Below are 141482 nucleotides of genomic sequence, written 5' to 3' on the forward strand. Positions count from 1 at the left end.
TCTTAGGTAGTCTTAGTGTAGCCTATCTACTTAACCTCATACTATATTTTATTGTTAATGTCCTTATAACTAACGATCTTTAAAACTTACTATTTATCTTCTTCCTGCCCTCTATATATATCTACTTTATAAACTAGTAGCTTAATATTCCCGTATACTGGCTCTAGCATTGCGATATGCTATATAGGGTAGATCTTTATTTTGGCTAGTAGGTTTAACTTAAATATAACCGGTAAAATCCTTTAAATAATTTTAAAAGGTCCTAGTCTAACGTAGTCTAACTTCTTACTTAGTTGTTAACTCTTAAAAATTTTATATAGTAGCTATACTTTATCTCCCTCCTTAAGATCTAGTCCCTTAGATCTCTTAGCGTTATAATACTTTTTTATTCTCTCTTATACTTTCTTTACTAATTCCATAAGGTCTATATAAAGATTTATTAACGTCTTTATCCTTTCTTTAGCTGTGCTACTTATTTTCTTTACTTATTATAGTAATAACGATATTCTTAGCTTATATCTATAATTTGCCTTAAATAGTAATATGCCTATTCCTTTTTAAGGTATTACATTATATATAAACTATATAACTGGTAATAGCGATACCTAATTATTCTATACGTAATTAACATAATATCTTAGATACTGCTCTAACGTTTAATTTAATCTTTTTGTTTAATTATCTATCTGCGGATAATATACGGTAGAAGTTACTACTCTAACTTCTTACTCTGCCAAAAATACTTCCTAGAATACTGCTATGAATCTTAGATCTCTATCTGATATAATTTTACTTAATACTCTATATCTTACAAACACTTCTTTAATATAGATTCTAGCGATATCTTCCGCTAAGATTTCTTCCGTATATGCTATAAAGTATCCCCACTTTATAAGCTTATCTACTATTACTAAAATTACGTTATAATCTTATCCGGTAATAGGATCCCTTAATTTTAGTAACTTAATAATAAAGTCCTATAATATAACCTCCTATAGTCTCTCTAGTATTTTAATAGGTTATAGCCCTCTATATAGCTTATGCCTTATTAGTTTATTTCTTTAGTAATCTAGACACTCCTTTATTACTTTCCTTACGATATTTTAGATTCTGTTAATAATATACTCCTCTTAAAGTCTTAACACTAAGCCTATGGCTCTATTATATCCTTAAGTTAATTCCTTATAGAAGTCCTCTACGAACTACTCTGCTATGCTTCTTGGGATATATTTTACTTCTTAATTCTTGTATATATCCGTCTGTGGATCTTTTAGTTATACTTTTAAAATTCTTTATACCTAAAAGCTTTCTAGTAACTTATAAACTCTTTCTAACTTATTATTCTCCTAAGTAGCTACAATTTTTGGATAATTGTACCTAATTAATCTGTCTATATCTTTTCGCAATAAAGCCCCTAATGGCTTTTTATTGTTTTATAGTTTAGCTTTTCAACTTAGAGTATCTGCTCGCGTATTATCTGTTCCTTTAGTATACTAAATCTTAAAATAGTATTCTATAAGCATCTCTGCCCATCTAACCTGCCTTTAGTTAAGTTCCTTTGTTATTAGAAATCCTATTAGGTTCTTATAATCCGTCTTAACTATAAATAGTTTCTCTATGCCTTGTAAGAATGCTCTTTATTCCTTTAATGCTGTAACTATACCTAATAACTCCTTGTTATAGATGTTATAGTTTAACTCTAGTAGTGTTATCTTCCGACTATAGTATACTACTAGGTGCCATCTATTTTAATGTTTTTACATAAAGTATGCCCCTAGTGTATAGTCTAATATATCCGTTTCTACAACCGTCTCTAGTCCTAGTTAATAGATTTTAAGAACTAGCTCCTAGGTAAACAACTCTTTAACTTTTTTAAAGAGTTCTCTTTGTTCCTCTCCCTATGCCTATAGTTCTTCTTTCTTTATTAATCGCGTAAATAGCTTAATGTCTTTTAACCACTACGCTATAAACCTTCTATAGTAATTGCAAAACCCTAAAAACAATTTTAGCTATATAACGTTCTCTAGTTCTTGCTAATTCACTATAGCCTCGATCTTCTTTAGATCTATACTAAGTTAGCCTAGTTCTATAATAAATCTAATAAAATCGGTCTTCCTTATAAAGAACTCGTATTTTTTAATTGCTACTAGCATCTATTCTTTCTATAGTCTCTTTAAAACCTATTTAACGTGTTCTCCATATTCTTCCTTAGTTATTAAGTAGATAATAATATTATTGAGGTATACCATAATAAATTTATCTAAGTGTTCTTCTAATATATTATTAATACGCTTTTAAAACGTTGCTAGTGCGTTTATAAGCCTAAATTGCATAACTAATAGTTTATATAGTTCTTCCTTTGACCTAAAGGCTGCCTTCTATTTGTCGCCTTCCTTAATTCTGATTTAATGGTACGCCCATCTTAGATCTATCTTTGTAAAAATTTACGCATTACCTATCCTGTCTTAGATTTCGCTAATTAAGGGTAAAGGATATCTATCCTTCCGAGTAATGCTATTTAACTATTTATAGTTAATGCATAGCCTTAGTTTGCCATTCTTCTTTAGTATAAACAGTACTGGATATCCCGCTAATAACTGCGATGGTCTAATATATCCCTTTTATAGGTTTTCTTAGACAAACTCTTTTAATGCTCTACCTTCTTCTTTAGTAAGCTTATAGATTGGAAAGAACCTTAGACTTATTTCTAGTTCTAATTCTATCTTATAGTCCTATACTGTATACTCTAACAGCTTTTCGCTTTCTGGTAACTATAGTTTCTTACTATACTTATAGTATCTCTTTAGTACGTAACTTAAGCCTTTCTCTGTTTCTTCGTAGGTCGCCCCTATTTAGTACTATACCAACTTAGCTTGTTATTACTTCTTACGGCGTTAAGTATCTCTAATATCGACCTAACCTATAATTCAATCGATCTTTAGATTATATTCCTATAACTAAGGCATGCCTAATACTGCCTTATCCCGTCCCAATGGTAGGATATTAAAAGACATCTTAATTTGTCTTCCTTTAATAGTTATCTAAATAGGTCCTATTTAAGATTAATAATCCCTCCTCTGTAGGTTATTGGATCTCCTAAAATCGTAACTAATAGGTAAGGTTGCTCCTTCTGTTTATAAGGTAGTCCTATTCTCTTAACTGCTGCTAGTAAAATATAGTTCCGTATTACTCCACTATCTATTAGCGCTTTAAACTGCTAATCTTACCAATTAACTTTTAAATTTAGGTGCTGTCCTTAAATTCCTTTAAGGGTCTAAGGCTCTACTACTAGCTCCCTTTAGTCCTATAGGCCTCTACTTTTCCTAACTATTAGCTGCTTAATTCTTACGCACTTGGCTTACTCTTTAGCCAATACCTAGTTCGCTTTTTATCTTTAATATACTATAGACACGTATTCTCTAGGCATTTTTACTACTATTATCCGTCTAAGCATTCTTTTATAAGGAATCTTCCTAGTTAAAGTACTAAACTTCCTTCTTCTTAAACTTCTGCTAGATGCCATCTATGCATATATTTAGCATTCTTATACTATTACTTATCTATTATCTAGTACATCCTTATAAGGTATTTCCGATTCTTTTCCTTTGGATTCTTATACATCTCGCATATATCGTCCATGCATGCAATCTATAATAGCGTATAGTGTGCCAGGTGCTTTAGGTTAACTCTTAACTTATCTTTATCTTTAAGTTTAAATTTTTACCGTGCTGATCTGAACGTTATAACTTCGTTCGCCAGTACTAAGATGCGTCTCTTACTTCTCTAGTCCTCTAATTATTCCTTTAGATCCTTTAACGTTATTATTAAGGCTTCTTTAATATACGTTATAGCCTTTTTTATAATTAGGTGGTCCTAGATAACTCTTTTATCCAACCACATATAGAAATCTTCCCACTTGTTATTATACCTTTGCCTATACTACTTTTAGTATAGCTACTAGAGTGTATACAGCTTATCCGTAAGGAAGTATCTTCTTATTACTGCATCGTAACAGCCTTTTATATGTCGTTCTTTGAATCTAGTTAAGATCCCTAAATCCTCTTTATCTTCTAGTTCGGTAAGCTACTTAGCTCTTAGTATACCTACCCTAGGCCTATTAGTGATTCTTTATACTAGCGCCCTATCCTTTATACGTCCTAATATACTAGATCTCTTATCTAGTTTCTGTTCTTGCTATACAATAATTCTTTGCCTAAACTCNTNTATAGTTTNNTTTAGTTTNNNTCTNNCGCTTNAATNCTTAAAGTTCTCTTACTTCTTAATCTTAGTATTAACTTTTTAATCTTTAGTCCAAACACCGTGTTCTACTAGTAAATCTTCTAGGTTTATATATTCGTCTCCTAGTCTAATTACTATTTATGCTATAGATTTTCTAATCTATAGAGAAGCCTTTTGCCTCTTATTTGTGGGTGTTTTTATTCGTACTCCAAATTCCTAACCCCTTTAGATTCTTAATCCTAAGCTTGCTTCTATCTTAAGCTTTACTCTAGCCTTAGTCTAACTAGGCTTACTTAGTATTCTTATCTTGTCTTAAGAGTCTTAAATCTCACTTATCTTGTCTTAAGAGTCTTATGCTTTAAGGAAACTTCGTCCTAAGCTTATTTGTATATTACTGAACTAAGCCATTACTCTGCTCTATCAGTTATCGTCCGTTATAGGTCCTTAAGCTTGCCTTATCTCGTCTTAAGAATCTTAGTTATCTCTTATCTCGTCTTAAGAATCTTAAGCTTGTGGCCTTTTGCCTTTATTAAGTGCCGAAGTAGCTTGCTATCCTACTTCTCTTATGTTTTGCGAAGCAATAGATATTATATTTAGTGGGGTCTTAATCCCTACTAATATTCCTTATTCTATAGTGGAATTATCCTCTACTTCTAGTATAACATCTTCAAGGTTTACGCGCCCCTAGTAAGCCGCTTTTGTTGCCTTATCGTTATAAAATATTTCACCTACGTTGAAATTATCGTCCTTAATGTCCGATCTGCGAACTGGTTTATTAGTTCCTCTGTATTTTATAGGTGCTGGCTCCTATAGCTAATAGCTTGCGCTATACTTAGCGTCCTTATAAATTCGGTATACGTTATTATAATAAAACGCAAAACTTTTAATTAAATACTCTTTTGTTCCTCGTAGTATATTATTATCCCTCTATACGTATATATCGTCTACTAGTCTTATGCCTTTTACTATATAGTGACTCTACCCACTTCTATAGTCTCTAACGTAATAACCCTATTTTCCGCAATTTATATAAGCTTCTTCTTTAAACCATTTTTCTTATTATAGAGTCCGCCTAAACATCTTCTACTACTAAGATCCCTAATTTAGCCTCTACTCCTTAGACCTTTAATTACTTAATCCTTATCCTCTAGGTTTCCATGGTTTCTTACTCTATCTTTTATAGGCTTCTTTAATACCACTAAGGTCCATTAACTTTACGCCATACCATAGTTTTTAACTTAGCTTTAGTTATTGCGTGCTCTGCGCCTTATATAACTATAGAACTCTATCCTAGCCTTTCTTAGCCTATTCCCTTTAGTAGATCTAATTATTAATCTTAATCACTTAATCTATTAGTTCCCTTAGGGTATCCGCATCTTCCATTAGGATAATTACGTCCTAGACTTTAGCCTTAAGTCCCTATTTATACTATACTATAAGCGCCCTATTATTCCACTCTACTTACGTCGCTAACGTCTAGAACTACGTTATATACTTAATTACTAAGATTTGTTGCGTAATATCTTAAAGTTTCTTTTCTACCGTAGTCGTTGCTTTTAGGTCTCTAAATATCTATATAAGTCGTTCTATAAATCCATTCCAGCTTAAGAACATAAACCGTACCTCTTAGTTAGTGGTCGTTATGCTATTCGCTTATATCTCCGTAAGGTAAGGCTTAAACTATTTAAGTGCCCTTCCTATTAAGAATAGTCCTGCATAGGCTATTTAATCCATAAATGTTGCCAGCTTTACTCCTTCCTGTGCTACCTTAAAGTGCATTTATATAAGGAATCCTTTAAGCTTTAATCTCTCTCCTAAGTACCTTTTAATTAATAGTAACTTAACCTTTGCTGCGCCTATCCCGTTAATCCTATTTTCCAACATTATATTATTTTCTATTAACTGGTCGACTATCTCTTATAGTTGTCCGACTATTATAGGTTGCTATAAGTTAGTATCTGCTATACTGGTATCGTTACCTAACCTTAAAGTAGTTGCCACCGTTAATGGCGTCGTGGTAGCTGCTTTTGGTGGCATGTTATTTAACTCTCTATATTAACACTATAACTAGGTAGTGATTGTATAACGGAACCTTATAGTAGGAACTACGATAGGCTCGTTATTAGGCTAGGTGTGTAGGTGATATAAGTATAGAGGTTAACAAATAATAATAACTGGTGGAGTAGTTGCCTAATAGATTAACTCTAATTGTATTCTAAGAATTACTATAAGGAAGGAACTATCTAGGTAGGGACTAAGGGTCCTTAAATACACAACTATACTCCTATAAAATCCTTCTTGTACGTAATATACGTGTGCTTTATTTACTTTGTCGCGGATTATATAGATCCTATAGATTATACAGATCACCCTATATAACCTTAGTTACTATTCCTCGTCATATAGTTCTATCGGCTCTATCTTAGACCGTGCCTAGATTAACCAACTAGCTTCTTCCAACTCTTCTCCTAGTAGTTATAGCATCGTACTTAAAGCGTCTGTAATATATCTTCTTACTAAATAAGCTGCAAATAACCCACTGCCTGGATAAAAGAATGAACCTCCCCTGCCAATTCAAGTTAACGACGATAATGAATAAGAAATTGAAGAAATACTAGCCTATAAACTTATAAAGGGAACGTTAAAGTATCGTGTTAGTTAGAAAGGATATAACCTAGACCCCACTTAGTACCCTATATAGAACTTTATAGGTAGCCCCTATAAGCTTTAGAAGTTCTATAGCCGTTACCCTAATAAACCCGGACCGCTAAAGTACCTAAATAAGTGGATAGAATGCTAGTATAACAAAGACGATAAGCTACCAGAAGAACATAAGGACAAAAACGCCCTAGAAATTTCTTAGTTACGTAAGGTGCTAAGATATCCAGGAACTTTAACCGGCGGTCGAAGTTGTCTAATTAGTCAGATTCTCTTACTAAGACTTTTAGCGGCAAAGCCTAAGGGCAGGCTTTTTTAGAGGGGGGGGGTAATGTTACGGTACTAGCAGAACTTAGCAGAATTACGCACTGGCAAGTTGCTACAGATTGCCGTATAATGTGGTCACGTGACGCGAAGATCGTATATAGCTTCGAGCGGCGCTCCCCTTCTTCTCCTTTCCTTTCTTTAGCTTTAGATTCTCGTTTATAGACAATCCAATCGTACAGGCTTACGCGACCCTTTTGCCGTGCTTATGTCTCGATTAACTAAGTCGCTAACACTAAGTAATTCTACTATAGTTCTTAATAAAGCGTTAGTAGAAGTTATAGAACCCTAAGAATAACTATACCCCCTTTACGGTCCTTAGGGGTACCTATTAGTTAATTATAGCTGTCTTTTTTAGGTCTACCTTAATCCCGTTTATACTAATAATAAACTTTAGGTACTTTATACGCTTAATACTAAATTCTAACTTCTTAATATTAGCTTAGAGGCTAGCTTCCCAAAGCCGTTATAGGACTTTATAGATATACTCTTTATATTCTAGTTTGTTTTTAAAGTAGATTATAATATTATCTAGGTATATAGTATAGAAGTTATTAAAGTAGTTAAATAATACGTTATTTATATATCGTTGGTATATAGCCGGTCTATTAGTTAGTCTAAAAGGTAGTACTTTATATTTATATATTTTATAATAGGTCTAAAACATAATAAGGTCTTCTAATTTAGGGTTTATTTTAATTCGGTAAAAAGCCTAGCGGATATTAAGCTTTATAAAGATCTTAGCTCTACTTATTTAGGCTAAAGTCTTATTAAGTAAAGGTAGTAGGTAGCGGTCTTTAAGGGTTAAATTATTAAGCTTATAGTAGTTAATATAAAAATAAAGTCCTCTATTTAGCTTTTTAGTAAAAAGAATAGGTAAGTTAAAAGGGGCTTAACTAGGCTTAATAAAGCCCTTATCTAGGTTATTAATAAGATACTGCTTTATAGCCTATAATTTAGCAGTAGATTACTATTAGAGGGGGCTATAGCTAAGGGTAACCACCTTATCTAGCTTAATTTTAATTTTATAGTTATACGGTTGGTAAGGCGGGAGTATATTAGACGCTACTTTAGAGAAGGTATTTTTAAATTTCTAGTATTAATGGGGTAGTTTTTATTCTACTAGCTCCTTATCTATAAGCTTACCTTTCTCTTGGGCTAGGGCTTCTTTTTCTTTAATTATTTAATTAATTTTATATAAGCTAGTTGTAAAGGTAATAGTATTAAGCTAAACTAGGTTTTAGTAAAATCCTATAACGTGATCCATAAGCTAGTGGCCCAGTATAAGCGAGTGGCCCACTTCAAAACCCCACCAAAAAAACCAAAGATCGTTCTTTAATATCTTAACAACCGCTTAATAATAAATTATGAAAATTTAAAATTAGACTCTCTTACCTATTTTAAGACCCCTATTAAAGTTTTAAAGTAATTTAATAAGTGGTTTTTAAGATATAATAATTAGGCTTAAATTTAAAAGCTAAATCTTAATATAGTAATAATAGCTAAACTAATTACTCTAAAACTTTAATAGAGGTCTTTAAATAAGTATAAAAGTCTAATTATAAATTTTTATAATTTATTATTAAGCCGTTGTTAAGATATTAAAGAACGATTTTTGGGGTTTTTGGTGAGTTTTTGGGGTGGGCCACTCGCTTGTGTGGGCCACTAGCTTGTGGATCACGTTAGCGCTAATATAGCAGATATTAACTGGCGGGAGGTCTATAGGTTTCTTTACGGATATTTATTAAGCCGTATTTTATAGTATAGGGTTTATAGTCTTCCTTAGCTTACGTTCCATTTTCTATAAGCTATCCTTTTAGTTTATTAGTTTAGTATATCGTCTATCCCTAGCCTTTTTTTATAGCTGCGTAGGGCCTAAGTTCTCCATTAAAGACTTAGCTAGGCTACTACTAACTTCCTAAGTCTTTAATGCGGGTAGTATAACATAGGTAGTTTAGGGGCGGTGTAATATACAGATCTGTTACGGATTAAGCTATATATCCTTTTTAAAAGCCTAATCCCTACGCGTTATATCGGCCTAGTAAATGGTGTTTATCTACGGCCGTATAAGGTTTTCTATTATAATACTAATCTCTTTAATAAAGGAAGGCGTTAGGGGTATAGTTTTAGGCTAGATAAGCTGCCTATTCTATATGTTAAGCTATAAGCCTAAATAGGCTAGCTATTTTCTCCCTAAGATTATATTATAGCTTCTAAGGTCCGTAATAAGAAAGGGGACGTTATACTACCTTTATCTATTAACGCGGAGGTAGATCTATAAGATAGTTATAATAGGTAGTTCTATTTATCCGTTATAACCGTAAATTGGAACTAGTTTAGGCAGTTCTTTAAGGGGTGTATTTAAAAAGTTAGCTAGTTTTACAGCGTACTTTATATTAATTAAGGTAAAGGTATTTACTCCTAAGTTAGCTAAAGTAAAGGTTAAAACTTAATATCTATTATGAAATAAAGTATAAGGGATAGTGNAGCTTNTTNTANTAACTAGCNAACNTANATNNATATATAATATATTAATCCCTTTTAACCCTAGAGAGGAGTCTTCCTCTAGGGTTCCTTTTTTTAGCTCCGTACTATCCTTCTAAATTAATAAGACCTTATTTATCTTTACCTTTATTAGGTAGTTCCTTATAAGGTAACCTATTTAACTATATAAGAAGTAAGCTTCTTAATTACTAAGGGCCTATATATAGGGGTCGCTATATATAGGCCGGGTATATACTAGGCCCGTAGTAGGGGTAGCTACGCAGCTAGCTACTAAGTTAACTATAGGAGTTGCCAATTATACTAGGGTACTATAGGCCGTACTTATAGTACTTACGGCCTAGTTTATAAGGTTTCTAGTTTTTAGCTAGTTAGCGCGTGCCTTAATTTAACGGAGGCCTTAGTTAATAGCTAAGTAATAGTCCATAAGTTCCTTTAACGTCTATACTATAGTATAAGCTAGCAATATAGCCCGCTATAGGTCTAGGGTAAGCTTATTAAAGAGATCTAGTAGTAAGTCTTTCTAGGGGATTTAGGCCTATCCTGCTAGGTATAAAAAGCGGGTTTAAAAGGTTAAAAAGGTCTCCGTTATTTTTATATTTAGGCTTTTATAGCTAAGGCGGGCGTTTTATACTTTAAAAGGGTCTTTATAAATAGAAGATAAGTATTTAATTATTTCTTTTTTAGAGATAAAGGGGTTTATTAAGTCTTTAGTATATTATAGGCGTAAATATATCTAGGTATCTCCGCTAGTACGGCCGAAAACATAAGCTATTTTAGCTTAGGCGTTAGGGAAGTAGTCTATATTAACTTTAAGCTTATCCTATAATTAAAGCTTCCAATTATTAAATATAGGGTTAGTTCCGTTTATAAGTAGCGGGAGATCTATAACCTTTACTAACTACTTCGGTGCTATATAGGCCTCGGTAGATCTACTAAGGCGCTAAGATAGGGCCTAAGGGACTATAGTAAGTCTTTAGTTATTTAATAATGACTTATTATTAGATATAGGGGTATCTTTAGCTTTAAGCAGCTCTTACAGTCGTTTAATTTTAGTATTAGCAGCCGTAAGCTCCGCCTAGGGGGTTAAAACGTTAATTATTTCTTTATCTAAAGTATTTAAGGGTCCTATAGCTACTTTACCTACTACTATAGTTCGTGGTATAGTAGTAGGGGTATTAGGTAATTCCGGGTAATTTCTTTAAAGGTTCTAGTCTGTATATATTTTATAAGTTCTTTCCTTAGGGTTCTATTCTATTCTTTTAGGTTCTATTCTTATAGTCTTAGTAATATTCTTAGGGTCCTATTCTATATTCTTATAGATATATTTAAGTTCCTTCTTAGGAAGAAAAAGTAGAGTAAGCTTTAGATAATATTAGTAACTTAGTTAATTAAGATATAAGCACGGCAAAAGGGTTGCGTAAGCCTATATAATTAGATTATCTATAAACGAGAATCTAAAGCTAGGGAAAGAAAAGGAGAAGAAGAGTAGCGCCGTTTAGTATTTTATAAGATCTTTACGTTATATAATCGCAATATACGGCAATCTGTAGCAATTTATGGCAACTTATCGGTATAAAGTTCTACTAGTGCTATAATATTAAATAATACACTAAACTAATAGACTAAAAGGATAACTTATAGAAAATGGAATATAAGCTAAGAAAGACTATAAACCCTATACCGCAAAATACAGCTTAATAAATATTTATAAAGAAACCTATAGATCTTCCACCAGTTAATATTTACTATATTAGCGCTATAGTATTCTACTAAAACCTAGCTTAGCCTAATACCGTTACCTTTATAACTAGCTTATATAAAATTAATTAAATAATTAAAGAGAAAGAAGCCTTAGCTTAAAAGAAAGGCGAGCTTATAGATAAGGAGCTAGTAAAATAAAAACTACCCCATTAATACTAGAAAATTAAAAATACCTTCTCTAAAGTAGCGTCTAATATACTTCCGCCTTACTAACCATATAACTATAAAATTAAAATTAAGCCAGATAAGGTAGTTATCCTTAGCTATAGCCCCCTCTAATAGTAATTTATTGCCGAATTATAGGCTATAAAGTAGTATTTTATTAATAACTTGGATAAGGGCTTTATTAAGCCTAGTTAAGCCCCTTTTAACTTACCTATTTTCTTTACTAAAAAGCTAAATAAAGGACTTTATTTTTATATTAACTACTATAAGCTTAATAATTTAACCCTTAAAGACCGCTACCTACTACCTTTACTTAATAAGACTTTAGCCTAAATAAGTAGAGCTAAGATCTTTATAAAGCTTAATATCCGCTAAGCTTTTTACTAAATTAGAATAAACCCTAAATTAAAAGACCTTATTATATTTTAAACCTATTACGGAACGTATAAATATAAAGTACTACCTTTTAAACTAACTAACGGACTGGCTATATATTAACGATATATAAATAATATACTATTTAACTACCTTAATAACTTCTATACTATATACCTAGATAATATTATAATTTACTCTAAAAATAAACTAGAATATAAAGAGCATATCTATAAAGTCCTATAACGGCTTTAAGAAGCTAGCCTTTAAGCTAATATTAAGAAGTTAGAATTTAGTATTAAGCGTATAAAGTACCTAAAGTTTATTATTAGTATAAACGGGATTAAGGTAGACCTAAAAAAGACAGCTATAATTAACTAATAGGTACCCCTAAGGACCGTAAAGGGGGTATAGTTATTCTTAGGGTTCTATAACTTCTACTAATACTTTATTAAAAACTATAGTAGGATTACCCAGCTACTAAGCCTACTTACCTATAAGGACCGGCCCTTTTACTTTAATACCGTATATAGGTAGGCCTTTAATAAGCTTAAGAAACGACTGGTTACTACTCCCTTACTCGCCTACTTTAACCTAAAACGGCCTTTAATACTAGAAACCGATGCCTTAAATAGTGTTATAGTTAGCGTTTACTCCTAAAAGTAGATAAACGGAGAATAGCACCCTGTTACTTACTATTTAAAGACTATAATAGATGCTAAGCTAAACTACCTAATTTATAATAAAGAAATGCTAGCTATTATCTCTAGCTTTTAGCACTAGCGAGCCTAACTAAAAGGCACCCCTAAGTCTATTTAGGTAGTTTCCGATTATAAGGCCTTAGAATATTTTATAATAATAAAGGCCCTTATAGCTTAATAGGCGCGCTAGGCGGATACCCTATCTTAGTTTAACTTTCTAATTATATATAGGCTAGGCGCTACTAACTATATAAACGCTTTTATAAGGCGTAAATAGGATATAAATAACTAGATAGCTATAAAGATCTTATTATAGACCTAAGTGCTACTATAACTAGAGTACCTTAACTTCTAGATACGGGTAGAACTAAATACAGACTCTTTAGATGCTAAGATATGCCCTATTAACTCCATAAAACTAGACCTTATTAATAAACTACTATAGGTAAACTATACGGCCCCTTTTCTATAGGAGTACTATAAAAAGGTAAAGAACGTTTCTAGCCTATAGTCCCTTAAAAGTGGACTACTTAAGTACTATAAACGGCTAGTAGTAGTAGAGGAATAGAACTTATAGACTTAGCTTATTGCCAAAGTATATACCTAGGTCTCTACGGCCTACCCTAGAAAAAATAAGACCAATAGGATTATTAGCGACCGCTACTATTAGCCTAGAATAATTATAGATATTAACCGCTATATATAGAACTATAATAACTACTCTAGGTCTATAATTTTATAAGATAAGACCCTAGGACTATTAAAACCCCTCCTAATACCTAACTGCCCCTAGTAATATATCTCTATAGACTTTTATAAGCTACCCCTAGACTATAACGGATATAATATAGTTATAATTCTGGTTAACTGCTTTAGTAAGCGCCCGTTCTTAATTCCCTATTATAAAAATATTAATACTAAAGAGGCAGCCTAACTATATATCTACTACGTTTACCAAATTTATAGACTGCCAGATACTATTATATCCGACTATAGGCTATAGTTTATATTAGCCTTTTAGAATAAGTTTACCTAGATCTTAGGTATTAAGCTAAAGCTTTCTATAGTATATTACTCTTAGATAAATAGTTAAACGGAGATTATAAATTAATACTTAGACTAGAGATTCTGGCCTTTTATTAACTACTTTTAGGATAACTAGGCTAAACTATTACCCTTAATAAACTACGCCCAAGCAACCCTACCCCATAACTCTACTGGATTTACCCCTATTTAACTAGAAATAGGTTACCTACCCTATATAAGCTTTAACTAGGAAAGACTAAAAAGGCCCTAGACTATACGTAAAAAACTATCTTATAAGAAAGCCTAGTAGTATACTAAGCGCTTAGAAGAAGCTTAAAAAGTAGCCTATATAAACCTAAAAAAGGCCTAGAAATTAATAAAATAGTAGGTGAATAAGTATAGACGCGAGCCTAACTTTACTATAGGTGATATAGTTTAGATTATAATAAAGAACTAGAAGATAGAACGGCCTAGCTATAAGCTAAACTATAAGATAGTAAGACTATATAAAATTCTTAATAAAGTAGGTAACTTATATAAGGTTAAGCTCCTAAACTTAATTAAAGTTTACCCTATTTTCTTATTGGATAAGCTATAGAAAGCTATAAATAACCTATTACCTAAATAAAAGAATAAACCTTCCCTACTAATTTAAGTTAATAGCGATAATAAATAGGAAATTAAAGAAATGCTAGCTTATAAACTTATAAAGGGAATATTAAAGTATTATATTAGTTAAAAAGGATATAACCTAGACCCTTATATAGAACTTTATAGGTAGTCCCTATAAGCTTTAAAAGTTTTATAGCCATTACCCTAATAAATCTAGATCGCTAAAGTACCTAAATAAGTGGATAGAATGCTAGTATAATAAAGATAATAAGCTACTAAAAGAATATAAGGATAAAAACGCCCTAGAAATTTCTTAGTTATATAAGGTATTAAAATATTTAGGAACTTTAACTAGTGGTTAAAGTTATCTAATTAGTTAGATTCTCTTATTAAGACTTTTAGCAATAAAGCCTAAGGGCAGGCTTTTTTAGAGGGGGGGGTAATGTTACGGCACTAGTAGAACTTTGCACCGGTAAGTTGCTACAGATTGCTATAGATTGCCGTATATTACGATTATATGACGTAAAGATCTTATAAAATACCAAATGGCGCTACTTTTCTTCTCCTTTCCTTTCCCTAGCTTTAGATTCTTATTTATAGATAATCCAATTACATAGGCTTGCGCGACCCTTTTGCCGTACTTATATCTCGATTAACTAAGTCGCTAACACCTATTAATTAATGGTAGAGGAGTTTAGTGGGTAATATACTGCTACTAGGCGAAGCTATAGCGGATTTTCTATATAACTTTAGATTCTATACTATTTTGGTAAGTAATTAATAAGTAAGTAAGTAGACGTAATTTTAAGGCTAGTAAGCAAGTAAGTAAGCGGAGGGCCTTTAAATCGGGCAATTAAGCAAGTAGAGAGGTATTTTACTTAGTTACTTACTTATTAGCAAGTCTGGGTATATAATAGGGAGTAGGTAAGCCGAGTATAAGTTATAGGAGAGTTGATAGAAAAGAGGACGATATAGTAAAGAGTATAGTAATAGCCTTATATAGAGAGAGACAAACCGATAAGGAGGATAGGAGGGCTGAAAGCCTAAGTAAGGGGCTAAAAGAACCTTTATAGAACGTGTTTACGGCGCGTAATAGAGATATTAGGGAAATACTTTATTTATGTCGGTAGGGGGGTACTTAGGCAGTCTTTTTAGGCTCGGCGACGTATACGTAATAGATTACGTAATAGTACGCGGGCCACCTTATATACTACCTCGTCAATTCTAGTGGTTAGCGCTTTTATTAAGCTACTAATTAACCTAAATTTAGTGCATTCCGTCTTAGTAGCTAAATATTAAAAGGAGACTACCGAACAACCTTACCTAATGGTCAATTTAAAGCTTTTTAACGCCTCTGCTAGCCGCATTATAATTAGGTGTATTAGTAAACTCTATGCGGTAAGGAACCTAACTTAGAAAGCCTCTACTAATTAATAATACGTTTTTTAGTTTCCTACCCCTCTTCTAAGCCACTAACGCGTTATGATAATCCTCAACTTCCTTAAGCCTCTATTACGACCTTCCTTAAGCCTCTATTATAACCTTTGCCTTATTCTTCTATTCTAGCATCTAAATAACCTTTTTAGTGGTAATAAAGTTTAAAAATGGCTTGCTTTTGTCCTAGGTGACTTTGTAGAAGTTAAAGATAGGCCCTTAGGTATATTAATTACGCTGTTAAAATAGATATTAATGGCGGTGGTTATAAATAAGGTTTCTAAGTTTAGACGAATATTAGGTCTTAGCGCGATTATAAGGGACTTTAGATAGCTCCGCAGATTTAAGTATAAAGATGTTTATCTACGCCTATTATAAGTTAATACTATCTTTACTACTTTTTATACTAAATTTGTATATTCCTATAATAAATTCCAACTAAAATCTTTTAGATTCTATCCTTAAAGGTATTTACTATACCTTCTCCTAGGTATAATCCTTTCTATATAAAAGGAACTTTAGAACCTACTTTACCTAATCTTTTTAGAGCTCTACTACGCCTTTCTAGCTTTAGAAGCTTCTTTAGCTTATTTACTCCTTCCTTACCTTATAATATAACTATACTAAATACTCCCTTTACTCGCTCTGCTATATCTAGTTCTTTTACTCTAATACCTACTACCCTAAACTATTGTATTTACTAAGTAATTGCTCGTTTTAATAGATAGAAAATATATAAGGAATAGGAGTGGGAGGAGTAAGCTATAGAATATATTTAACGTCGCTAATGGCTTTAGGAAAGTAACACTTAAGCGCTTATTCCTTACTTTCTAAGATGCATAATTAAAGGCCTTTATTACTACCTTTAAGAACCTGCCTTTTATATTGCTGCATTAGTTAAGTAACTATATTCTACTATTTACCGTATTATTAATAAAGCACAGACCCTAATACGTGGTGGCTATTGCAATACTCTTATATATAGCTTGCTAATTTGGCGTTAACTAGTTAATTTCCTAGAGTTAAATACTTGGGTACGTTGCCTTACCTACTTAGAGCTTTCCTTCTATATAGGAGTCCCTTATTCCGACTTTATAGTCGCCTAATATTTTAAGAAAGAGGGCTTTTAATATTACGTTGCTTATATAAAGCCCTAGCTTACTATAGCTCACTATTACGCCCGGTTAGCATTTATACTAGCTTACCGTCACTTCTAAAAAGAGGATTAGTGGAGAGTTATATAGATAAATAAGGCAGCTATATATTATAGTAGGCACTAGCGGCTTTATATTATTAGAAGACCTAGTAACCGATTTTATCCTAACTACCTTTATTTTAGGTTTACTAACGTACCTTATATAATAATATAGGCTGCATTCTACGGTATAGAAAAAGGGCCTTTACTATTTTAGAATAAGGAAGAATAGGGTAATATTATGGCGTAGGGCTTCCTAGATTATATATATCTAAAGCTTAAAGAATTCTATAATTTTTATAATGGCCGTTTAGAATGTAATAAAGACTTAAATAGCTAGGCGGAAGCCTTGCCTATTAATAAAAGAAGTAATATAAGTAGCTATTAAATCTAAATAGGAGAATCTAAAGGCCTGCTACTTTAAGGATCTAGTTACTTCTATGCCTATACGCCTTTAGGCAGTAATTAAAGTAAAAGGGGGACCTACTAAGTAGTAGAGGATAGTAGAATGCTTAGAGGACGATTAGGATCTTAGAGGACGATTAGGAGCTTAGAGGAGATATTTAGACACTTATTTGGCTACTGTGACTTTAGAAATATTTGTATATAGGCAATCTACTATACAATCATTGGTTTTAAAAAGCTTTATAAATTTTTAATATTGAGGTCTTTTGAAGCTCGCTGCCAAGACGGGGAAACTCATACTAATTTGTATGAGGATTTCCGCCCGAGAGGCGTCACTAGTAAGGCGCTAACCACCGGAATTGACGAGGTGGTGTAGATATCTTCTTGGGCTATCGAGCCCCTTAGGTTCTTCCTTATAGGGCCTTTTATATATATATTTTTCCGCCAGCCTTATTAGTGGTCTGATAATTTACTATAGCTAAGTAAGAGATTCCCATAGATTTCTTATTGCTTAGCGTATAATTAGCCAACCGGATCTCCTTAACTTCTGCTAAAGCTTTAACTTACTACTAAATCTTACCACTAAGGCAGCGAGCTGCTAGCTAGCTGCAGTCTTATAGCTGACTGTCACAACTCTATAAGCTCGCTGACTCTTGGACACACTGCGCTAGTCTGTAATGACTGAACATGCGACATGAACATCCAGATATGAATTTAGAGGCAAGAGCAACAAACGGATATATAAGAAGCAATGATGTCCTCAATATTTGATATCTCACAACCAAACAATACTCAAATCCTCCAAGCACAACTTTCAAATCGTAATTAAAAACAAAATCTGCACAATCCCAATCCAATTTAAATTCCATCACCTAAAGCTCGCACCATAGGCCCTCAGACGGCAGGGCAAACTTAAGGTCGGTAGATAGCTGATTGGTTAAAAAAAGGTGGCGTTTATTTAGGCGGAGACTAGTAACACTTTAGTATTAGTGAGTGCGCCTTAAGTTCTGCCCTTGCCGTCTGAGTCGCTTACTGAGATAACAAATTGCCCCGTTCAATGACGCAGGTAGTCTGTCTTCGCCCTTTAATATCATATCGCGCATATGATTTCCATTTTCTGCTCCCAAAGCCGATCCACGCGCTGCGAATACAGTAGGTAAACATATCGAATAATGCCAGGAATGGACGTCCCTGCGGCTCGTCGCGAGGTTGAGCAGATCACGCCCGGACAAGATGCTGATCAATCAACTTTCTGGGGAGCTGGAGTCTTGACACCACTCGAACAGGAATCGACGCAAGTTCAAGGCAGAAGTAAGGTGAACCCAAGGCATACTTCCGTCCCTAAATTCGAATTCGTAAACGCCCTGGGACCCCCCAAGAAAGTTTTAGGCGACCATGCTACTCGCAAGCTTGTCCGAGTTCATGCAATGCGCTCTTTCCTTCGCGAAAAGGAATCAGCTTCAGCTCCGGGGCCACCAAAACCGCAAATCAGAGCACCGGAAGCGGATTCCTGGAAGGCTAATGCCGGCAAATTTAAACTACCAACCTGGTCACGCAAGAGCAGTCATAAGAGTACTGTTGCAATGCAGGAAGCGCTTCAGAAAAGGGCTAGAAAGACTGGTTCGCTACTAACAAACGAGCTGGGACCCATCAACGTTCTCCCAATCCCTTTAAGTCCACATATCCAGCGGCTACTACATTATTGTATGTCTGAACTCTTTACAGACCTGTCTTTCTTCATCACCCGTTAACCCTCCTTCACCATCACCAATAAGTTCCTGTATAAATCGTGGACATGGAAATCTAGACAACTGTTGAGCTGAAGCTAAGCGTACGCTTCCGAAAACAGACCACCACGAATTTACCCAGAACTCCTTTGCAGTTAACCCAGAGGGTAGTTGGTATTCCTTTGCAGTAACAGACGCTGGCCTGCTACACGCCATGTTATCCCTTGTAGCTCTACATTGTGATCTTGGTCATCATATGGAAGTCTCGTTTGAAACGTCATATCACCAAACCGAGGCTATACGCCTAGTAAATGAACGTCTTAGTGATCCGGAGGCGCAGTTGACTGACGCTTTAATCGGCTCCGTGGCGATCCTTGCTAATTTTGAGGTAAGTCGCCCGGCTATCAAAGCATTTGGAACTACACATAATGATTGAATGACTGTTCTGATTCTACCAACTTAGACCATGAATGGGACCGCCGAAAGCGCCGCAATCCATATGAATGGGCTAGAAAGAATGACAGTGCTCCGTGGTGGTCTGCAAGGTTTTGGAAAAAACCGGGTTCTTCAAAGGGTGCTTACATGGTGTGTTCCGCTCTCTAGACTCATCCATAACCCTTTAATTAATTTAGATTGGTTACTGATATATTTAATTTGCAGGGCCGACTTCTGCTATTCTACAACCTGGGACTGCGGACCTCGCTTTCCAGTGCTATCCCAATCAACCGCCTCTCTTGGGATGTCTAACCGTTTCATGGCGACAAGCGCCAATGAGCCTGTGCAGCCTAGATTTTCGGAGCTTTCCGAGGTGATATGGGATATGGTTGAGATACTGGAAACATTGCATCTTATCTCAACAGCCATATCTTCGTCTCAAATCACCAACATTGATCGCAAATTTATCAGTAATTCGATCTACCTCGTGGAACACCAACTCATATCTTTGCGCCAAGATTCAGTAGTTAATCACAGTATTACCAATCTTGACATTGACTTATCAGGCCCTCTCCAATATGCTTCACATCTTTATCTCCACCTGGCCATTCGTGAATTGCCCGGAACTGCCAAAATGCACACCAGGCTTCTTAACCGGCTGGAGAATACTCTACCAACAAACTTAGATTACCTCATAGTAGTAGCTCCTGATTCCAGTCTCCGCCTCCTGTTATGGATTTTGTTTATTGGTGCTGCCACTTCACGTGGTAAAGGTGAGCAGACCTGTTTTGTACCGAATTTACGACAGGTCAGCTTGGCTTTACAGATTTATGGTCAGGAGGATTTCGAGCGGTCTCTAAAAAGTGTCTTATGGTTAGATAGGTTCTGTAATTCGCACTGCACTACTTTATCGCCTGAGATATTCTCATTATAATTTATTTATTGCGACGCGTTGTAGTTTTAGCGTTCCGGATTGTGTATAATAGCTTTTAGCAAATAGATGAAACGTTCTAAATCGGAAGATCAATCACAACCATTGTAACGGTCAAGCATTAGTGATCATTAATGCAGAGCGCCTTTCCAGGGTCTTGTCGCACCTGACTCCTGGATGGCACGCGGCCTAAGCCCGGGGCAGCAGTAGCTTTACTGCCTGAATCTTTTAAGGTAGGTGCAGGAAATAAAGGGAAAGGGGGGTATATAACTGAAATAGGGTATAGTAATATAACCGGAATAGGAATAAGGATAGGGTAATAGGCTAAATCTAACCTGAATCGACAGTTATAAATAAGCTTAGGTAGTTCCAAAAATTATATAAAACTTAGCGCGCTATATCCTCCCTTCTAACTAAGATTTTGTAGGGCGGCTAAGGAATCTAAATTTACAAAAGGTGGATTTAGTTTATAGTAGGTGGAAGTCGACATAAACAAAACTCTGAGAGTGGATTTTATATTTACCCTTTCGTCCAATACGACCTACGCAAGCCTACCAGAATTCGGCCTCACGACTGCAATCAGTGCTTTATTAATATTCAATATTTATCGATAAGGATTCAGTATTTCTCAACACCGTAATAGTATACTATTGAATAATAATAGAGATATTTAAATACTTTTGGTTTATATTTAATTCAATAATATGTTATTATGGTGTTGCTAAAAAATACTGGATCCTTATCGATAAGTATTGAATATTGATAAAAGTACTGACTGCAATGATAATCACGACCGAATAATGAAGGGGTTTAAAGCTGGTTGAGGATAGAGGTATCGGCGTGAGGGCTGGATGGTGATAGAGTGCTGAAGTGGAATGTATTTGGAACTGTACGAGATATCAAGACTCAGGAGAAAGACACAATTGGATTCCGGCGCCGTTGCTATGCAAATGCCTACTCTAAATATACTAGAGTGAACTCCTGTGACCAGAATTCCTTATCCCAGGTCGCGACCCTAAGTTCTTTTCGCCCTATCGCCTACCCATCATTTCCGGAACTCTGACAGAAAGAAAATATGGAAAGTCTAAGAGAACGAAGCAGGTAGGGCTGACTCGACAGTGCAAAAAGGTTGTAAGTCTGATGTAATATCAGCAGAAGCGCTATGAAGAGCACGTTTGGAAAATGCAAATAAGAAATCAACAATGAAACCCGTATGGCCTGACTCGGGAGACAAAATCACTACCTCTATCCTTTAAAGCCCTTTTATACTAACCCGGTCTGTGTCAGGAGAGTAACAAGAAAAGCAGCCAGTCCATCGAGTTCGAAACGACCAGAGATGCCAACGTTAGTGTCAACAAACCTCATCAAATCCACGACAAAACGCTGGAAAACTCGGATCACGAAGTGCCCCTTGAACTGCCGACACCATCACCAGCACTTGTTTGTCTTCTCCTCCTTACAATCGTCAACTTTCCTGGCACAGCCACCGGTGTGCCAGTAGGGGTGACATTCTCTTCGCGCCGCGCCGCTCCACTGGCTAGATTCATCCTTGTAAATTTTGTTCTCGGCAACCGACTCTTCGTCGAACTCGCACTTGAGCTCGAACTTCCGTTTCCGACTCCATTTAGACCAGAAGGAATACTAGATGTGCTGCTGGTGCTATCCCTGCTTGCTGGCCTATGTGCTGGCGTGCGCGCCGTGATAGAAGTCGCGGCTCTTGTTAGAGGAGCTGGAGTAGTGGTGGAATCAAGCAGTGACAGTCCCGTATTCGACTCGAATGCCTCAACATTGCTCCGGCTTCTCAGGTGTTCGTCCCTCACACTGGGCGTGGGCGGCATGCTGGCGCTGTGTATGAGTGGTGGAGGTGTCATACTTGCTAATCCGGAGGTGGAGCCAACACCGTTAGAGTTACCACTCGCGCCACGACCTCGTGATGCAGGGCGACGGAGGCCGCTGCCCCGGGAGGAAGATGAGCGGCCGATGCTGTCACATGCTTTGACGAGCTCTTCAGCCATCTGACGCACCAGGATAGCGGGATCCTTCTCTGCGAGATGGAGAACAGTGTCATAAACGCCGAAACGTCTGATCAGAGCACATTCCTCCTCGGTGGCATCGCATATGGTTCTAATGATCCTAAGGAGATTGAGACGCGCGACTGCGTCTTTGTGACCGAGCTTTTGAATCGTACGGGTGAATATTTCGGGAACTGCAAGAGACGCAGCAATAGGCGGGGAAAGACGCATAAGTTTCTGCAGCGGTTCGAGCATAGACTCGAACGCATTCTGTGACGTGTCGGGGGAAGTATAGGCGTCAATGATTGCGGTAGAAAAATTAGAGGCGAGAAGGTATTGCTCAACTCGCGCAGTCTCTTCCTGAAGCCTACTCAATGATTAGACTCTATTTGTATTTGAAAAAAGATACTTCAGTCCTTACCAAATGAATATCGCATCAAGGGCAGTGACCTGCCAGTTCCGATCCGCAAGCATGGAGATGTAGAACTGTAGCCCACGGTTTTCCCAAAGCTTCTTCCTTGCTACTTTGCCTGAATGCGCCAATTCGCATAGAATGGGTAGCGCGAACTCCTTTAGCGGCCATTCAGTTTGCACAATGTCTTTAAGAATTGGGATAACATCGTTGAGTGCAGCCTCTTCCTGACGCGAGCGATTGTGCCGACAGAGATTGTACATTGTGTTAAGGATTTGGTTCGAAATTTCGCGGAACAGAGGCAGCTTCTTTGAGGATCTAAGCAGGTCCGTGAGTACATCGATTGCATTGGAATTCTGGAGTGCTTCGTGGGTTGAGGACAACATAGACAGGTTCTTGATGAATTTGAGCATCGTGACTTGATGATTGGGAGACATCTTCTTGAGGTCTTTGAGCACGCCTGCAGAGCAATTAGCCACCAAGGATTAGGAATTTCAATAAACTGTCTTACGCTTCAAAATCATGCGATCAGCAACAAGGTCTTTAACGTGACTCTCAGCTTGAGAGAAAATAAGGAAGATATTCACAATGCGGCCTTCGATAAGCTCAGCAAGTTCATCCTTTTTTTTTTCGTCTAAAACACGATTCAAGACAAGAGAAAGTGGATATAGAACAGAGCTGCGGGAAAATATTCGACAGAAATCGTTTTTGGGAGTTGGTCCCTTTCAAAGTATTAGCTTTATCTAATACAGCGTAATGAATACGTACCTGAAGCTCAAATACACTCCAAACGCCATTCACACCGATTAACACAAGGTCGCGTTCAGTGTCGATGTCTTCCTCGAGAAACTCCACTAACACATTGATGCCACCACAGCCAATGAACATTTGCAAAGTAAGAGTAGACGTTTGATACATCTGCCGCACAAACGCAGCAGCCTCTTTGCGAATTTCGCTCGGATATTTCTTGTGCGCAAAGCTTGATATGATCGGAATGCCGCCTAAGAAAGATAAGCTCTCCTGAGCCTCGGCGTCCTCTAGGATAATCTACAATTTTGGCTTCCGTAAGTGGCGTATATATATGGAATGAGGGTTCAAAGTCATACCATGTTGACAATCCTCAGTAGCTTTAAAACTACATCTCTTGGAGGGCCAGTGCCAAGAATCTCAAGGATGGGTAGCATGCCATGCGATCTGAGAACGATCGCCTTTTTATCTGGTGATTCAAGAAGAACTTGTTGCTGCAAATTTTTAGGAGAAGCAGAAAACGTTTAACGAGTAAAACATACGAGCTGCTCTGCTAAGTCTGATAGCACACCGTTAGGTTGCGTAGTTTTGAGACAGCCAACCAAGTTTTCGGTTAGCTTCGCTAAGCGATCATCTTTATCGCGAGCGACATTATTCTCAAGATCTGAACAAGCTTAGTAACCTCAATTCGTGGAACAGGAAATCGTCATACTAATATTCTCTAATCCTTCCTCTAAATTGGCAAAAGGGTCGGATTCGTCCTCGTCCATAGCGATCTAGCACAGTTAGATGTGAATTCACATAACACATAACACATAGCTTAGAGACTTCACATACAAATGAAGACGACATCTTGGAAGTAATCATAACTAAGCTGTTCTGATCTGAGCCGCTGTCACTGTCTGCCTTTGGCAGGCTGGGAACGTCGTGTCCAAAGATGTCAGAGAAATCTTTGTCCTTATCATCTTCTGCATATTTTTGAATCTCAATCTCAGACTGAGAGCGCTGCATGCCCCTTCGCTCAGATGTATAAGAGGCAGAGCGTTGCCGCATACTCCCACCTTTCTTCGCATTCTGGGTTGAGCGTGGGGCGGTCTTAAGATCAGATGGATGAAATAATTTAGGCGAAAAGGATTCGGCGGGATTGGCCTGAATTAGGTCAGTGATGGAGTTATGAGGTTAAAACCTTCCTATCTCACCCGCATGGCCTTTAGCTTTCTCTCAAAAGCAGCGTCATCGGCAGCGATAAGATCAGAGTAGTCTTCTACAGAATTTTCTCGAAAGACGGCTGTCGGCCGTGCCAATGACGCGACTTTGCTTTTCGACAGTTGAGTAACTTTTGGGATACCTCGAAGAATAGCAGTTTTAGGCTCAAATTCCTGCCGGGAAGATGAGTTGTTAGGAGGATTGGCCTTAGAACTAGAAGCCTTCGCCTTAATCGATGTAGAAGCTCGAACCGTATCTATGTCATTGAAGTGATTGTCTGAGGCGAAGTGATGTGAACTCTTAACAGTGAGATCACCGCCACCGCTTTCTTCAGTGCTCATAGGCTCTTCTGTTACATATTCGAATGTAGCATAAGATTTTAACTTTTCAGATGAAAGCAGGCCTGCAAAATTGTCCTGTGGTCGGAGGTGGGGCAAGTGTAGTGCACTAGGACTTATTGAAGACACAAAGTCGTCGTCCCAGTTATCGCTTGTATCAACTTCAGGTGAACGATAGAGGTCTGCATTGGGCCTAGCCTTGGCAAGATTCACTCCACCTTTGGGGGGTGCTGGCGTTTTCAGTGACGGCGGAGGTTCTTTTTTAGGCGGGCTAAGGCTAGAAGACAGGGGTCGTGACGCTCTTCGAAGTGAACCATTGTTGGGAGATTTCAAGGCTTCATTCCACTCCTGGACGCTCTTGATGGCTTCGTCGTACTCGGTCGGTTTAGTGGGAACTACAGAAACAGTTCTCTTTGCACTTAATATCCATGGGTGCTTCAATAATCGTTTTGCTGATATCCTAAGGTTAGGGTTCTTCTGAAAACATTGCATGAGAAAATCGCGCACAGCCTGCTACGAGTGAGTACATGTTTGAATTAAGGTCAGAGCGTATGCGATATAACTGACCGGAGAGGCGCTGCCAGGGATAGGGGGATGTTCATCGTTCACAATTCGAAATAATGCTTGCATGGGTTGCAATTTGTGATAAGGTGGTTTGCCCTCGATCAACTCGATGACGGTACATCCTAAGCTCCAAATGTCCGAGGAAGTTGTTGCGCCTGATAATTCAATGACTTCTGGTGCCATCCAATAGGGCGTTCCTACTACGCTAGATTCGTCTAGTCCGGACGCTTTAGTAGCAACTCCGAAATCCGCAAGCTTAACGAGACCCTCTTTGGTGGTGAGAATATTGGCACCCTTGATATCCCTATGGATGACGCCCTGCTCGTGGAGGTATAGGAGCCCATGTAGGACCTGAGACATGTATAGCGCAACCAGATTTTCAGGAAACTTCCCAAAATTTTTGCAAATCGAGTGTAGGGAGCCATTCTCGCAATACCTAGTTACTCTCAGCCATAGCAATGGATAGGCAATGATAGTAGCCTTACTCGAGAATGATGTAAAGAGAGTCAATTGACTTAACGAAGCCATGATACTTGACAATGTTTGAGTGCTAAGTTTCAAAGTCAGCATATGTTCTGGACAGACTTCTAGAAATTAATACATTTAGATTTTTCAACAGGTCAATTTCTAGCTAGATAACGTGTCAGCCGTGGCCCAAAGCACTTGTATAGTTTCATACCATTATAGTTTTCAGCTCGCTCTTCGGTAAATTTTCTAATCGAACCTGTTTGATTGCTACAGCCTCTCCGGTACCCCAATTCAAAGCCCTATAGACAGACCCAAAGGCTCCTTTGCCGAGGCAATCCCCCAATTGCTATCCATAAAAACGCCATTAGCCATTGTATCCATTTTGCGACCGCTCCGAGTTGTAGCTCCACATACATAATCCTTCAATCCAGCAACATCTTGTGCCGCTCTTTGAGCATGCCCTTCTCTACTTGGTGGAGCCGAGGCTGCCTTCGCTGACCTTGATTGTCCTGGTGTTCCATATCCTGCCTGTCGCCCATTCTTCTGCTTATCCGGCGGATGGGAAACCATCATGGCCCCAGATTGGTGTGATCCAGGAGACAATTATGACGAGGCCTTGATCTCGGTCGTCGTCGAGGAGGGAGGTCGGTTCGGTGAGTATGGGAGGTTAGAGGTCTCGGAGAACTTCATAGCACGCTCTGAAAGGTCGCCTTCCGCCGCCTGCAAGTGTTGACCCGACGCAAGCACGCTGCCTCACGGGTTTGAGGCGTGCTATAAGCGTTCTATCGTAGGGATCCTGGCTTGGAATATTGTTACGGGTTGATTGCACGCGACTGCTTGACGATCCATGCACGCGCTGATTGCCAGTGCTCCTGCGGGCTCTGCATAAGGTTAAAACTGCGGCCTGTGAGGTCTGCTGAGCCCCAAAGTGTGAATATTGGGGCACAAAAGTCAATTCATGGATGGCAGATTGTGGTTTGCTGCTGGGGCGCATCATCGGGAGTCTGCACTAATGTGTGGCTTGTGTTGGATCTTTCTCCGGCGGAAAAGACCGAGCCATCTCCGTCCGACAGTCCACTTCAAAATCTTCCTTCTGGGAGTGTATGAGATATTAGCCTTTTAACTCGTCGCGACGAGGTCCTGGATCCTGGCCTTAATGCTGTTATTTAAAGCATAATGTGCATTAATGGACACGCTGTCACGTGGAGAGTGAAGACGTGTCCCTGTTTTCAATTCCTCCCACTTAGCTGCTCTGCTACAGATCATAATATGCGTTATAGTCGATCTCCCGTCTTCCTCCTCCATTGTTCGTCGTCATCAAGAGCACCTCATAGACTCACCGCCAATCTTCGTCCCCCGCTTCGATGCCCTATCCGCTGATATCCGTGCGTAAGCTACCAACCAGATACCACATTGAACACGCCCCCATCGACAGCAAGTATCTCGCCATTGACATATGCATTCTTCGTCAGGAACAACTAAACGGCCATAATTAGCTCCTTAGTCTTCGTTTCATACAGGACACACTTACCACAGCTTGTGCCATCTCCTCATCACTTCCGGCTCTCATCGCTGACACGTGCCCTTTCTTCTGTACCTTCTCATCCGGCAACTCACTCTTCATATCTGGACCACTCTGCTTTGCTATCATCTCGCTTGGGAAGTAGCCAGGTGCAATACTGTTCATGCGTACTTGCGCTTTTTGGAACTCGGTACTCATCAGCTTGGTAAGGTGAACGGTGCCGCCCTTGGCAGCACTGTATGAGAAATGACCCTGAGCATGCCGTATAATGCCACTCATGCTAGAGGTGACGATGACAGATGCCGAAAGATGGTCATGAGTCTCGGTACCAGCTTGGAGCAAGGGGAGAAACGCGACGGTTGTGAAGTAGACGGATGTCACGTCCGTATTGTAGGTTTCGTTCCACTGCTCAAAAGTCTCGTTTCTCTTTCAAATTAGTAGCTGATTCTTCGTCAGGCTCAGCTTTGGCGCCGGAAATGCCTGCTGCACAGACTGAGACGTTGTTAGTCCAATGCTGTCTGATCCTGTGGAACGTCCAAGTTGATACCAAGAAGATTAATGTACTTCTCCTTTTTTGAGAGATCGTTGTAGATTTTTGCCAAGTCATTCTTTTTCGTGACATCGCAAGGTCCAAGCCTAAACGATAGTTAAGATCTTCGCACGCTATGGACCTACCGTGGTTGACACTTACGGAATGATCTTTCCGCCCTCTTCAGGGTCATGAGATTCAGACGCGCGAGATCCACGGCGACAGCGATGTCAATACTCGAAGCCTAACGGCTGCTAATGGAGAATCGTGCTATATCACAACGACCGGCTGATCGTGTTCTTTTATGTCGACGATCTTGCGGCGATATGCCGCAGAGAGAACTTACCAAAGCTTTAAATCTTCAAGGAAGAGTTGATAAAGAAGTATGAGATTGCCCGACCTCAACGGAAGCTTGGCTCTGCTAGAATTCCTACATTAATAAGATCGCTAGCACCACCCATCTAACGGACTTTCGTCTAGTATATACGCCCCTACACGAAGCCGCAATCAATCGAGCAATCGATTGGCGCTCTACTAACTATTTAGCTTATTTACACCATCTCTTTATTCACCAAGTTCTTAATTCAGACGGCATATTCGACTCAACACCATGCCAAGACCCATGATACAGCTTTGACCTATAAGAGCTCAAAGCTTGGGGGTGTGTCAATCCAGGTCGGATTTTGTCGATTACCCTGCTCCTGTTCCAGTTGCCTGTCACCCTATGACCCACACTGTTTCTGTTGCCTGTACCCCTTGTACCCCCCTTTGTTGCCTATACCTTCCTCGTGTATATATAGTTTCTTTTCTTCATAGTTTGAATAGACAGTCTTCCTCATCCTCTCCTGATCTGCATCAGATCGACATATGTCTACCGGAACACGTTGTCAAATACTCCAGCCGCATAGGAGAAATTGAGTCTCCTTCACCGGAATGGACAGAGCGCGAAGTTCAAGGTTTCGCTTCCTAGCTCTCACGAACCCATGCAGAGGTCCTAATAAGATGAGGACAAATCCGTGTGGGGTCTGCAGAAATTTTTCCGTAGAACTACTGTCGGTAATCCACACGAGGGCAAGAAATCTTCCAAAATGGAAGGCTGAGCCCTCATTGCTGGTCTTGAGCGCTGTGGACACGCCGATCCAAAGGGATGAGGCCACTTCATTCTACGGCTAGTCTTTCAAGCTCAATCAGTTGCGACTTTTGCGGAATTAGTCTTTACGTACCCCAAGCCCTACTAAAGTGGGTTGAGTGGTCACTATGATGCGGTTACTTCAGCAGTAGGCACGCACCTTTTCACCCATTTATCAGCGCTTACGGACCTCAATCTCCATTCCCAAGAGCATGGAAGGCTTTGGCTCTAGTTTCCTATGAGCACGATCAACGGAGCGAGGAACTATAATTTGTATCTTCTTGGATTAGGTTCCCACCCCCTGATCTTTACATTTAAGTCCTGTCAATCTCTGCGATTGGCATCATGTCTCCAAGCCATGTAGCTATAGCATTTATCTCTTGAGCACTATTACCGTGCTCGGTTGCAAGGAGGTGGTTCCAATCCTTGATATCCCGGAGTTTCTGGTTTTGAAGACGTGACTGGAACCATTTCAATTGTTCGGAGGCGATCGCAGGTCCCTCGACTAGGCTCTCGGTGATGATACCATGTTGGACTTTGAAGCATATCCGCGCCTATGCTGTTGTTAGTCACTTAACTCGACATCCATCTATCGAGGATAGAGAGACAGAATACACCCACAGAGAATGGTATGGTATGAGGCGCCTTCTCATGGCCATCTTGGTCCACAAGATGGCTCGAAAAAGTGAACTGGGGCGTTTGGGAGTATGTCCACTCCAGAGTCTACACAAAGATCAGCATAAACACCGTCACATGTATGCAGTAATGCACGAAAGACCACTGGCAACGAACCTTCAGCTCATCATATCCTTTCCGGATTTCCGGAGTGCTTAGATGCTCTTCACCAACGGTCACCACAGTCGGGACATTTCCAGCATCGCGATACACTGTCGCAAACTCATCTTGGATGGATTTCTCAAATACGTGGTTCACTAATCCAATATTGCCGACCGGAGAGCTTACACTCTCGACACCCCGCGCTCTAAGATATGGCCTTGCAGGAGAATGCAAGTATTGTGGTATGACATGCAAGTTCGGCGATGCGAGGAGACAAGTGCCGTGGTGCAAAGCCCGTCTTCGTGTGAGTTTGTACGCGGAGCCAGAAACCTTAAGCGGTCGCGGGCCAGCTCCATCATCAGAAGTATACGGTGTCTTGTGCGTGTCCTGAGGATCTGTGTCATATTTTCTATGGCCTTGATCCAGGACGATGTCGTGTCGCTCATTGACTCTTGCCCGGTCAATGCCCAGTTTCCGTAGAGCTCGCACTACCATCTCTGCGTGCTTGTCGCGTGTGAAATTCGCAGGCGGGCAGATGATGCTCCAGTTGACATTGCCTTCATCGTGGAAGACAGCGCCGCCACCCGAGCGTCGTCGCACAAGGTCGACGCTGCCAATGACTGGTGGTTCGGTCTCTTTCGCCTTGCCTGATTTGACCGCGTTAAGGATCCTAAGGTTAACCTCTAGCCATGGGTTCTGGTTGCGGCCAATGACGATGCAAGGGCGATTCGTGTAGAGAAACAAGACTGTGGAGTCGGGTGGTGAAGTCTGTAGAAGGTGGTGTTCAATCGAGAGATTGAGGTACGGGTCGTTGGACCGCGAGATGTAGCTCTGGATGCGATTGGAAGGATCAATAATCGCTTCGGAAAAGGACGAGAACCTGCGACGGATGCCCCGAACGTTGCTGCTTTGAAGAAGTTTGCCAGGGCTAAACTGGAGAAGTAACCCTCTGGAAGGAGCCATCATGGCTATCTTCATAGAGCTGTCAAGAAAGTGAACAAGGTTCGTTGGTGGTTGGTTGATCGGACCGAATATCCCTGACACGCGAATACGAAAATGGCGGTGGCGGAGAACGTTAAAGTGAACCTCATCTCATGGGATGGCTGGAAAAATCTCCATAATGTGGAGAAAATGGAGTTCTGTTTTCTGATGAGGTCCAGTGAGGATGCTAAGTGATTGTGCGGAAGGCCAGGGCATTTATCGACGGATGAGTGAAGACATCTCCAGCCGAATGTGATAGAATACACCTAAGCATCAGAGAAATCGGTATGAGCCTTAGGATCGCTTGGGGAAATCCTCATTGCATTCTGCATTTTGGGATATATTTCGGATGGGCTCCCTATACGTACGGATTTCCACGTCTCCATATCTCTCTGCTCCCCTCACCCAGTCTCACTTCTTACATTAAGTCAAGATGGAGGAAGAGAGACTTTCTATCCTCCTTTCATTTCTTAATTCTCAAGGTTCCTTGTGCTTCGTCGCTTGGACCTTGCAAACATGTCATGCTTCTCTGGAGTGGGAACCCCCCTTCTCCTAGATATTTCCCCCGTTCAACGACGTGAGGAGAATCATTCCTACGTATTTCTACCCACGTCTAAGACCTCCATATTCTCCCTCTTAAATTCTGGAATTCAAATTGCTGTGATGGTGTTGCTGATGTTTGGCGGGGGGTGGGTATCCCAAGGCTATCCCTTGGGACTCTGCAGAGATATTCACCACAACTCCGCACCCTTACCGACACAACACCACCCAAAGATTATTTTCTATTATGCTTTAATCACTCGGCGTCATTCTATACCCGCCGCAGCTCTCTTTGATGTAATGCGAGAATACATCACGGGGCTGTGGTAGAAATTGTAGCTATTAGTGGAGAGCTAGTGGATTGATCTATGTAGATTAATTATTTTCTCTCTAATATAATCAAGAAGCGAGGAGCATTTGGTCCAGTGGTCAAAGCAACATACTAACGTGTTCAGTAGGGCCCCGGCTTGCGGGTTGGACGTCGGTAGTGCTAGGTAAGCAACATCCAACTTCCAAAAATGCTCCTCGCTTCTTGATTCTTTTTTTTTTTGCCTCCCGCGAGAATAGTTACTACCTTTTTCCACCCTGCCGCTACTGTCTATGTGGTGTCTGCAAGAATATTGTAAACGGTAAGGATGGTAGCATAAGAATGAATGGAATAACATTTTGGCCTAAATCTATGTACTGACGTAATCTTTTGGTGTTTTTATTGCAGTAAGGCACTGCGAATCGAGAGGCCGTTCTAGGCCTCAAGGTCGCGGGAGGGGTTTAGCATCGTACATCCACATTCTTCCCTAACATGGCTTTCAAACCTGCAGCGAGCTGTTCTGAAAGACTCGCAACACCATAGAGCAATACTTGCAGTGATAGCTGTTACTGCAGTTCGATTCTGGTATTTCGTACAATCCTCATTCATTTTTGTGAGCCTTCAGCTTTTAACTGTGATACTTCAGCTTTCAACTGTGATACTTCAAATCTTTCACTTTCCCACACAAACGCTAATTGTCAGGGGTTACAACCACCGGCTTAGGTTGTCATTATTACTTCATCCAGAATACACTCGCCTAATTCGTAACCACGCACCCTGCTTCTACAATATTTACTTCTCGACAGAGTAAATCAAATGCCACGGTCACTTCATTGTCTCACGAATCATGCTAGACAGCCCCAAACATCTTCACAGTAGTTGTGTCAGCACAAGTAGCGACCTGATTATCGGAAATTATTGAAAATACTTTAATCTAATAGTTTATATAGCAAAGGTGAACCTTACGAAATCCCGCCCCAAGGTCAAAGCCGCGAAGACGCAAGTTTTCTCACTTGCTGCTAAAGCACCTCCACATTAAAGGAACAATAACTTTAAGGCGCATTTACATCTCAAGGAACTACTTCAGTAAAAAATATGTATTTAGAGCCGAGTCCATCAAACAAGACGGCAAGACGGCAGGGTTGTAAACAATTAGCCACAATCAGCCACAATCGGATTATTGTGATTGCGAGATTCTGATTAACGATCACAATCTAATTAATAATCACAGCACGTGATAGCAGATTCCTTAGCACCCCGTATAATTAATCCTATTAAAAAGATATTTCTACCCCTAGAACCCTTACTATATAAAAAAATAAAGGTAAACTAGACTCTAAATAACCCCGCTTAAAATCCTACTTCTATACTAGTTTTTTAAATATTCTATTCTCTTAAGGCTATCTATTTCTATCTTTATTCTTTTTTAGCTTATTATATAACGGCCGCCTAAGAAAACTCTCTCTAGATTATCGCTTATAGCTAGAATAGAGAGGATATTTATAGTAAGAATTAAAAGCCTTGGCTATTGTTTTCTTTACGGCTCCTAAGTCCACTAATAAAGAGCTAGGCCCTATATTTTATACGAAGCTTTAGAGTAATAATCCTTATACTTATTAAGGCTTTATAATTAAACAATTTTTTTTAAGGTTGTTTATAATAAGATTAAACTTATCTAGCTCCTTTTCCTTTATTTAGTACTATAAAGGCCTCTTATATGATATAGTATAAAGGGGATATAAATTTTGGAATTGCTCCTAAAACTACTTTAACTTTTAAAGCATAAGTTTCTACTACTCCTTTTTCTATATCTCTTTAATGTATTTTATATAACGCTAAGGCTAAAGAATTAGTACTATAGCGTAGAGAGGAGAGCTGTCTGTTTTAGTATAGTATTTATTAAACTTTTTCCAAGCTTGTTTAATATAATGCTTTAGGTCTTAGTTTAATCTAATACCTACTAATACCTATTATATCTCTATATATTTAATAAGGACGTCTATTATAAAGAGAACTTCGCTAAGGCTTAAGCTATACCCTTAAAGTTTTATAGTTGCGCTATAAAAAGGCCTAAGGAAGTTCTTAATTATATAAAAAAGGGACTAGTTAGCTAGGTTAAGAAAGTCTTTATAAAGTATATCTATATTAGCCTTTGTATACTAGTTAACTCTAGACTTATACTAGATTATAGTCTCTAGTATTTACCACTAGCTATTCTATTTCGTACAATTATTAAGAGGAATCCTTTATCCAATAATTAACTTAAACTACTTTATATAATTGCTTAAGGAGCGGGAGTAGATAATAATGTTATATAACCGCCCAAGCGCCCCTATTACGCGGAATATATCCCTTTTATTCTCTTACGCGGCCTTATTATATATTATCTCTAGCTTTATACTCCCCTTTTTAGAGAGCCTTTTATACGCCTTAATCTCTCCCTCCTAAGTAGTACTAAAGAGGAAAGCATTAACCGCAAGGTTAATAACATATCCTTAGTATTAAATTCGTTAATAGACAGAATCCTATTAAATATCTTTATTCTCTAGTAGGAAATTAGATATTATACAACATAGCGTATTATTTATTAAAGAATTATCATTAATAATAGCCCTAATCTTTTATATAATACCGTAATCTAATAGTACTAAAAGAAGGGTATTCTACTATTCTTTTTTACTATAGTTTATAATTAGCTGTAAAGTAAAAAGAGCCCGCGCTTTTTACTCTTAAGTATTAATAAAATGGGAGTAAATAGTAAGGAGAGAGTAGTTATTTAAAAAGGTCCAGACATTAATAAAGAGATAAATATTTAAAATCGCTAACTAAAGTTTTTTTTATATAATATCCTTTTAAGAATTAAATAACTGTTTAATCTTCTAGCTAATATCTCTATAAGCTACTATAATAAAGCTCTAGGACTCCTAATTTAAAGCCTAATAAAAAGTATAGAATTCTAGCCATTTAACCGTATTAAATAGAAGGTTTTATATAATAATTAAATTAATAAGGGCTTAATTAATGACTTTATAATTAAGAGAGGACCTTAGAATAATAGATTTAAACTCTAATAGATTGCTTTTAGATCTAGCCTACCCCTAAAGATCCTTAAGTATAGCATTTGCTTTAGTCTTTATATAACTTATTCTTAAGAGGCTAATATTAATTAAGTAATTTCGTTTAAGATGCCTCTAGAAATTTATAGTAACTATTATACTGTACTTACAGTCTATAGACTTGCAGTAATAGATTTTTTTTCCATTTTTATCTTATGCTAGCTTATATTCGTACAGTTCTTAGGTATATAGAAGAATTAGGCTTTAATATTTCCCCTTATTCTAAGAAGAAAGCTTAATTAATTATTATTATTCTTTACTTAACGTCCGATTTAGATCCCTATTAGGTCCACGCGGACTACTCCTTATATACATATAGGGAGAAAACTCTATTTAAGAAAACCCTGTAATCCATCTCCCTGCCTTTTGGGACTCTCCTATAAAGCGCCTACGAGGCGCCTACGAGTCACCTATAGTGCTCTACTACCTTACTTTTTAACCTTCTTAGGAACCACTGCTGCCGTAACAAGCCTATAGACGCGCTAGTATTGCAAACTTTACTCTACCACTATAGAGTTATTAGGGGGCGCCCGTTGCTTACCCCCCCCTACCCTTTATTACTATTTCCTTTATAACCCGGAACTGGTTTAGTACATTTTAGCTAATAAGCCACTAGGTAACCGCCTTAAGGCCTTTTTATATTAAGAGCAGTATATTATAGTTCTCTATGCTAGCTACTAAGAGTATTACTTCTTAGTTAGTGCGTAAGGGGCATAACAGTATTACGTGTTTTGGTGTCTGTCTTAGCTAGCTATATTTATATCTCGGGCTACCTACTAAGACACCCACCCAGTAGAGCTAGTCTTTTAGTCCTATTATTTCTATTCTTAAGAGTATTACTATTATATTTTCTACCTTTATTAGGCCTTCTCGGAGCCCTAAAGTATTTACCCCCTATAGTATTAACCATACTACAGCTTAGATTCCTCTTGCCTTAGTCAGCCTCTATACCTTTAACTCCCATATACCTCTCTAGTATTGGTTTAGCCAGCATTATATTACGGTAAATAGTTTCCTAGCGTTCTTTTATACTCTACTTTAGCTCCTTTCTCTCTCTTACTATTATTTTTACTAGCCTCTTACGCGTCTCCCTTCCTCCTCTATATAGGCCTAGGCCCTAAAGTAGTACTATTCTTCTTCTGCTTTCTTTACCTATTTCTTTAATATATCTTCCCTACTTTAGGGTTATTGGTTTATTCTCCTATAGGGCGCCCTAGGGTCCCTTTATAGTTTATTTAGGCGTGTCTTAATATACTTTATAACATTAGAGTTGCATTTATTTTACGCCCTTTATATTACAGCGGCTTTAATATATAGTTATAGAGGGGGAATATTGGCTTCCTTTTTAAGTAGTGCTGTGGCCGTTTGCTTATATCCGCCTATTATACTCTAGAGGTAGGCTATTTAGACCTTTTAAAGTGGTTTAAGGAGTGATTTAGGGGGGCCTTTCTTAGATTCTCTAATAGCCCAAATACTGGACTTATACGTTATAGTTGGCTGGACAACTACTATATATAGTAGGCGTGACCTCTAAAAGTATAGACCCTATATAGAATTAACAATCCTAGATAATATAATATACTATACTTGGCCCTTATAGGCCGCTTACGCTATATATACGCTCCACTAGAGCTTACTGTCTACCTATACTCCTAATACCCTTAGGCCCTAAACTGGTTAACCCCTAAAGCCTTAAATGCGAATTATATGCTAAAGATCTACAGATTGGTTGCGTTTTCTTATAAAGTAGATTAGCTGGTATTTCTTTAGTAAGAATTGGACTTTATATTATCTTGCCTATTCTATATAGGTATTATAAGCTTTCTCTAGTATTCTGCAATTCTTTGCGGCTATTAGCCCGTATATAATTAGGTTTATATTATTAACAAAGCCTATCCCCTAGGTCGCCCCTTTCTTAAAGGAGTTAAGTAGGTTACTTATAAAGAAAAGGAAGAGTATAGGCGAGAGGGGTAATCCTTATAGTATTCCTGTTATAACTGTAATAGGGGGGCTCTGGTATCTACTAAAGATTAGTAATATTTCTTTCTAACCTATAAACCCTTAAACAAATTATATAATCCATTCTAGGAAGCCTTTTACCCTAAGGATATATAGGAAACGCTTATAGGGTACGTTATTATAGGCGCCGCTAATATCTAGGCTAAGCATTAATACTATAAAGTCCCTTCGCATCACCCATGCGGATTTAATGGTGGTAGTAAGTAGCGTAAGTGCTAATAGTATTAAGCGGTTCTTTCTTGCCCCTATTTAGCTTTATAGTAGTAGGTCGTATTCCTCAGCCGTATCTACTATACGGTCCGCTATTACCTTTTCTAAGATCTTGCTGAGGGTGTTTTCTAAGGCAATAGGGCGGTAGCTTCCTGGGATTGAGTAATCTACTTTACCTTCTTTCTATAAAACAACTATCATCATAAATCTTCCAAGTCGTGGGTAGTAGCCTACGGCAAAGCATACCCTGGCTACATCTGCAAGCTAGGGTACTATAAGTGGTCCACAGGTTTTTAAGGCCTCATTTGAAATCCTATTAGGGTTGGGTAAAATCTAATCTTATCTCGATACGATCGACAATTGACGATCGATATGATATCTCGTATCGATCAAAGTATCGTGATATTCTCTTGGCATTCCCTATAAAATTTCCCCCCACCGAATTTACTACTTTTCTACTGCAGTATCATACGAAACATGGCTTTAGAAGCGGATTCATCTCTTCTTGAAAATACTCCTAGCTCAATTAAGAGCTCTAGCACACAATAGGCACAGCTTTAATCTCTAGTCTATAAATTTACTCGCCTACTATACAAGAATAAGCTAATATACGATAAAAAGAACCGAAAGCTTATATACTGCAATTAGTACAAAAGTTACTTAGCATTATTAACTATTGTCGGTATCACCCGGGGGGGTACTGCAATTGCAATATAAGGTAACAGGTTCTTTAATTCATTCGTCTTCTTCCGCAGAGGATCGTAAGGATCGCGGTGCCTAAATAGGGGGCTGATGAGTCACCATAAGGATGACTAATCAGAGACATGACTACGTAACCTCTACTCGTATAGACAACTATAAATATAAAAAGACACCTTAAAAAAGACTACGTAATCTCTATTAACTTAAAACAGCCTCATATAAAGGAGTAAGCATTTAGGAAGCTTTAGGAGCTTTAGGCATAAATAGCATTAGAATTTAGGACAGACGAAGTTAATTCTATAGTTCTTATAAAAGTACTAAATAAGGAAGTCATCTAGCAAGCTCTTATTAACTTAGTTGTTATATAAAACCTTCCATTCCGGATTATAGAGTAGGAAGAGTTTTATGTCTTCTATTAGGCTCTTAACCTAAAGTTGTCCGATTTAATAGTAACAACGTATAAAGAAATTTCTTAGATAATTACCCATTCCTTTTAGTTACAGAAAGACATTATATAAAGACGAGTTTAATCAGCGTTAATAAGTATTTATCTTTCTATTAATATTTAGATGTCTCTAAATAACCACCTTCTTCTCGCAGTTTACGCCCACTTTATTAATAGCCAGGAAAACCAGATAAAAGCTCTTTTTGCCCTTTATACGGTACCTAGTTATAATAAAGCTAAATAATAAAATACTCTTCTTCCAGTCCTAAAGGAGTATAGAATTGTATAAAAGCTTGGAGCTATTATTGCAGATAATTCTATAATAAATGATACTCTCTATTATACAATCTAGAAGTATCTTGCCGATAATAAGGATATTACCTAGGTCCCATCTAATAACGTATCCGCTGCTAGGGATATACTATTAATCTCGCCGTCCAGGCCTTCCTCTTTAAAGATACTCTTAAACTTGAGGCTATTAAGTTATATAAAAGGAATAATATAAGCGGAAAGGAGCGAAGTCGTAAGGAAGAGATTAAGTAAAAATAGGCTTTCCAAGCAATGGGCCCACTTGGTAAGCTTTATAATATTATAATACACTTCTATGCCTTAGCAAGTCGTATAAAGGAGTTTAAGACTTTAGTTAAAAGACGAGTTCTACTTAATAATCGTATGAGATGGAATAGCTAGTATTAAATACTAAGCATTTTACTTAAGCACGAGTTAGGAATTAATAACTATATTAAAAGCAACTTTAATACGCTTAAGGAGGATTATATCTCGCCACAAGACTAGAAGCTTCTTTATACGATTTGCACCTTTCTAAAGCCATTCCACCGTGTAATATTAGAGACATAAGGGGATTATATAACACTTAATCGAGTACTCTTTATAATAGATGTACTTATTAAATATATAAAGAATTCTCTTATATAACTCTTCTTTTAGGTACTTTATTTAAGCTAAAGCTAATATTATATAATAGGCACTCTTTAAATTAAATAAAGCTCTTTTACTTTAAGTAAAGAATATATAGGCGAAGTTTAATAAGTACTACTAGAGAATAGATAACTCCCCTCTTTANNCNNCTGCACTTATTCTTTACCTAAATTATTATATAAAGTATATTAAGACATTTTAGAAGAAGGAGTAGCAGAAAATAATACTTCTAAAGGTTTAACGGCTCTGGGAAACATACCGAGAATTAGAGAAGCCTATTACCTCTCTTTAAACAGTATTATACGACAAGCTATTATAAGATGAGTATAAGGAACTTAATAAGTACGATTGAATTATAAACGAATTAAATAAAAAGGTTACTTGACTAGTAAGCTAAGATAAGTACGATAACTACTGCTCTAAAGTACCGTACAAGATTAAAGTTTCTCTACTTTAGTGGTGGTCTTAAAAACAATAAATAAAGCACTAGCTATGGCTTTTACTCTTTATAAGAGAGGTACTTTTAATTTTAGCTATAAGTAATAAACTAGAGAGAGTATTTTCAGAAGGGCGTTATACGGTATTATAGGAGAGAATATAGCTTAGATTATAGAACCTTAAGAAGACGAAGTGTATAAAGAGCTAGCACTAAAGTAGAATTTTAAAAGGAATATAGTAGTCGTATAGAGAAAGCTATATAAGAGATATGTTATATAATACTAAGGGGTAGGGGTATAGGATATATAAATAAAATAATTATAGGTAAAAGGTAACTACTAAAGGCGTATAGGTAGCATAGGTAAATATATACTAACTTTAAACTTAATAGATTATAAGTTTAAATCCCACTAACATTGTCCTTTATCGAGAATTGGGAAATACAATTGTCTGGTATACTTCCCGTCCTACTATATAAGAGATTCTTTGGCAATATTGCCATACTATAAGTAAACTCTCCTCTCTATATGATATACCTATATAACTAACTACTCTTAGGATAAGTAGGAGAGGGTAGAAGCTTTATTAGCGATTAATATGGAGGCTTAGATGGGGGGGGGGTATTAGAGAAGTAGGTGCGGACGGGGAGGCCCTTATATAACGGAACCTTGTAGTAAGAACTACGATAGGCTCGTTATTGGGCTAGGTGTGTAGGAAATGCAAGTATAAAAGTCAACAACGTAATAACAACTGGTGGAGTAGTTGCCTAATAGATTAACTCTAATTATATTCTAAGAATTACTATAAGGAAGAAACTATCTAGGTAGGGACTGAGGGTCCTTAAATACATAACCGTACTCCTATAAAATCCTTCTTGTATATAATGTACGCGTACTTTATCTACTTTGTCGCAGATTATATAGATTATACAGATTATATAAATCACATTATATGACCTTGGTTACCATTCCTCGTCACATAGTTCTATTGGCTCTATTTTAGACCGTGCTTAAATTAACCAACTAGCTTCTTCCGTCTCTTCTCTAAGTAGTTATAATATCGTACTTAAAGCGTCCATAACACTATCTCCCTCCTCTTTATCTTTATCCTTAAAGATTTAAAATATCTCTAAGTTATTTACTAGAGGTATAATATCCGTCTAATTAATTTGGTTAATATTATTGCTTATTATACCTAAAGTAATTTCTTCTTCCTTAACTGCTTGTCGTGCTCGCACTATTACTACAATATTGTCTCTTAGTAAGATTATACCGTCTCCATATTCTCGCTATTTAAAAGAGGGGTTAGTTTATATTGCGTTAGCAAACCTATCTTTGCGATAACCGTCCTCTTATTTAAAGTATACTAAAGCAAATATTCGTTTATCCTATAACGTTCGCTCTACTTCTAATGCTAAATATACGCGACCTATTACTCTTAATAGTCGTCTAGTTCCCTAATTAATTTATCTTAGGGTCTTATATTTAATCTACTACTATATAGCTAGATAATAAACTGTCTGTTACTCTTGCTAAATTGCGCTAATCTTAGGACGCTAAATAGGAGGCTGCTAATACTCAGCAACGGGCTCTTAAGTCTCATTTGGCGGCGTCCACTTGGCTAATCCGTCTTAAAAAGGTGCGTAAGAAGGTTTGTTTTAAGGAGTAGAAACTTATAAAATAAGGTCTATAGGAACTAGGTAATAAAAGAACGGATTCTCCTTTAATAGAGAAGGAAATAGATCTAAGTAGTTCGGCAACTGCTCTTTTTAGGTCCCCCTTAGGTAACTTATTCTTTAATAATCCTTTTTTATTAATGCTGCCTAACCTAATCTCTTTTGATACTCCTATACCTTTTCTATAGCATTTTTTAGATTCTCTAGTAGCTCCTAGGTAGTCTTAGTATAGCCTATCTACTTAACCTCGTACTATATTTTATTGTTAATATCCTTATAATTAACAATCTTCAAAACTTACTATTTGTCTTCCTCCTATTCTCTATACGTGTCTACTTTATAAACCAGTAGCTTAATATCCCTATATACTGGCTCTAGCATTACAATATACTATATAGGGTAGATCTTTATTTTAGCTAGTAGGTCTAACTTAAATATAATTAATAAAATCCTTTATATAATTTTAAAAGGTCCTAGTCTAACGTAGTCCAACTTCTTACTTAGTCGTCAACTCTTAAAATTTTTGTATAGTAGCTATACTTTATCTCCCTCCTTAAGATCTAGTCCCTTAGATCTCTTAGTATTATAGTACTTTTTCATTCTTTCTTATACTTTCTTTACTAATTCTACAAGGTCTGTATAAAAATTCTTTAAATTCTTTATTTTCTCTTTAGCTGTACTACTTGTTTTCTTTGCTTATTATAGTAACAACAATATTCTTAGCTTATATCCGTAATTTGCCTTAAATGGTAATATACCTATTCCTTCTTAAGGTGTTATATTATATATAAATTATATAACTGGTAATAGTAATACCTAATTATTCTATACATAATTAATATAATACCTTAGATACTGCTCTAGCGTCTAATTTAATCTTTCCGTTTAGCCATCTGTCTGTAAATAATATACGGTAGAAGTTACTGCTTAAACTCCTTACTCTACTAAGAACACTTCCTAGAATACTACTATAAATCTTAAATCTCTATCCGATATAATCTTGCTTAGTACTCCATGTCTTATAAATACTTCTTTAACATAGATTCTAGTAATATCTTCCGCTAAGATTTCTTCTATACATGCTATAAAGTATCCCTACTTTATAAGCTTATCTACTATTACTAAGATTGCGTTATAATCTTATCCAGTAATAGGATCTTTTAATTTTAGTAACTTAATAATAAAGTCCTATAATATAACCTCCTATAGTCTCTCTAGTATTTTAATAGGTTATAGCCCTCTATATAGCTTATGCCTTATTAGTTTATTCCTTTAGTAATCTAAATATTCCCTTATAACTTTTCTAGCTATTCTCCAAATTCTATCAATAATATACTCCTCTTAGAGTCTTAACACTAAGCCTATAGCTCCATTATGTCCTTAAGTTAGTCCCTTATAGAAGTTTTCCATAAACTATTCTGCTATGCCTCTTAGGATATACTTTACTTCCCGATTTTTGTATATATCCGCCTATAAATCTTCTAGCTATACTTTTAGAATTCTTTATACCTAAAAGCTTTTCAATATCTTGTAGATTTTCTCTAGTTTATCGTTTTCCTAAGTTACTGCAATTTTTGGATAATTATACTTAATTAATCCGTTTATATCTTTTCGCAATAAAGCCCTTAATGGCTTTTCCTTATTTTGTAGTTTAGCTTTACGGCTTAGAGCATCTACCCGCGTATTATCTGTACCTTTAGTATACTAAATCTTAAAATAGTATTCCGTAAGTATCTCTGCCCATCTAACCTATCTTTAGTTAAGTTCCTTTGTCATTAGGAATCCTGTTAGGTTCTTATAATCCATCTTAACTATAAATAGTTTCTCTATACCTTGCAAGAATGCTCTCTATTCCTTTAATACTGCAACTATACCTAATAACTCCTTATTATAGATGTTATAGTTTAACTCTAGTAGTGTTATCTTCCGACTATAGTATGCTACTAGGTGCTATCTATTTTAATGCCTTTGTATAAAGTACGCCCCTAGTGTATAGTTTAATATATTTATCTTTACAACCGTCTTTAGTCCTAGTTAATAGATCTTAAGAACTAGCTCCTAGGTAAATAACTCTTTAACTTTCTTAAAGAGTTCTTTTTACTCCTCTCCCTATGCCTATAATTCTTCTTTCTTTATTAACCGCGTAAATAACTTAATATCCTTTAACTACTACGCTATAAACCTTCTATAGTAATTGCAAAACCCTAGGAATAATCTTAATTATATAATGTTTTCTAGTTCCTACCAATTTACTATAGCCTTAATCTTCTTTAGATCTATACTAAGTTGGCCTAGTTTAATAATAAATTTAACAAAATCGGTCTTTCTGGTGAAGAACTTATATTTCTTAATTGCTACTGGCATCTATTCCTCCTATAGTCTCTTTAAGACCTATTCAATGTATTCTCTATATTCTTTATCTATCATTAAGTAGATAATAATATTGTTAAGATATATTATAATAAATTTATCTAAGTATTCTCCTAATATATTGTTAATACGCTTCTAGAACATTACTAGTGTATTTATAAGCCCGAATTATATAACTAATAGTTTATATAGTCCTTCCTTTAACCTAAAGGCTGCCTTTTATTTGTTGCCTTCCTTAATCCTAATCTAATGGTACGCCTATCTTAGATTTATCTTTATAAAGATTTACGCATTGCCTATTCTATTTTAGATTTCGCTAATTAAGGGTAAAGGATACCTATCCTTTCTAGTAATGCTGTTTAACTATCTATAGTTAATACACAGCCTTAATTTACTATTTTTCTTTAGTATAAATAGTACTGGATAACCTGCTAATAACTGCGATAGTCTAATATATCCCTTTTATAGATTTTCCTAGATAAACTCTTTTAACGCTCTACCTTCTTCTTTAGTAAGCTTATAGATTGGAAAGAACTTTGGACTTATTCCTAGTTCTAACTCTATCTTATAGTCCCATGCTGCATATTTTGATAGCTTTTCACTCTTTAGTAACTATAGTTTCTTGCCATACTTATGGTATCTCTTTAGTACGTAACTTAGTCCTTTTTCTATTTCTTTATAGATTGCTTCTACTTAGTACTATACCATTTTAGTTTATTATTACATCTTATGGCGTTAAGTATCCCTTATATTGACCTAACCTATAATCTAATTAATCCTTAGATTATATTTCTGTAACTAAGGTATACCTAGTACTGCCTCGTCCCGTCCTAATAGTAGGATATTAAAAGATATCTTAATTTGTCTCCCTTTAATAGTTATCTAAATAGGTCCTGTTTTAAGACTAATAATCCCTCCTCTATAGGTTATTAGATCTCCTAAAATTGTAACTAATAGGTAAGGTTACTCCTTTTATCTATAAGGTAGTCCTATTCTCTTAACTACTACTAGTGAAATATAGTTTCGCGTTGCTCCACTATCTATTAGCGCTTTAAATTGCTAATCTTACTACTTAATCCGTAAATTTAGGTATTATCCTTAAATTCCTTTAAGGGTCTAAGGCTCTACCACTAGCTCCCTTTAGTTCTATAGGCCTCTATTTTTCCTAACTATTAGCTGCTTAATCCTAGTGCACTTAGCTCACTCTTTAGCTAATGCCTAGTTTACTTTTTATCTTTAATATACTATAGACACGTGTTTTCTGGGCATTTCTACTACTATTGTTTGTCTAAGCATTTTTTTATAAGAAATCTTTTTAATTAAAGTACTAAACTTCCTTCCTCTTAGACCTCTGCTAGATGCTATCTATATATATATTTAGCATTCTTATACTATTGCTCGTCTATTATCTAGTATATCCTTTTAGGGTATTTCTAATTCTTTTCCTTTGGATTCTTATACATTTCGTATATATTATCTACGCACGTAATCTATAATAATATGTAGTATACTGGGTGCTTTAGGTCAACTTTTAGCTCATCTTCGTCTCTAAGTTTAAACCTATGTCGTGCTGATTTAAACGTTATGGCTTTACTTATAGGTACTAAAATGCGTCTCTTACTTTTCTAGTCCTCTAAACATTCCTCTAGGTCCTTTAATGTTATAATTAAGGCTCCTTTAATATGCGTTATAGCCTTTTCTATAATTAGGTGGTCTTAGATAACTTTTTTATTTAACTATATATAGAAATCTTCCTACTTATTATTGTGCCTTTACTTATACCACTTTTAATATAGCTGCTAAAGTGTATATGGTCTGTCCGTAAGGAAGTATCTTCTTATTACTATATTATAACAGCCCTTTATATATTGTTTTTTGAACCTAGTTAAAATCCCTAAATCCTCTTCATTTTCTAGTTTAGTAAGCCATTTAGCTCTTAGTGTGCCTACTCTTAGCCTATTAGTAATTCTTTGTACTAGTGCTCTGTCCTTTATACGTCCTAATATACTAGATCTTTTATCTAGTTTCTGTTCTTATTATGCGATAATTCTTTACCTAAACTCTTCTATAGTTTCTTTTAGTTTATATCTTACGCTTTAATCCTTAAAGTCGTCCTACTTTTTAATCCTAGTATTGAACTTTTAATCTTTAGGCTAAACACTGCGTTCCCCTAGTAATTCTTCTAGGTCTATATATCTGTCTCCTAGTTTAACTACTGTTTATTTTATAGATTCTCTAATTTATAAAGAAGCTTCTTACCCCTTACCTATAGGTGTCCTTATTTATACTTCAAAATCTTAGTCCCTTAAATTCTTTAATCCTAAGCTTGCTTCTAACTTAAGCTTAGCTCCCGCCTTAATTTAATTAGGTATCTATAGTGTTCTCATCTCATCTTAAGAGTCTTAAATCTCACTTATCTTATCTTAAAAATCTTATACCGTGGGAAACTCTTGTCCTAAGCTTATTTATATGTTTCTAAACTAAGCTACTACCCTGCTTTATCGGTTTTCGTTTATTATAGGTCCTTAGGTATACCTTATCTTGTTTTAAAAGTCTTAGTCGTCTTTTATCTCATCTTAAGAGTCTTAAGCCTTTAGCCTTTTCCTTTATTAAGTGCCGAAGTGGTTCGCTATTCTACTTCTCTTATATCTTATAAAGCGATAGACGTTGTATCTAATGGGGTTTTGATCCCTACTAATGTTCCCTATTTTATAGTGGAATTATCCTCTACCTCTAGTATAATATCTCTGAGGTCTACTCGCTCCTAGTAAGCGGCCTCTATTACCTTATTGTTACGGAATGTTTCGCCTATGTTAAATTTATTGTCCTTAATATCCGATCTGCGAACTAGTTTATTAGTTCCTCTGTATTTTATAGGTACTAGCTCCTATAGCTAATAGCTTACGCTGTACTTAGTGTCCTTATAAATTTAGTATGCGTTATTATAATAAAATATAAAACTTTTAATTAAACATTCCTTTGTTTCTTGTAGTATATTATCGTCCCTCTATATATATATATTGTCTACTAATTTTATGCCCTTTACTATATAGTAACTCTACCTACTTCTATAGTCTCTAATGTAATAACCCTATTTTCCGCAATTTATATAAGCTCCTTCTTTAAACCATTTTTCTTATTATAGAGTCCGCCTAAATATCTTCTACTATTAAGATCCCTAATTTAGCCTCTACTCCTTAGACCTCTAATTACTTAATCCTTATCCTCTAGGTTTTTATAGTTTGCTCTATTTCTTATAGGCTTTTTTAGTACCACTTAGGTCTATGTCACAGTGCTGCAATAAAGTAGACTAAATAACTACGTTGTAGTATAAAGAGGGGAAGAAGGTGGAAAGGGGGTATTGTATATAAATAGTAGGGCCGGCCGCCAAGTCGCTAGTGGTAGGCTAGCTAACAGTAGGGAACAGTACGAGACAGTATAAAACAGTATGCGTCAGGTCAGTGCCGTAACAGTACTCCTCTCCCCCAGACGGTTTGGTCCCTAAACCAAATAGATAACTTAAAAATAGGCAGTGTATAGGGTTGCCTATTTTCTATCGCAAAGATATTAGTTCCGCTCACCGCCCTTAACCAAGCTAATGGCAATTTTCCATGCCGGGCATAGAAAATCCTAATTGGTTAGTTCAGTAAGTAAGGTCGGCAGAACTCCACACCGCCACCTAAATCGGTCCGTGTGGCGTTTCTTAGCGAGAATTTGGCCAATTAGATAACTTTAACCGCTGGTTAAAGTTCCATAACATCTCAACCACCACAAATTTTAATACGGTGGTCGGCCGCAACCTTAGCGTAACTTTTCCTTATCTTATGCCCAGTCTGGGGGTCCTGGCTTCTTAGGGTGTTGCTTATAGAAGCGCTATACAGCTTATTTACAACCCTTTAGGTCTTCCTTTAGCTACTAGGTTATATCCTTATAATATTTCCATTTAATCTCATAAGTTAGGCCCTAGGGGTCTTCGTCGTGTATATTAAGGATTTTCTTAAACTCCTATTTGTCTTCTATGTTGCCATTATCGTCTCTCTCTACCACTCATCCTTGTATATTATGGCGCTTTACAGTATTAATATTTGCTTAGCCAGGGATCTTTTTAGTAGCCTAGAGGCGGACCTTAGATATATAAAAGGATTTGTTTACTTAGATATAGTCCGGGAGGTCTACTACGACTACCCCTTAGTATACTGCGAGTACGGGGTATGGGCCGTCCCATTTATTATCCTATTTCTTCTTAGGTCTATTTATCTTTATATTTTCTAAGCTAACTATAACCATATTACCTTTATAGAATAACGCGCTCTCGTCCGTATAGGTATTAGTATTATCTTTATAGCGTTACTGTAAAATCCAGGCTAGGGCCTTAAGCTATATTAATATCCGCTTAAAGCGGTTGGCCATAGAGTCTACGCGAAAGAACTCCTTCTTTACTTATACTAATAGTATTAGTAGGCGGGGGCTAGCAGGCTCAATTCCGAGGCAAAGGTTAAAGCCATGGTTTATAAAAAACGGGGAGATGCCTATACTCTTATTAACTTAGTTATTTATAGCAAACTTAGCGAGCGGCAGGTAGTTAACCTAGTCGTCCTATATAAAGCTAACAAAAGCATAAAGGTATTTATTTACGGCGGCGTTAATAATTTTAGTTTAGCCGTCCGTTTCTAGGTGCTAGGCTAAGCTTAGTCGCAAGATTATCTTAAGGCGTTTACTTAGTCATCGCCAGAAGTCGCTAACAAATTATATGCCGTAATTAAAGATAATCGTACTTGGTGCACCGTGGAGCTTATATACGTTGTTAACAAAGCCATTAACTAACTCCTCTATTAAGAGTCCTGTTACTAGAACAAGGTATTACATTTTAGTTAGGCGGTCTATAATAACAAGGATATATTTATATACCTTACCATAGCGTTAGTATACTGGCAGCGTTATAATATAGTTAATTAAGATATCGGTCTATAGGCGGGCGGGTAATTCTAGTAGCTTTAGGAAACCGGGCGGGGCAAAACGGGGGGTCTTAGTGTAAAAGTATAGGGTATAGTTTTTAACGAAGGTAGCCGTAAACTAGGAGATTCTTAGCTACCAGTATATTTAGTTTAAGAGGTTAAGAGTTTTAACCTAGCCGGGGTAACTAACGGGGCCGCTGCTATAAAAGCGATGGGTAACTTCTAGGCGGAGGTCTAGGGCGTTAAGGACGAAGAGATGTTAGCGGAAGTAGATCTGTTCGTTAACGATACTACATTCTAACTTATCGCAACGGAGTAATTTCCTAATTTTCTTTAGCTAACGGCGACTTTCTAATTACGTAGGGCTGCCATTATATCTCTTACAAGTTCGTTCTCCTAGTATCCTAACCAGATTAACTCGTTTAGTAACTTTTTAGCTATTTTAGGGTCTAGAGCGGCTATAAACTCTATGTCGTTAGAGTTACAGAACTCGTATAGTAATTTTTCTAAGATTATAGGGTTAACTTTCTAGGGCGGTATAACGACTTAGGCTTAGTAGCGGAGGTATTCGTTATTAGCGTCCTTAGGCCTTATTCCTAGTAGCTAGCTTAGGGCGTTAGGGAGCGTGGCTTTACTGCTAGGTCTATATATAATTACAAAGTTAAACTATAAAAGGAACTCTGCCCACTAGACTTAGCGCTAGTTTAGCTACTTAGTAGTTATAAACGTCTATAGGTTTTTATAGTTGGTAATAATTTTAAACGGCTTCTTAGTCCCTTATAGCTTAGGACGCTATTCTTTTAAAGCCTTAATAATAGCTAGGAGTTCTTTATCGTAGATTTTATAGTTATATTCTAGCGCGGAGTGCTTTACAGAAAAGAATGCGACCAGTCTTAATTTTCCATTATTATTATACTGGGAAAGGACTCCGCCGGAAGCCTAATTTAATACATCTATCTCTACCACTGTTTTCTTCGTATAGTTATAGTATGCTAGTACTAGTGCTAAAGTAAAGGCTCCCTTAAGGGCCTTAAACGATTTGGCTTATTCTAATCCCTATAGCCATCCGATATCCTTCTTTAGAAGTTTTATTATAGGTATAGTAATGGCAGAGTAGCCTTAGATAAATCGTTAGTAGAAGTTCGCAAAGCCGAGAAATTGTTATAGTTCTTTAATTAATATTAGGTCCTTCTATTCCTATAAGGCCTGTATCTTCTTAGGGTCCATAGTTATACTATTAGTTAAAATAATTAAGCCAAGGTATTTTATTTTAGTAGAGTAAAACTTAAACTTATTAATATTAATCTAAAGTCCAACATTACCAAGTCTTTAGATGACTTTATTTACATACTTAGTATACTCGGCGCGTATTTTAAAAAAGATAAGAACGTTATTAAGGTAGGCAGTACAGTAGTTATTAAGGGCGTTATATAGAATATAGTTAATATAGTTCTGGAACGTAATAGGTGCGTTATAGAGGCTAAATAGTATAACTAGTATCTCATAGAGTCCAAACCGGGTAATAAATACTATAAGCCACTTATAGCCCTCCGTAATCCGGATCCGGTTAAACGCAGTAATTATATTAAGTTTAGTAAAGTACTTAGCGCCATAAAGTGCGTTAAGTATCTCGCGGATTAGTAGCAGTGGGTATCAATTCTTAATAGTAACTGTGTTTAGGCCTCGGTAGTTATAGTAGATTTATACACCACCGCCAGGCTTAGCAGTGAGGAGGAGTAGTACGGCAGTTAGTAAGGTCGATTCGCGGATAAAACCCTTATCCAGTATTTTATTAATCCACTTCTTTACATACCTAAGTTTAGCAGGTAAGAGTGGTCTATTTTTATAGTATAGGGCCTAGTTTTTAAGGGTGATCTCAATTTTATAGTCCTATGGTTAGTAAGGGGGCAGCTTATCTGCGTTCTTAGGGAGGAAGTGCTTAATATATTTACTAAACTCCTTTAGTAGGCGTTATAGAATGTCTTCGCGGGTCAATCCTAGTTTGCCTTTTAGGAATTTTTTAACATTAGTGTCGACTATCTTCCGACGTAAAAGCTCGGGTTTAGTTTTTAAATTTGTCTTAAGAAAGTTATAGAAATAGGGGGGGAACGCTTTATAGGCTTCCTTTATTATATAGTCGCCTTCCACTAGCCAGCGGAAAGACATTTCTAATAGGTTCGGTACTTTTATTAGGCCTATAGGCAGCTCTTTAAGCAGCTATTAGTACTTATCTTATTTAACTAGTTCTACTAGCTCCGCTATATAAATCCTTATCACCTTTACGTCTTTTTACTTATAGAACTGGGTAAAATTAATAGTATGGGTGCATTTAATATCGTCTAGGTTAGGGCGTATCTAGCTCTCTGGTGTTATAGCTAGGCTAGCACGGCTTAGTCGGCCTAGGGGGGCGGAAATAAGGCGGCGGCCCTATACGGTACGCGCGGGAGATAGGTGTAAGGTTAGGCGTTACAGTGGCGCGGTTTCTATTATCCGGGTCTCAGTAGTTCCATAGCCAGTCCTTACTATAACGCGAGCTATAGTGTATGTATATGGCATATAGCTTAGTTTTAGGTGTTAGGCTAGGCAGCCGGGGTTTAAATAGTGCCTAGGTTAGGGTTAGTTTCTTAGTAGTAGCGGCGCGAAGCGGACCTTCTTCCTTAGTCTCAGCAGGGCTAGCTAGCCCATTATTTTAGTCTTAAGTGCTAGGTTAGTCCAGTCTTCTACTATCTCATTTCTTTACAGCTATATAGGCTCCCCTTTATTAGGAACGTCTTTTACTATTAGGGCTTTATATATAGTCCTAGGCACTAGGCTTAGTAGTACTAAGTGTCCACATAGGGCGTCCCTACTAACGTCAGCTATCCCCCACAGGAGGTAGTGCCTAGAGTAGTAGTCTAAGTTAAAGCGGATCTTAAGTTTCCTAAAGCTAGGACGGGGCTTATGCTTCTAAAGCTAGGGCATACCTAGGATAATTAGGGTAGTAGGCGAGAGTTTAATAACAAAAAAGAGTATGGCTTTAGTATAGAGGCCAATTAATATTTAGGCAGTAAAGTAGTCCGTAACAAGCGAAGTTAGAATACTATCTGCGAGGCGCAGTGGCCTAGGTGCCAGCAGCTTCTTAATTATAACGTTATACTTTCTTATAATAGACTCTACGTCGGTAAATACTATTATAGTACTACCGGAGTCCACTAAGCTTACTATATTAATATAAACTTAGGGGTATAGGTTACGTAATAAGGAGAGTTAGGTTTAAACAAGGATTAATTTCTTATTACTATTTACTAATCTAAGATTAAGTAGCAGTTTACTAATAAAAAGGATTAATTAATCTAGTAATAGGGACCTAATCTTCTCGTCTTCCTCCTTATATAGTTTAAACCCTTGGGCGTAACTTAGTCTAAGGGTCTGCCTTTTAACGACTAGGGTACGGGGCTATCTTAGCGGGGCGGTCCAGTGTCCGTCTGGCTAGCGGTATCTATTTCTATTTTGGTCGGGGTATAGGAAGATAATACCTCGCCAACGACGTAGCTGTGTTTATATTCGCTAGCACAAAGTCGCTAATACTAGGCGTTGTTAACGGGTTGGGCTCCTATATAGGGTATAGTTTAGAGTAACTAAGCTATAGGGTTAAAGGGGGGGGGTTATCCGCCGCGGCTATAATAGGCTCCGCGGTCGCCGCGTCTATAATAGACTCTACAGTCGCCACATCCGCGGTTATTTATTCGCGTTATTTAACAGGGTAGCATTAGGACTGGGTTTACTATCTTAGTAGGGTTATAGGCATTTTTCTAGTGGCCGGGTAGGCCATAGGCAAGGTACAGTCTATTATTAATATAGCGCTTACGCTCCATATCTAAGATTCTATTAAGGTCTATAGGTTTTTTAGTTATTGCTAGGGTTAGGGTTAACATAGGGGCAGGGGCTTAGGTAGGTAGGCGGTAGTTAGCGTTCTTCTTAAGGTTGGCTCGGTATATATAGTTCGCGAGGTTCTTAGCGAATATATCCATCTACTTACTCTAACCTATATAGTCGCTATTGTTAATTTTATGGGCCAGTCTAAGTACTAGCTCTTCCATCTTCGGAGAAATAAACTTTTAAAGTAGGTTCACCTTCTATTCGTCTATCTTTTTAGCGCGGACCATTAGCTTATTAAGCTCTCCCTTCCAGGACTAGTAATTACGCTCGCCTTAGGGGAAATGGTTAAGCTTATTTTTTATAACCTAGGTTATATTAAGGACCTCATAGTAGGCAGTAAGGTCTTTAAGCATATCTTCCTTAATAGGCTATTTCCACGCAGATATGTTGTTTAGGTTCTCGTGTATAAGCTTTAGGCCCTACTTAATAAACTTATAGGCCTTATTCTTTAGCATGTCTAAGATATAAAGGATCTGGGACTAAACTATATTAAAGTAATCCTAGTCCCGGTTAAAGACTCCCTTAATCTTAATATGCCAGGTTTTAAAATTAGCTTATTATTCTAGCGGGATACCTTTTCTACTAAATATTGGCGGGTCTTTAGATCTCCGTTTTTTCTACTAGGTTACTACCGTTGTTATAGGGGTTAATTATTTTAGAATGGTAATAGTCTCTACCTAGGAGTTGATAGTTCCTATCTAGGAAGCGATAAGGGCACTAAGGTTTTCGTTAGCTTTCTTATTAGCGGTATTTATATTATATATACACTATAGTCCTACTTTAATATTATTAAGGAACTTATTAGTATAGTTAATAAGGGTAAGGTAAGCTTTACTAGGCTTAAAGGTCTTAGGGTATAGTAGGGAGCGGCGGATTATCCACACGATATTAGGGTATGTCTCTATAAATAGGTCTACAAAAACGTTGCGGGGGTTTTAGGTTTCGGCCATTTCGGCGTCATTAGTGTCGCCTATCTAGGCGCTAGGTAAAAACTAAGGATTATTCTAGGACTGTGCTAGGGACATATTGGTTTCAGCAGAGGCGCGTATAGGTCGCGATTGCTCTAGGGCGGAGGTTAATTAGCTAGGGTACGGGGAATTAGTGATCGCGATAGGGCGCAAATTAAAGATACTACAAACTGTTACAGTGCTGCAATAAAGTAGATTAAATAACTACGTTATAATATAAAGAGGGGAAGAAGGTAGAAAGGGGGTATTGTATATAAATAGTAGGGCCGGCCGCTAAGTCGCTAGTGGTGGGCTAGCTAACAGTAGGGAACAGTACGAGACAGTATGAAACAGTATACGTCAGGTTAGTGCCGTGACAGTCTATTAGCTCTACGCTATACTATATTTTCTAACTTAGCTTTAGTTATTGCATACTTTACGCTTTATATAACTATAGAACTCTATCCTAGCCTTTCTTAGCCTGTTCCCTTTAGAAGATCCTATTATTAATCTTAATCGCTTAATCTATTAATTCCCTTAGGGTGTCCATATCTTCTATTAGAATAATTATATCCTAGACTTTAGCCTTAAGTCCTTATTTATACTATGCTATAAGCGCCCTATTATTCCACTCTATTTATATTGCTAGTATCTAGAACTATATTATATACTTAATTACTAAAGTTTGTTATACAAGGTTCTGGAGTTTTCTTTCCGCTATAGTTATTTCTTCTAGGTCTCTAAATATCTGCGTAAGTCGTTCTATAAATCCCTTCTAGCTTAAGAATATAAATCGCACGTCTTAGTTAGTGGTTGTTATTCCATTTACCTATATCTCTATAAGGTAAGGTTTAAACTACTTAAGTGCTTTTCCTAATAAGAATAGTCCTGCGTAGGCTATCCGATCTACAGGTATAGGTAACTTTACTCCTTCTTATAAGACCTTAAAGTGCATCTACGTAAGGAATCCTTTAAGCTTTAACCTTTCTCCTATAAATCTCTTAATTAATAGTAGCTTAATCTTTACTACTCCTATCCCATTAAGTCTTTCTTCTAATACTATATAGTTAGCTATTAGTTGGTTAACTATTTCTTATAGTTATCTAACCGTTATAGGTTGCTATAAGTTAGTATCTACTATACTAGTATTACCTCCTGTCCTTAAAGTAGTTGCTGCCGTCAATAGCGTTATAGTGGCTGCTTTTAGTGGTATATTATTTAACTTCTTATATTAATACTATAACTAGGTAGTAATTATGTAACGGAACCTTATAGCAAGAACTACAATAAGCTCGTTATTAGGCTAGGTGTATAGAAAATATAAATATAAAAGTTAACAACGTAATAATAACTGGTGGAGTAGTTGCCTAATAGATTAACTCTAATTGTATTCTAAGAATTACTATAAGGAAGGAACTATCTAGGTAGGGACTAAGGGTCCTTAAATATATAACCGTACTCCTATAAAATCCTTCTTATATATAATATACGCGTGCTCTATCTACTTTGTCGCAGATTATATAGATTATATAGATTATATAGATCATATTATGTGACCTTAGTTACCATTCCTCGTCATATGGTTCTATCGGCTCCATTCTGGACCGTGCTTAAATCAACTAACTAGCTTCTTCCGTCTTTTCTCTAAGTAGTCGTAACATCGTACTTAAAGCGTCCGTAACACCTTATATATAAATGCAATTCTAATTTAAAGCCGTAGATCTCTAAATACAATTATAAGTAACCTATATTACTCGTATAAGGTAGAGAGCTAATTAACGCTAGCCCTGCAAGGCCTATACGGCGACTCCGCGTTGTCTAATAGGCCCTCGCCCCTTTACTAAGTATCGGAGTCTCCTAGGGTTCTGTGGTGGGTGCTATAGAAATTATAAGTAGCGGGATTATAGAGCTTAATGTTTGTTATATAATAAAAATTCTTAGCCTATAGCGACGGTAGCAAGAGCACTAGAGGGTAAGAATCGGATTATAGAATTAAAGGATAATAAGGAATAGATAAAAGTTACTAAATTCAATCTCCTCTCTTTTTTATTACTTTTATTTTATTTTATAGTATCTTATATAAGGAGAAGCATAAATAGAAAGGGTAAAAAGGAGATACCTAATTAGTAGGGAAGCTAAGGACGTTAGTAGATTACTCGCTTATTTAGTAGCGGATCAAAAAAGATTAATTGATATGATATGATATGATACGATCTCGCGTATCGTATCGATAACGATCGTTTGGATTTTACCCAACCCTGAATCCCATCTAGTCCTGGTGCTGTGTTGTTTAAAAGGCGGCTAATAGTTCTGGCCATTTCCTCTGTTATCATGTCGCTGTCGACCCTCAGGCGAGTCACCGGTGTTTCACCCGTGATGTCGCTAAGGTCTGCTGGAGCCGGTTAGGGGAAGCTTAATTAATTAAAGAGTATTTATAATCTGGGATAAATCTACTTTAGAGCTTATTTTTTCATATAATATAAAAGGAGAGCTTTAGCTTATAATTATTAATATAGGAATGCCAAGCCGCTAATCTAATATTTGGAATTAGATTATAATTAGATTGCGAACCGACAATCCAATCACAATCCAATCGATAATCTTATCTGATTGCAATCAGTTTGATCGTTTACAACCCTGCAAGACGGCAAGGGCCAAGCAACCACTCCACCAGTCCTTCCCACAAGATTGAAAGCCGCGGAAAAGGCGCAAAGCCTCGATTAAGGTAGCTCAAAAGAGCATGAGGAACTGAAGGACCGAGGTTCATAGTCTTAGATTGTAATGCGATAAGACAGATAATTCAGCGAGTTGGGGCACGAAAAATAGTATCAAATGGTGTGAGAAATTATTCCAACTAAGCACATCTCCTTTGACACCCATTCAACTTCCACTATCACTAATCTCACAAGAGATCAAAGCGAATTATTTAGCTGATGGATTCTAGTGACTTCAACAATCATTGCTCACCATTTACACTGTTCTGTCTATTCCCCAGGTCTTACTGATCCGTTCTCACTTCCTTACTCATCATTACTCACCAATGGTCTATCGCCTAACGCTAGGCTATGGCACCTCTTCGATACTCTTGACGCTAACCTCCTTCCTTCCATTCAGCTTCCTCTTCAGCGCGCTACTCTGAGGATACACTACACCCCAAAAAAAAATTAGCAAGCTCCTTCGTCAACAAGATCACAACTTTCCAGCGCTCTGCCTAAACTTGTCGCTCAGAATGAAGCACCTACCAACTCTCCTCAATCGATTCGGCCCGCCTAGCGGTTGAAGAGACTGCAGACCATGCCACGGGTTGGCTCTCATATGGTCCTCCCAAAAGGCCTTGCGCTCATATTGAAAGAATCCTGCTTCGGAATGGCAAGGTGTGCGACGGCCTGTCACGGATACGTTTTAGGATCCCATACCTTCCCCGCATACCCAACTGGCTAGTCATCCAGATTCTCGCAGAGCTGCACTTGGAAGAGATATTCAGCTTCATGCGCGGTATGAAAATTCTGCAGCCAGAGACGTAGAATGCCGTCGCCGTGATCTAGTTTCACGGTCTCCTCATAGAGCATCTCTGTGTCTCCGAGGTCGGCACAAGGCAGTATTTCACCGCATAGTCCCCAAAGCGGTAAGCTGTCTGGCTGTGCTGCCGCGTACTCTCCAGGTGCATGTTCCGCAAGCTGTTGCGCACCTTCTGCAGTTCGGTGTCTGGCCGTTTTCGAGATGTTTGTACAGGTCTTTCTGGTCGCTAGCGTACTTGATCCACAGGCGGATGATTTCTCTGGTGGTTTTGGTGTCCGCCAGGTCTACTGCTGGAGTTGAATTGAATTCAATATCCTGTGTTGGGTAAGATGCGCCTGTTCCGGACATGTCGCCAGTCACATTGAAGGGTTTCATAGCAAAACCACGAGGTTGGGTGATGCGGTCCTAGACTTGAATATCAGACAGCCATAGCCATTCCTAGTTAGGACAGCTATGCAAGCTTTTCTGAATAGCCATTCCTGAAGTTTCTCCTACCACTTTCTTAACCCCGCGTACAGTAAAGGATAGTTTTGTGATGCCCGGCTTAGCTGTTTTTTTGGTGTGGTGGATAGGGAAAAGGAATCAAAACTGGCGAGGCACCTACATCAAGACCCGGATCCCTAGGCTCGGAGCTATACCGACACACGCACGGATATTCGCCGCCTTTGGAAAAGAGCTCCGTTTGTTTCAAATGCCTAGGAAGGTCATCAGGGACCATAAATTTGCCTTTTACGGTACCTTGGGTTCGGGCATGTATGCCTGGGAAGCGTCAGCACGTTAACTTTAACAGAGATTTAAGAACCGTGTAGAACAAGGAAAGATCCCCTGAATTTGATTTCAAGTAAGCATTCGAGATCCTGGGTTCTTTAGAGGAACAATAGCATCACAAAGAGGAAAAAAGCATCTCACCTCCGTACGCATACCGAGCTTTATTATAATGTGTTCGTTGGATGGCATTGATCATATCCGCCACGGCCTGAATGTCACCAGCTTCGCTAGGAGGGATCTTTTCGGCGCCTGGAGCATCCCAGTGGATGTAGCTTCGGCTGGTAATGTCTGTCATTGTTCAAAGATGGGTATGGATATTAGTTTGACATAGAGAGGAAGCTCATTTGTAGGGTTCGGAGGCTACAAGCGGCTTTATATGAACATAGTGGTGAATTACTGGCTGCGGGGATAGTCTAGATCATGCCGTTGGCTCGCAGTAGGCGCCTTAATGTTGACGGACGATTGTCATGAAGAACTATCTATCGAAGAATTCGACTCTGAGGGCATGGTTTCAGTTCTCAATAGAGAGTATCGGCTACTTTTCTTTAGGTAGAGCTCAAGGAGCAAAGGTCTTTCTAATGTGCATTGATTTCCAGTTGAAACTGAAAGTTGACCTCACAAAGTTCTTTCATCTCGCAATTTTCGTCAATACTAGCGTCAAAAAGAACAATTGGTACTGATACCACCCTACCCACCTTCCCTCGCAATGGTGGCGCCAGACTATTGACGTGAGATCATGGCGTTGAATAGTGCCCTGTCCGGGTAGATGGAGTGGCCAATTCCAAATAGCAAACCGCGGAGGGCATTCCACCATATAGAGTTGAATAACCTATTTCACAAGCAGCTAGCTAAGGATTATTTCCCATTCATTATGAGATCCGATTCATATCTGTCACTAATAAATAATACATGACTTTTCTGCGGGAAGCACCAAGCCCTCAACAAGGGTGCCCCTCGGCGCTACGCCTGTAGCGCATGCCTTATTACGCAAGCCCCAAGCCACTCCGCCGAGTCGAATAATGGCCACGACGCCAAGTTTATATGCCAATTAGACACGCTTTCTACTTCCCCTCGGACCAAACAAACCACTCATTTTACCGTTGCTACTCCGCGACATGTCGGCCGCGGGATCCTCAGACCCGGTGCTAAACTTGTCAGGTACGTATGCCTCTCCACTGCTGCTAGAGCAAGGGTCGACGATGGAGTGAGCGATGAAGCGAGGACCTGAGATTTGGGACGGGCATATGCTGGACTGTGCTGATAATTATTGTGTTTAATAGCTTCGGCCTCGAAATTAAAGAAGAAAAGCAAGAAGAAGAGAGGTGCGGGCAGCAAGCCAGATGGGAATGGCAGCGTCACTGTCAATGGGAATGGCGCCGCAGCTGCATCGGAGGTGGATGTCGAGGATGAGACAGAGCCAGAATCGCTGACTGTATGCCCCACAAACGGATAAACTTAGGGCAGAGGCTTCGGGTGCTGACAAGATGCTCCAGAAGACAATCGCCAACGACACATCGACTGACGACGACGACGTTGACGACGTCCCAGATCCGTCAGACCCTACATCCCCATTATCAAACGGCAATGGCGCACGAAACTCCATCTCTAGTGCCGTTGCTGTTGGCATTGCGCGCAGCCGCAGCAACCAAAGCATCACTCCACCTATTCTGGCCTCAAATACCGACGAGCGGCTAGAAGCGCTAGTTAAGGAGCGGGATAGCCTCCGTATAGAAGTCATAGAACTGCGGAAATCTCTTGAGAATATACAGGAGAAGCACGAGGAAGAGATCACGGGATTGCAAGAGCAGCTGGAGGAGTCGCAAGCCGGCAAGGAGCACTTCGAGACGCAATATAGGAACTTGCTAGGCAGGGTGAATGGAATTAAAGCGTCGCTTGGAGACCGGCTGAAGGCTGATGCTGTATGTGGAGCTGTTCAACCTCACTTCATGAGTTTGGAATCGATTTTCATTGAGGAACTAGTCTAACATGACTGCAGGAGAAATTGGAGCAAGCCCGGTCTCAAATCGAAGATTTAGAGGAACAAAACCACGGTCTTCAGGAAACCAATGAGGCCCTCGCAGTCGACATCTCGAGACTGCGGAGGGAATCCGAATCGCAAGCTTCTGAGATTGCAAACCTTCGTAGCCGCGCCAACCTCTCACAGCAGAATTGGATCAAAGAGCGGGATGAGTTGATCCAACGCGAAGCATTCGCGAGGGAGGAATTTGAGAATGCTAAGCAAATGATGCAAGACTGGGAGGTAGTAGCCATGAATGAAAGGTCGCTAAGGGAGACTCTTGGTGATAGGGTGACGGAGCTTGAGGAACAACTAAGTGCCCAGAGGGAAGCATATGAGAAAGCGGCTAGTGAAAGAGACAGTCAGAGCTTGACCGTAGATGGTTTGCAGAGGGCGTTGCAAGATATACAGGATGGTAAGCTCGTCTCATGAAGGCTTCTATCTAAGGTCATACAATTAACGGGGACGTAGCACGGAAAAGGGAACTTCGCGAGCTGGTAGAGCATTCTCAATCTCAGCTCGAAGAACTCCGCAAGCAGCTGCAGGCAGCCGAGGAGGCGTCTTCCTCATCAAAAGCAGCGCTTGAAGCGACGCAAAAGGAACTTGAGAGGGCATCGCCGTTCGAGAAGGAAGTCAAGGAGAAGAATCTTCTTATCGGAAAACTACGGCATGAGGCTGTGACGCTGAATGATCATCTCACAAAAGCGTTGAGGATATTGAGGAAGGGAAAGCCTGAAGATAATGTTGATAGGTATGTTTTGCCCTCTCTAGCTGTGAAACTCAAGTGCTGAGTTTTACAGGCAAATTGTCACCAACTATCTCCTACACTTCCTTGCTATCGATCGCTCAGATCCGAAGAAGTTTGAAGCACTTCAGCTAATTGCGGCACTGTTGAATTGGAATGACGGTAAATATTTTCTGTCCTATTCTTCTCACTTGGTGTTCCTTAACACTACCTTCTTCTTTTCTTCCGATACTGATGGTCCGTAGAACAACGCGAACAGGCTGGTCTCGCCCGCCCTGGTGCCTCAAACAACTCTCTTCGTATTCCGCTTTCACCATTCCGCCGTACACCCTCCACGCCATCTCTAAACATGGATCATCTCAATGCAACGAACAGCAGTAACAGCAAAGAATCGCTTGCAGAACTGTGGTCAAATTTCCTCGAGCACGAAGCAGCGCAAGAGGGAGCGAACTCAAGAAGAGACAGCCGGGCAACGCCGCCAACAAGTGCTGGTGATGTTGATGCGAAGTCGCGGAGCGATGCCGGCTTAGGCATCACGGAATCGAAGTAGCGAGAACATTGCAGTGTTAGCCTATGTATTATATCTTCTATGGGCCGGTTTCAATGGCATTTGGACAGGATATCAAGGACAGGATACGAAGCTATTATATTTTGGCATCCAGCCGTTCAAGGCTTGGCGGGCTCTATTGAACCGCAGTATCGGTGTTCTCTCATTATTCTATCAGCATATTATGGAGTCGCATAGATGTTTGTTTTCTAGTCATTTAATCTCCATGATTTGGCCCCGTGAACCCCGAGAGAAAGGCACGAGAAGAACCCCTGCTCCCTTTTCAGAAAGGCTAAGATAACCTTAACTCTAAATTTGAGCCCCACGAGCCACCCACACGGCTCTCCACCAAAAACACCCAAAAAACAATGCTTCAATGCCATTGAGCTCCCCACATACTCTCATTCTCACCAAAGCCTTCTCCCGCAACTACTTGAGCAGCTCCAGAACCCTTACCTCAATCCCAGCACTCAAACTTCCAGCCCCGCGCTCCACACTCTCACCGCCATCCCTCCCCTCCAACACCGCTAGCGCTCCCAGCGCACCGCTAGCGCTCCCAGCACACCTCTCCGCCTCCACCGCTCTCGCCATCTCACTACCAAAATGGCTCCCCCACCCATACCCTCTAGCCCAAACCCCATCGACACGGCAGCCCTAGTCTCGCACCGACCGATCGTGATCTCCGGTCCTAGCGGGGCCGGCAAGTCCACGATCCTGAAGCGACTGTTCGCCGAGTTCCCCGACAAGTTCGGGTTCAGCGTGTCGCACACAACGCGGGCGCCGCGGGCCGGCGAAGAGGATGGCCGCGAATACCACTTCACGACCAAGGAGAAGTTCCTGGAGCTGGTGGAGCAAGGGGGGTTTATCGAGCACGCGCAGTTCGGCGGGAATCATTACGGCACCAGCATTCGGGCAGTGGAGGAGATTGCGGAGAGGGGGAGGGTGTGTATTTTGGATATTGAGATGGAGGTTCGTGTGCTCATTTTCTTACATCTCCCTATTTTAAAGAATTTGTACCATTTAGGCTTCTTTACCTGGTCCTCCCACCTAACTGCACTTAATACCCAAGCAGTTTTCCGACCAACCCACCTTCATGCACCTGCTGCGAGCATTGCTAACTCACTCCCCTCCAGGGCGTGAAACAAGTCGCCTCGCACCCGACCTTCCCCCGCCCCCGCTTCCTCTTCCTGACGCCTCCATCCATGGAAGCCCTCGAAGCACGGCTGCGCGGCCGGGCGTCTGATTCCGAAGACGCGATTCAGAAGCGGCTGAAGCAGGCGAAGGTCGAGATGGAGTTCGCCAACAGCGGCGATGCGCCGCACGACAAGGTGGTTGTGAACGAAGACTTGGACACTGCGTATCGTGAGGTTAGGGAGTTTATTGTTGGAAAGGACGGTGGGGCAGAAGCGTAGCAGGTGAAAGAGGACTGGATGAAAGAACTTTAGATGCTAGCATGGGTGGAGAAGGGGATACCACAGGGCATTTTAGTCGGTGCGGGCCGCATAGCACATATACCACTTAGCGTAGATCAGAGGTCAGGATAGAAAAGTCTTTTGCATTATACGATTTTTCGATGCTTCAGATTGCTTATACTTCTGCATTTCCTCCATCTATATTAGAGTTTATCAAAGTGCCACACCAAACGAGGTATACAGGAAATAGACGTCAGCAAACTAGGTTCCATTTTAGTTATTACGACTCTCTCTACGGTTGGGGTAACAAGAAGTGTGATCAGCAAACCAGTCCTGCTGAGACTACGAAAACGCTAACTGCCAAAGAAAACCAAAAAAACTGGAGTCTGGTCAAAACATTCGGAAGTAAAGATAATGGAAGAAGTGACCCTCCAACCCCCCGGACACTAAGCTCCTGCTTAGCCCACCCTGATTTTCGTGTATGTGGCAATTAGACATGCACTGGTATCACACTGCTCCGCCGCACACCTCTGTCGAACGTCCCCCTTCCAATGCACCCTCCCTCTCTGGCACCGCATTACTAGTACCCGTTCAGGGTCATCCGCTGACTGTTTCTGCTGAGTTCCCTTTCGGCGCTGGGGGAGATGGGTCGCGAGCCTTGGCCGAGAGCGGAGCTTTCCTTAAGCGCGAGCAGCTGTTTGGCACGGAAAGATTCGTAGTGGATCTGAGAAGTGGTCTCAATAAGGTCTTGGAGGTGAGTGCGAGTCAGAAAGTTACGGAGGTAGACAAATTCGCAGTGGTTCTCGTCCTCAACTGTTCACGTGGTTAGCTAAAATTAATTGAAAAAGTGATTGGGTAAGGTCATTGGCTGAGAAATGATTGTATGAGCGCGCTTACCATTGATAACACCCCAACGGTTTTGGCGGCCACGGACTTGTTTGCCACCGACCACAATGGTCTTCTCAGAACCTACGACAGCGAAGGGGAGGATATTCTAAGTCAAGTTAGAATCACGTCCAATTAATTGACCTTACGACTATCCCAATCGAAGAACCCACCTTGATCTGCGCATTCAGAGCAACCTCCTCCTGGTCATGCTCCTCATTGTCATAGGGGTACATCCTCAGGTTATGAAAAGCAAACTCCTCCTTTATCCTCTCTTTAAACGCCGCACGCTCCTCCAGGGTCAATGAATCACTCTTCGCAATCACCGGCACCACGTTCACAAACTCCGATAGCTTCTTCAGAACCACGATATCAATAGGCTTGAGCGCATGGCCAGAGGGCTGGATGAAGAATAGACAGCAGTGGATGCGGGTGTCCTGGAGGTAACGCTCGCGCTGGGCGGTGAGCTCTTTCCGGAGGTATGCGCTGTGCTGGTCCTTGATGTACTTGACAATAGGATCCCAGCAGCGCTCGTTGTTGATTAGGTCACCGTAGCCCGGGGTGTCGACAATGTTGAGACGCAGCCGGACGCCATTCTCCTCAATGATGTGCGACACGGCCTGGATCTCGGTGGTGCTGCGGATGGGCTCTTCGGGTGATAGACGGCCCTTGCTGTCCATCAGGTGCGAGGCGAAGATGGTGTTGATGAGGGTGGATTTGCCGAGTCCAGTTTGTCCTGAGCGTTCAATTAGTGCTACTGCAATGTATGTATGGCATAGACATATCAGGGACATACCAACGCAAATTATGTTGAACTGGAAACCCCTCTTGACGAGCTTCTTCTCGATTTGTGAGGTGATGCTGTCGAAACCGACATAGCTCCCGGGATAGACTGAGGGTTGGTTTGGGCTGTTCATCATGGTAGCCATTGTGGGCGATAGATGCCTCGTGGCAGTAGGATATGTAAGAGGCGGTTACAGGGAGGGGATGGATGAGTGAGTAAAAGGTTGGGGTGGTTGAGCGGTGGTGGTTGAGAAAGTATAGGCGTGGCAGGTGTCTAAGGGTCCGTCCTGAATCTTTGTCGGTGGTGGATGCGCGCTGCGGAAAGGGGCAGCTGCGTAGCGAAATGCGTCCAAGCTTCTTCGGGGAAGGCGCCAATTGAACCTTCTGGGGATTTTCCGCCACCTCCAACCACCACCCGAGAAGCATCAAGAGCTGTATTAAGAAATCCGTCTCAGGGCGTGTTGTTTTCTTTATACCGCCCACCATGGCGCTGCGCCAACTCCCTCCACTGCTCAACACCCTCCCTGCCGCTGCCAATGCACCACTTCGATCAGCAGTCGCGTTACCACTTCTCCAAAGATTACAACAGCCATTCCCTTCCTCAGTTAGGATACCAATTCCTTTCACATCAATCGCGGCAATCCCATCACTGCTCGGCGACATATGGGAATCAGTACTCCGAGCAGTCCCGAAGAAGAAGACATCGCACATGAAAAAAAGACACAGATTCATGGCTGGCAAGGGAATTAGGGATGTAACAGCATTAAACAAGTGTTCGGCGTGCGGGAAGGTGAAGAGGGCACACGTGTTATGTCCGTACTGCGTAAAATGCATGTTTGGCTGTTATGAAGTATTTTATTGAGCAGGCACTAATATCTCATAGCAATCAGGAACTGGTTTAAGGGCGAATTGCCGGGGATGAAAGAGAAACGAGGCGACAGTGCTAACCAATAGATGTGGGTAATTGGAGGAGGATTAGGAGTTGTAACGTTTGAAATCTTGCATGGGCATTGCGGGAGTTTGGGGGAATTTTGCGATGTACAAACCTGTGGCATTAGAAGAAGGATTAAGGGTCTTTCTTTCCGGAAGACTTTGTGTACAAATTATATCAAGTATTAAATGCATTCGTGAAACAAAATCTTGATTTTCCATCTCGACGTAATTAGCATACGTGATACCGCGTTCAACCCTCACATTCCCACCATCCCACCTCCAACGACGCGGCCTCCACAATTACAATTCGCGACTTGGATCAGGACCTGTCATGTCTCTCCCACTCCGGTGATCTAACCTACATTCCTCATTTCTCTCCATAGCTCCAATCCCAACCCGACCTCCAAAATGGCAAGTCTCTCGCTCCGCGCCCTCGCTCATCCCACTAACAACTTCTGCAGTCGAAACAATACCTGACCCTCCACACAATTGACAACGGCAAGCCCTCCTCCCCCGTATTTGCTAGTTGAAAATTTTCTGATGTCGTGCAGCCCATCCAACCGACGTCTTCGCCCTCACCGCCACCAAAACCGCTCTTCTGTCCGCCTCCGGTTCCTCCACCATCCGCATTCACGCGACCAACGCCCCCGACTTCCCGCTCACACAGAAGCTCGAGGGGGCACACAAGCTCGGCGTGCACCACCTAGTAGCAAGCAAAGACGGGCGGCGGGCTACTAGCGCGGGTTTCGAAGGGAGGGTAAAAGTATGGGGTGTCGAAGGGGTCCAGGAGGAAGCTGAGAGCGGGGCTGGAGGGACGTGGAAGGCGGTAGGGGAGATCAGTGGTAGGTATGGTTGTTTTCAGTTTACACTAAGATTTACAAGAGGGACAGGAAGGCAAGGAAGGAATCAAGGTATTGTGAGAGGCAGAGACACATGCGGTCTCCTTCTCTCCGCCAACTCTCCCTCCTCCTCACGCCATCTCTCCATGCGTTCTCTTCTAGCGCCTATCTTACTCTTCCTGTAGACTCCATCAAGCCAGGCGAGATCTGGGCCGTCGCTCTCAGCGCCGACGGGGCCTACCTAGCCAGCACGACCTACGACGGCCGCATCAACGTATGGGACCTGACTGCCGACGGCATGCCGCGGATCAGGGAGTACGAGACGAAAGGGAGTTTTGGCATGTGTGTTGATTTAGTAAGTGAGACGTCCCTACAACCGGACGAAGTCTCAAATATCAAAGAGAGAGGAGTGATGGGAAGGGGGTGGGTCTTTGAAGGATGAGAGATGAGAGATGGATTGATAGAGGATTTTAACTGATTGAAAACCTCAGTCTGCAGATGGCCGCTTCACAGCCTCTGGGCACGAGAACGGGAGCGTCTACGTCTTCAATAACGACACAGGACGAATGCTGCATTCTCTCGCTGGTAAGCCCTTCCTCCCCAACTCTTCCACCTTCTCCGTCAGCCTCGCGTCCTCCCTCTCATCTCTCGATCTCTTCCTCTCACCATTCAACCCCACTAATACACCCATACAGGCCTTGTGAAACCTATCCGCGCCGTCGCCTTCTCGCCTGCCAGCAAGCTGCTCGCCGCAGCCGGCGACGCCCGCATCATCGCCCTCTACGATGTCGCATCAGGTGAGCAAGTCACAAACTTATCCGGCCATGCAGGATGGGTGTTTTCTCTAGACTGGAGTGACACAGGAGAGTTTTTGCTCAGTGGGTACGTCGAACCGCTTCCATTCTCCATATCTGAACGAGTGTTATCTTCTCCTGCCTCAATTCCAACCCTCGCGAATTCCTAGAAATATGACATACCCTTGCCCTTCCCTTCCCTTCTGATTTTGCCGGCTGACCATCCGCAGGTCTCACGACGCGAAAGCCAAAATCTGGTCCATCGATACCCGCACTTGCGTCGCTACGCACTCTCATGGCGATAAACCGCTGTGGGCTGTCAAATGGCTGCCTAAGACGGCAAGAAGCGAGATGTTTGCTGTGGCGGGAGGAACGGGCGCAATTAGCTTCTACCGAGAGGCCGCGGGTTGAGCGTGAGGTAGGGTCTGGAACTGAAGATTATGATGACATGTTATGAGTCATGGATGATGTAGGAAGCTGGTAGCTGAGAATTGAGATATGGTGTGGACAATATGTATGTGCATGCATTGTAGGTGAAGAGCAGGTGGAACTAGACAGTGAGGTATCCTAATACTTTATGATGGAGACGATGTGGCTCAGGCTCGGGTCACTTACTAGCAAAGAAACAGTGCTCAGTTTTATCTCCCTCAGTCCCAGCAAGCATAGTTGCAAAGTCGAGTTAGAAATAGTGAGGTTCACCTTCGTTGAATCAACTTAGGTCAAGCAGCCACCATCGGCCAATGTTGCGTACTAGAAAAGGAGAAAAAGCAGAGGTTTGTACTTACTAAGACAATCAAACGTCATAACTTTGGTCTAATGGCACCAGAGCTGATTTCTTTGTGAGGTAGACCAGTCTTCGGAATGAAGTTGGTATAGCCTTGGTTTCAAAAGACTCTAGATTCGAATGTGTAAGCTTTGCAGTGTGGGTATTGAACGAGCAACTTGATTGTAAATCTATGGAAATCAAGTGGTATAAATACATGAAAGTAGACCCCGAACTCCGAAGCCCATGACTCATTTCCAACGTATCTGAGACATACGAGGGTAGTGCTGACGCAGGTGAAACAGGGTAATATGCAAGGTCCGGTAGTCGGTTACAGAATGAAATAGCAATTGAGCAGTCTAAGTCTCGATTCCGTAAGCGCTACGAAGAAGTCACTGAGGTTAAAGAAAGTAACGGAAAACGGTGGAATTGCAAGATAGAGTGTCTTGATCTTACAACAATGAGTAAGACAAATTCAGTGATCTTTTTAGACTGGAGTGGAGTGGATCTGGCATTGGATCCACTCCATCCAAATAGTAAACTATTTTACTCCAAGAGCTCCTTAGAGCTCCAGTATATTTATATACTAAAAATAGAAAAGCTTAGCATTAATATAATACTATAAAAGAGTATAATAAGGGTTTTAAGAAGGAAAAAGTAGAGAAGGCTAAAACAGAATGAATAGAAAGAAGTATATAGAATTAGAGAAGAAAGAAAGAGGTAGGTAGATACAAGAGATAGAGTAAGTGTTTAGATAAGCGAACACGACGGAGCTTGTCTCAGCATGCTCAGACCACACAGGGAGGCCGGATAAATCCGGCCCGATGGCACTAAACCAGTTTAGGCCATCTATCCCTATGTGGTCTAAGACACTTTGGCCGACGTTTGTAAAGCACATCAGCATATCTACCTAGCTAATATTACGGATATTCACTTTTTATTCTTATAACAAGTTTAGGCAGCTTAAAAAATTCATTAATTATACACTAAGCTCTGGCAAATTAAATAGTCTATATAAGAAGTCTCCTGTTAGCGACTTAGTCAATCGAGACATAAGCACGGCAAAAGGGTCGCGCAAGCCTGTACGATTGGATTGTCCATAAACGAGAGTCTAAAGCTAGAGAAAAGGAAAGGAAAGGACAAGTAGCAACGCAAAGGAGTTATATATAATCCCTAGTCACGTAAGAGTCACGTGAGCCCTGCGTCTACCATAACGTCTACCATAGCTGCCGCTTTCTGCCAGTGCCGTAACATTACCCCCCCCTCCGTAAAAGCCTGCCCTTAGGCTTTATATATCCGTATTATGCCCATAGGGTGTTCTTATCTTTATGCTCTTCCAGTAGCTTATTATCTTTATTATGCTAGCATTCTATCTATTCGTCTAGGTACTTTGGCGGTCCCGGTTTATTAGGGTAACGGCTATAGAATTCTTAAAGCTTATAGGGACTGCTAATAAAGTTCCATATAGGGTACCAGGTAGGATCTGGGTCATAGCCTTTCTAACTAATGTGGTACTTTAGCGTTTTCCTTACTAGCTTATAGGCTAGTATCTCTTTAATTTCCTATTCATCATCGCCATTAACTTAAATTGGCAGGGGGGGTTCGTTCTTTTGTCTAGGTAATAGGTTATTTGCTACCTTCCGTAGCTTATCCGGTAAGAAGATAGGGTAAACCTTAATTAAATCTGGGAGCTCTACTTTATATAAGTTGCCTATTTTCTTAAGGACCTTATACGGTCCTGCCATCTAATAATTAAGCTTATGACTTGGCCGTTCTGTCTTCTAGTTCTTTATTGTAACCTAGACCATATTACCTATAGTAAAGTCGGGCTTGCGCCTATGCTTATTTACCTACTATTTTATTAATTTTTAGGCCTTTTCTAGATTTATACGGGCTACCGTCTAGGCTTCCTCTAAGCGCTTGGCGTACTGCTAGGCTTCCTTATAAAACAGTTTCTCGCGTACGGTCTATAGTCCCTCTAGTCTATCCTAGTTAAAGCTTATTTATAGTAGATACCCTATTTCTAGTTAAATAGGTGCAAATCCCATAGAGTTATAAGGTAGGATTACCTGGGCGTAGTTTATTAGAGGTAGTAGTTCGCCCTAGTTATCTTAGAAGTAGTTAATAAAGGGCCGGAGTCTTTAGTCTAAGTATTAATTTATAATCTCCGTCTAACCGTCTGTCTAGGGGTGGTATACTATAAAAAGCTTTAGCCTAATTCCTAGAATCCGAGTAAACTTATTCCAGAAAGCCAATATAAACTACGGTCCGTAGTCCGATATAATAGTGTCTAGTAGTCTGTAAATTTGGTAGATGTAATAGATATATAGTTAGGCCGCCTCTTTAGCATCGATATTCTTATAATAGGGGATTAAGAAAGGGCGTTTGCTAAAATGGTTAACTAAGATTATAACCATATCATACCCGTTACGGTCTACTAGTAGTTTATAGAAATCTATAGAGATATGCTGCTAGGGGCGCTCTAGTATTAGGAGTAGCTTTAATAGTCCTGGGGTCTTATCTTGTGGAATTATAGACCTATAGCAGTTGTTGCAGTTCCGTATATAATGGTTAATATCTATAACTATTCCGGGCCAGTAGTAACGGTTACTAATAATCTTATAGGTCTTATTTTTTCTGGGGTAGGCCGTAGAGACCTAGGTATATGCTTTGGTAATAAGCCGGGTTCGTAAGTTCTATTCTTTTACTACTACTAGCCGTTCCTAGTACTTAAGCAGTCCATTTTTAAGGGACTATAGGCTGGTAACATCCTTTGCCTTTTTATAGTACTCCTGTAGAAAAGGGTCCGTACGGTTTACTTACAGTAGTTCATTAATAAGGTTAAATTCCGTGGGGTTGATAGGATATATCTTAGCGCTCAAAGATTTAGTACTTAGTTTTTCCCGTATCTAAGGGTTAAGGTACTCTAGTTATAGTAGTGTCTAGGTCTGTAATAAGATCTTCGCGGCCATTTGGTTATTTAGGTCCTGTTTATATCTTATAAAAGCATCCGTATAGTTAGTAGCGCCTAGCTTATATATAATTAGGAAGTTAAACTAAGATAAGATATCCGCCTAGCGCGCCTGCCGGGCTATAAGGGCTTTTATTATTATAAAATATTCTAAGGCCTTATGATCTAAAACCACTTAGATAGGTTTAGGGGTCCCTTCTAGCTATACTCGCTAGTGCTAAAAGCTATAAATAATAGCTAATATTTCTTTATTATAAATCGGGTAGTTTAGCTCCGTATCTACTATAGTCTTTAAATAGTAAGTAATAGGGTACCATTCTCCGTTTATCTGCTTTTAGGAGTAAACGCTAGCTATAATACTATCTAAGGTATCGGTTTCTAGCATTAAGGGCCATTCTAGGTTAAAATAGGCGAGTAAGGGAGTAGAGACCAGTCGTTTCTTAAGCTCGTTAAAGGCCTGCCTATATGCGGTATTAAAGTAAAAGGGCCGGTTCTTATAGGTAAGTAGGCTTAGTAGCTAGGCAATCCTGCTATAGTTCTTAATAAAGCGTTAGTAGAAGTTATAGAACCCTAAAAATAACTGCACCCCCTTTACGGTCCTTAGGGGTACCCATTAGTTAATTATGGCCATCTTTTCTAGGTCTGCCTTAATCCCGTTTATATTAATAATAAACCCTAAGTACTTTATACGCTTAACACTAAATTCTAACTTCTTAATATTGGCTTAGAGGCTAGCTTCCTAAAGCCGTTATAGGACTTTATAGACATACTCTTTATATTCCAGTTCGTTTTTAAAGTAGATTATAATATTATCCAGGTATACTATACAGAAGTCATTAAAGTAATTAAATAGTATGTTATTTATATATCGTTAGTATATAGCTGGTCCGTTAGTTAGTCTAAAAGGCAGTACTTTATATTTATATATTCTGTAACGGGTCTAAAACGTAATAAGGTCTTCTAATTTAGGGTCTATCCTAATCTAGTAAAAAGCCTAGCGGATATTAAGCTTCGTAAAGATCTTAGCTCTACTTATTTAGGCTAAAGTCTTATTAAGTAAAGGCAGTGGGTAGCGGTCTTTAAGGGTTAAATTATTAAGCTTATAGTAGTTAATATAGAAACGAAGTCCTCTATTTAGCTTTTTAGTAAAGAGAATAGGTAAGTTAAAAGGGGCTTAACTAGGCTTAATAAAGCCCTTATCCAGGTTATTAATAAGATACTGCTTTATAGCCTATAATTCGGCAGTAGATTGCTATTAAAGGGGGCTATAGCTAAAGGTAACCACCTTATCCGGCTTAATTTTAATCTTATAGTCGTATAGTCGGTGAGGTAAGAGTATATTAGACGCTGCTTTAGAGAAGGTATTTTTAAATTTCTGGTATTAATGGGGCAGTTTCTGTTTTACTAGCTCCTTATCCATAAGCTCGCCTTTCTCTTAGGCTAGGGCTTCTTTTTCTTTAATTATCTAATTAATTTTGTATAAGCTAGTTGTAAAGGTAACGGTATTAGGCTAAACCAAGTTTTGGTAGAATCCTATAGCGCTAATATAGCAGATATTAACTAGCGGGAGGTCTATAGGTTTCTTTACGGATATTCGTTGGGCCGTATTTTGCGGTATAGGGTTTATAGTCTTCCTTAGCTTACGTTCCATTTTCTATAAGTTATCCTTCCGGTCTATCAGTTTAGTATATCGTCTAATATCCCTAGCCTTTCTTTATAGCTGCGTAGGGCCTAAATTCTCTATTAGGGACTTAGCTAGGCCACTACTAACTTCCTAAGTCTTTGGTGCGGGTGGTGTAACATAGGCAGTCTAGGGGCGGCGTAGTATACAGATCCGTTGCGGATTAAGCTATATATCCTTCTTAAAAGCCTAGTCCCTACGCGTCGCATCGGCCTAGTAAACGGTGTTTATCTACGGCCGTATAAGGTTTTCCATTATAATACTAATCTCTTTTATAAAGGAAGGCGTTAGAAGTATAGTTTCGGGCTAGATAAGCTACCTATTCCGTACGTTAAGCTGTAAGCCTAAATAGGCTAGCTATTTTCTCCCTAAAATTATATTATAGCTTCCAAGGTCCATAATAAGGAAGGGGATGTTATATTACCTTCGTCCGTTAACGCGGAGGTAGATCCATAAGATAGTAATAATAGGTAGTTCTATCCGTCCGTTATAACCGCGAATAGGGACTGGTTTAGGCAGTTCTTTAAGGGGTGCATTTAAAAAGTCAGCTAGTTTTGCAGCGTACTTTATGTTAATTAAGGTAAAGGCATTTGCTCCTAAGTTAGCTAAAGCAGAGGTTAAAACTTAATATCTATTACGAAATAAAGTATAAGGGATAGTGCAGCTTCTTCCACTAACTAGCCGACCTAGATCAATATGTAATATATTAATCCCTTTTAACCCTAAAGAGGAGTCTTCCTCTAGGGTTCCTCTTTTTCCGGCTCCATACTATCCTTCTAAATTAATAGGACCTTGTTTGTCTTTGCCGTACTCGCAGTACTTACGGCCTGGTTTATAAGGTTTCTAGTTTTCAGCCGGTTGGCGCATACCTTAATTTAATAGAGGCCTTAGTTAATAGCTAGGCAATAGTCCGTAAGTTCCTTTAACGTCTATACTATAGTATAAGCTAGCAATACAGCCCGCTGTAGGTCTAGGGTAAGCTTATTAAAGAGGTCTAGCAATAGGTCTTCCTGGGGGATCTAGGCCTATCCGGCTAGGTATAGAAAGCGGGTTTAAAAGGCCGAAAAGGTCTCCGTTATTTTTATATTTAGGCTTTTATAACCAAGGCGGGCGTTCTATACTTTAAAAGGGTCTTTATAAATAGAAGACAAGTATTTAATTATTTCTTCTTTAGAGATAAAGGGGTCTACTAAATCTTTAGTATATCGCGAGCGTAAATGCGTCTAGGTGTCTCCGCCAGTACGGCCAAAAACATAGGCTATTCTGGCTCGGGCGTTAGGGAAGTGGTCTATATTAACTTTAAGCTTATCCCGTAATTAAAGCTTCCAATTATTAAATATAGGGTCGGTTCCGTCTATAAGTAGTAGGGGATCCACGACCTTTACTGACCGCCTTAGTACTATATAGACCTTGATAGGTCCACTAAGGCGCTAAGATAGGGCCTAAAGGACTATAGTAAGTCTTTAGTTGTCTAATAATAACTCATTATTAGATATAGGGGTATCTCTGGCTTTAAGCAGCTCTCGCAGTTGTTTAATTTCGGCATTAGTAGCCGCAAGCTCCGCCTAGGGGGTTAAAACATTAATTGTTTCTTTGTCTAAAGTATTTAAGGGTCCTACAGCTGCTTTACCTGCTACTGTGGTTTATAGCATAGTGGTAGGGGTATTAGGTAATTCCGGGTAATTTCTTTAGGGGTTCTGGTCTATGCGTATCTTATAGGTTCTTTCCTTAGGATTCTATCCTTTTCTTTTAGGTCCTGTCCTTATAGTCCTATTAATGTCCTTAGGGTCCTGTTCTGTGTTCTTATAGATATATTTAAGTTCCTTCTTAAGAAGAAAGAGTAGAGTAAGCTTTAGATAATGTTAGCAACTTAGTCAATCGAGACATAAGCACGGCAAAAGGGTCGCGTAAGCCTGTACGATTGGATTGTCCATAAACAAGAGTCTAAAGCTAGAGAAAAGGAAAGGAAAGGACAAGTAGCAACGCGAGGAGTTATATACAATCCCTAGTCACGTAAGAGTTATGTAAGCCCTGCGTCTACCATAACGTCTACCATAGCTACCGCTTTCTGCCAGTGCCGTAACATCTCCCCGCCTTCCCGTTCCTAACATTAATTTTAAAATAGCTGTTACATAGTTTACCAAAGTAAACAATTAGCAATATCCGTACTAACGACACGTTAATCTTAACCACCCACTCTCTATCTACTATATTTATTTATTATATATTTAAGCCCTCTCTACCTTTAGTAGTATTAGTTAATAAAAAGGGTAGTTTATTATTAAAAGCTTAAAACTAGCTCCGCTAGACAAGTAGACTATTTATAGAGCCGTTATAGAGCCATTTATAAAGCTATTGTAAAGCCATGTAGAGCCGTTTATAAAGCCGTTTATAGAGCTATTGTAGAGCTATTTGTAGAGCTATTGTAGAGCTATTTGTTAAGCCGTTGTAAAGCCGTTGTAGAGCCGTTGCAGAGCTGTTGTAAAGCCGTTTGTAGAGCCGTTGCAGAGCTGTTGTAAAGCCGTTTGTAGAGCCGTTTATAGAGCCGTTTATAGCGCCGTCTATAAAGACAATGCAAAGCTGTTTATAGAGACGATGTAGAGCTACTCATACGGACAACCGTATAGGCGACTATATATGGGCAACAAGTAAATCTGTAGTAGAGCTGTTGTAGAGCTATTATAGAGCCGTTATAAAGCCGTTGTAGAGCCATTGCAGAGCCGTTGCAGAGCCGTTATAGAGCCGTTATAAAGCCATTGTAGAGCTGTTTATAAAGCCGTCGCAGAGCCATACAGAGCTGTTTATAAAGCCATTTGTAGAGCCATTATAGAGTTATTGCAGAGCCGTTGCAAAGTTGCTGTAGAGCCGTTGCAAAGCCGTTGCAGAGCCGTTTATAGAGCCGTTCATAAAGGTGATGCAAAGCCGTTCGTAGAGATAATATAGAGCCGTTTGTATAGACGATTGTATGGGCGACTATATATAGGCAATAGTAGAGCTATGTAGAGCCGTTGCAGAGCCGTAGTAAAGGGGTTTCTTCGACGCCTTTTGGAGCACCTATGGCTAGCAGTTAGTTCTGGAAAATCCATCGATTAGAGAGCTAATTAAGGCGATCCTAATGTAGGTATTAACAGGATAATAGACGTAGTAGTTGCTTACATTAATTTCGTTAAAGTTAATGGTTTGCCTTATACAAATAGAGCGGCTCGGCTTCCAAAAGCTTGCCAAAGTGGCTCAGACTAAGAAACAGATGGATCGATCGAATAGGTTAGCTTGCGGATATTCGATTATCCGCGCAGCGGATATTCATCGGTTTCTTGGTCTGAGCATGCTGAGTCAACGACGGAGCACAAAGGTTCTTGTCACACGTGATATACGCACGCACCTTCCTTCCCTGGAGCTCCACGGCCTCGAATCCACTCCATCCAATCAATCAAATTGATAAGATCCACTCCAATTAAACTATGGCTCCACCACGGAGCTCCAGAATTAACCCAATTCAAAAAGATCGCTGGACAAATTGTAGCATTGAAGAATCAGCCGTGAAGATGCTGACATAAGATGAAGTAAGGTTAACGTGTTCTATGACTGATATTACCGGATGACTGATAGAACACGTTAGTTGAGATAACTTCCATAATTAGTACGAGTTTGCGAGTGTTCTACACTTTGGGGTCCCAGATTTCAAACTTTGCCAATCCAGCTTCGATATTGTTAAAACGAAAAAGTGCGCGGTAAGATATAGCAGAATACACGTAATAAATATCAAGTTTCTAGGACCTCTACTTAAAGCTCTACTTAGAGCTCTACTTAAAGCTCCAAAGCTCTGCTAATACGCAGCACTAATATACTAGGAAGGTTCTACAAACACAAAGCTCTACACGAACGCCTGCACGAACACCTGCGCAAACACCTTTAAAGCCCTCCACAACGCCCCTACAAATAAACCAAACTAAAAGATCTATAAAGCTCTACGGCTCTATAAGGGGGGGTAAAGGGGGTCTCCCCCTTAGAAGTCTATATAAAGCTTCTACCACGCAGTATATTAGCCACGCGGTAAGAGGGGGTTTAAGGGGGTTTCCCCTGTAAGGTTTAATACAGAAGCTCTGCACGAAGTTATCTACAAGGCCTTTAAGGAGTTTAAATACAAGCTCTATATAGAGGCTCTACGTAAGCTCTGCACAAGACTCTGCACGAAGATCTATATAAAATCTCTACGCGGAGCTCTACTAAGCGTTATTAAGCAAAGACTCAGGTCAAAATTTTCGTTAGTTTGTACACCAACTATTGGAACAGAAGGACAGCGATCCCTGTCAGTCCTTGATTGTTTACAGACCATATTACAGTTTTGATGTCTCTCAGTTAAATCCTGTAACGGCTTGACTCAACTTCTTCCAAAGAAAATATAAAACCAGTGGACCCAATAGTAATGGCCAAAAAAACATCACAAATATCGCGACGAGCATCACTTCGCCATAAAGGACAAACCATTCATGTATCGCAACCTGGGTGTCACGATTGTGCTCTATACCAGCAAATTCATCTCCTTCTTTGATAGGGATAAAGGCATCCGGGCCTCTTGGTCGAAATTTGCTCGACCCTTTGCACGGTTAGGACGCTTTCTGGTAATTGTGGGAGGTAAACATACGATTTCCGAGCTCGTGTCTTACGGCAGATTCAACGCTTCTCCGCATAGCATCTCTTCGCTTCGCATCCCATCCTCGTCGGTAGTTTCGCGCAAAACGTGATGGCAGATTGGTCAATGTCATGCCAATTTTGTATTCGACTTCGTCGCGGAAAGTTATTCGCGGCACGGACAACCAGTCACTCAGCGTCTTTCCCATTAGATGGCGAGCAGCTGTACAATGCTGCGCAAAGTTAAAAGGAACTGGCCACCGGTTGCAGATGCAGAACAAGACTGGTAGCGTTATAGGAGTAACGTAGCCATCAGCATTTGGATTCTCCGGTGTTAGTCGCTTAACACGATTCTTATCGGGAATCGAACCCATCTCAAAAGGGAAGTGACACTGTGGGACTATGTGAGTAAAACCTAGAAAATAGCATGGTCTTGGGCACCTACGGGAGGAGGCGGGTCAGCCTCGCCGGCAAACATTGAAACAATATTACTTGCTCCCATATACTTGTTTGTCTGCCAATTCGAAAAATGGTTCCCGAGTATAGTTTGTTTAATGCCTAGATCTTTGTTAGGAAAGAATAGGATTAAATTAGAGAAACTGTGGGAATTTGGAGTAATAGATAAAAAAAATAGTACGTATATATCAAGTTTCAAACTTCCTATTTCTCACCATCTATTGCAAATACAACAAGATTAGAGAAATGTCCTACCGAGATAATAGCCAATCACTCGCCAGAGTGCGGTCCAATCTTCACATTCCTCCGGTAAAGGCGTAATGCCAGTTTTCACCATGCAAAGTAGGGGTGCGCTGGTAAAGGAATTAAGTGTCGAAATCATGTCTTCCTGGCTGATCGGAATGCCGTCGCTTTTCTCGTTATATAGGGAGAATCCTGTAGCTTCCCACTCACGTCTGCTCTTCTCTAATATCCGCTGGCGCATCATGGTGTGCAGAAGTCTTACTCTTACCGTAGAAGACCACCCAGCGCCCTTTGGTTCCATTGCACCTTCACCCATACAGTCGACTAGCCATTGTGTGGTTTCCATCAGGCGCTGAAAACTACGGTCATTACTCTCTTTGGTAATGCGAGGAAATTTGCCTTCCGGTGTAGACTCCATCGGAGGTGCAAGATAGCTCGCAATATTCAATATCCTAGAGATTCGTGGTGACGAAAAGCCACTAGAAAGACTAAAATGAAGGAGTGACGCTAGGATCTGCGGCGCATAACGGTGAAAGACAGCTTGGCCACGAAGGACTTGCTCCCTACTCGGCCATAGAGGCTGTTCGAGACCCGAATGTAAGTGCGCCCAGAAACGTTGGACAGAAGGATCTGGGTTTGGCTGTGTGGCCGCAAATTCTAACCTCGAAAGTAAGTCTGTGCCACCATCTCCACCCTCCTCCCCTAGAATAGCTGGAAGTGCAGCGTCTGCGAGATCATCGCTGAGATTCCGCCACTCCTCCCACTTTCTTAAAGGGACGCAGTACTTATTCCACTGGAATACATGATCCCAAGCCTCAACGATATCGCCATCCTTGTAGGTATCGCTGTCAGTGGCGGTTTTTGCTTCCTTAAACTTACTTGGGTGGACATGTTTGAGATCCGGATCCAGATAAAAGTAGTTTGCACCGAACATAGGGCCAGAGTCTTCGAGAAAGAGATGGAGTCTAAGATCTAATAGATCTAAATGGATCTGAATAATAAAAGTAAATCTGATCCTGTCGACCTGAGACGGGTTGTCTCAGTTGCCTGTTACTGTTCCTGTTGCCTGCACCTGCACCATGTATATATAGTCTCTTTTATTTCATAGATCAATCAAACACATGAGTTCGTTCGACAGATCTCCGTGGACACGGAGGAAAAGCGCAAATGATTTGTCAGTCGATCGCCTGACGTGGCCTCGCAGCTTGTACTTCAAAGACTAGTCAACAATGCAAGATGCACGATTTCCCGATGCATGATGCAGAGAATATCACATGCTAAAGAGAGTCTATCAGTCTAGCTCTGGTTCGGCGTAGTTCAATACATCACTACCACCACCATCTCCTCCTCATGTTGTGGTCAATTCGTTCCTTTATCCCAATGCCTTGCTTGCACTTGGACGAACATGTTGATCGTTGGGCAACTAGCCCACGACTTGGTAGGGTGATCGGCGCCTTAGCAGAGGTGGCTATGCGGAATAACTGTGTCAAGTTTCGCATCATGCCAATCAAATCACTCCGCCCGGACCTCAATGTAAGAGAGGGCAATATCCTCGACTGGCTTTCCCAGTCGGTTCGGAACTGCCAGATAAGCCATTATGGCTTGATGCTGAGAGCGGCAGCTCTTCTTTGTCCCCGAGGCAATTGATTCCGTGGGCGAAGCGCATAGGTTTTGGCCTGCGGCGTCTTGGACTCAAACCTGGAGACACACTTCTTGTTTTCACACCAAACCACATATTCGTCCCAGTATCATATCTAGGCACATTATGCGTTGGAGTAGCGTTCCCTAGGGCAAGCCCCGCGTGCACTGCTAATGGTTTGTTGACCATCAGTGTAAAATATTACAGCAACATGGACTGATTGCATCCTACCTTAATTGGCACTGCTCTCCCAGCAGCGGCCCAAGCAGGAGTGTCCAGGGATCACACATATCTCATCTCAGACGAAGAAAATGCGCCAATTCAGGGACTCAAAGACTGGCGAAGCATAATGGGCACAGCAGAAGACGTCGAAAGATGGCGCTAGCCATCACTTACGAAAGAAGAGTCCCGCTGCCATCGTCAGTCACCCACTCAAACATCATCTGGAACGTCGAGCAAATCGCCTCCATGTTCGGCTTCATGTAGGCGGAGCGCTGGCTGAACTTCCCCCCGCTGTACCACGCCTTCGGCCAGCTCTTCGCCGTGCTCCTCGCCACCCGCTTCGACGTCTCCGTGCGCGTGATGAAGGCGTTCCAGTTGGGCGAGTACCTGCGGCTGATCCGGCAGCACCGCATTACGCGGCTGCGGACCGTACCGCCGGTCATGGTCACGCTGTCGAAGCGGCCCGAGGCCGCGGAATGCGACCTCGGTAGCGTCAAAGAGATCCTGTGCGGCGTCGCACCGCTGGGCCGTCATCTGCATGATGAGATGGAGCAGAGGTTCGGCGTGCGCATTACCTAGGCGGGGGTATGTCGGAGACGACGTGCGGGGTGTGCGCCATGCCAGCGGAGGAAACCCGCCGATGAGGTGCGTGGGTGTTGTCATGCCGCAGTCTGAAATCATGATCGTGGATGATGAGGGGAAGGGAGTCCGAACCGTGGTCCACAGATTTGCGATGGGGTATTGGAAGAATCCGGAGGCGAGGGAGGCGACTTTTGGGGGCGGGCGGCTGAAGACAGGGGATACAGGTGTAATTAACGAGGATGGGTTTGTGTGGATCGTAGATTTAGCGTATTCATAATTGCGCGGAAAGCTTGGCAGGTCTTTCAATTTGTATGGCCGAACCTTGGGATACCACTACTATTAATTTTTTACTATTTTAAAAAGTCGGTAAACCTGAATTTAGGTATAATGGAAGTCTATACTGACTTTTTCTTGGTGTTTAGTACCGCCTAAGGCCTCTAGTCGTATAACCTAGCCTCTACCTAGAGCAAGGGTCTCGTCAGATACCCTGGGTGCTTAACGTCGCCTCTGCGTCAAATCGGCTAACGTCCTTAAGATAGTGTTGCCGAAGAGACTAACTAGCGAGCGACAGCCGACGAGCCTCCTTTTAAGTCTAGTTATTCCTTTTTAATATACGCGAGTCTAATGGTTAAGAGATAATAATCCTTTACTCTATCGTAAGCTAGTAGACGATCTTATCCTGCCCTCCCTCTTTATCCATTCTATTACCGCGCGCTTATCGGCCTAGCTAATCCTATAGAGACGCCTAAGCTTACAAAAGGAGGGCGCTATAACGCTTCCATATCTTATAAAATTGCCCTCTATAGTATAGATAGTCGTTTTATAAACACTAGTCTCCTTAATAATAGATTAAAGGCGCTCGCTAAAGAGGAGTAGGTGGAGGGCGTCGGCCTTCTTAGAGGTAGAAAGAAAGTATTAATTTATATGCTTTTAGCAAGGGAGTAGTTAAGCGGCTATTACTATTTACTAGAAGTTAATATATAGTTGCCTAATTAGGTAAGGATTAGGGCTTTATACTAATTTTTTTAATCTTTATTATAGTATAAAATTAATAATTGTAGTATCCTAAGGTACGGCTATACTAATTTAAGTAAGAGAGGGGGGAGAAAGACCTACTAAGCTTTCCGCGTAATTATAAATACGCTAGATACAGCCTGTACAAGCTTTATCTCCTACCTTTCTTCCTAAAGTACGCAGCGGTATATGTAATAAAGCCTTATAGGAAATACTACGGTAGACTTATCAATGGGCTGGGTATATAGGTATAGAATAGTCAATAACGTAAATATAACTAGTGGAGTAGTTGCCTAATAGATTAACTCTAATTGTATTCTAAGATTTACTATAAAGAAGAGAAACTACCTATAGAGACCGTACGTCCTTAAATATATAACTCCTCCCTATAATAAAGTGTTCAGTATATTAGTATATTAATACGTCAGTATATTACATTCCTATATTCCTACGTTCCTACGTTCTAAACTTATAACGTAACTTACTATATAACTTAGCTACCCCTTATCCTATAGCTTAATTAGTTCTAGTGCCTCCCATACTATCTTAACTAACCTATTTATATCCCTTTTTAGTAGTCGTACTACTGCTAATATAAGGTCTATAACACTATCCCCCTCCTTTTTATCTTTATCCTTAAAGATATCTCCTATCTCTAAGTTGTTTATTAGAGGTATAGCATTCCCATCTTTAATTTAATAACCTTTATTATTCCTAGTGCCTTTTACTAAATCTTTTATATCTAATTATTGTAACTAGCTAGTAACGTTTATTCTTTCCCTTAGTAAAGTTATACTGTCCTATTCTTATTATATAGAAAAGAAGTTAGTATATATTATAATCGCAGCTCTATCTAGTTACTAACCTTCTTCTTATACTAAGTATACGCGAGCGAATATATAATTATTCTATAATATTTAATCTATCTCTAACGCTAAGTATACGCGTTTTATTATTCTTTATAACTATTTAGTTCCTTATCTAATCTACTTTAGGGTTACGCGTATTAGTAACGGCTAAAAAACTAAAGAGTAAGCTAGCTAAGGCCCTTACTAAGGTTTAGCGTCGTTTTAATAAGGCGTCTTAGGCTCTAAAAGCTTAACTAGATGCTTATACTCGCCTAAGCCGTCTAGTAAAAGTGTATAAAAAGGTACACTTAAAAGAGCTTTATTTAGTAAAGCAAGGTCTATCTAAACTTAAGGCTAAGGAGGCTAAAAAGGATTCTAATTAAGTTAAGGTGGAATATACTAGTAGTAGATCCCTTAGATAATCCAGCTCGTCTATTACCTTTAATTAATCCCTTTATCTTTAGCTCCTTTTTAATATTACCTAACCCGTTTTCCTTTAATACTCCTATACCTTTCCTATAGCATTTTTTAAATTCTATAGTAGTTCCTAGGTAGTCTTATTATAGCCTATCTACTTAACCTTATATTATATTTTGTTATTAATATCCTTATAACTAATAATTTTTAAAACTTACTATTTATCTTCTTCTTATCCTCTATACATATCTACTTTATAAATTAGTAGCTTAATATTCCTATATACTGGCTTTAGCATTATAATATACTATTTAGGGTAGATCTTAATTTTAGCTAGTAGGTTTAACTTAAATATAACCGGTAANATNNTTTANNTAATNTTAAAAGGTCCTAGTCTAANNTAGTTTAACTTTTTACTTAGTCGTTGACTCTTAAAAATTTTATATAGTAGCTATACTTTATCCCCCTCCTTAAGATCTAGTCCCTTAGATCTCTTAGCGTTATAATACCTTTTTATTCTTTGTCACGGCACTGACCTGACACGTTGTTATGACTCGGCGTTGCTGTGACACGAGCACAGACCTGACCCCTGAGCGACACATATATACCGCCTCACCTCTGTACATAGATCCTCACACGACATCGTTTGTCAATCATATACAGTCACCTCGTACATCGTACCTTGACAGTCCGCACGTACTGTGACATTCTTTCTTATACCTTTTTTACTAATTCTATAAGGTTTATATAAAGATTTATTAGTATCTTTATTCTTTCTTTAGCTATACTACTTATTTTCTTCGCTTATTATAGTAACAACGATATTCTTAGCTTATATCTATAATTTGCCTTAAATAGTAATATGCCTATTCTTTCTTATAGTGTTGCATTATATATAAACTATATAACTAGTAATAGCGATACTTAATTATTCTATATATAATTAATATAATATCTTAAATACTATTCTAGCGTCTAATTTAATCTTTTTATTTAACTATCTGTCTGCGGATAATATATAGTAAAAGTTACTGCTCTAACTCCTTATTCCACTAAGAATACTTCCTAAAATATTACTATAAATCTTAGATCTCTATCTAATATAATCTTATTTAATACTCTATGTCTTATAAATACTTCTTTAATATAAATTCCAGCGATATCTTCCGCTGAGATTTCTTCTGTATATGCTATAAAGTAGCCCTACTTAGTTAACTTATCTACTATTACTAAGATTATATTATACTCTTATCCAGTAATAGAATCTCTTAACTTTAGTAACTTAATAATAAAGTCCCATAATATAACTTCCTATAGCCTCTTTAGTGTTTTAGTAGGTTATAGCTCTCTATATAGCTTATACCTTATTAGTTTATTCCTCTAGCAATCTAAATACTCTTTTATTACTTTTCTGGCTATACCCTAGATTTTATTAATAATATATTCTTTTTAAAGTCTTAACACTAAGCCTATTGCTCTATTATGTCCTTAAGTTATTCCCTTATAGAAATCTTCCATAAAATGCTCTGCTATACTCTTTAGGATATACTTTACTTCTTAATTTTTATATATCTCTATCTATGGATCTTCTAGTTATACTTTTAGAATTATTTATACCTAAAAGCTCTCTAGTGTCTTATAGACTCTTTTTAGTTCGTTATTTTCTTAAGTTATTACTAGCTTAGGGTAATTATATCTAATTAATTTATCCTTATCTCTACGTAACATTACCCCTAATAGTTTCTTATTATTTTATAGTTTAGCCTTTCTGCTAAGTACGTCTACTCTTATATTCTTAGTTCCTTTAGTATACTAAATCTTAAAATAGTATTCTATAAGTATTTCTGCCTATCTAACCTATCTTTAATTAAGTTCTTTTATTATTAGGAACCCTATTAGGTTCTTATAATCCGTCTTAACTATAAATAGTTTCTCTACGCCTTATAAGAATTCTCTCTATTCTTTAAGTGCTGCAATTATACCTAATAACTCCTTATTATAGATGTTATAGTTTAACTCTAATAGTGTTATTTTTTTTTAACTATGGTATACTACTAGATGCTATATATCTTAATGCTTTTATAGTAAGTATACCCCTAGCGTAAAGTCTAATACGTCTGTTTTTACAACCGTGTTTAGTCCTAGTTAATAGATCTTAAGGATTGACTCCTAGGTAAACAACTCCTTAAGTTCTTTAAACAACTTCCTTTATTTATCTCCCTATGCCTATAATTCCTCTTTCTTTATAAGCCTAGTAAATGGTTTAATATTCTTTAACTATTATATTATAAACCTTCTATAGTAGTTATAAAACCCTAAAAATAACCTTAACTATATTACATTTTCTAGTTTTTGCTAACTTACTATAGCTTTAATTTTCTTTAGGTCCATACTAATATAACCTAGTTTAATAATAAATCTAATAAAATCGGTCTTCCTAGTAAAGAACCCGCATTTTTTAATTACTACTAGTATCTATTCTTCTTATATTCTTTTTAAGACCTATTTAATATGTTCTCTATATTCTTCCTTAGTTATTAAGTAGATAATAATATTGTTAAGGTATGCTATAATAAACTTATTAAGGTATTCTCCTAATATACTATTAATTTATTTCTAAAACATTACTAGTGCATTTATTAATCTAAACTGTATTACTAATAGTTTATATAGCCTTTCCTTTAATCTAAAAGCTGCCTTTTATTTATTACCTTCCTTAATTCTAATCTAATAGTACGCCCATCTTAGATCTATCTTTATAAAGATTTGCGCATTACCTATCTAATTCTAGATTTCACTAATTAAGGGTAAAGGATACCTATCCTTTTATATAATGCTATTTAACTATCTATAGTTAATATATAGCCTAAGTTTTCCGTTCTTCTTTAGTACGAATAATACTAAATATCCTACTAATAACTGTAATGGTCTAATATATCCCTTTTATAAGTTCTCTTAAACAAACTCTTTAAGTACTCTTAACTCTTCTGAAGTAAGCTTATAGGTTAGAAAGAACCTTAGACTTATTCCTAGTTCTAACTCTATCTTATAGTCCCATGCTATATAATCTACTAGCTTTTTACTTTCTAGGCTCTATAGCTTCTTGCTATACTTATAGTATCTCTTTAGTATATAACTTAAGTCTTACTTAGTCTCTTTATATATCACTCTAACTTAATACTATACTAACTTAGTACTATACTAACTTAGTCTATTATTATATCTTACGGCATTAAGTATTTCTAATATTAACCTACGTCAGGAAAACGGGAGAGTGGTAGGGGCTAGCTAGGGGCTAGCCCGGGGCTGGCCCGGGGTCATTTTAGCTGGATCCGCTGATCTGCTCATGTACACTTCTTTACGCTAGCCCGGGGCCACTTTAGCCACTTTAGCTACTTTAGCCACTTTATATCTAATAGTTATAATATTTATAATATTTCCTATAACTGCAATATTTATAATATTTCTTATAGCCATAATATTTATAAAATTAAAATTTTTAAAATTAAATTAATAGCAGTTAAAGGGGGGAGCCTTTTGTAGAGGCTCTAAATCGTTAATTGGCTAGTCTAGATAATCCGCTACCGTATACCGATTTCCTAACTAGGTCTAATGCCTATTTACCTGCCTACCTGCCTGCGTATCTGCGTACCTGTCTACCTGCCTACGTACCTACCTGCGTACCTGCCTGCGTACCTGCCTGCGTACCTCTCTGCGTACCTGCCTGCGTACCTGCCTGCGTACCTGCCTGCGTACCTGCCTGCGTACCTGCCTGCGTACCTGCCTGGCGTACCTGCCTGCGTACCTGCCTGCGTACCTGCCTGCGTACCTGCCTGCGTACTGCCTGCGTACCTGCCTGCGTACCTGCCTGCGTACCTGCCTGCGTACCTGCCTGCGTACCTGCCTGCGTACCTGCCTGCGTACCTGCCCTGCGTACCTGCCTGCGTACCTGCCTGCGTACCTGCCTGCGTACCTGCGTACCTACCTACGTACCTGCCTGCCTACCTGCCTACGTACCTGCCTACGTACCTACGTACCTACCTGCGTACCTACCTGCGTACCTGCCTACGTACCTGCGTACCTACGTACCTGCCTGCGTACCTACCTGCGTACCTGCCTACGTACCTGCGTACCTACGTACCTGCCTGCGTACCTACATACCTGCCTGCGTACCTGCGTACCTGCGTACCTACCTACCTACCTACCTGCCTGCCTGCCTGCCTGCCTGTGTCTGTTATAGGAGCTCTACGTCTTTTTAGGGAGACTACCGCTNAGGCTTCGAGCGATTGATTGAGGAGCAGGGGGGAACCTCACGTAGAGGCTCCAAATAGTCGATTGCGGTGTTCCCGATAATCTGCCGGTCGTGTACCGATTTCCTAACTAGGCCTAGGGCCTGCCTGTGTCAGTGTCTAATTTAATTTAGGGGAGGAGTTGGTTCAAACAGTGGTCATCTAGGGCGCCTCCCTAGGAGGCCTTGATCCGATTTGATTCGGTAACAGGCTGTATCGAGGCTCTGGTTCGATTCGATCGATCGATCGATTGAATTGTTCGTGGTGTTCGCTGGCTGGTCGTTGTCGTCTGGTTCTGGTCACAGTCTGCTAGCTATCGTTCTGGTGCCTCCCTAGGTAGGGAGGATGTAAGAAAGGGTAAGAAAATAAGGTGGCATTTAGGTGTACAAGGGGTATACAAAGACACGTGTAGAGGCTATCGGGAATATAGCGGGGACCCGATGGTACTTAGGATAATTTAAATAATTAGGAAAATCAAAGTCCTACCAGAGCCTGCTTAGAGCCTGTTTAAAGCCTACTAGGAGGCCTTTAGGATTTTAATACCCTAATAGCAATAAATATAATAATAGTAACAATATTTATTTTATAGCTATAGGCTAGCGTATAGCTCTAGGGGGTCAGCTAATATGGCTAAAAGCTAGCGTATAGCTCTGGGGGGTTAGCTAATATGGCAGAAAGCTGGCGTATAGCTCTGGGGGGTCAGCTAATATGGCGGAAAGCTGGCCCCGGGCCCCAAAATCACTTTCAGCGAAACCAAATTTCGTGCGCCACCTCCCGTTTTCCTGACGTAGCCTATAATCTAATTAATCTTTAGATTATATTCCTATAACTAAGGTATTCCTAATACTACCTCATCCCGTCCTAATAGTAGGATATTAAAAGATATCTTAATTCGTCTTCCTTTAATGGTTATCTAAATAGGTCCTATTTTAAGGTTAATAATCCCTCCTCTATAGGTTATTAGATCTCCTAAAATTATAACTAATAGGTAAGGTTATTCCTTCTATCTATAAGGTAATCCTATTTTTTTTAACTACTACTAATAAGATATAGTTCCGCGTTGCTCTACTATCTATTAGTGCTTTAAACTGCTAATCTTGCTAATTAACTCGTAAATTTAGGTATTATCCTTAAATTCCTTTAAGGGTCTAAGGCTTTACTACTAGCTCCCTCTAGTCCTATAGGCCTCTACTTTTCCTAACTATTAGCTACTTAATCCTTATATACTTAGCTCGCTCTTCGGCTAATACCTAGTTCGCTTTTTATCCTTTATATACTATAGATAAGTATTCTCTAAGCATTCCCACCACTATTATCTATCTAAGTATTCTTCTATAAGGAATTTTTTTAGTTAAAGTATTAAGTCTCCTAACCCCTAAACTTTTACTAAATACTATCTGTGTATATACTTAGTATTCCTATACTATTGCTTATCTACATAAGGTCGACTCCCTAACTCCACTTCTTTTAACCTTTGTTAATTTGCTTGCTTATATTTGCTATATTATATAGCGTAGTATATCTATATAAGCTGTAATAGGTAGTAGTAGCTTATAGCGGGTGGAGGAGGTCTTATAACGGTCCGTAAAATCGATTAATAGGTCTGTAATAGTTTATAGGAGGGTAAAGAGTTCCGTAAAGGTCTATATTTGCATTTATAAACTTTTAACAAACCGTACTAAGACTTAAATAAGTATACAGAAATAGTGGTATAGTCCGTAATCCCCAACTTCCGACCTTCTAGTAGGTCGTACTAGGATTTAAACGGGTAGTCGCTATTATATATCGCTTGGGGGGAGGTGTTAAGTAATTGCTAATCTGTGCGCGCTTACTAATTAGTATTTATATCAATTTAATAATATAAGTGAGTTATATCCGGGGGCACGAAATACGTATAGTATTGTATGCTCTTTTAGATAGTGGTGACTATCGATTCCATTAAGGTAGACTACGTAGTCTATATACTGACGCGCCTCCCCCCTAATTAGTTAGCACTTTATATATAAGTAGTTGGTGCACCAAACGCGTAATTACGCGTTTGGTATACCACGTGCTATAATTATACAGATAGAGTTTATAAAAGTTTTATAGAGTTAACAGGTTCCTATAAGGGCTTAGTAAAGCCTCTCTATTTTATAAGATATATATATTAGCATTTCCGTTTATTATACTTAATATTATTAATTTTTTAATAAAGTACTTATTCTTATTATTCACTTTGACTAATAGGGGAGGGTCTTATATTTATCTAAGTAGGGCGTCTAATATAGGAGTAGTAGGGTAGAAGACTAACGTATAGAATATAGGGTGGATTTTAACCGTATTAGGGAGCTTTAGTTAATAGGCGTAAGAGGAAATAACCTTCTTAACCTTATAAGGGCCAGCGTTCTTCTAATTAAGTTTCTTAGCAGGTTATTTTATATTTAGATTCCTTATATCTAGCTAGATAAAGTTACTAATTTAATAGGGTGGTACTAGGGTTTACTTCTTATTTATTACGGCTTTATAGATAAATTAGGCCTATATTATTTTATTAATAAGGAATTATTATAGTTCTTTTATCTTTTCTATAAATTTATTTACTTTTATAACTTATAAAGCGTAATAAGTGGGGTAAGGAACATTACTAAAAGGTTTAAAACCTATTTATAGATACTAGCCATAGTTAGCTAGGAACGGGGAGACCTTTATAGTTTCTAAGACGGAATTATTTATGGTAAACTTAGTAAATATAAGCTAGTTAATCTAGTTATCTTATAAGTACGACGTATATATCCAAATATACTATTCTATTATAGCATTTACACATTCTATTTAACCATCTATTTTTAAATAGTATGCTATAGATAATAGTGCTTTAATATAGAGTTCGGTAGTTGGTTCTTTCTAAAATATAGAGATAAACTAGCTACCTTTATCGGAGATAATTGTTTTAGGAAGTCCGTAGAGTTTCTATATATAATCTAGGAATGGTTAAATAATAGTAGGTGTTAATATATTAGGGCAGGCGATTAAGTATCTTATCTTAAATAGTTTGTCTATAATTACTATAATATTTATATAACCCTTACTTATAGAGAGGTTAATAATAAAGTTAATTAAGATATTCTTTTATCTTTGGTCTAGAATAGGTAGTGGCTTGAAAAGGCCGTTATACGTCTTATATAAAGTTTTAGCTTATTAGCAAATATAATAGCTAGAGATATATCTTTATATTATATTATATATATTCAGCCAATAGTATTCTTACTAAAGCAGTTTTAGGGGTTTTCCTTAGCCTAGGTAGCTGGCTATTAGTAAATTATATATATATTTAAAGAGCTTAAGCTTAAGTTTATTATAGTTAGGTATAACTAGGCAGTTTTAGTAATATAAGTAGTTTCCATAGGCTTTATATTTATTTAGAGAAATCTTTTTAAAGCGTCTAATACCATCTTATATTAGCTTAAGCGTCTTTTAAATAAACTTATTATTTAGGTATTTGTTAACTATAATCTATTTAATTAATTAATTGGTTGTTTTAAGGACGTATACCATAAGATCTTTAGTAGAAGGGTTAAATAGTTTATGGTAAAGTAAGGTCTAATTTTAGTAAAAGCGCGCTTTATTTAGAGCTAGCGCGTTATATAAGTATTAGGTTAGAGTATTAAGCTTCTAACCTTAAACGCTTAGGTAGTATATAATTAAGAATCAGAAATAAGATAAATATTTTAACTAGCGGGCCTAATAATAACTTAGCTATTTTATGGTTATAAAGTACTATAGGTTCTTATAGTCGCTAAGGACCTTAATTAGAAATCTAGCGCCTTTTAGTTTAGGTTACTATTACTTAAAGCATCTAATAATAGCTAGTAATTCTTTATTATAGATCTTATAATTATATTTAGTAGGGCTTAGTCACTTTAAGAAGTATACTATAGGGTATAATACTCCTTCTTTATTATATTAAGATAGAATACCTCTAGTAACGTAATTAGATAAGTCGGCTTTTATAATACTTATTTATTCTAGGTTAAAATGTTAAAGTATAGGTATAGTAGTAAATATAACCTTTAGATAAGTAAAGGCCTTCTTATATTCCTTATTAAAGATAAAAGCTTTATCCTTTTAGGTTAGAGCTATAAGGGGTAAAACTAGGGCGGAGAAGTTATTAATAAACCATTAGTAAAAGTTAGCAAATTCTATAAAGGCTCTTACGTCCTTAACGTTTTTAAGTTCTTACTAGTTTATAATTACTTTAACCTTTTTTAGGTTTATTTATATACCGTTTATAAAAATAAGGAGTTTAAGGTATAGGACTTCTATTTTATAGAACTTATATTTATCTATATCTAATTTTAGACTAGCTTTATATAGGGCTTATAAAATAATGTTAATATATTTCCAATATTTGGTTAGGTTATTACTATATATTAGGATGTTATTAATATAAGCAGTAGAAGATGTCTAGGTAGGGATATAAGGTATTATTTATATAATATTAAAATAAGCTTAAAGTATTTACGAGGCTAAATAGCGTTACTAAGTATTTAAATAATCTATACTAAGTACGAAATGTAGTAAGCTATTTATCTCCTTTTACTATATAGAGGCGGTTAAATATAGAGATAATATTAAGCTTTGTATAGTAGCGAGCCTTACTTAATCGGTTTAGTATCTCCTATATTAATAGGATTAGATATTAGTTCTTAACGGTAATGGTATTAAGAGCTTAGCAGTCTATATAGAAGCGTAAACCGCCGCTGGGTTTCTTAATAAAGATTACTAGTGCGGCTATAGGCGATAAGTTTACTCTAATAAATCCTTTACTTAGGTTCTTGTCTAAATACTTTTATAGCACTTAAAGTTTATTTTAGAATATCATATATAAGGGTCTAAATTTAGGCTGCTTTTCTTCTTTAAGTATAATCTTATAGTTATATAGTTAGTATTTTAGTAGCTTATTAGCTTCTTTTTATAAGAATATATCTAGACAGTAATAATACTCTACTAGTACCTTCGTGGTAGGGTTAGTATACTTCTTTAATGCTAAGGCCTTCTTAATATTAGCTATTATAACAATAAAGATTATATATTTAGGTTTTTTAACAAGTCGCGTTAGTGGGGTAGCTCTAATTATATAGATGTTTAGAGGATTAAGTTTATTTAGGTTGTCTGTAGTTTCTTATATAGTTTTCTATTTAGCTTTAGGTTTAGTATTAGGTATAGAGTTAGTATTAGGTATAGAGTTAGTATTAAATTTAGGTTTAGGTTCTTTAAGTACTCTCTTTATTATAGGATACTAGTTCTTCTAGTAGTTTTATATACTAAGCTTAAGCTTCTACTTAGTTTAGGGCGGTGTAGTACTTAGTAATAACTTATAGAATTTAGTGGAATTTTTAGCTCCTTAGTAGGTGTTAAGAGTCTTATACCGGTGGAATTTAGTAAAATTCCTAGGTTAGTAGAATTAAGTAAATTCTTTGGGTATAGGGTAGACATTAGTAGAAATTTTAGACTAGTAGATCTTAGTAGATTTTTTAATTTTTAGTTTAGGGTCTAAGTAGTAAGTTATAAGGCACTTCTACTTATAATAGGAGGCAGTAAATATAAGCTTAAGGTTGTCCTAATTAATAGTTACCTTATATAGCTTTATCCAAAGTTATTTAAGAATTACTAGGTAACCTAAGGTAGTAATAAAAAGCCTAATTAGTTCTTTATAGTTTAGGTATTAGAGTCTTAGATATACTATATAGGTAATTCGGCCTAAAACTATGCGTTTACTATTAAATCTAAATACGTCAATATACTAGTTAAGGGGAATTAGGGTAAAACTATTATCTTATATAAAGATCTTATTAATAAATCCTATGCTATTAGCTTTTATATTAATTAGGACTTAAGTATTAGCCTATTAATTATTCTACTAAAAATAATAGTTAACGGTTATACTATAATCCTAAGAGTTAGAGTTCATAATATCTAAAGTATTTAATAAGATTTTAAGGTAGAGCCGTCCCGGAGAGCAATTTAACTTTAAAATATACCTTTTAGTAGTAAGCGGAAAGGGGTTCCTATAAAACGTTAGTTGTAGCTTTACCCTTATAAATAGTACTTACTAGATATAGGGCTAAAACTAGGTAAAAATTAAGGACGGTAACTAGAAGATTAATACGGTAAACGGTTGCTAGTAATAGCTATTTATAAATTGTATTTAGGTATAGGGACGGAGTAGTAGTTAAAGAAGTAGGAGTTACTTTTATATTTAAAGTAAAGGCCTAGCTTAATGCGTTATTTTTATTTAAAGGACCCTAATAGGGTGTATTCTAAGGTCCTAGTGTTAATATCTATAGTATTAGGGTGCTTAAGCTAAAATAACTTAGTGGACGTTTACGAAGCTGTTATATTATATTAAGAAGCGTGTTTTAGTATTAGGCGTAATATATATTTATATAGGTATTAAGGGCTCCTAATAGGTTTATGCCTATTAGGGAGGTTTTTAGTTTAGGGCTTAGGGATTTAATAAAGGCTGTTAACTAGTATAGAGTTATTCTAGCCAGTGTCCTTTATATAACGGTTAAATTCGGAGAAGTATACTAGGAAACCTTTTGTTCCTTAAGCTATATAGTTTATTTTCCTCTAAATAGTAGCTTAGCGGTTTTGTTTACTATATATAGCTTTAAGAAGTACAACTAGGCTTTATACTAAGTTTAGCTAAAAAGGTTTAATAAGGTTAGCTACCTCTCCTTTTAGTTAACTTAGGGCGTAATAGAGTTAGTTAGCTTTAGTTAGGTAACAGTTAGCATTACTAGTTAGCTTATTTTTAAGCTAGCTTAGAAATAATTAGAGCTTTTATTATTTACTAGTAAATACTAGGGGATTTAGTAGTTACTCAGATTATTATAGTATAGTAGTTAGCTTAGGGTAAGAGACTACTATAGGTTCGGGGCTTATGTTCCGCGTATTTATCTCTAAAGATAGTGTTTAGTCTTAAGGTCCTAGTATAGGCATCTTAAGGGTACAGGTTTCTTCTTAGAGGTCCTTAATTAATTACTAGTATTATACTTCTTATTTAGCTTATCATTAATTTAAAATAGCTTAGCTTTATATAAGGGCGTCTATAAAAGACTTCTATATCCCTACTAATTATTCTTAAAGTATAGATATAATGCTAGCGGCCATTATAGGAGTTTTAGGTTCGTTCTATATGTTAATAGTAGTATAGGTAGTTAATATAATATAGCGTTATAAAGTAAATACAAGCGGCGATAATATATAGTAAGGTAGATATTATTAAGCTATATATATAAACTATATAAGGAGGTTAAGACGTTATATAAGGAGAAAAGGTAGAAAAATAGAAAGAAAGGGTATATATTATAGACTTAGTTGCTTAGTTTATATATATATAGAGCAGAATAGGATTTAGGTAGTAGTCCTAGCAGAACTTAGTAGGATTTAGTAAAACTTAGTAGAACTTAGTGGAATATAGTAGAATATAGTAGGTTGCCGTCAGATTGCCATAGATTGCCGTAGATTACTATTTCGTAATTAGTCTTTAGTTGCTAAGTTAGTAGAAATAGGTAGATATATATAAGGTGTTATAGGGGTGTCCTATAACATTACTAGCTAATTATAACAATTAGATAAAAAGGATCTAATAAAAGGTATTAGGAATAGTAAAGGTTATTAAATTAAAAATAGAAATGCTATACCTTTAATAGATAACTTAGAGATATAGGATATCTTTAAGGATAAAGATAAAGAGGAAGGAAATAGTGTTACGGACCTTATATTGGCAGTAGTGCAACTACTAAAAAGAGATATAAATAGGTTAGTTAAGATAATATAAGAGGCGCTAAAACTAATTAAGCTATAAGATAAGGGGTAGCTAAGTTATATAGCTAGTTATATTATAAGTTTAGAACGTAGGAATATAAGGGACGTACTAACGTACTAATATACTAATATACTTAGTACATTTCTTAGGCGTAGTATTATATATTTAAAGTACTATAGTTCTTACCTAGATAGTTCTCTTCTTTATAGTAAATCCTAGAATTTAATTAGAGTTAATCTATTAAGTAACCTACTCTACTAGTTATATTTATGTTATTAACTTTTTATTTACTATTATACCTAGCCTATTAATAAGCCTACCATAATACTACTTCCTAATTAAAAAGGGGGTCTTGCAATTAAATTGCAAATAAGGCCTTACTTAAGGCCCTTAATTATAGCTCGGTATACTCTAGGGTTAATTAATTATAATAGCGCTTGTAATATACAAACGTTTTATAATCGTTTTTATATAATAGATTCCTTTTATTATCCCACCATATATTCTTCTTAGTAAACTTTTTTAGGTAGGCTGAATTTATATAAAAGGCTAGTATATATACTATATTAGTTAAGAAGATATTTATAGAACCTAATGGCGTTTAGATAGTAATTGCCACCGTCTCTATACTCTTAATTAGGTCTATACCCATCTTAGTATATATAAAGTTCTTACTTGGTTAAAGCTTATCAATAAATCTTAATTAATTGTTAATAACGTGTATAGTAGTTCCGTTATTAAGAATTACGCTATTACGTAGCTTATAGTTAGTGCCTACTTTATAGGCGCCTATTTAATATACGCAAAGGGTACTATTGTCTTCCTTTTTATTTCCGTTTAAGCTCTATATAGCTTTCTTTTCTAAAGACTACTTCCTAACCTTCTTAAGTATTTACTTATACTATTCTAGGGCGTTAGCAATCTTTTCCTTAACCTTCTTAGCCGTAGCTTTATCTAATTTCTAGTCCTTTAGTCGTACTAACTTATTAATATAAAGACAATCTTAGAACTAGTAAACAGCTCTATAGTAGCAAGTTAATATAATATTAGGCCTAATTAAGGCGCTTTTATTACTATTTATCGCTAATAAAGGGACGCCAATAGGCCATATAGCGGTAGTAGTTATACCTTTAAAGTGCGCGGCTAAGGGCACACTATAAGACTTTAAGATCTAGTTGCTTAATTAATCGTGCGTAAGTTATACGTCTGCTATACCAGCCCTATTAAATTAGTTATATTACGTAGCGGATAGCTCGTTTTAAGAGCTTATAATTACATCCAGGTGCTTTATAGCGGCGATTGCGTTTAGATGCAATAATATAACTAACCACTAATTAAAATATTAATACACTGTGCTTAGTATTTATCTTTTTAATAATTTAAGGTTGTGAAAGGCCCGCATTACTGTATAATCGGACTTATACATACGCAGGAGTCTTAAAATAGCTCCTTAGAGCCGGCCCACGGGCCGGGGAGCTCATTGTCGCGTATTAAAGCTTGAAGAAGTTGACGCGGTAGTGATATTTTGGATATCTTTTAGGCGGTCGCAGGTGGCAGTATATACAGTACGCAGGCATGATTAGTTTTACCGCAAAATGACTTGGAAAAAATAAGCGATTTTTTCGCCTCTATACCTTTTTTGCAATATACTCTTATCTTGTTCCGTCCTGCGGGCGCTTTAACTTCCCATCTTTTAGCCAGGTAGGTATCAATCAAATGATATAAGCTGGCTGGTAGGTAGAGACACAGAATTGTATGAGTGATCTGTTCTATTCAAGGTGGCTCTCGAGGGTCTATATATACACGAGGAAGATGCTAGAATAGGAAAGGAGGGAGGTANAGGCAATAGAGATACGTACTAAGACATACGAAATACGAGGGTAAGCACTAGGGTAGTCTTTACATAGGGTACTAGGCATTAAAGACAATTNTAATACGGTCGAAAGCTACCTCCGTGGCTAACATACCCCCTTAGATCTAACATAGAGCGGCAGAGCTGGATTACCGGATTAGGTAGTTGGGATAGACGACCTAGTAGTGAGCTTTGCTGCTGTCCGAGTATTAATTTACCAGATATCTAATATCGCGGAGCCCTACTATATTAACGAATTTTTGATGATTTTGCTTTAAGAGAGCTTTAGTTAGTCCATCTATAGCTATTTTACTTGTCAGTACCCACTATATAATAAAGCTTCCATTTTAGACCTCTTGGCGAAGCCAGAATTAATAGATATCTATATATCGGAGCTTTATAAATACCGTAGGAGTCTCTTTTGTCACGATCCGTACTGACTGCTAATTATTATAATTAATAATAACGTCCTATTCTGGGTTAAATCTAATGGCCTTAAATATCCGCATTATATGCTTAACCTCCCTACTAACGTATAAGAGAGCTAGGAGTTCTGCCTCCGTAGTAGACTTAGTTACTGCCTTTTATCTAGTTGCCTGCTATACTATAGGCCCATTGAATAAGCTTATTAAGAAGCCCTATAAGCTCCGATATATTAGAGCATCGTTAGTAAAGCTAGTATTAAAAGCAGCTTTTAGAACCTAGTTTATCTTATACAGCGTAATAGTAGAGAACTTGAGAGCGAGGTATCTGGTATTGTAGAGATAGGTAAGCAATCTGTTAATCTCCACAAGATAAGCTAGTAACGGATTTTATAAGAACTCAGCCAGCTTGCTGACAGAAAAAGTGACGTTTAGTTATATAGTAGATGCAGGATACGTTGTAGAACCTATACGGCGTTAATATCCTTTTATCTAATTCGGCGTAGCTTCTCCTTCGTACGGTGTTAATTCCTAGCCCGATAGTGGTGTAGCTAATAGCTTTAGATATTCTAGATAGTATACTAAGACTAGCTTCTTAAGATACTAATCTAGACAGAGCCAGAGCTTTCCCTTTTGTTAATCTCGCACGACACGAGTATTTAGGAATGATATAAATTAAGGTATTTTGCGGATCTTAAATCGATCTTATAGCTGCTTTAGGATGTCCTCCATCTATTGTTAATAGCTCAGGTGTCCTATAATTAGGATATCATCAACGTAGAAGAATACAAAGATAGGTTCGGTAGGGTGTACGTAGAGATATAGCTTATCTAGTACCGCTTTTAAACCCATACTTTACAGAGCAGCAGACATTTTTAAAAACCACAATTTTGGAGATTTCCGTAGTCCGTATATTGCCTTTCTTAGACGGAGAGAGAATCTAGGTGGTAGGTCTATACCCTTAGGGGGAATGAGGTAGACCTTATCATTAACTAAGGCATTAACGAAGGCGTTAACGGCGTTAATTTGTATAACGTCTAGGTCGAAGCCGGCGATGAGAGCGCAGAGTAGACGGAAGGTCCGATAGGCTACCGTAATAGCTTTGACCTCCTCTTATAAGACTGCTTAAAGGTCTCCGCGGACGACTAGACGAGCTTTAAATCTCGTAATAAAGCCATCCAAATCTTCCTTATACGTAAAGACCTATATAGTAGGAAGTCAATAAACCTTCTTAACTAGTCGTACCTCGTCCCAGGTGTGTTTTCCCATTAAGGCCTTTATCTTAGTGTAAGCAGCTACTTTAAACTCCGTAGCGTACCTATAATTAAGTATCTCTTTCTATGACTTTAGTGGTAGTGGAAAGTTGTCTTAATATCCGTATGTCTTTATAGCAGCAGTATAGAACGCGTAAGCCAATGGTATCGTATCTAGATTGATAATATCATTACCGTCACTGTTTTGAACCGCAAAGGCTCGTCATCGTAGATCCTAATTTGGTATATCTTTCTTCTTTGCCATAGGCCGCTTTTTACAGCTAAAACGTCTCTTACCCCCTAATAATGAGCCTACTGTCGTCTGAGGTTTAGAATAAGGTATAGGGTCTATAAATAGTAGTTTGGTGACTTTAGAAGATAACTAAGTAGTAGATAATATCTGTGGCGTAGATGCTACTATAGATGGTAATTGCTGAGGCGCCGAAGACGTTAATAATATAGACGGTTCTAGAGTTAGCTCCGGGGTAGGTAGCTAATGGAGTTCTTCTATTAAGATCTAAATGCTTTTTAACGTAGGAGTAATATTAATACTTGCTAAATGCGGCAGTCTTACATCTAGTTCTTTGTTAAAGTTCTCTATCTAGTCCTTACTGCCATCTTAAAGATTATCTAGTAGGTCCTGGACTTGCTGAAAACGGTCCTTTTAAGCCTATAAGATAATAAGGTGTTCTAGTGTTTTAAAAGATTAATATCTCTTTAACTTATTAATTCGTACATCACAAGATTGGATAATACGGTTGGTGGTTGGTATCCATATCCTATAGATATTTAACGCTTCCATACCAATAAGATAGCCTATTTAGGCTCATGGCTTAAACTTTGCCTTTTTAGGAATGCCGTGTTTGATAAGCATATAGGTTAAAGATCCGGCTATACGAAGCCCTGCTAGCCATAGCTTCCGTTTATATAGCATCTTAAATAGGGTTTTTTAGTTAATGGACTTAATGGGAGTTTGATTGAGTAGGAATACTATAAGGAGCATAAACTCGGGCTACAGATCTATAGGTAACTTTGCTTTAATAACAGCAGTCCTTACTTATTTAGAAATAGCTCTCCTTAACCTCTCTATAGGTTTATTTTAAGCAGGAGTATCTAGTGTTAATTACTTAATAATACCTCCATTAAGCTAAATAAGGTTCTTTACCCTAGCGCCTATACCTTACTCCTTATCTATATACTAAATGCGGATACCTTAAGCATCAAATTTCTTTATAAATGCTATCATTGATTTAAAGAGTGGAAACAGCGTCTCTTACTTATGGTTCTTAATAGGAAAGGTATAATAGTACTTTATATAGTCACACCAAAAATGAGCTATATATGTATCTCTATTAAACCCGTCTTCTTCTATAATAATATTAAAGTGTATACGTTTAAAAGGGTAAGTTCCCTTTACGGATATTCTATAAGATATTTACTATGTTATCTTTCTAAGAATATATGGTTTATAAAGTAGTACACCATATAGAGTTCTTTCTCTGTCCGTCTTAACCACCTTAACCCTATCTGCCGTAGTCGGTAGATAATCTACTAACTTTATATCATAGTATAGTAAGCGCTAATGCTATACTTTGTTATATACTAAGGTCTTAAAGAATCTAGTGGATGTAGCGTAGGCAGTAGGAGTAGGTAGTAAGTAAGTAATGGCATTAATAAGGTAGAGACCTCCGTATTCCGTAAGGTTAGTAAATAGGCTTCCGTCATTCTTATAGTATAGGTAGTTCGTAGATTGGTTTATAATTACTCTAACCCTATAAAGCTTTACTGCGGATATTAGATTGGTATAAAAATAAGGAGCGTATACTATATTCCTTAATGTTAGATACCTAGTCAGACGTTATTCGCCTACCTTAATGGCCAAGTTAATATTACCGTATCTATGGATTTCTGCTCCAGAATCTCTAGCCGTTGCTATAGATATGCTTGGCTTAAAGTTACAAAAGTATCTAATATTGTTGCAGAAGTGGGTATCTGCTATAGTGTTATACCCCTAGGCGTTAATTAAGGACAGATCCGGATGTTTCTGCGATAATAATAATAAGTAGGATATTATTATAGCAGCCGCTGTAGCTTAGGGCCTATCTAAATCCTTAATCCTTTTAGCAGAAGCTAGAGACGTCCTTAATTTAGGGCCTTTTTTCTCAATCTACTTAACCCTTTTATTATAATACTACTTATTTATTAGGCCCTTAAGCTATTCCTAATACCTCTATAGATACTCGTTATTTAGTACAAAGTTTGGACCTTAAAGAGACTAAAATAGCTGCTTATAATTCTTTAACTTATGGGGTAAACTATAAGCAAAACACTTTGCTTTAGGTGATTAAGAAGGTGCTAGGGTAGTAGATGTTGTAGGATTTATAGACGGCTGCCCTAATAATATAGTATAGGCGTTACGTCTCGTATTTAGATGCTTATAAAGGAGGTTAAATTCCTTAATTATTGTTAATATTTTAAGCTTCTCTAACCTCTTCGCTACCTTTTAGATAAAGGCATAGTATAGAGCTGGATAGATCTCCTTATAGTCCTGGACAAAGGCTTATATAACGCTGCCTTCCGTTACCTCTATTAGCCCTTCCTCTAGCTCTTCGCCGTTTTATATTATAGTGATATAAAGCTAAAGCCATAATTCTAGAGTCTAATGTTTAGGCCCTTATTTCCGTTTCTTAAGATCGTCTAATACTATCTACTATAATATAGCTTAAGATGGCTTTGCTACCTTCTTTAACTGTCTTATAATTAAATATAGTATAGTAAGGTTCTTAAAATATCCTAAGAAGTTAGTGCCTATGGTGGTATATAAAAGTACTATAAACGTATAGAGCTTCTCTTCCTACTTTAGGTAGTCCTATTATTATAGCTTATAGAGCTTAAAGAGTATTCTCTATGTCTCTAAAGATTGCTAAGGTTATTATTCTTATTAACTTAATAACCCAGGTATAGCTGTTCCAGTAGACGCTAGAGTTGCTGCTAGAGCTATAGGGTCCGCTACTGGTGCTACAGGGTCTATAGGTGCTGCTATAGGTGCTGTAGGAGCTGCCGGTGCTGCTGTAGGAGCTATAGGAGCTGCTGCTATTAAAGGTATAGCTGGCTTAGTGTTTTGCTTAATTTCGTTCTCCGTCTTATCTAGGTTAACATAGTCCTAGATCTTCGCAAAACTTGCTTCTTAACGGATAAATTAAAACTATATAGGCCAGTCTTTCTAGGTTAGTAAAAGAGGGTTTGTAGAGTCCTTGGTTGCCATAGTGGCTCTTATTTTAAGGTTCTTTTAAGGTTGCATAAAGAGACGTGCTTACGCGTAAGGCACGCGATATTTCGTGACAAACTATGCTTAAAGAGGCTTAGTGGTAGTCGTCTGGCCACTGAGATCTCCCTGGTGCTTAGAAGGTTACCGGGCTTATAACTTTCAGCTAGGTAGGTATCAATTAAATGACATAAGCTGGCTGGTAGGTAGAGACACAGAATTGTACGAGTGATCTGTTCTATTCAAGGTGGCTCTCGAGGGTCTATATATACACGAGGAAGATGCTAGAATAGGAAAGGAGGGAGGTACAGGCAACAGAGATACGTACTAAGACATACGAAATACGAGGGTAAGCACTAGGGTAGTCTTTACATAGGGTACTAGGCATCAAAGACAATTGTAATACNGTCGAAAGCTACCTCCGTGGCCAACACCATCTACCATATCAATTATGCCTTCCTTGTCCCACGATCCTACCGCCATTCAAGCTTCAATTATATCAGGCCTGTGGGGCTAAATATACGCTCGGGGTCTAATTGGTGGAATCGTCATTAATTCGAGTTGATATTGGTAGCAAAACCCTGCCTGCCAAGACTTTGGCGGCGATATGACGGTGTATATAACGGGTGATACTCGGATAAACTTCCTTCGGTGAGGAATAATAAGAAAAATAAGGCTTAGGGCATCACTGCACATGAACTTTAGTATATTCTATATAATATCAAAAGCTCTAATATTTTCAATCAACTCAATTCAATTAGGGCCTCCAGATTGAATGCGTTGCTAAGCTCACGAGCTCTTAGTTAATTGAATTGATTGAGTCTTGGCATTCAATTCAATTCAATATTGAAGCCTCGTTGAATGATTGGGAAGCCTGCTAGGATCCGCCAATATAAGATACAGTAAGGAATATCGTGCGATATTGCAACAGAATCTTCTAAGGCTAGAGACCACAGCGGATCATTCGACGATATATATCAAAAGCCTTAGGAGTAGGGCCCGTGAAAATATAGAAATCTTAATCTTCTACAATTACGCGCCCCTGTGGAATTTGTAAGGACGCATTATATAAAAAAAGATCCGGGAAGAATCCTTAGAGGACTAAGTAGAGAGGCTGAAACACAAGGTACTGACGTCTACGGATTGGGTTAAAGCGGATATTTACTTAAAGTGAGCAGCTTGCTTCAAATGAACTATTGTGACTTTTCGCTCTAACTACTAGGCAAAATTTGGTATGTTGTTTGTCACATACTCATCGTGTCTCGAGCAGCAAATACGTTGGCCCACGTTCTACTATATATGAGTATCTAGCTCCTACAAGAGACACTGCATTCCTATAACGTATTCGGACCAGTTCAAGGAGTGAACTCCCAACCGGTCGTGTTTGCAAACATTTGGCCACAGAGGTGGACAGAAGCCGATCGCCACACGGGAGTATCCACGAACGTGGTATTGACCAAAACCTCAGTCACAGTAATAGCCTCGTCGAAGATATCAATCTTCTTGTGACCAATACTAGTGCCATTCGACACTTCCGTCCATGGTACATCCAATGTCCCGTCCGTGACACCATCGTTAATAACTTTGGCCCAAACTCGGTACGACCGAATAACTTGACCATTCGTCTGGTCTTCCATCAACATTATCCGATCGATCGAGGTAGCATAGTCGAACTTAAGAGTGTAGGTTCCGTCATTAGAGGAATTTTGTGTATGTGGTGCGTTGACAGGGCTGCTATAGCAGGACGAGATAAAGTCCCCGAGCTGCTTATACCGCGCTGCATGGCGACCGGGGATGAGTCCGCTCCGGTTAGGCGAGAGATCCAGTTCCAAAAGGCAATTGCGACCGACAGATACGTGATAGACCGCAATCAATTCTTCAATGGATCGCAAGGGTTGATCAACGCCATAGAACCAGCGATCGTCGGTTTGCAGGGTAGTGTCACATACCGCAGGGCAGAAGTAGGGACTAGTGGAATTTCCACCATCATTTGTGGTTCCCCTGAAACATGTCAACAAGTACTAAGCATGAGTTGCATGTATACTCACGTTGACCAGTTCTCTATTGGAGCCTCTCCGCTCTCTGTCCCGACCCATCGAACTAAACAGACAATCAGCTTCGAGACTGGCACGAATTGACTCAACCACTTACCAGAATTTTCAGTCAGGCACTCGCCCGTCATAACATCGCATGCATTAAAAATGACAGCTTTAGGTTGAAGCTCTGCCAACAGGTCCGCATACACGATCTGTTGAGTCGTGCTGTAGCCGCCATCGAACCAGATCTGCTCGGCGAAAACATCGCGATCAGCAAAAATGTGAACCATTACAAGGATAGCCTGAGCTCTGCTCACTTCGGTTAACGATCTGTAGTTTGTCCACAGCTCTGTCAATTGAGCGACTACAATCTCGTCATAGGTTTCATTGCTTATCCTGACTTGACCCACAGCCCACGAGGTCGCATTGACTTCGGACTGCTGCACGTTCAAGAAGTTGTTGACAACAGTGCTATAATAGAGCCCATATCCAATGCCGTACTTTTTAGCAGAATCTATGAAGCTCTTAACCACATCCTCACCGGCAACGGGCGACTGAGCAATCGTATAGTTGTAACTGATTGTCGTGTTGTCACGAGTTTGAAACTTCACCTGGCTTGGCCAAGTCGTGAATCCGCAATTATGCTTCGCAACGAGCGTGGCATACTTCGCACCGAGTGCTGTAATGCTGTCCATCCATTGATCGGTGTTGAGCAAAGCCGGATCGAACAAAGTTAGATTGGGTACAAGCGATGGGACATTATTGCAGCCGTCGATGTCCAGATATGTGCCCATCTCGAAATGAATGAGGACACCGAACTCCTTGTCTTGGAAGTCCAGTTGTTCCCGGGTCGGCAGCGCAATGATGGAGCCATCGAGAGGCGAAATACGATACTTCGGGGTCGGGAATGCGGCAATTGAACTTGATACAGTCGTTGCACTCGCCAAAGCGAGATTTACTACGCAGGCGCCTAGGAGGAGGAATGAGCACTTCATAGCGTCAGCGAGGCTTGAGCAAGAATTTTGAAACAGGGGGAATACCACGTGTAGATATGGGTGTTCTTCCAGCTATCTCGTGCAACGTTGATGTCCTACAGTCGTTTTCGAAATATCGGTAAAAATCGCTAGGCCGCAGCAGCACGCATCACCCCCCTATTAAAACAATATACCCCCACCAATATGGCTCTATATTTTAATGGAGGCTCATTTATAGCCCTTATTTATATAATTTAAGGCTGTCTTAGTGGAGCTATAGACGGCCCTAGCTTAGGTTTCCTCCCCGCCGCAGGTTCGGTAATTAGCGGGATTAAAGGTCAAAACGCGCCGAATGCCCTTTTAAGATCAATGGCTCAATTGTAGAGAGGGTTTGAGCAGGGGAAGCTCGGAGGACTCTCATCGTTGCGTTCCGGATGAATTCAGGGTTTGGTGCGGATGCATGCTCCAGCAGAGATACGTGGAAGTATTTCCCTAACGGGCTATCACAGTTCAGATTTCTTCCCCACAGGAGTTTCGTTTAGGAGCTGGGTGCATTGAAAATCGAAAAATGCCCCTCGACTTACAAAATGTTGAGTGGAAGCCAAGGGACGGGATTGGCAGGTAGTCACGTGTGATCTCTAACTAGTCCCTAAACGGAACTCGAGATTTTGGCAACGTTGCTGGAGACAATTGAAGATATTTGTGTTCAGTGTTGACCAGAAACACCTGCATCCGCCCACACCACCACACAGCTACCCAAGATGGCGTGGAGCACACAATCGGCATCCGGCCTACGGACAGCATTCTCGTTCCTCCTCGTCGCCGCCCTCATCCTACCATCCCAGGCTCTATACTTCTTCATCGACGGGCCATCGCAGAAATGCTTCTTTGAAGAGCTCCCCAAGGACACCCTCGTTGTCGGTGAGTCTTGCCTTACCGCCACTCTACCCACAACCCCATTTCTAGACCCCCAACCGGGTCGATCTTACGGGGGAAGTTGTAACGCACGCTGACATCCTTTAGGCCACTTCAATGCTGAGCAATGGGACGAATCCACCCGCTCGTACCAGCCATCGAGCACCCTAGGCGTCTTCATAACCGTCGAGGAGGTCTTCGACAACGACCACCGCGTCGTCGCGCAGCGCGGCGCCGCCAAGGGCCGCTTCACCTTCTCGGCCGCAGACTCGGGCGAGCACCGGCTCTGCTTCACGCCCACGGGCGCCGCGTCCCACAGCGGCTGGTTGACAAACGGACAGCCGGCGGGCGGCATCAAGTTCCAGCTGGACCTCGCGATCGGCGAGACGAGCAAGATCGAGAGTACGGATAAGGGCAAGATCGAGGATATTGTGCAGAAGGTGCGGGACTTGAATGGCCGGCTACAGGATATTAGGAGGGAGCAGATTTTCCAGAGGGTATGTTAATGCCACTTGTTTAATACCCGCTGTCCTGGAATGTCTACGACCTGGTGCCTTTAGGGGGAACCGTTAAGATTGAACGAGTGCTGATGTAGAATTGCAGGAACGTGAAGCCGAGTTCAGAGATCAGTCGGAATCCACAAACGCGCGCGTCGTACGCTGGACGCTGCTCCAGCTGGCGGTGCTAGGCGTTACTTGTGCGTGGCAGTTGTCGCATCTGCGTGCTTTCTTCATTAAACAGAAGCTTACTTGAGCGTGCGTGTGCGGGGAGGGGTGGTGTACCACAGTGCGTTTTATGGGGTTACGGTTGGGCTGTATGGTATGCATTGGCGTTGAACAAAACGAAATGGATCTTGCTTCTAGTAGATTGCTTATACAGTAAAACCTCTTTAGTACGATACCGTTTTTGCGGCCGAGCATATCGTAATACCAATGGTATTGTTATACTAAATTGTCACGTGATGCGTTAATAAGCAGGAAAAAGGAGGCCAACCACCCTAAAAGGGCATAATACACCCACCGTACGGGCTAAATAGGGCTTCTCCCATACAAAATCTTATCTGGTTACAACGATTTTGGTGGAGCCACCTTAACGATATCGTCAAAAGTCAGATTATCGTAATATTACAGCAAAAAAGGCTTGATCAAGGGGTGTAGATCGTAATATAGATATATATCGTTATATACCCCATATCGTAATAAGGGGGGTTTACTGTACTATCATACCATTCTTGGTATCGTAGTGAGTAAAGTTGTGCTCGCTGTGGTAATGTACTGCTTGATACTTTCTTTTTCATCGGCCAAGGAACACATCCTCAACACCAAGGTCTACACAACCAAACCACATTCACAGGACTTATAAAGGCAACAGCAAGATCAGCAATCTATCTAGAATCTCTCCGATACCCTATATCGCACTTAAAAGCCAGTCCCAGCCCGTACCTGCAGCCACGTACTCCAAAGGCCGCAAAAACAGGTATCTACCCCAGCTCTATCAGGGTCCACTAGAAAACACTCCCATCCCTCCCTTCACTCCTTTCCCCCCCACGCCCTCACAACACCTCCCTCAGTGTCGCACCAAAAAAAAAGGAAAAAAGGCGCGGAAACTTGCTTGCAAACCTTATTTCAACGTCTCAGAAGGCCACCATTCCACTGATCTTAGCGCATGTAGCATGTACAGCACCCAGGCGCGTCCGGTGGTTAGCGTGTTTCATTAACTTTGCCTTAAACAGCAAAAGTACCAAAACTTCCCCTTCAAAAAGGCCGTGCAGACTTGGCTGCGCTAACCACCGTGTATAGAGTCGCGCCGGCAGCGAATCACACCGCACGCGCCGCCACATGCGGGGCCTGGACAGCGCGGCAGCCTTGGCTCGCAACATAACCGACCTGGAATCCTGACTCCATTTCGCGCTCCCACGCGCCATCCGTTCCCGAATGCACAACGCAGGGCCCTGCGGCTGAAAAAAGAGCCGCGATGCGAGAGCCCGCCGCTAGCATATGAGAGACCTGAGCTAAAAAAAAAAGGCTTTATAAGAAGACCAGAAAATCCCCTTTCCTCACTCTCACTTATCTAAATCTACATAGTCCTTCCCCTTGGTTTTCTTCGCTGGTCTCTAGGAATCCATTCGGGAGAGCAACATAACCATGCCCCGCCTTTACTCCGGGAGCGTGCGGGTGTATCCCTTCCAACTGTGATTTGGGTCCTCAGCTATCGATAAGAATTCAGCCAACTAGATAGCTGGAATTATTGAGCGCGCTCAGAAATATTGAAGCTGGTAATAGTAACGATTTAACATTAATATTGTATATAAAGCCTTAATCTTTAGAGTTGAGGCGCTGTAGATGCGTACTTCAGCACGATTTCTGCGTGCAGAACGGTATTTTGCACACTACTCCCTAATCTAGTCCTTGATAGCGCTCTCGCCGTTAGGTTCGGATTAACGACGTATTGAGTAGCCTGAACGATATCCAGATCATTGTATGCACGGTTTGAAGATATAGTAGTGGGTAATTAGTCGATTTAATCTACCTATTTTACCTGGGTGTTGGCGCGAAGAATTGAGAACGCGTTCATGCACGGGGGATTGGGTGGAGTTTTGAGATTAAGAATCTGCCCGAGAAGGAGAAGGGGTATCACATGCGGTAGGTGGTTCCGCTCCTTGGATTTCGAGTGATTGGTGTTTTTGGTTTGTAAGATGGAGAATGACTGGTTGCCGGCGCTGACGGCAAGATGGGTTGCAAATTCTTTGTTGAATAGGGCCTGTGGGCTGGTTATCTCTTCCTTCTTTAGGACGCGGTCTTCGCTTCTATTTTTACGCTCCCGCAGTCTCGGCCTGGTGCTCTGGGTATTTGGCGGGAGCCGTTGCTTCAGCAGGTGTGCTTGTTGTGGGTTTTTCTCACCGTGGGGTACGTATTGTTCGAAATGATGCATGCGTCACGGCGACGGGGTTTGAATGAGCCGCAAGATTGGCCTTCCACGTTTGGAAATCTGAGTGATGGACGGACTGTTAGGAGGATGTGGGAATATGTAGTAGAGTTGTCGTTGCATAGGAGACTTGGACTGATCCCTGGCAGTGATGTGTAGAGCAGGCTGGCTATACGGGTAGGCGCGTGTGCATCGGTATCTTAGACGAGTGAGAGTTTCATGGCCTGTTATTGTTTCTAGACATCCAAATACGCTGATGCGTGAAGCAGATGTTTATGTCTTACTCGTTGTTCGTCTCCAGAGACCTACTCCACCTACTGGAAGGCTCGTTTGCGTCAAAATACGCGCAGCTTTTCGTTTCGTTCTTCATCGGCGGCATGCTGCATTCGTTTGCTTCGCTCCTCGTCTGCGGGAATGATGACGGCAAGTTTAGCTTCTTTATTATCCAATTCGTCGCTATTTTCATCGAGGATCACGTCATAGATTTTGCGAAGTGCATTGAAGCCAAGGAAAACCGGGCCTGGCGAGTGTTGGGATACCTTTGGGCATTTTGCCGGCTTAGTTTTTTGGTAAAGTAGATGGGAGATGGAGATGTCAAAAGAAGGGGGTGGCAACAGAGAGCTGTGGAATTTAGTCTCTTGGAACAAGCTATCCTTCCTTGGGCAAGGGGAAAGGTGCAAGGATAGGAAGACATTATATAGCGCGGTGCAAGAAAGAGTACGAAAAGACGCAGGAATGATGAGAGAAGCTGGAAATGAGAGGTTAGTGGAGGAAACTGGAGTGAAGCTCGTGCTGGAGAAGCCCAAGACATTGTGGTAAAGACTTGGAGGCAGGGAGACATGCAAGCAAGCAGAATGAAATGCAGGGAGAGATGTCAGAACATTGCTCGCGTGAGGAGGTTGGGAGCGACGCAACACCTCCCGGGCAGAAAAAATGAAGCCAACAATCGTTCTCGGCAACAGAACGTGCTTTATCGGCGTGGATTGATTGCACGGCAGAGAAGTCAGGCATACCAGCTAGCTGCTAGTGTTCGTCTGGGCGATCCAGCCTAAAGCAATTGAATTGCATTGCATACGACTTGGTTATACCTGGTGAGAAGCGACGGAACATCCGGTTGGCAATGGCTATTTCTAAACAAGAGAGGCTCTGAACTTCTTATCTTGAGATGTGTAGTTACACGAAATAGTGAAGATGCTATCTCGGGTAGCATGCTCGCTGTGTGACACCCCTTGTTGAGAGAGTCGGTACGAGAGAGACTCCCTGGTCGCCGGCCCGGCCGATCAATCACGTTTCTGCCGCAGTAAGCATCCACCTTGATACGAGTGTCTCCATTCCTGTATGGATCCGACGATTACTCTGCGATCACTCTCAGGTAAGATTCAGATCAGCCGAGATTTCCCGCGGGGAGGGGGGAAAGGTTGGTGCAGGTGAAGGGCCTGTCCCTTGTTCATTAGCCAAGAGAACCGGGTTTGGAGAATCGCGAGAGCAGACATCGATGTTTCTCTGGTGGAGTAATATGCATGCAGGCAGCTTCTTCGAGCCATCGTTATGCGTCTCAGCTTACAAGTATCGGAGTGGGTCAAAGTGGCAATCCGATTCTTAGTGCTGTGAGCGCTTGTGAGCGTTGCGAGTGTGAGGGTAGTCCGAAGCGAGATTACCGAAGACAGGCCGGAATCGGGAAGGGAGCGCGTGCTCCGCTGCCTCAATGGGGTCTTGTGCCCCCGTTCCCCTCCACCTGACGGGTGCTACAAGCAACGCACGGCTACTGTCAGTCATATCTCAGTGATAACACCCATATCGCCCATCGTACCCGTCACGCCCATCACTTTCGTCACTCCCATCATTCTCATCACTCCTATTACTCCCGTCACTCCTACTCCTATTACTCCCATTACTCCCATTACTCCTATCGCACCCTATCTTCTACTACTAGTCTAGCACTATCTCCATCTCTAATATTCCATTTCGATTCTATCTCCATCATATATTTGACACGGCTTGGTTCCGTTATTACCGTTCCGTTATCGCTCCTAGGAACGTGAATCTTGTTAGTCATCCCCACGTCCAATTATTTAGTCTCCTTTACCGCCTCTTCCGCAATGACCATGNGTTCAGAGCCCTCGTAGCCAATGTGAGAGACGGATACGAAACCACCCTACGAAGTGGCCCATTGGAATCTCTTGCTCGAGCCGTACACGGGCAGCCGTGTGTCTTCGTCTTTCCGAACCTAGTCTTACTCTTTGCATCGTCTTGCTGCGTGATATATGCGAGAAGTGAGAGGCTGTGATAGTAGCACCGCCCATCTGCAGCGGGTCGGATGCACGCAACAAATTCCGACGGGATCCTAGAAGCACAGTAATATCAAAGCGGAGATCGGTTCGTCGTCCGGCCAGGTGGCCGTCTCCGTCCTCCGAGCCGTATACGCCTTCCGCGTCTTCCCCTTGTACGAACATGTGCAAACCATTCCAGGATTGCCCAACGCTAGACATTGCCACATGCTTGGTAGGTAAATACAGGCACGGCTGCGCGTGCAGGGAAGGTGAGGAGACGTTGTAGGGCTAGTCAAGCCATGCATATCAAGATGGAAGACGTTTGCGATGCCGGAGGGGTGGCTGACTGCTATCTCAACGTCTCGAGGATCTCCCGTCGGGTTACCCCAAGCAGTGTGAACGGTGAAGAGAGAAAGGCATCTCTGGCTACAGTTAGTCATGGATCCCACTCCGACATCACCCAATTCTCACGGAGCAGGCAGAGGGATACCCCTTCTTTGTCTACGCAATCGCGAGCCTAGCTTGGAGGTGTTTCGCAACGAGGCGGGATATGAAGTAGACAGGAGCCTCAACCAACGGTCCGATAAGACAGCGGCCTCCGCACTCGGTAAATTTAGTTGATGATGCATCGCTTCGGAGCACACTACTGTACTACTGCAACGCCTTCAAAAGCGAGGGAATCCAGTGGATTGAAAGCGAGCCTGGAATTGATGGTGTGATTATTATCGAGGCTTTTTCATTGGAGAGGCATTGTTCACAGTGGCCTAAAGTTAGTTGGGGCTTGGCGTTAGTAAAGGCAACCGGGCCCACCGCCCGCTTACCGTACCAGCTGCGTTGCATGATGGTGCAGAATTTTTGCAGAACTTGACGCAGCACATTGATGCAGCACACTGACGCTTTCCCCACAGAGCAAAACGATCCCATTGGGATAATCGATGGGTACGCAGCTGGAGGGAGGGCATATGCGAGCAAGAAGAGCGTCAGCCCGCGTGAGTTGGCACAAGGTGAGGGAGGGGGGGGCAGGGGGCCATTCTGGACTTGGCTTTCCTCTGAGAGTGCGCAGGTGGTAAGGCGGGGCGAACGATGGCGATAGGCGTTGAGGCTTTAAGTGGGGTTTGCCACATCCCTGCGTGTCGGCAGCAAACGTGCGCCGATCCCACAAATTCCGTTCAAGCTCCACTTTGCATCGCATACAACTTAGCTGCGGTCGCCCAGTCACTGTGCTTTCTTCCAAATTCCCTCCCAACCCCCTCGAGATATTCTTGTCATATTTACTCACAGCACACGCTGCCATGCAGCATCACTGGAGCTAACCCGCTGCTCCATTCCTTGCTGTGCCAATTGCGACAAGCCTGTATTTACAAGCCTGTATTTACCCCTTCTATCGCCTGTCTAGCTCGACGCGCTCTAATTGCGTCACTGAACCCGATTGCCAGTCATCGCCCAACTTAGACGTCTCCCCCTTCTCCACCACCTTACCCACTATTTACCAGCACACCACTAACAACACGGCTGACACAACTGCCGGCTGCTATCGGCATTCTCTATACATTCACTTGTCCGCAATTAATCAATTGCTTCCAACGAGCTTTCGCCGCATGCTTGTCTTGCATCTCCGCCACTGCATTGTTCCCCAGCGCCATTGTCCTTAGAAATCGCCTTATCCTGACACACCCTCTTTACCGCTTCCACCGACTACAGGGCTGCCTTAGAAAACCCAACAGGATATGAAATACGGCGAAACACTCCGGCAGCGTTCCATACCAGAATGGGGCCACTGTACGTTTCCTTGACCCGACCCATAATGTGGCCTGTAACTAACCCTGCAACTCCTCTCCACAGATAATGTCGACTACGACGAGATCAAACATTTGATCAAAGAATATACAACACCGGGTAGCGGAAAGGCTCTGGCAATACCCGGTCAAGAAGATATCGCTGGCCAAGGCTTTGAAGATCTACTGTACGATGAACTAGTGGAACAACATGCACGGGTAAACCTCTTCATAAGGAGCAAAAGCGGAGAAATCGAGAGGCGGTTGGGTAGGATCCGCACAACCTCCTAGGGAAGGCGACTGCTGACGAAACATTTCGAGATTACCTTCACGATCGATTAGCCGCACTCCACTCGCGCCAACCTCCGGATGCGCCGGCTCGCATTCCAGCAAAGCGAGTGGAGCGGTATGCGAAACTCGAAGAAAATATCATAAAGTACGTTTCCCTTAACCCCTTCGTGAATCTTCGCTTATGTTGATTTCGTGTCTAGAACCGGAGATGAAATTCGGTCGCTTGCGAGGTTTAGAGGGGCTCAACGCACTGCATTCACCAAATTGTTGAAGAAATACAAAAAATGGACTGGGTCGGACGGACTGGAACGTCGTTTTAAAGCAAATTTTCTAGACCGGCCGGAGAATTTCTCCAAATTAGACTTGGAGCCTCTTCTGGAACAATACACAGAAATACTTCAATCTGTTAGGGCGCCTTTTGAAACTGAAGCGCAACCTAAGATGTCACAAAATATATCAAGCACCGTGCAAAACCTGCCATCTTCTATCGCCCCTGGGAAGTTAGGATCAGTCTCTATCCCTTCTCGCGTCTTTTCCGCTGTCAGCAAAGGGTCCGAGGTAGATTTTGATACTGCCCTTTCGACAATACCTCTGGGTACGTACGGAAGCAAAGCTACCTACTGGGTGCATCCAGATCATATCGTGGAGGTGCAGGTTTTGCTGCTCCAACATACCCGGCTATTCCAGCCAAGCAAAACAAAATCTACGCCTTGTACATCTCCATATGCGACCCCCTTACGCCGGAACTCCTCTGGACGATTAGACAGCGCTGGGCAGTCAGAAAAAGATGATGATATTGGACTACTCGTTTTGGATGATCCTGAAGAATTTACAAAGAAACAAAACGAAAGCACCGTTGGCGAGAAAGAGGCGACTGGAAAATTCACAGCGAAAGCAGCAGGATGTGCAAGGTGGACTTCTAACGGCCAAGCCGCTGTGGTTGTCGGACTTGATCCTCCAACTGAAATCGCAAAGACGGATAATCTTATGATTGCGAAATTAAAGCGAAAGCACCTGGATGTCTTCTTGGAACCTACGCGACCTTTCAGTGCTCGAAGGTTATCGCATTCTAGCACCGTTTCGGAGAATGGTGCTCAGTCAGAGGATGGAGCATCCGACGCAATTACTAAGGTTCACGAATGGCTCGTTAGCCATGAGAAAGTAAAGCCTATCGTGGGGGTAAGTTCAAAGCGCATAAGATTTAGCGGGCTCAGCAACGGCCATTCTGGCGGATCGTGGGCAACTTTGGATATGAATATTCATATGAAGAAATTTGTACCTGATGAGTTATCGGATCTCGAATGGGCAACTAAATTGCGGAACGATTCGTATGGCTTTCCTCATGCCGTACTTGAGATCCGGACGGAGGGAAGTCAGCCAACTAAAGTTATCCAAGCATTGGATAACAGCTATCTCGTAAGATCACCTCTCTTTAAGCCCTTGTTGTTATATTGATTCTCGAATATCTGCTGATACTACCAGGTTGAGCGTGTTCGAGGATTCTCCCTAGAAGCGCATGCGGTGTGGGCTTGCTGCAAACCCAGTACCATGTCACCACCGTCTTGGGTACGTATCTTTTTGCACTTAGTCGCGTTTTCATTGGTGCATACAGAAACTAAGAAGATGTAGCTTCCAACTTTAGAAAAGGATATAAGAAAGGTGCCAGCGGAGCCCACCAGGAGACAACGTGCACGTACTAGCAGTACTGCGTTTTCCCTCCCACCTCCTACACCAAGACATACATCAGCTTCAACAGCATCTATCACGGATGGCCAGACGAGCCCTAGCACACTTCAGATGGCCGAGTCTTCCGCAACCTCGGGTCCGGAATATCTCGAAACATCCACGCTCAGCGCATTCAATAAGAAACCCAAGAAATCCTACAGAGGTCCCTTGCCTCCGAAGGAAAGTAATTTCGAACCCACCGAGCAAAGATACTGGAACGAATACGACCACCCGGAAGACGGCTCCGACGACGAAGCCTACTTCATCTACATCGACCCGAACGCCACAACCGGCTTCCCAGGCCAGGAAAGCCTCACCAAATGGGCCCAGAAAACCTTCCGCCTCTTCCGCCTCGGCAACCCGCCCGAACATGCGCCCCTGCTCTCGCCCACAACGCCCACAATCCCAGAATCGCCCACCACAGACGGCGACACCTCGTCCGACGAAGCCGCTCGCGCCGCCCGCGGCGCTGGCTACGGCTACGGCTACGGCACCCTGCTACCGGCCAGGCAGCCCGAGGCCCACGGTGGTGGCAGCGGCGGCTACTTCAGCGGGCTCTTCGGCGCGCTCCGCAACCCGCACGCGGAGGCGCAGCGACTCGAGGCGCAGCGGCGGCAGTCGGAGCGGCAGATGCGCTCGCTCATCTCGGAAATGGAGGCGCGGCGGCGGGAGCGCGAGAGCGCGAAGCTGCGACTGTACGTGACGTGCGTGACGGCCGCCGTCGTCATCGATGTCATTCTGGGGACCTTGACGGTTACCGGGCGGCGCAAGGAGAAGGGGGTTGTGGATGCGGGGATTTTGTTCGGCACGATTGCGAGTTTGTTGCTTTGTGTTGTTGCGGTAGCGACGGTGCGGAGTCGGCGTGATCGGTTGGGGTGGGTGCATCGGAGTGGGGTGGTGGTCGTGGTGTTGGGGGTTGTGGCGGTGGATGTGTTGTTGTTGCGGTGGGTGGTGAATTGAGTTTAGTTGAGTTGAATTGAAATATATCCATGCATGGTTTGGCGAGGAGAGAGCTTTATAGACTGTTAATACGAGCTGGAGAAGAGAGTAGAAAGAGGATGCTCGAGACTGGTTACAATAACGATTACGAAGCCACGGCCGCCATCTTATTTTTTCCCCCTTCGGCGCGGGCGATACCGCGCGTCTGGCTAACGAGAAGGTATGAAGCATAACATTTTTGCAGCCTTTTCTTTTCAGTACGTTGCGGAGGAGCCGGGTTCAGGAATTGGTACTGGAAAAGTTAGGGTTTTCTTCATCGTCATCTTCGATGAGTGTTTGAAGTACTAGTGTACTTATGAAATTTTTTATTTCTTCGTCCACTTGTTTTTATTATTCCAATTTGGAAAAAGTGGATTTGTTTGGGGGGATTAAGGCGCTGGTGGAGTTTTTAGAGATTATCTGGGCTTTTTTCTTTTTTCTTTCAATGTTCGATTTTTCTATTATTACTATTCTCATTAGGAATTGGGTCCGTCTTAATAATTGGAAGACGGCCAGAAGGGGTCAAGGGAAGGGGGTTTACACCTGTATATATAGGTCCCTTTCCTCGTGTATAAAGTGGCAACGGTACCCGTGGCATGAGTTTTCGCTCCGCTCAAAATCTCGCTTCGCTCAATTCCACCTAGCAAGCTAGGTGGCCGCCAGCTTAGTATATAGGCATGCCTAATATATAGGATAATATACAACTATAATTATTTCTTTACTCTAGGGCCCCATGGTATAATAATTCCATATGCCTTATTATAGGCCTATTATACCTTTTTAGTAGTAATATCTTTAGCCTTTTACGCCTTAATAACCTTATTAGCCGCCCTTTTTTTTAGCCGATCTAGCCTCTCCTATACCTCTACTAGTTTTACTAGCTCTATATTATTAACGGCCTTATATCTAACGTGTTCCACCACCGAGCGCATTACACCACCGGGCGTATCACTTTAAGGAACACCAAAAAGCCCAAATCCCCATCTTAAATATCTCAACCACTACTTAATAATATTTTCTAAAAATTTAAATATAAGCTCTAATAGGCCTATTTTAGTGCCTATTACAATATAAAAGTATATAGTCTAGTGGTTGTTAAGATATTTCGAAATATCTCTATTTTTAGCCCCTAAGCTCTATATTATAATAACTATTAAGTTATATACTCTAATATTATAATATACACTAAAATATGTATATAAAAGCTTATATTTAAATTTTTAGAAAATATTATTAAGTAGTGGTTGAGATATTTGAGATGGGGATTTGGGCTTTTTGGTGTTCCTTGAAGTGATACGCCCGGTGGTGTAATGCGCTCGGTGGTGGAACACGTTATTTTATATATAAAGTATACTATTAGTTTATAGTAATTATTAAGCGTTATAATAAGCGTCCGTACGCTTTTACGCCGCTACTATAATATATACTAAGTCCCTATATACGGCCTTAGCTATAAATATAATTATAAGGCTTCTGTGTATAAATTTATCTTATAGAATATTCTATATCTCTTTACCTAAGTCTTTTTTACCATTAAGAAGGTTAGCTATTATCTTAAGTATATATATATTTAATGGTGTTACAAAAATCTAATTATCTGTTAGTCTTATAGGTAATAATAGCGTAGCTAGTTATAGCAGTAATAGCGAACGTATTTAATTAATAATAATTAATAGATTAAATAGAATTAGGCCTAATTTCCTCTATACGCTTAGTATAGTAGTTTTTTTTAAATATATTAAGTCTAACTTAATATAGGGCCTATAGAAATTCCATTTTATTAAAGTTAATATAGCTATTTTAGAATATACGGGTAACCGCTTTCCTATACTAGTGCTTATATAGCTAAAATACTATAATATTAAGTAGCTAACAGATATATATAGTATATAGTATTATAGTAAAAAGGATAATTATATAGTTATTACAGAATTAAATAAACTACCTAGTAAAATGGCTAGTGTGGCCATCTAGGATAAGAAGTTAAAATTTACTAGTTTAACGCTTTAATAACCATAATTTAAAATAAATTGCCTACTGTAATAGTAGGTTATTATTAATATATATAGTATTACTTATAGCAAGTAGATAATTGCCTAGAAGGTCCTTTGTCGTCTATATATACTACTACTTTTAAATAGTTTTACTAGCTAGAATTATAAATAAAGGGAGGACAGCACTATCGCCAGAAATTGTCTTTATAATAGTAGTAGATTCCTAGCTAATATCCTTTATAGTAGTAATTCTTAAGGCCTTAGAAATAGTTATAATAACCTTCTCCTTCTTACCTATACCTAGGCGTACGCCTATCTTATTATAGTTATATATATCCCCCACTATAATATTATAAATGCCTACTATATAATTATACTCTTTAAACCATACCGCTAACATAATTAGGTCCTCTACTACTTATCTTTTAAGCTCCTTAGAATTCTTAGTACGTAGGCTAAACTTAGGGTACTATTATAGGAAGCGGGTTATCCAGTAGTCGCTATAAAGTAATAGGTTACCTAGACTGGCGTAATGTAATATAAGTATATAGTTATACTCCTACTTAAGTTTCTAGATTATTATACACGTTCTAAGCATATCTTAGTATTAAAGCCAGATTAAAAGGCCTTCCTTTTTTACTATAGAAAGAAGTAGGTTAGTTAGTTATTAATTAGTACGCAATATACGTCTATTAATATAATTTTTAATACGGTTGTAGTATACGCCAAAATAGCGTATAGCGGCGGCAATTATAGTAAATTTATTAGTAGTATAGGTAGCAAAGGCCTATTAGATAAGGCTCTCCTCTTCTATATATATAAATATTATAATTATAGTATATTATTACGGTTATAAGTAGGAAGTTATATTCTATATATTAAGTATACCTATATACTAAGCTAGCGGCCACCTAGCTTACTAGGTAGAATTAAGTAAAGCAAGATTTTAAGTAGAGTAAAAACTTATACTATAGGTAATCGTGCCTTTCATAATCCTAATATATCGTCTAACCTACTAAATACGTCGTTTCTTTAACCCGTAGCAAAAAAACCATCTCTAGAGCCTTAGTAGCTACCTTTAAGCCCTTTATCTAAGCTTTATATCCCTTATTACGCTCTAAAATCCTAATGATCTAATTAGCTATATCTTATTAATAAAAATAGGACACGTAGCAACGTTATAGGGATAGATTCCTTATACGCTTTATAGAGTCTTATACCTACTACCTATGGTATAAGTTTTCGCTCCACTTAAAATCTCACTTCGCTTAATTTTACTTAGCAAGCTAGGTGGCCGCTAGCTTAGTATATAGGTATACTTAATATATAGAACATAACTTCCTACTTATAACCGTAATAATATACTATAATTATAATGTCTATGTATATAGAAGAGGAGAGCCTTATCTAATAGGCCTCTGCTGCCTATACTGCTAACAAATTTACTATAATTACCGCCGCTATACGCCATTTTAGCGCATACTATAACTGCGTTAAGAATTATATTAATAGACGTATATTGCGTACTAATTAACAACTAACTAACCTGCTTTTTTCTATAGTAGAAAAGGAAGGCCTTCTAATCTAGCTTTAATGCTAAAATATATTTAGAACGTGTGTAATAATCTAGGAACTTAAGTAGGAGTATAACTATATACTTATATTACGTTACGCCAGTTTAGGCGACCTACTACTTTATAGTAACTACTAGATAACCCACTTTCTATAACAGCACCCTAAGTTTAGCCTTTATACTAAAAATCTTAAGGAGCTTAAAAGATAAGTAGTAGAGGACTTAATTACGTTAGCGGTATAGTTTAAAGAGTATAATTGTATAGTAGGCATTTATAATATTATAGTAGGGGATATATATAACTATAATAAGATAGGCGTACGCCTAGGTATAGGTAAGAAGGAAAAAATTATTATAACTATTTCTAAGGCCTTAAGAATTACTGCTATAAAGGATACTAGCTAGAAATCTACTACTATTATAGAGATAATTTCTAGTAATAGTGCTGTTCTCCCTCTACTTATAATTCTGGCTAGTAAAACTATTTAAAAGTAGTAGTGTATATAGACGATAGAGGACCTCTTAGGTAATTACCTATTTACTATAAGCAACACTATATATATTAATAATAACCTACTATTATAGTAGGCAATTTATTTTAAATTATAGTTATTAAAGCGTTAAACTAGCAAATTTTAACTTCTTATCCTAAATGGCTACACCAGCTATTTTACTAGGTAGTTTATTTAATTCTACAACGACCATATAATTATCCTTTTTACTATAATACTATATACTATATATATCTGTCAGCTACTTAATATTATAGTATTTTAGCTATATAAGCACTAGTATAGGAAAGCGGTTGCCCATGTATTCTAAAATAGCTATATTAACTTTAATAAAATGGAATTTCTATAGGCCCTATATTAAGTTAGACTTAATATATTTAAAAGAACTACTATACTAAGCATATAAAGGAAATCAGGCCTAATTCTATTTAATCTATTAATTATTATTAATTAAATACGTCCGCTATTACTACTATAACCGGCTACGCTATTGCTACCTATAGGACCGATAGATAATTAGATTCTTGCAATACTATTAAATATATATATACTTAAGACAATAGCTAACCTTCTTAATAGTAAGGAAGACTTAGGTAAAGAGATATAAAATATCCTATAAGATAAATTTATACGCGAAAGCCTTATAATTATATTTATAGCTAAGGCCGTATATAGGGACTTAGTATATACTATAATAGCGGCGCAAAAGCATGTGGACGCTTATTATAACGCTTAACAGTTACTATAAACTAGTAGTATACTTTATATATAAAATAAATATAAGGCCGTTAATAATATAGAGTTAGTAAAACTAGTAGAGGTATAAAAGAGGCTAAATTAGCTAGAAAAAAGGGCGGCTAATAAAGTTATTAAGGTATAAAAGGCTAAAGATATTACTACTAGGAAGATATAATAGGCCTATAATAAGGCGTATAGAATTATTATACTACAGGGCCCTAGAGTAAAGAAATAATTATAGTTGTATATTATCCTATATATTAGGCATGCCTATATACTAAGCTGGCGGCCACTTAGCTTGCTAGGTGGAATTAAGCGAAGCGAGATTTTAAGCGGAGCGAAAACTCATGCCACGGGTAGAAGGCATAGTGGTTAATTAATCTATATTATCTGCGAAGCTTTCTGATTCTGGTGTTCGCACGGACCACCTGCAGTAGGACACCAAGGGATAGCATCTACAGCTTGATGTCCCTGCTGGACAATAAGGTCCTGGCAGGGTATTAAACCGCGGATCGAGATCAAACTACCTTAGATCTCGATCTATCACATTTTCGATCTATATAATTTCAGCTATTATAAATACCATTAAAGTGTGCTGTCAACGACAGAGGAAACAGGCTCTTTTCGCGCTCAATATCTGCCATCCATCACCGACCAAATTCGCGCCTCCTCTCACAGGTATGGTTGCGCGTTAGCGACACTAGCGGTCCTCATTTATTCAGACCCTTGCAGACTACAAAGACATTCAACCTCCGAGCAAGAAGTAACCACAGAACTTTCATAAGCGTCATAGCTGGTTATTTTTTCCCACTTGCAAAACCCAAACAAGAATAGAGACTCCAGTTGCAATCAATACAGCAAGAAGCGTTGCACGGGGCATGAGAGTCCCTAGCATCCCCATACTTGTCAAAGTAGCGAACATCCCTCCAGCCGGTGTAAAACCCCCGTACATGAGCGATTGAAACCCAGCAGCCAGCGATGCTATTGGTTTTACCGCGAATATGTTAGTGTCGATTGGATACCTTAAACTAAGCAGTAATAACAGAGCAAAGGATAGAATAGGATGTTACCGGCAATTATACCACCGCGCCCAAACCCGAGAACCATAATCAGAGTTATAATTATAGTAAAGGTGATCGACCACGTCATAATAACCGCCAAAATAACTTATGTTTTTTTAAGAGTCAGCTCTATTAGATGCACAGTACGGAAGCTCTCCAATTATAAGGATAGTACTTAGAAACTTACGGGGTTGCGACAGCCAACGACTAAGGTTAATCCACCAGTAATTCCATTGTTCACTCCGAACGGGGCTCTTGGTAATAGATGAGAGCCAGGAGTTATCCGCAACAAATCGCGAAAGTCTGGCAGTAAATAAATAGGTTTTGGTGAGATTCAACCCAAGAACCTGAGACGGCGCCATCGTCGAAAAAGGGACAACCGGATAGCCAAGAAAGAAAGGTCTCCACTTCAGGCAAGAGAATAAATACGGGTAGAATGAACTTGTTTTTCAGAACATGTCCGAAGACAATCAGGTGGGCTAGAGGAAGGGAAACAATGGTTGTAACACATAAGATTAAGTTATCTCATAAATCAGACCCCCGGGGAGAAATTGCGCTACGACGTAGAAGGACTAGCGGTGCGCTTGTGGACCTTACCCTAGTCCTGTGGACTCCTGGACCAATCAGATCACACCAAGAGGAATTTCTCCCCGAGGGTCTAAGAGCTTATAGGCGCCCTTTATATAAGAACTGAATGTTTCTTATTAAGCGATAACTCTTCCACTACAACGCGTATCTTAACCCTTTTATAACATCTAGTTATTATAAAAATACTATAAGGTAAGAGCTCTTTAGCTTCTATATCTATTGTATTAAATAATAATATTATAGCTATATTAAATATAGGTAGTTAGTTATAAAACTTATTAATATAGTTAGTAAGCTAATAGGCTATATAAGCCTCCGGGCCACCCTACTAAAATTGTTAGGCTATAGAGACGCACTGGCCGTAACCGGCTTAGCGCAGGCGAGGCGCAGGCGAGGCGCCTACAAAACATAGTCGCCCCGCATCAGAGAACAGCAGAATTCAGTTCTATAGTTCTACTTCATCAAGAACCAGATACCTATTGCATTCCACTACTGTTGTTACGTTACTACATGCCCTAAGGACCTTGGCGTCCTAACAAAAATCGTAAAAAACGCGACGCGTTACTTAACTATTACTTTAATAGCTACACTATAATACCAAAAACCCCTTTTTTAAGAGGGTAGACTTATTCTAGCTCTTAATGCCTATAAGCAAGGCCAATTCTTAAGTCTCTAATCTGCTGTAAAGATATATAGTTTAGTAGGGTGGCCTGGAGGCTTATATAGCCCATTAGCTTACCAACTACGTTAGTTTATTTTTATCGCAATTTTACCTTACTACTGCTATACCTTATATACTTCTCTAGGTCTAATTATCTCTAAAATACTATAAGGTAAAAGCTCTTTATCTTTTCTATTGTCTTTATATTATAGTAATATCGTAGCTCTATTAAGAAGTTAGATATAGTATAAGGGATATTATTACGGACACCTTGGGTTGCCCTTAGGACAACCCCTAGACGCTCCTTAGATAGTTGCCGGTCACATACTAAAGGCACGTGCCTATAGTATATAGTCTTTACAATCCTAGAGGCCTTACCTCTTTAAGGATTTGTCTCTTTTATCAATTTATCCTATTCTAATTATATCCTTATAGCCCCCTATCTATAAGATCCCCTTATATTTAAATTCTTCCTACTCTTTTTTAAAAGGGTAGTCGGCTTTAAGGACCAGATTATTTATTTATATCTTTTATTTATAACTACTATTCTCCCTTAAAATCTTATAACGACCTAAATAGAAACTCTACGGATACCTTATAGAAAGCCATCGCGTAAAGGTAGAAAGGTCCCTCTAATAGTAAGAGATTGTAATAATATAACCCTCTAGGTAAGATAGCCGAATAATCCCTAATACCTAGATGCTCTAGGAGCTTAAAGACTTTTATATACCTATAGTTACTAATAACGCTAAGGAAAATATAAACACCCTCTATAATAGTCGCAATACTACTAAAAAGTAGCTAGAACCCCTCCGGCCCTACCTAGGCTAATTAAAAGATTAAGCGCTAGAGGTAACTTTAAGATCTTCCTTAAAGCTAGAAATGCTAAAGGAATATACTAATATATTTAACTAGGGAACTAACCGGAACCCTTTCGGAAGACTACCAGCCTATAATTAGTATAGTAGCGGTATATAGACTGCTTACAAGCTAAGTAGGCCTATCCCTTTAGGTAATTTAAGCTAATTACTAACTTAAGACCTAAGCCTTGTTGGGAAGCCTACACTAGCTACTAGTACTAATACTACCTTTATAGTAAGAGCTTCCCTATTACGGCTTATATAAATACCTCTAAACTAAAGCTTGTAGAATGCTGTATTATAAAGATACTAAGCTAAGAAGAAGAGGAGAGGTATATATAGGAGGTAGAGGCGTAATATATACGCGTTATAACGCCAAGCCCTTAGCTAAACCCCTAACTAGGCTCCCTATCCAGGTTACGCGTTATAGTGCCATAACATCACCCCCCCTTTAAAAGAAAGCCTGCCCTTAGGCTTTATTAGAAACGAAGTAAAACTAAAGAAAAGGAAACGTAAGTATGTTTAAACTAAGTATATAAAGCGACCGTAGGTTACATAGAAGCGCTAGAGTAGAAAGGGTAGCCGCTAAAACTCTTAGTAAGGATCTGGCTAATTAGAGAACTTTAACCGGCGGTTAAAGTTCCTAGATATCTAAAGGCCTTACGTAACACGCAAATCTAGGTGGCCGTATGTTATAGTAGGCTTCGTTCCTTAGGCCTTAGGGCATTCTTATCTCTATACTCTTCCGGTAACTTATTATCTTTATTATACTAACATTCTATCTACTTATCTAGGTACTTTAGGGGTCTAGGTAAGTTAGGGTATTAATTATAAAACTCTTTAAGCTTTTAGGGGCAGCTTATAAAGTTCTAAGCGGGGTACTAGGTTAGGTCTAAGTTATAGCCCTTTTATTAGATACAGTATTTTAGCGCTCCTCGCACTAGCTTATATGCTAATATTTCCTTAACTTCCCATTTATTATCGCCACTAACTTAAATCGGCAGGGGAGGCTTGTTTTTTTACCTGGGTAATAGGTTACTTATAGCTTTCCATAACTTATCCGGCGAGAAAATAAGGTAAACTCTAATTAAATCTGGGAGCTTTACCTTATATAAGTTGCCTACCTTCTTTAGGACCTTATACGGTCCTGCCACCTAGTAGTCTAGCTTATAGCTAGGCCGCTTAGTCCTTTAACTCTTTATTATAACCTAAACCCTATTACTAGGGGCAAAGTTAAGTTCCTAGCGGTATTTATTCGCCTACTATTCTATTAACCTTTAGGCTTTTTCTAAGTTCTTATAGGCTACCGCCTAGGCCTCTTTTAAGCGTTTAGCGTACTACTGGGCCTTACTATAGGATAGTTTCTCGCGTATAGTTTAGGGTTCTTCCAGTCTTTTTTAGTTAAAGCTTATACGGGGTAAGTAGCCTATATTTAGCTAAATAGGGGCAACCCCTATAGAGTTATAGAGTAGAGTTACTTAGGTATAGTCTATTAGGGGAAGTAGTTTAGACTAGTTGTCCTAAAAGTGGTTAATAAAGGGCCGGAGTCTCTAGTCTAAATACTAATTTATAATATCTATCTAACCGTTTATTTAAGGGTAATACGCTATAAAGAGCTTTAGCTTAATACCTAGGATCCGGGTAAACTCGTTCTAGAAGGCTAATATAAACTATAGCCCGTAATTAGATATAATAGTATCTAGCAGTCTATAAATTTAGTAAACGTAATAGATATATAGCCGGGCCGCCTCTTTAGTATTAATATTCTTATAGTAGGGGATTAAGAATGGGCGCTTGCTAAAGCGGTTAACTAGGATTATAACTATATTATATCCGTTACGGTCTATAGGTAGTTTATAGAAGTCTATAGAGATATATTACTAGGGGCGCTCTAGTATTAAAAGCGGTTTTAATAGTCCTAGGGTCTTATCTTATAGGATTATAGCTCTTTAGCAGTTATCGCAGTTCCGTATATATTAATTAATATCTATAGTTATCCTAGGCTAGTAGTAGCGGCCGCTAATAATTTTATAGGTCTTATTCTTACCGGGGTATATTATAGAGACTTAGTAATAAGCTTTACAAATTAGTTTAGTCTGTAGATTATTAACGTTAGGGACTATAAGCCGCTTTTAATATAGAAGTAATCCTTCCTCCGTTTTAAAATCGGGGTCTCCTCTTATAGCTTAATCGCGGAGGGCCTTTAGGGCGTTAGCCGTGCGGTTTACTATTAGGAGGTAGTTAATTAGCCCTATTAGTTTATCTAAGGACTCCTCTATTAGTGCTAGCTTGTTTTGCTAGGAGTTTAGCTTCTTAAGGATCCGCAGGTTAAGCTATTTGGGATAAAAGAGCGCGCGCGTCTAGTATTAGGTCTTTAGCGCGTCCTAGGGTCCTACGTCTTATTCTCTTTAAGTTAGGGCATTAGCCTTAGAGTTTTACTTACTAGAATAATATATAATTATAAAGAAGAATTAGAAGAGTACTTTAGCCTATTAGGCTTACTATTTAGTAAGCTGCTTTATAGTTATAAAGTACTTTAGGGCCTTATAATCTGTATATATCTTAATCCGGGAGTTTATACCTTTAAGCTCCGTATACTATTAGAATAGCGATTAAATAATAGCTAGCATTTCTTTATTATATATTTCGTAGTTATACTTAGCTAGGTTTATTATTTTTAAGAAAAAGGTAATAGGGTACTATTTACCGTCCTAATATAGCTGTAATAGGATTCCTGCTATAACTCCGTTAAAAGCATCTATTTCTAACATTAATTTAAGGTCTAGGTTATAGTAATAAAGGATTAAAGAAGAGATAAGCCGCTCTTTTAACTCTTTAAAGGCTTTTATACAGTTACTATTAAAGGTAAAGGGTATATCTTTCCGGGTAAGTTATATAAGAGGCTTAGCTATAACTTTATAGTTACGGATAAACTAGTAGTAGAAGTTATAAAAACCGAGAAAGAACTAGATCCCCTTTATAGTATAAGGAGGTTTCTAGTTACGGATTGCTACAACCTTCTTAGAATTAACTTTAATTCCTTCTATAGTAATAATAAACCTAAGGTACTTTATACATTTTACTCCAAATTTACATTTCTTAATATTAACTTATAAGCCTATATTCCGTAGTCTTTCTAGGACCTTCTTTATATAAACTTTATACTTAAGTTTGTCGTCTAAGTATATAAGGATATTGTCTAGGTATACTGTGCAGAATTTATTAAGGTAGTTAGAAAGGATATCATTTATATACCTTTGGTATATAGCTGGCCTATTTATTAGTCTAAAAGGAAGGACTTTATATTTATAGGACCTATAACAGGTACGGAATATTGTTAAATCTTTAGATATAAGGTCTATCCTAATTTAGTAGAAAGCTTAGCAGATATTAAGTTTGGTAAAGATCTTTGCCTAGCTTAGACGTATAAGGGTCTCGTTAATTAAAGGAATAGAATACTAATTCTTTTAAATAATAGCGTTTAGCTTTTAATAGTCAATATAGAAATATAGGCCTCTATTAGGCTATTTTATAAATAGAATAGGGGAAGTAAAAGGGGCTTAGCTTGGCTTAATAAACCCTTTATTAAGGTTCTTAATTAAGTACTACTTTATTACTTTTAGCTTATCCATTAATTATTGGTATAGAGGGCTATATTCTAGCGAGTTATTGGCCTTTAATTAAATCTTATAATTATATATCCGGTAAGGAGGTAACTTATCTAAAGCCGCTTTTAAGAATGCATTCTTATATCCCATATAAATAGTAGGGAGGAGGCGTTTAACTAGTTCCTTATTAGTTTCCTTAGCTAGCTTTTCTTCCCTCTTATTAATAATCCGGTTAATTTTATATAAGCTAGTTATAAAGACCTCATTATCCCTCCTATACATATTAAAGTGGAATGCTATAGCGCTAATTGCCGCAATATCTACTATAGGGGGGTCGCGTAATAATGGGGGTGTATAGGACCTTAGGGGCTTCCGAGGTAAAGGCGTTATTATTACTCCTTTTAGCTCCTATCGCATCTTTTAGAGGTTATCTCTTATATTCTATCGGTATGTTCTCTTCTAAGTTAGTTAGATTTACGTAATTTAGACGTTGTCTATATTATTATCTGTCCCGCTACTATATATAAAGTCTTTATTAACTATAGCGCTTCAAGGGAGTACCTTTATTAGTATAAAAGAGTTCCTTCCGGCCTTATAACGGGCGTCTTTTTAGGTAAAGGCTAGGTCGCGGTTCCTAACATCCTACTAATAGGTAGGGTTAGCCCTTACGGCTAGTGTCTTGCGGTTAGTTCGGATTTCCCTAATAAAGGAAGATAATTTCGGTCTATTCTCTAGCTAGATAAATTGTCTTTATTATATATTTAGCTAAATATTAAAATAGGGCATTTATTTTTGGCTAAGGATTATATTATAGGACCCTAGATCTAGGATATAAAAGGGGATACTATACTAGTATTGTCTGTTAAAAGCAATATATAACTTTAAAACGTAGGTAACTGGCTTATCGGCCTAACTATTATATCCTCTTATTTAGATAGGCTTCTCTAGTCTAGTAGCTTTTATATTTAAAAACTTAATAACGTTATTTATATAGGCAGTATTTATAAAGGCAAAACTATTTGCTTTAGTGTTAATAAGGGCGGTTATATTAACACTATATTTATTTTAAGATACTATATATAGAACCGTAAAGTGTTTTCTACCTTTTTTTTTTAATCTATTGTATTATACGTATTATAATACTGCGCATACAGCCTCTAGGCTATAGCGCTGTAGTTCTATATATATAAATCCTTTCTAGGCAGCTTAATATATACTAGTAGCTATATCCTAGTAGTTTATAAACCTCTAAACTAGAGGTTTACCGCTCCCTAGTAAAATACTAGGTTACGATAACTATTAGGTAGTATTAAAACAGTAGAAAAACGGTAAAAGAAACGGTAAACGAATCCTAACGCCTGCCCCTATACATTTTATAGTTTATTTCTGTCCTTTTGCTCACTACTATCTATTTACTAGAAGTCTAGTAGAAGTTACCTCCTTCTAAAGCTTCTGCTTCCATTAGCCACTTTTTAATAGCTATTTCTGTCTTATTTAGAAATAGGAAAAGCGCCCTTCTTCCTTTCTTTATACAAAAGAGCTTCTCTAAAGAGAGAGAAGAGCTTAGTTATCTTTGCATTTCTTTTTTCTCTTCCCTGTAAAGTCTGCATTCTAGTAATAGGTGCTTAGAAGTCTGTATAGCTCTATAGTCCTTAAAGCATCTACCTTTTTTTATTCTTCTCTATTGTCTTAAAGAAGGATTTAAAGAAGCCTTTTCCTAGTTTTAGTTGATAGAAAGCTAATTATAACCTTTTAGGATATTTATCCTTAGGGGCTTTAAGAGATAAAGAGTAGTTTCCTCTAGAGATCCTAGTATAGTATTTTCCTTTATTTTTTTTCTATTGCTAGTTGCTTTTCCACTATTCTAGTATTTTTTCTCTTGCTACTCTCCCTATATAGGCTAGAGATATATAAGAAGATTATATCTTTCTTTTAGAGAGGCCCTTTTTAGCTAGCTTATCTGCTATTTCGTTTCTATAGATTTCTAGGTAGCTAGGAACCCAATAAAAGTTAATAGAGATATTCTTACTAGATAGATAAGAGCAGCTTTACGTAATTTTAAAGACTAGTTCTTATCCCCCTATAAGAGAATTAAGCTATAATCTTTTAATAGCTGCTTGGCTATCTATAAAGATATAAACTTGTTTCTCTTCTAGTCTTTATTATTTTAGATATTCTAGGGCCCTATAGACTGCATAAAGTTCTGCGTTTATAATTTCCATTTAAGGCCCTAGATTCCAATTTATTGCGTATTTAATCCTATTTCTCTCCCCTATTTTATATACGGCCGCTATACTTAATTTACTATCTTTAGAGCCGTCTATATAGTATATATCTACTAGGTCCCATTCTAGGGATTCTTATAGATTTTCTACTAGTCTTAAATATTCTTATACAGCTTCTTCTTTACTACCCCTAAAGATAGAAAAAAATGTAGAAATAGGGGGAGACTACGGTTTTTGCCAATCTAGAAAGACTCTCTCTATTTTCCAATTTTAAATTAGTTGCTGGACTCTAGAAGCTAGAGATAGTAGTTAAGTTTTTAGCTGTAGAAGGTGTCTTATAGTAGAGTTTCTAAGGCTAGGACTAGAACTAGAACTAGTTACTAGTTCTTCCCTATCCTTATTAATCTCTTTTATATAGGCCTTCTTAATTACGTGGTTTTCTTTAAATTTTAATATTCTTAATACATAGCTATTGCAAAGCTTTTTAAATCTAATTCTAGGAGGAGGAATAGAGGCCTCAATTTCTATAGCTTGCGTAGAAGATCCTCTAAACGCTTCTAAAACTAGTTTTAGGGCCTTATTTTATAGAGATTGGTACCTAGCTAGTAGGTAGTCTCTAGATTTGCTTTTCCACTAGTATTATATTCTATAGTCTTCTATAGTAGTAACGTAAGCTATATAGAGCTATTATAGAGCTTATAAAGATAGACCTCTTTATATATTGCCTAGTCTTCTAATTAAATAGAAAGCTGTTTTTGCTTTAGAGATTTTTATTTCTACGTATTGTTTAAAAGTAAGCTTAGAGTCTAGAAATACCCCTAGCTACCTAACTAGGGGTTTAGGGGATATTTCTATGTCTCCTAGCTTTAGCCCTTCTTTTATAGTGGTACGCTTACTATAGAAGTATATAAGCTCTATTTTGCTAATATTAAAACTAATAGCGGCTTCTTTAGCTCTAGATATTAGCTCTAGCGCTATTCCCTCTAGCTTTTTACAATTAGATTTAGCTGAGTTCAAAGTAACCGTAATTGCAAAATTGTCTATATAGCTAAGGGAATAGGCTCCTTCTATCTATAGGCTGTAGATATTGCGTTTATATAGTAGAAATAAAATAGGGGATATAGGCGAACCCTATGATATCCCTATTTCTATTTCTACCTTTTTTTAAATTTATCTATTAAAGCAAAGCTGTAGCTTTCTATTACTAAGGAAGGTAGCTACTTATTGCGTAAACGCTATAGGTAGCCCTAGTTCCTTATAGATAGATAAAAGCTAGTTTGCGGAGATATAGTCAAAGGCCCCTTTTACATCTAGAAATAGCGTAGTAGCTATTCTTTGTCTGGCTTTTTTCCTATTATTTTTAGACTAGATATTATTTAGGAGTAGTAAAACTGCGTCTATTACGGACCGATGTCTTCTTCCTCCTAGTTACGAGTCTTGAAGTAAGCTAGTAGTACTAGCTAGATATCCTAATCTAGTAGCAAATATCTTCTCTAGAGTCTTTCCTAGGCAGTTTAGTAAGAAGATAGGTCTATAGGACTTTAGTAGAGAGTAGTCCTCTTTATTTGCTTTAGGGAGAATAACTCCTTAAGCCTCTTTCTAGACTTTTAGTTAATAACCTAGGGTAAATAGAATCCTATAGATTCTATATAGAAGATCTTTTATAGTAGGGTAGGCCTTTTATAGGATTGCGAAGGATAGCTTATCTAACCCTAGAGCTTTTTTATTAGAGCTAGAGAAGATTGCTTATTTAACTTCCATTTTCTCTAGTTCTGGCCATTCCTATTTACTATCTATAGTATAGTTCTTCCACTCTATAGAGCTAGTAGAAGAAGGGGGTTTAGGAAATAGAGTAGTAATAAAAGCTTTATACTGTTCGTCAAAGCTTTCTACTAGTCTTGTAGTCCTATCCTTGCTATACTATAGACTAGGAATTGTTTATAATGTTTTCTCCTTTATATATTTTAGGGCAGTAAAGATCTCTTTTCCCTATGCCTTTTCTAGGAAGCTATTCTAGCAATTAGTTTTAGCTTCTCTTATTGCGTAGAAGTATTGATTTTAGCTTCCTTATAGGCTTCTAGTCTCGAACTTCTAGTAGGTTGTTCTTCTTAAAGTCTTTCTAGTTTTGCCATTTTTTTCCTTTTCTGTAGAAGCTCTGCATTCTACTATAGTTTAGAAAATTCGCAGGTTCTAGATCTAGAAATAGCTTTCTCTACTACTAGTTTAATATACCTAGTAAGATCTACAACTAGATCATCTGCTAGCGTACTTATACTTCTATCCCTAAGTCTATACAAATCCTCTAGAGAGGCTAAGGGACCTTTTTCTCCTATCTTTATATAGGGGGTTTCTCCTACTAGTTCTTCTAGTACTAAGATTTTTACTTTTAGTTCTAGCTCTTAAACTAGTTTTATTAAAGAAGTAAGCGTTTAGGCCACCTCGTATACGGTCCCACCTCATATACACCAAAATCCAAAAATCGCGAATATTAAAAATATCATAACTCTACAACCATGGACTCAATTGAGGCCGCTCTTGCTGCTTTAGACTTGCAATTAAAGCCTAATTACACTTAGACCGCAAAGGAGTATAGAGTAGATCGAACTACCCTCTCGCGCCGCCATCGCAATATTACGGGCTCAAGGGCAGATGGCTATGACTCTCAATTTTTCCTTACTAAAGAACAATCCAAAGTGCTTATAAATTACGTCAATAACCTTACAAACCGTGGCCTACCTCCTATAATTGCTATGTTACGAAATTTTGCTTAAGAGATTACTGGAAAACAACCAGGATCTTACTAGGCTACGCGCTGGATTAAAAAGCAAGGCACCTCTCTAAAGAGCCACTACCTTACTCCTATAGATAATCTACGCAAAAAGGCTAAGTTGGCCTATTACTTTAGCCTCTACTTTTTACTTTTAGCCCGAAAGATTAAGGAATATAGGATTAAGCGGCAAAATACATATAATATAGACGAGAAAGGCTTCCTTATTGGTATGCTTACAAAGCTTAAACGGGTATTCTCTAGGGCTGCATTTAAATTAGGAAGGGTTAAGAATACAATCTAAGATGGGAATAGAGAGTGGATTACGGTTTTAGCAACGATTTATATAGACGGAATAACTCTCTCACCAGGCCTCATCTACTAAGCAATTAGTGGCGATATCTAAGATACCTAGCTTTAAGATTACGACCTAAATAAATACCCTTGCTTCTTTGTTTTATTGCCTACTAGCTAGACAAACAATAATCTTATATACTCTTAGCTAGATACTATCTTTAATAGAGAGACGAAGGCTAAGATCCGAAAGGGAAGAGACTGGAGGCTTCTTATTATTAATGGGCACGGCTCCTACGTAAATATAAGGTTTCTAGAATATTGCGATAAGCACCAAATACTTATAGCAGTATACCCACCTCATTTAACTCATAGACTCCAGCCTCTAAATATCTCCCTTTTCTCACCGCTGGCAACATATTATAGCTAGGAGTTAAACCAATTTCTACACAAGAGCGAAGGCCTCTGCTCCCTTACCAAAAGAGACTTCTTCCGGCTATTTTGGGCTGCCTTTAGAAAGGCTTTTACTACGTCTAATATTAAGAGCGGGTGGAAAAGGATAGGCCTCTACCCTTTTAAGCCCAGCGTTATATTGGATAATTTCCCTACTAATGAAGATAGCAGGCCTTCCTTAAGTAAGTCAAAACACTTGTTTTCTACTCTGGATAATTGGCGGAAAGTACGCGGGCTTTTAAACAGCTTATTAGCTAACCTAAATTCTTAGCGCTCGAAGCAAATTGTTAGTATAGTACTAGGTCTTATAAGCGAGAATAAGATCCTCTAATACCGTGCAGATGGGCTTACTAAAGCTCTACGTAATAAGAAGAAGAAGCGTCGTTAGGGCAAGCCTTTGTTTGCCTAGCTTGCTGCTTAAGAGGAGGGTAAGGCTATGTTTTATAGCCCTACTAAGATTTAGCGGGCGTGGGAGCTTTAAGCTAAGTAAGAGCGAGCTAAACACCAAGAGCAGGCTCTTAAAGCTGAGGAAAAGGTTCAACGGCAACTCTAAAAGGAAGAGAAGAAGCGTATGGTAGAAGTATGAAAGGAGCAGCGGGCATAAAGTAAGATTAAGCGAGCGGCAGAATTGGAGGCTCGTAAGGCTGATCGTTAACTTAAAAACAAAGCTAAAAGGCCTTAAAGATCACGGAAGGCTCTAACCAAAGGTAGAGAGGTAGTAGAAGATAAGGATTTTATTAAAATATTAGATGCGAATGAGAGTACCCCTCTACCGAGAGCTTTAAGGCCTTAACGCCAACGCCAAGCTCCGGTTCACCTAAGGGACTTTATACTATAGCCAGTTCGAATCATCTAATTAAGAAGTGTTTAACACCAAAATTTGATCCAATTTGACGTGGTGCTGCGATTTGTATAGCCTTAAGTTTAGTGTTGCATTTGGCCAAGAAATCGTGCACGAGCCGTCCGCGTGCACGAGCCGGCCTAGACTTCTAGAGAAGAGCTCCTAGTTTGCCTTTTTTATAAAAAACGGAGTTTTTTAAAAAGGGTTTAGGTATCTTTACGTCTCTCTAGTAAATAGAGAGAAGGCTATAGTCTTGTAATTAGATCCTGTTTCTTCTATTATAGACTAATTATCCTAGGTATTTTCTTAAAAGTTTCCTAAGTAAAAGGCTAAGTCTATAATAGATTTTTCTCTTATATTAGATCTATAAAAGGTCCCTTCTTGTTTATTAGAATTTAGTAATTAGCAGTTATGTTTATCTAACCAATTTACTAGTTCTTTAGCCTTTCTAGTTAAGTTCCTAGCTAGTGCGTTCCACCTTATATAGTATAGGTTATAGTCTCCTACTAATATAAAGAGGAGGCCTATTTCTAGTTCTAGAATAGCCCTAAAGATAGTAGATCTACTATTACTTTAGGTTCTAGAGTTCTCGTCTAGTTGTCTCTTATTGTAGATATTAAGCAGTAGAAATTTTTTAAATTAGCTATAGATTTCTAGTGCTATAGTATCTGTATCTTTATAGATATCCTCTGTTTCTATATTATAGGATACTAGAACTAGTTTTCCTTATATAGATAGCTACTTTAGGGCAAATAGCTAGATTACTAGGGAGGATAAAGTTAAATATAGGATATAGAATAGAGAAGTAGGATTCTTTTTGTCTATCTTTCCAGGTACTAGGTTCCTATACTAGGATAATATTTATTTTTCTCCTAAATCCTATTTCTAGTAGGGTTTGCTATACTTCTTATCTTTTTCCTATATTATGTTGTATAAAGGAGATTTCTCCTCTAGCTTTAGAAGCTAGGGAGATTTCTTCTTCTTCTTGTATAGAACCTTCTAAGTATATACTCATTGGTATATTAACTTAGCTGCTTTAAGAAACTAGCAGTCTTTACTAGTAGCAAAGTGTTTTTCTTTACAATTAATGTAAAGAGGGGTAGTATATTCGCAAGGCTTGCCTATTATATTACAACTCGAATAGGAGTGGTCTTTAGATAGATATACTGCTGCATAAAACTAATAGGCCCTTATAGAGCATCTATCTCCTATATAGCTAAATTTTTAGTAGCTTGTATACTATGCAGTAGGAGAGACTTCTAGGTATTTAACTACCTTAGTAGCTACCCCTGCAATTAGGATTTCCTTCTATTTAAGGATTTCCTATCTTTTCTCCTTATTTTCTATAGTAAATACTATAGAGCCGAACCTAGTTTGTGGATTATATCTCTTTGCCCTAAAAGAGATCTATTTAGGTTATCCCTGTATCCTAATAGGATTAAAGGTCTCTATTTCTTCCTTTAGAAGTTTAGAGCCTCCTTTTCCTAGAAAAGGGGGGATATAGACGCTATAAGCTACTATTTAAGCCTAGGGCTCTAGTTTTTATTCTCTTTTAAAGGAGAAGCAGCTAGACTAGACTTCTTTATATTTAACTAGAAAATCTACATTATATTCCTCCGTTGTTATAAGGAGAATATTCTACTTTTCTCTAGTTCTAGCTATAGAAGCTATAACTGGCTTCTTTATTTACAATTTGGATATAAATCGTTAATTAATTGTATTTTATATAGAGAAGATATCTAGAGGCTAGTCCTTTTGGTCTATAACTAAAACTAATCCTCTTTTTTATAGCTGCTTCTTTTTCCCTCTAGTAGAGGTAGGGCTTATAGAACTAGTAGGGGGAATTAAGGAGGTAGGGGGTAAAGAAGAAGAAGAAGAGGTAGTAGAGGAAGGAGGAGACAACGATGAAGAAGAGTAAGTAGAAGAAGAGAGGCCCTTCTTTAACTTTTCTGCTTAAGTTTTAGGGGCTACCTCCTTGCGGAGGGCTCTTACTTCTTCTACTAGTCCTTTTAGAATATCTGTCTCCTGTTTTTCCTTTTCTATTTCTTTTATAAAAGGATTTTCTCCTATAATAATTCTTTATACATCGTCCTTAATATATTTAACTTGCTCCTTACTTTCTCCTTCTAGCCTTAGATAGGCCTGAGTTAGGTTTTCTAAGGCCTTTTATAGGAATTGTTTTAAAGAAGGAGGGGGGAAGTATAAACTAGCCCTAGAGGACCTTATTTTTGCTAGGTTTTTTTTTTTAAATTTTAGCTATCTTTTTTAGAAGATAATAGGGGGTGGCTTCTTTTTCTTTAGTTCCTTATATAAGCTAAAGACGGCTTATTTACTTCTTTTACTTCTTTATCTTTCCTAGATAAGTATAGGGAAGATAGAGAAGAATAAGTAGAAGAGGTAGATAAGAGTTTATTATCGCTTATCTCTATAAAAGGCTTTATTTTAGGCTTAGTAGCCTTTCCCTTTAGCATTTTATGTCTTATAGCTTATAGCTTATAGCTTATAGCTTATAGGGGGAGTTTCCTAGTTTTTACAGTAGATAATAACCTCCTTAGGTCTCTTATCCCCTAGTATAGAGGTAAAAAACTAGGTGTTAGGTAAAACCTAAATAGATAATTATATAGCCGTAAGGTATAGGCGACCCTAAGGCAACCTAGGGGTGACTTACCCGTAAGGTATATGCTCTATATATACCTAGGGAAAACCCTTCCTACCTTATATATAGACTCCTCCTTTTCCCTTAAGGATTTGTCTCTGTATATATAATATACCTATTATTCTATCATTAGACTCCCTATCTATATCCTTACCTTATATTTAAATCCTTACCAATCCCCTTAGGAGGATAGCTGGTTAAATTTTTCTATAATGCCTCTGAAAAGAAAACCGACGCCTACACCTAATAGTAATACGCTGGTGATATAACTGTAGAACGCCTTAGGATCTAGTGTAGACGAAACCGCTAGAAGCATACTAGTAGCATCTAAGCTATTTTCCAAATCTTAAAATGATTAGACATCTATAAACGCTAAAAACTAGTTTAACTTATATACCTAGGCTTAATAGGAGCTTAGTAAGGTTATTAGCGTCCTACCTAATACCGCTAATATAAAGGAGCTAAATAAGCTAGCTAAGAAAATAGCCAACTTATAGAGCATTATTGATTTAATAAAGCCCTTCCGTTGCCTTTTTAGTGAAGAGTATAAGTTATATGGCGAACGTATACGCCGAATAAATCTTAACGCCCTAGTTAAGAAGTCACTACCTAATATTAGCGGTACTACTTAATAGCATTTTAACTGGTGGATTGCCGCAGTTAAAAACCGATTTAAGGTTAATAACGCTAACTACAACTATAAGCAACGCACGCGCTAGGCCATTAAAGGTCTTATAAAAGAAAAGATAATCGCCTAACTAGTTTATTGCCGGTTAGGTACTAAGGATAAGGGTCCTTTACTATAGGATAAATTTAAGACTATAGTCTAAGACTAGATTAGGAACCCCATAGTAAGACGCTTTAATAATACTATAATATACTATATAGCTATTATAAAGGAGAACTAGAGGTTTGACGTCTTCCTAGCCCGTATATATAGCTTAGAGGACCTCTTCTTATATACCCCTTTTATTAATCCTAAATAATAGGTAGACTTTTAGTTTTTATGTCTTCCAGCCTACCTATAAGCAAAGCTCTTCCGCTAGAACTTCGCCTAATGGGTAAGAACCGCTAAAGACCTCTTTAATGAAATCTACCGTATAGAGTAATTGCTTAATACTATAAAGCTCGCGGAAGATCGCGTAAGTGGTAGCGGCAAATTATCGCGTATAAAGCGCGGCCGCAGCACAGGCTCTATAGAGTTAGGCTTAGGGAATAGAACCTAAAAAGGGCGACGCTTTTCTAAGTAAACTCCTAGGGAGACCACTTAAAAGCTAGATGGCTTAGGGGACCCCCTAGACGCTGGTGCTATATAGGCGAGTTAAAGGACCGCAGGCGGCCACTATAAGGAACACTAGAAGTAGGCTAATAAAGAGAAGTTAGCTTAGGCTTTGGAAAACCTAAAGCCCTAATAGCGCATCTCTTTTAACTACAACTAGGGCCTAATATAGAGGGAGAGAAAAAAACGCATTATAGTATATATTGTAATAGATACGCCCTAGGGTAAAGTCCGCCTACATGCTTTATATAACAATAGGTGCTAAATTAACCTTATTAATTAAGATATTGTCCATGGGTTTAACCTATCTATACGCTACGCGCTACGTTTACGTAAACCTATTGTATATTTCCTTAATAGTAACTAGATGATAATCTAGGATACTTATAATCTAATAGTTACCACTAGCGACTCCTAGGGTACTTTTCGCACTATTGGCCCGCAGACCTTTTAGGGCGGCTTATTTAATAGTTATAATATAGTTCTTAGATGGGATTGGCTTACGGAAGTAGATCTATTAATTAGCTTCCGTTTTAAATAGTTTGTCTAGGGTACTTCGGACCCTAAATACCTCTAAATAGTTACCCTTAATGCTTTCCTAGCAGATATTAAGGCTGGCGAAATAGTTTATTTGCTATAGCCAGAAGATTTCTTCTTTATGCCGGTTATAAATATAATAGAGGACCTGTTATTACTAGCAGCGAGTAACTATACAAACCCTTTAGATGTAGAGATACTGGTTGTGAATATAGTAGAGGACCTGCCGTTACTGGCAGCGAGTACCCGTAGAGACCCTCTAGTGCTGGCGTAGATCACCTATATATAAGGGGGAGGTGATTAAAACCCCAAAACTATTAAGTATACTATAGTAGAGCTATATATACTCTTAGTACGAGTATACCTATAAAATATATATCAGCTATACCCTTCTCTTTACTGGCTCCTGGAAGCACACTACTACGTAATAATCGCTTCGACCTTTATAGCCTCTGGCCTACCAGATATATATAAGGAGGAAATTAATATCTTCTTTAATAAGCTAGTAAGTATGCTACCGTAGAACTCTAAGTACGACCATATAATCGACTTAAAAGAAGGCAAGACGCCACCGTAAATGCCCCTCTACAACCTCTTATAGAAAGAGTTGTAGATTTTACGAGAGTACCTAAACAGTGCTCTTAAAAAGGGCTAAATTAGGCCTAGCAAGTCGCCTACTAAAGCGCCTATCCTCTTCGTGCTAAAAGCAGACGGTATAATGTAGCTATGCGTTAACTATAGACGCCTAAACAAGATCATTATTAAAAATCGGTACCCCCTACCGCTAGTCGGCGAACTCTTTAATAGGCTTAGCTACGCGAAGATATTTATAAAGCTGGATCTTCGTGATACGTACTATAGAATTTGTATTAAAAAGGGAGACGAATAGAAGACCGTATTTAAGACACGCTATAGTTACTTTAAGTACCTAGTGATGCCCTTTAGTCTTGCCAACGCCCCTATAACTTTTTAGAGCTATATTTATAAAGCTTTAGGAACCCTAGTAGATACTATCTATATAGTTTACCTAGATAATATTCTTATTTATTTAAATGATGAAGATAAGCACGTTAAGCACGTTAAGTAGGTACTGTAACAGCTCCGCGCTTGGGGCCTATACGCTAAACTGTTAAAATGTATTTTTTATACTAAGAACGTTAAGTTCCTAGGCTTTATTATTACCCCTAGGGGTATTGTAATAGACCCTAACCGCGTAAAAGCTATTAAGGAATGGCCTAAGCCTAAGTCCTATAGGGATATCTAGGTTTTCCTTAGCTTTGCCAACTTCTATAGGCGATTTATTTGGAACTACTTGGATACCGTATACCCCCTATATATATATCTTATATAGGTATATCGCGACCCGACGTTAGATAGGGAGAAGAAGAAAAAGCGTAAGTTAAAAGGGCCTATTAAATAGTATTAACCCTGGTCCTGGCCCGATAACGCGTAGTAGGCGTTCCGTAAACTACGTGCTACGTTTATATAGGCTCCTCTACTTCGCTACTTTGACCTTAATCTACCCCTAATAGTAATTACTAACGCTTCCGACTATACCTATGGCGGTATACTTCTGTAGCCTTTAGGGTAAGGAGATTAACTCTATTAGCACCTAATCGCTTATTACAGTTAGAAGCTTACTAGCCTAAAAGTATGGTATAATATATATAATAAAGAACTACTCGCTATAGTGCAATGCTTTAAGACGTAGCGCCATTACCTTAAATACGCCGCGTATGTAACGCGCGTGCTCTGCAATTATAACAATCTTAGGTACTTTATAACCACTAAGAGCTTATCTGCTCGCTAGGCCCGATACTATAGTTTTCTTATCTTCTGCAAATTTGCTTAATAAGAGCCGCATATATTAAAATATCTTCTTTATATATAAAATTAAATACAAATCGAATATTCCTGTATGCCCACAAATTTTTTAGATTATAAAAATATATAAAGCTTTAATTTACACCAATATCTATATTGCTACGTCTTGGTAGGTATTTTTACTAATATAGTGTCCTTATCTGCCCGCCGAAAATGAGCTATGTTGTAGGCCTCTATACCCTAACGCCTACTACTAGCACCCTCTGGCTTTGACTCTCTTACTAAAAGCAGCCGGCGTCTTAGTATTGCTTCTAAAAAAGGCGTAGCTAATTATGTAAGAGCTTCCTCTGTGGCTATAGAGGAACTCCTTAAGGAGGTAGATACTATAGATGAGGAAGATACTAAGACTGATGACTACAGCTCTACTACTTAATACCCCCCTAAGGAGAGCTCTATTATAGTTGACTTACTATATAAGGATCGTTCTTTTATTAATTTTGAAGAGATTTCCTTACTGCGCGTACGGCGTTAATTAAGGAAGGCAGTAGAGAATGAGGAAGTATTTTTATAGCGAATATCTAAAAGAGCTAGGAAGAAGAATATTAAGAAGCTGAAGCCTCTTAAGAAGCTAAATGTAAGAGCCTCTTTATAATATAAGTCTCGGCGTATAGATTCTACAGGGCGTTAAAATTAAGAGGTAGTTAACTTGGTAGATTCCTCTCCTTCTAAATTACCTAGTCCTATATCCGAACTAGATATAACGCAGTGGCAGGAGTTAGAGTTAGAGCCTATTACTTACACACTTATTTAGCATGTAGTAGTAGGTAATACACCTATTGTAAATATAGCAAAGCGAATGTATGTATATTGCTTTCGCTACTATAACTTAATTAATTAGGTAGATAAAGTTCGTGAGAAATACCTAGGGCGATTTAAATCTACTATAATGATATAAGCAGTTGCTGGTTATAATTGAGCTACTAAACGCGAGGAGATCCTTATAGATGTATACGGTATTAAAAATATTAACACTATAGATCGACTTCTAGATGCTTGGTATGGTAAAAAGAAGAAGGGTCTAAAGGTTAAGGTTACCGTAACCCTTTTGGAGCTCCCTTAGACATTAGATTTATAAGCTGGTACACCTAATTTTTCCGCGTAAGCTTTTAGTAATTAAATAGGAAGCCTTGTAGAGGTAATTACTAATTTAAATAAGAGAGGTAAAGCCTTAAGTAGTACTGCAACTGCTTTATAACGCTTAAATATGCTAGGTATACTTCTAATTAAGGTTCTTGGTTAGTATGGGGGGCCCCTAATCACGATACGGTGGCCTTGTTAAAATACCACCTGTATAAATAGTGGGCGTAGCTGTTAGGTTAATGGTAGTAACCTAGAGAACCTGGTAAATCACCACCCTATTAATATATTAACTATAACTGCTTAGGGGAATGATATTATAAAGGGTAAGGCTACTGTAGATGAGCCGTTAATTTGAATCGCTATGTAGTTAAGCTAAAAGGATAGCACGATGTGATCGCGTAAGGATAAAATGGAGCTTACTAATCAACCTAACTTTCCTCCGTATGCGCCCTACTAGATATACCCTACTTAGTGTTAACTACATCTACACGTTTAATACGCTCCCTACCTATATTAGCAGCCTATTACGCCTATAATACCTTAATTGGCTTATATGACAGCGCTAGCGCCTCTTCTGGAGCCTCCTCTGGAGCCTCCTATAAGCCCAATTATACCT

General features: G+C 39.0%; 19 protein-coding genes across 19 annotated transcripts; 10 read left to right on the forward strand and 9 right to left on the reverse strand.

The window, feature by feature from the left end:
- The first annotated feature begins 18596 nt into the window (after positions 1 to 18596).
- Positions 18597 to 20584, forward strand: K441DRAFT_612216 (uncharacterized protein). Its single transcript, XM_067645606.1, has 4 exons — positions 18597 to 19104; positions 19250 to 19515; positions 19591 to 19712; positions 19788 to 20584. Exons 1-4 carry the CDS (start codon positions 18828 to 18830, stop codon positions 20494 to 20496), a joined length of 1374 nt encoding a protein of 457 aa, XP_067503560.1. The 5' UTR covers positions 18597 to 18827; the 3' UTR covers positions 20497 to 20584.
- A 927-nt stretch (positions 20585 to 21511) lies between these two features.
- Positions 21512 to 27223, reverse strand: K441DRAFT_130597 (Pkinase-domain-containing protein). Its single transcript, XM_067640077.1, has 14 exons — positions 26655 to 27223; positions 26452 to 26586; positions 26374 to 26403; positions 26258 to 26322; positions 25776 to 26208; positions 24864 to 25718; positions 24502 to 24813; positions 24377 to 24440; positions 24207 to 24328; positions 24024 to 24158; positions 23686 to 23964; positions 23429 to 23639; positions 22927 to 23377; positions 21512 to 22872 (listed from the first exon to the last, which is right to left on the reverse strand). Exons 1-14 carry the CDS (start codon positions 26811 to 26813, stop codon positions 21891 to 21893), a joined length of 4233 nt encoding a protein of 1410 aa, XP_067503561.1. The 5' UTR covers positions 26814 to 27223; the 3' UTR covers positions 21512 to 21890.
- Positions 27224 to 27456: 233 nt separating this feature from the next.
- K441DRAFT_696872 (NAD(P)-binding protein) lies at positions 27457 to 28041 on the reverse strand (the record flags this gene model as incomplete). Its single annotated transcript, XM_067652933.1, has 2 exons — positions 27457 to 27718; positions 27772 to 28041. The coding sequence occupies 2 exons, from the start codon at positions 28039 to 28041 to the stop codon at positions 27635 to 27637; spliced, it is 354 nt and encodes a 117-aa protein (XP_067503562.1). The 3' UTR covers positions 27457 to 27634.
- Positions 28042 to 29734: 1693 nt separating this feature from the next.
- K441DRAFT_687536 (uncharacterized protein) lies at positions 29735 to 31160 on the reverse strand (the record flags this gene model as incomplete). Its single annotated transcript, XM_067652103.1, has 3 exons — positions 29735 to 29974; positions 30042 to 30143; positions 30213 to 31160. 3 exons carry the CDS (start codon positions 31158 to 31160, stop codon positions 29735 to 29737), a joined length of 1290 nt encoding a protein of 429 aa, XP_067503563.1.
- Positions 31161 to 31329: 169 nt separating this feature from the next.
- K441DRAFT_660891 (uncharacterized protein) lies at positions 31330 to 32247 on the forward strand. Its single transcript, XM_067648784.1, has one exon. It carries the CDS (start codon positions 31695 to 31697, stop codon positions 32046 to 32048), a length of 354 nt encoding a protein of 117 aa, XP_067503564.1. The 5' UTR covers positions 31330 to 31694; the 3' UTR covers positions 32049 to 32247.
- A 24530-nt stretch (positions 32248 to 56777) lies between these two features.
- On the reverse strand, positions 56778 to 58352 carry K441DRAFT_705934 (uncharacterized protein). Its single transcript, XM_067653627.1, has 7 exons — positions 58188 to 58352; positions 57883 to 58037; positions 57490 to 57683; positions 57367 to 57436; positions 57227 to 57328; positions 57002 to 57098; positions 56778 to 56905 (listed from the first exon to the last, which is right to left on the reverse strand). Exons 1-7 carry the CDS (start codon positions 58339 to 58341, stop codon positions 56823 to 56825), a joined length of 855 nt encoding a protein of 284 aa, XP_067503565.1. The 5' UTR covers positions 58342 to 58352; the 3' UTR covers positions 56778 to 56822.
- Positions 58353 to 59530: 1178 nt separating this feature from the next.
- K441DRAFT_563148 (uncharacterized protein) lies at positions 59531 to 61358 on the forward strand (the record flags this gene model as incomplete). The annotated part of the gene is made up of 5 exons (XM_067643593.1): positions 59531 to 59965; positions 60043 to 60478; positions 60535 to 60814; positions 60864 to 60970; positions 61054 to 61358. The coding sequence occupies 5 exons, from the start codon at positions 59531 to 59533 to the stop codon at positions 61356 to 61358; spliced, it is 1563 nt and encodes a 520-aa protein (XP_067503566.1).
- Positions 61359 to 61692: 334 nt separating this feature from the next.
- Positions 61693 to 62767, forward strand: K441DRAFT_696876 (guanylate kinase; the record flags this gene model as incomplete). The annotated part of the gene is made up of 2 exons (XM_067652934.1): positions 61693 to 62324; positions 62489 to 62767. The coding sequence occupies exons 1-2, from the start codon at positions 61959 to 61961 to the stop codon at positions 62765 to 62767; spliced, it is 645 nt and encodes a 214-aa protein (XP_067503567.1). The 5' UTR covers positions 61693 to 61958.
- Positions 62768 to 63347: 580 nt separating this feature from the next.
- Positions 63348 to 64569, reverse strand: K441DRAFT_563326 (cell division control protein 10; the record flags this gene model as incomplete). The annotated part of the gene is made up of 4 exons (XM_067643605.1): positions 63348 to 63580; positions 63665 to 63761; positions 63826 to 64388; positions 64449 to 64569. The coding sequence occupies 4 exons, from the start codon at positions 64567 to 64569 to the stop codon at positions 63348 to 63350; spliced, it is 1014 nt and encodes a 337-aa protein (XP_067503568.1).
- Positions 64570 to 64848: 279 nt separating this feature from the next.
- On the forward strand, positions 64849 to 65512 carry K441DRAFT_660896 (mitochondrial 54S ribosomal protein bL32m). The gene is made up of 2 exons (XM_067648785.1): positions 64849 to 65265; positions 65319 to 65512. Exons 1-2 carry the CDS (start codon positions 64920 to 64922, stop codon positions 65387 to 65389), a joined length of 417 nt encoding a protein of 138 aa, XP_067503569.1. The 5' UTR covers positions 64849 to 64919; the 3' UTR covers positions 65390 to 65512.
- Positions 65513 to 65650: 138 nt separating this feature from the next.
- On the forward strand, positions 65651 to 67412 carry K441DRAFT_612233 (WD40 repeat-like protein; the record flags this gene model as incomplete). The annotated part of the gene is made up of 7 exons (XM_067645607.1): positions 65651 to 65779; positions 65830 to 65866; positions 65920 to 66210; positions 66393 to 66562; positions 66699 to 66792; positions 66903 to 67089; positions 67232 to 67412. Exons 1-7 carry the CDS (start codon positions 65777 to 65779, stop codon positions 67410 to 67412), a joined length of 963 nt encoding a protein of 320 aa, XP_067503570.1. The 5' UTR covers positions 65651 to 65776.
- A 747-nt stretch (positions 67413 to 68159) lies between these two features.
- On the forward strand, positions 68160 to 68418 carry K441DRAFT_660899 (uncharacterized protein). Its single transcript, XM_067648786.1, has one exon. The coding sequence runs from the start codon at positions 68225 to 68227 to the stop codon at positions 68387 to 68389; it is 165 nt and encodes a 54-aa protein (XP_067503571.1). The 5' UTR covers positions 68160 to 68224; the 3' UTR covers positions 68390 to 68418.
- An 8310-nt stretch (positions 68419 to 76728) lies between these two features.
- K441DRAFT_660902 (uncharacterized protein) lies at positions 76729 to 78287 on the reverse strand (the record flags this gene model as incomplete). Its single annotated transcript, XM_067648787.1, has 4 exons — positions 77760 to 78287; positions 77494 to 77606; positions 77062 to 77440; positions 76729 to 77013 (listed from the first exon to the last, which is right to left on the reverse strand). Coding segments are annotated over exons 1-4 (1136 nt in total), but the record flags the coding sequence as incomplete, so codon positions are not given.
- Positions 78288 to 79818: 1531 nt separating this feature from the next.
- K441DRAFT_677912 (uncharacterized protein) lies at positions 79819 to 80289 on the reverse strand (the record flags this gene model as incomplete). The annotated part of the gene is made up of 1 exon (XM_067651114.1): positions 79819 to 80289. One exon carries the CDS (start codon positions 80287 to 80289, stop codon positions 79819 to 79821), a length of 471 nt encoding a protein of 156 aa, XP_067503573.1.
- A 22432-nt stretch (positions 80290 to 102721) lies between these two features.
- K441DRAFT_562813 (glycoside hydrolase family 29 protein) lies at positions 102722 to 104397 on the reverse strand (the record flags this gene model as incomplete). The annotated part of the gene is made up of 4 exons (XM_067643576.1): positions 102722 to 103367; positions 103415 to 103466; positions 103518 to 103650; positions 103720 to 104397. 4 exons carry the CDS (start codon positions 104395 to 104397, stop codon positions 102722 to 102724), a joined length of 1509 nt encoding a protein of 502 aa, XP_067503574.1.
- Positions 104398 to 105060: 663 nt separating this feature from the next.
- Positions 105061 to 106500, forward strand: K441DRAFT_660907 (putative endosomal cargo receptor). The gene is made up of 4 exons (XM_067648788.1): positions 105061 to 105297; positions 105400 to 105788; positions 105895 to 106110; positions 106185 to 106500. Exons 1-3 carry the CDS (start codon positions 105138 to 105140, stop codon positions 106042 to 106044), a joined length of 699 nt encoding a protein of 232 aa, XP_067503575.1. The 5' UTR covers positions 105061 to 105137; the 3' UTR covers positions 106045 to 106110; positions 106185 to 106500.
- A 5713-nt stretch (positions 106501 to 112213) lies between these two features.
- On the forward strand, positions 112214 to 115237 carry K441DRAFT_563011 (uncharacterized protein; the record flags this gene model as incomplete). Its single annotated transcript, XM_067643589.1, has 6 exons — positions 112214 to 112265; positions 112329 to 112529; positions 112583 to 112697; positions 112753 to 113968; positions 114035 to 114118; positions 114182 to 115237. 6 exons carry the CDS (start codon positions 112214 to 112216, stop codon positions 115235 to 115237), a joined length of 2724 nt encoding a protein of 907 aa, XP_067503576.1.
- A 167-nt stretch (positions 115238 to 115404) lies between these two features.
- On the forward strand, positions 115405 to 115959 carry K441DRAFT_130998 (uncharacterized protein). The gene has a single exon (XM_067640078.1). The coding sequence runs from the start codon at positions 115572 to 115574 to the stop codon at positions 115905 to 115907; it is 336 nt and encodes a 111-aa protein (XP_067503577.1). The 5' UTR covers positions 115405 to 115571; the 3' UTR covers positions 115908 to 115959.
- Positions 115960 to 120859: 4900 nt separating this feature from the next.
- Positions 120860 to 121596, reverse strand: K441DRAFT_612245 (uncharacterized protein; the record flags this gene model as incomplete). The annotated part of the gene is made up of 3 exons (XM_067645608.1): positions 121321 to 121596; positions 121143 to 121238; positions 120860 to 121053 (listed from the first exon to the last, which is right to left on the reverse strand). Exons 1-3 carry the CDS (start codon positions 121493 to 121495, stop codon positions 120860 to 120862), a joined length of 465 nt encoding a protein of 154 aa, XP_067503578.1. The 5' UTR covers positions 121496 to 121596.
- Positions 121597 to 141482: the final 19886 nt, after the last annotated feature.

The sequence above is a fragment of the Cenococcum geophilum genome, assembly GCF_001692895.1.
Source record: "Cenococcum geophilum 1.58 unplaced genomic scaffold K441scaffold_24, whole genome shotgun sequence".
Taxonomy (NCBI): domain Eukaryota; kingdom Fungi; phylum Ascomycota; class Dothideomycetes; order Gloniales; family Gloniaceae; genus Cenococcum; species Cenococcum geophilum.

Bases quoted from the DNA above. Each gene is read 5' to 3' on its own strand.
- K441DRAFT_660899 (XM_067648786.1), top strand. From the start codon at position 68,225: ATGAGTAAGACAAATTCAGTGATCTTTTTAGACTGGAGTGGAGTGGAT.
- K441DRAFT_705934 (XM_067653627.1), bottom strand. From the start codon at position 58,341: ATGACAGACATTACCAGCCGAAGCTACATCCACTGGGATGCTCCAGGC. The intron at 58,038-58,187 runs GTGAGATGCTTT...GACGCTTCCCAG, and splicing joins AGCTCGGTATGCGTACGGAG to GCATACATGCCCGAACCCAA. The intron at 57,684-57,882 runs GTAGGTGCCTCG...ATTCAAGTCTAG, and splicing joins CTAGGGATCCGGGTCTTGAT to GACCGCATCACCCAACCTCG.
- K441DRAFT_130998 (XM_067640078.1), top strand. From the start codon at position 115,572: ATGAAATTTTTTATTTCTTCGTCCACTTGTTTTTATTATTCCAATTTG.
- K441DRAFT_130597 (XM_067640077.1), bottom strand. From the start codon at position 26,813: ATGATGGTTTCCCATCCGCCGGATAAGCAGAAGAATGGGCGACAGGCA. The intron at 26,323-26,373 runs GTATTAATTTCT...TTTGAAACTTAG, and splicing joins ACCTGTTGAAAAATCTAAAT to CACTCAAACATTGTCAAGTA. The intron at 25,719-25,775 runs GTCAGTTATATC...CACTCGTAGCAG, and splicing joins TCCCTGGCAGCGCCTCTCCG to GCTGTGCGCGATTTTCTCAT.
- K441DRAFT_660907 (XM_067648788.1), top strand. From the start codon at position 105,138: ATGGCGTGGAGCACACAATCGGCATCCGGCCTACGGACAGCATTCTCG. The intron at 105,298-105,399 runs GTGAGTCTTGCC...GACATCCTTTAG, and splicing joins CAAGGACACCCTCGTTGTCG to GCCACTTCAATGCTGAGCAA. The intron at 105,789-105,894 runs GTATGTTAATGC...GTAGAATTGCAG, and splicing joins GGGAGCAGATTTTCCAGAGG to GAACGTGAAGCCGAGTTCAG.
- K441DRAFT_660896 (XM_067648785.1), top strand. From the start codon at position 64,920: ATGGCGCTGCGCCAACTCCCTCCACTGCTCAACACCCTCCCTGCCGCT. The intron at 65,266-65,318 runs GCATGTTTGGCT...AATATCTCATAG, and splicing joins ATGTCCGTACTGCGTAAAAT to CAATCAGGAACTGGTTTAAG.
- K441DRAFT_612216 (XM_067645606.1), top strand. From the start codon at position 18,828: ATGCGCTCTTTCCTTCGCGAAAAGGAATCAGCTTCAGCTCCGGGGCCA. The intron at 19,516-19,590 runs GTAAGTCGCCCG...CTACCAACTTAG, and splicing joins CGATCCTTGCTAATTTTGAG to ACCATGAATGGGACCGCCGA. The intron at 19,713-19,787 runs GTGTGTTCCGCT...TTTAATTTGCAG, and splicing joins CTTCAAAGGGTGCTTACATG to GGCCGACTTCTGCTATTCTA.
- K441DRAFT_660891 (XM_067648784.1), top strand. From the start codon at position 31,695: ATGTCATGCTTCTCTGGAGTGGGAACCCCCCTTCTCCTAGATATTTCC.